The following is a 144,179-nucleotide window of genomic DNA, read 5'->3' as shown; positions in this document are numbered from 1 at the left end:
TTATGGTTTAGTTGATTTGGATCACGTAATCACTTAGATGATTAGAGAGATGTCTATCTAAGTGGGAGTTCTTAAGTAATATGTTTAATAGAACTTAAATTTATCATGAACTTAGTACCTGATAGTATCTTGCTTGTCTATGTTAATTGTAGATAGATGGCCCGTGCTGTTGTTCCGTTGAATTTTAATGCGTTCCTTGAGAAAGCAAAGTTGAAAGATGATGGTAGCAATTACACGGACTGGGTCTGTAACTTGAGGATTATCCTCACTGCTGCACAGAAGAATTACGTCCTGGAAGCACCGCTGGGTGCCAGGCCTGCTGCAAAAGCAACACCAGAAGTTATGAACGTCTGGCAGAGCAAAGCTGATGACTACTCGATAGTTCAGTGTGCCATGCTTTACGGCTTAGAACCGGGTCTTCAACGACGTTTTGAACGTCATGGAGCATATGCGATGTTCCAGGAGTTGAAGTTAATATTTAAAGCAAATGCCCGGATTGAGAGATATGAAGTCTCCAATAAGTTCTACAGCTGCAAGATGGAATACAATAGTTCAGTCAGTGAGCATATACTCAAAATGTCTGGGTATAATAATCACTTGATTCAACTGGGAGTTAATCTTCCGGATGATAGCGTCATTGACAGAATTCTTCAATCATTGCCACCAAGCTACAAGAGCTTCGTGATGAACTATAACATGCAAGGGATGAATAAGACAATTCCCGAGCTCTTCGCAATGCCAAAGGCAGCGGAGGTAGAAATCAAAAAGGAGCATCAAGTGTTGATGGTCAATAAGACCACTAGTTTCAAGAAAAAAGGCAAAGGGAAGAAGAAGGGGAACTTCAAGAAGAACAGCAAGCAAGTTGCTGTTCAGGAGAAGAAACCCAAGTCTGGACCTAAGCCTGAGACTGAGTGCTTCTACTGCAAGCAGACTGGTCACTGGAAGCGGAACTGCCCCAAGTATTTGGCGGATAAGAAGGATGGCAAGGTGAACAAAGGTATATGTGATATACATGTTATTGATGTGTACCTTACTAATGCTCGCAGTAGCACTTGGGTATTTGATACTGGTTCTGTTGCTAATATTTGCAACTCGAAACAGGGGCTACGGCTTAAGCGAAGATTGGTTAATTACGAGGTGACGATGCACGTGGGAAATGGTTCAAAAGTCGATGTGATCGCCGTCGGCACGCTACCTCTACCTCTACCTTCGGGATTAGTATTAGACCTAAATAATTGTTATTTGGTGCCAGCGTTGAGCATGAACATTATATCTCGATCTTGTTTGATGCGAGACGGTTATTCATTTAAATCAGAGAATAACGGTTGTTCTATTTATATGAGTAATATCTTTTATGGTCATGCACCCATGAAGAGTGGTCTATTTTTAATGAATCTCGGTAGTAGTGACACACATATTCATAATGTCGAAGCCAAAAGATGCAGAGTTGATAATGATAGTGCAACTTATTTGTGGCACTGCCGTTTAGGTCATATCGGTGTAAAGCGCATGAAGAAACTTCATAATGATGGACTTTTGGAATCACTTGATTATGAATCACTTGGTACTTGCGAACCGTGTCTCATGGGCAAGATGACTAAAACACCGTTCTCCAGTACTATGGAGAGAGCAACTAATTTGTTGGAAATCATACATACAGATGTATGTGGTCCGATGAATATTGAGGCTCGTGGCGGATATCGTTATTTTCTCACCTTCAGAGATTATTTGAGCAGATATGGGTATATCTACTTAATGAAACATAAGTCTGAAAGATTTGAAAAGTTCAAAGAATTTCAGAGCGAAGTTGAAAATCATCGTAACAAAAGAATAAAGTTTCTACGATCAGTTCGTGGAGGAGAATATTTGAGTTACGACTTTGGCCTACATTTGAAACAATGCGGAATAATTTCGCAACTCACGCCACCCGGAACACCACAACGTAATGGTGTGTCCGAACGTCGTAATCGTACTTTACTAGATATGGTGCGATCTATGATGTCTCTTACTGATTTACCGCTATCGTTTTGGGGTTGTGCTTTAGAGACGGCTGCATTCACTCTAAATAGGGCAGCATCAAAATCCGTTGAAACGACACCTTATGAACTATGGTTCGGAAAGAAACCAAAGTTGTCGTATCTTAAAGTTTGGGGTTGCGAGGCTTATGTGAAGAAACTTCAACCTGATAAGCTCGAACCTTTCTAGAGAAGGAGACTGTTGGGTACACCTTCTATCACAGATCCGAAGGCAAGACATTCGTTGCTAAGAATGGATCCTTTCTAGAGAAGGAGTTTCTCTCGAAAGAAGTGAGTGGGAGGAAAGTAGAACTTGATGAGGTAACTGTACCTGCTCCTTTATTGGAAAGTAGATCATCACAGAAATCAGTTTCTGCGACACCTACACCAATTAGTGAGGAAGTTAATGATAATGATCATGAAACTTCAGATCAAGTTATTACTGAACATCGTAGGTCAACCAGATTAAGATCCGCACCAGAGTGGTACGGTAATCCTGTTCTGGAGGTTATGTTACTAGACCATGACGAACCTATGAACTATGAAGAAGCGATGGTGAGCCCAGATTCCGCAAAATGGCTTGAGGCCATGAAATCAGAGATGAGATCCATGTATGAGAACAAAGTATGGACTTTGGTTGACTTGCCCGATGATCGGCAAGCCATTGAAAATAAATGGATCTTCAAGAAGAAGACTGACGCTGATGGTAATCTTACTGTCTATAAAGCTCGACTTGTTGCGAAAGGTTTTCGACAAGTTCAAGGGATTGACTACGATGAGACCTTCTCACCCGTAGCGATGCTTAAGTCTGTCCGAATCATGTTAGCAATTGCCGCATTTTATGATTATGAAATTTGGCAAATGGATGTCAAAACTGCATTCCTGAATGGATTTCTGGAAGAAGAGTTGTATATGATGCAACCGGAAGGTTTTGTCGATCCAAAGGGAGCTAACAAAGTGTGCAAGCTCCAGCGATCCATTTATGGACTGGTGCAAGCCTCACGGAGTTGGAATAAACGCTTTGATAGTGTGATCAAAGCATTTGGTTTTATACAGACTTTTGGAGAAGCCTGTATTTACAAGAAAGTGAGTGGGAGCTCAGTAGCATTTCTGATATTATATGTGGATGACATATTGCTAATTGGAAATGATATAGAATTTCTGGATAGCATAAAGGGATACTTGAATAAGAGTTTTTCACTGAAAGACCTCGGTGAAGCTGCATATATATTGGGCATCAAGATCTATAGAGATAGATCAAGACGCTTAATTGGACTTTCACAAAGCACATACCTTGACAAAGTTTTGAAGAAGTTCAAAATGGATCAAGCAAAGAAAGGGTTCTTGCCTGTACTACAAGGTGTGAGATTGAGTAAGACTCAATGCCCGACCACTGTAGAAGATAGAGAGAAGATTAAAGATGTTCCCTATGCTTCAGCCATAGGCTCTATCATGTATGCAATGCTGTGTACCAGACCTGATGTGTGCCTTGCTATAAGTTTAGCAGGGAGGTACCAAAGTAATCCAGGAGTGGATCACTGGACAGCGGTCAAGAACATCCTGAAATACCTGAAAAGGACTAAGGATATGTTTCTCGTTTATGGAGGTGACAAAGAGCTCATCGTAAATGGTTACGTTGATGCAAGCTTTGACACTGATCCGGACGATTCTAAATCACAAACCGGATACGTGTTTACATTGAACGGTGGAGCTGTCAGTTGGTGCAGTTCTAAGCAAAGTGTCGTGGCGGGATCTACGTGTGAAGTAGAGCACATAGCTGCTTCGGAAGCAGCAAATGAAGGAGTCTGGATGAAGGAGTTCATATCCGATCTAGGTGTCATACCTAGTGCATCGGGACCAATGAAAATCTTTTGTGACAATACTGGTGCAATTGCCTTAGCAAAGGAATCCATATTTCACAAGAGAACCAAGCACATCAAAAGACGCTTCAATTCCATCCGAGATTTAGTCCAGGTGGGAGACATAGAAATTTGCAAGATACATACGGATCTGAATGTTGCAGACCCGTTGACTAAGCCTCTTCCACGAGCAAAACATGATCAGCACCAAGACTCCATGGGTGTAAGAATCATTACTATGTAATCTAGATTATTGACTCTAGTGCAAGTGGGAGACTGAAGGAAATATGCCCTAGAGGCAATAATAAAGTTATTATTTATTTCCTTATATCATGATAAATGTTTATTATTCATGCTAGAATTGTATTAACCGGAAACATAATACATGTGTGAATACATAGACAAACAGAGTGTCACTAGTATGCCTCTACTTGACTAGCTCGTTGATCAAAGATGGTTATGTTTCCTAACCATAGACATGAGTTGTTATTTGATTAACGGGATCACATCATTAGGAGAATGATGTGATTGACTTGACCCATTCCGTTAGCTTAGCACTCGATCATTTAGTATGTTGCTATTGCTTTCTTCATGACTTATACATGTTCCTATGACTATGAGATTATGCAACTCACGTTTACCGGAGGAACACTTTGTGTGCTACCAAACTTCACAACGTAACTGGGTGATTATAAAGGTGCTCTACAGGTGTCTCCAAAGGTACTAGTTGGGTTGGCATATTTCGAGATTAGGATTTGTCACTCCGATTGTCGGAGAGGTATCTCTGGGCCCACTCAGTAATACACATCACTATAAGCCTTGCAAGCATTGTGACTAATGAGTTAGTTGCGGGATGATGTATTACGGAACGAGTAAAGAGACTTGCCGGTAACGAGATTGAACTAGGTATCGTGATACCGACGATCGAATCTCGGGCAAGTAACATACCGTTGACAAAGGGAACAACGTATGTTGTTATGCGGTCTGACTGATAAAGATCTTCATAGAATATGTAGGAACCAATATGAGCATTCAGGTTCCACTATTTGTTATTGACCGGAGAGGTGTCTCGGTCATGTCTACATAGTTCTCGAACCCGTAGGGTCCGCACGCTTAACGTTACGATGACAGGTAAATTATGAGTTTATATGTTTTGATGTAGCGAAGGTTGTTCGGAGTCCCGGATGTGATCACGGACATGATGAGGAGTCTCGAAATGGTTGAGACATAAAGATTGATATATTGGAAGCCTATGTTTGGACATCGGAAGTGTTCCGGGTGAAATCGGGATTTTTCCGGAGTACCGGGAGGTTACCGGAACCCCCCGGTAACTTAATGGGCCTTAGTGGGCCTAGGTGGAAGAGAGGAGAGGAGGCCACGACAGGGCCACGCGCCCCTCCCCCCAGTCCGAATAGGACAAGGAGAGGGGGGCGGCGCCCCCCCTTCCTTCCTCCCCTCCACCTCTTCCCCCTTTCTCTCCTAGTCCAACATGGAAAAGGGGGGGAGTCCTACTTCCGGTAGGAGTAGGACTCCTCCTGGCGCGCCTCTCCTCTAGGCCGGCCGAACCCCCCTTGCTCCTTTATATACGGGGGCAGGGGGCACCTCTATACACACAATTGATCAACGATCTTTTAGCCGTGTGCGGTGCCCCCCTCCACCATATTACACCTCGATAATATCGTAGCGGTGCTTAGGCGAAGCCCTGCGTCGGTAGAACATCATCATCGTCACCACGCCATCGTGCTGACGAAACTCTCCCTCAACACTCGGCTGGATCGGAGTTCGAGGGACGTCATCGAGCTGAACGTGTGCTGAACTCGGAGGTGCCGTGCATTCGGTACTTGATCGGTCGGATCGTGAAGACGTACGACTACATCAACCGTGTTGTGTTAACGCTTCCGCTTTCGGTCTACGAGGGTACGTGGACAACACTCTCCCCTCTCGTTGCTATGCATCACCATGATCTTGCGTGTGTGTAGGAATTTTTTTGAAATTACTACGTTCCCCAACAAGTCATACATGTGTTGTCGTAGAAGTGTTTCATGACAATGCCGAAATTATCATCACGGAAGTGTCCACTTCCATGACGATAAATGGCGCGTCATGGAAGTGTTTTCGTCAAGGGCAACCGACATGTGGCATCCACCGTAACGGGTCGCCATTTAGTTACCGTGTTAAGTTTCAGATCAAGTAATCCATTAACAGCAACGACCAATGGCCATTTTCCACGTGTAAAATTCGCATTGACCGACGGGAACACGTGTCAGCTCCTCGGTGGGACAGATTTCATCTAGCGAATGGACGGGACAAGCCTATGATACATCGAAACGTTGCTCGTCCCAACATGGGCCCATTTAGGTGAAAAGGCTAGCCTGTTTGACTTGGTCAAAAGGTAGCGGGCCAACCTATGGAAAGCCTGTTAACGACCTGGTAGCATGTAGCCCATTTACAGCCTGCTAACTCACACCCCGTTATGGCCTATCCGAATTAGTCCCAACAGCGTCATGTGGGCCGTCCAATATGATTCCATCGTGTTGTAACTTTCGGCCCATATATGACCCATGATGTCATTTGGCCCATATGAGGCCCTTTGTAACTCTGGGCCCTTTTATCAGCCCGTGGTGAAAAAGGCCCATAATGAACAGTATGTCACTTTATACCCATTAACGACCCATTATTCAGTTGGGCCATTTCCAGCCCGTGTTATCTTTTGGCCTTATAGGGGCCCATTTATTCATGGACTCATTTCTAGCCCTCGACTACTTACAGTCCGTTACTAGCCTGTTATACTGATGGGCCAAATTCAGCCCATGGCTACAGTCGGCCTGTTGTGGCCTGTTAATCCATTGGTCCATTTTGTTAGCGTCATCTAATACGCCCATTAATGATCCGTTATGTCTGTCGATAGAATTAACCCCGTTATACATACCGGACTATTAACGACACATTATGGTCGGGCCCATAAATAGAAGATTCCCATTTTAGCCCGTTTACGGCCCATAGTGCGGTCCATTATTGGTCCACGAATAGTATGGCCCATGTTTTCCCAATCGATCATACCGCCCCTAGAAGGCCCATTAATTCTCCGACACGTAGAAGGCCCATGGATCCTACGGTCCGTAGGAGGCCCATGGATCCTACGGCCCGTAGGAGGCCGATACTACTACAACAGGTAGCAGGACCATGGTTACAACGGTCGGTATGTGGCCCATGGTTATTGTGGCCACTAGCAAACTGTGGAAAATCCCTAAAAAAGCAAACCGCGGTAAAAGAACTTCATTGACTACAAGCAAACAAATAAACAAGACAATAAGGAAATAAGTAAGCAAGCAACTTACACTAGGCTATTATGGCTATTACAAATATGAAATCCACTGGACATCAAAGTTTGCCACCAGTGCAAATTGAGTGAACAAGGCAGCATATTACATACACTAGGTGTCTAAATTGTCCAATAGTGCAAGTAGACGCAGCAATAAAACAAGTCCAAATTTGAAAACACTTCAGAAGAGCTCAAGAAACGATATCTTGGGTACCCACCATGCTGGCAATAAGCTTAGAAAGTTTATTAGATTTCTCTTGTTTGGTGCTAAAATCCTCCAACACTTACTATTGCACCAGAAAGTATGCATCTGAATTCTGCAGGGACTTCCTCAGTCCTTCGGCTTCTTGTCGCAGCATAGTTGACTGATGCCTTTGAGCTTGTAGCTGAGACTCAAGAAGCCGAAGTGATTCAGGCAGCGAGTTTGAAGATCTTGTGTCAGCGGTAGTGGCAAGTAACTCGAACACTACATCAAGGCAGGACTTTGGGGTTGTCTCACTGTCTACAAGATAGTTTTTATCAGCTTTCTTGGAGACCAACAGGGTTGTCTCGCTATATTGAACCTTATCTGCATTACTTTCTCTACCATTGCATAATGCGGTGGTCTTCTCCAATATTCTGTCGGCATTCTACATGAGAAACAAGCAGACACATCATATGTCTAGCATGTAGTATATGAAACTCATTTTGGTAAATCAGTTCAGTAGTAAGGTGGACAAGATAAGAACATTAAACAAACATATATATGTGTACTATGGTCATTGTATTGGCTATATCATTCTAGTTTATATTGCCAAATCAAGATAGAGACACAGTTCAAATCATATCTGTTTAAGACAAAGCAGCGTACATATAATATAAGTGTGGGAAACTACACAACACTAACAACACTTTTAATGTGCATGACATGAGAACATAGTTGTTTATACAATTCAAACTGATATTAACATAGAGCAAGAAGTTAGAACAACAATCCAGTTAAAGAAATAGGTTTAAAACATACCTGTTGCGCCATTGGAGTTTCAATTGCATCCTTTAAATTTGAAATTAGTTGGTATGAGTAAATACAATTATGCAAGGGCAAAGGAGTATGAACTATGACTACAGAACCTGACCTGAGAATAATTCTTCTTCTGCTTTAAGCGTTCAGTTGGGGTTCAGAGTGGTGGTCCTTGTGCCTTGGGCACTGCAGTTGCCTTACTAATTGCTTGTGGGGTTGGTTCTTGGGAAAATACAACCGTCGTTCTATCTGCATCAATGGGTAGCACTATCTTTTCTGAGGACTGTGTTTTTACTCCCTTATATAATACCATCACCCCTCCAATTCAAGTGGCCGATAAACAAGAAAAGTAATTGAATGTACAAACATTGTATGATAGACAAGTGCAATGGACAGTGCGGAACAAAAGAGGGCTTGAAATAATTCTGATTTATATTGTCTAACCAAACAGGATAGCATGACACAATTTCACATACATGATGGCTAACTAAATAGGATAGCATGACACAATTTCACATATATGATGGCTAACTAAACAGGATAGAATGACATAATTCAAAATAAGATCACTATGTAAACAAGATGACATGAAATAACTATATGATGTGTCTATTAAATAGGTTGGCATGCCATAACTCACATACATGTTGTTGATGGAAACATGATGGCATGATATAATTCACGGATAGAATGACATATTTCAAAACATGACGACTATGTAAACAAGATGAGATGATATAACTATATTATGTCTTTAGAAAATGGGTTGGCATGCCATAATTCAGATACATGCTATCTATGTAAACATCATGGCATGATATAATTCAAATATATGACTTATATACTAAGCAGTAAGCAGATGGCAATCGCATATATAAAATTGTTTATGGAAAAGCTTGTCATTTGCCTCTAGAGTTAGAACATAAAGCATATTGGGCAATTAAAGAACTCAACTATGATTTCAAACTTGCCGGTGAAAAGAGGTTATTTGATATTAGCTCATTGGATGAATGGAGAACCCAAGCTTATGAAAATGCCAAATTATTTGAAGAAAAAGTTAAAAGATGGCATGACAAAAGAATCCAAAAGCGAGAATTCAAAGTTGGAGAATATGTTCTTTTGTACAACTTTCGTTTTAGATTCTTTGCAGGAAAACTTCTCTCTAAATGGGAAGGACCATATATTATCGAGGAGGTTTATTGCTCTGGAGCTATCAAGATTAATAATGCCGAAGGTACTAACCCGAAGGTGGTCAATGGGCAAAGAATTAAACACTATATCTCAGGTTCGCCTATTAATGTTGAAAGTAATATTATTCAAACCATGACAAGGGAGGAACACATAAAAGAAACCTTCATGAACACTCCAGAATCCTGAAGAGGAGGTACATGATACGGTAAGTAAACAGACTCCGAAAAATCCGTAAAAATATTTTTTGACAGTTTTGGAATATTACAAAAATTAGGAAAATAAGAAACAACCAGGAAGGCAACCGAGGAGGGCACAAGACACCAGGGCACGCCTGCCTTGCCTGGTGTGCCCATGTAGGTTCTGCCCACCTTGCGAACCTTCCTGACTCCGTTTTTCTCTCGTTTGCTTGTTTCCCAAGATAAAAAAATCTTTATAAACCGCCCGAACGTATTGACCACCGTATTGCGGAGAAATCTTTTGTTCTTGTTTCTGGCTATTTTCTGACAGATCTGAAATTATGTCATCTGAAGACTCGGAGGGTGAGATCTATGTTGCTGATTATATTGCAAACCTTAAGGTTTACGGAGATGCGGAACATTATGGTTGGACCACGGAGGAAGAAGAAGAAGAAGAAGACTATGATCCGAAAGGGAAAGAAGAGATAAGCTTAGATGAGGATGAAGTTCCATTACCGCAACCTGGGGACCTGCACGTGGAATTCAAGAAGTCAAGTCTACCCAATAAAGCAAAGAAACATAAGATCCAGTTTATCCCTTTTTTACCTTCTGTAGGAAAACAAGCAAGAATTATGCAAAAAATATATTAATGCTGGAGCAGGAGATCGATGACTTGAAGGAGGAAAATTCTGTCCTCAAGCATAAGCTGAGTAAAAAGGACACTGCTACTTCATCACCACCACCATCAGCATCTTCCCAAACAAAGGAGACTTGATTTCATGGTATGGGCACTCCCCTTGGCTTGTGCCAAGCTTGGGGGAGGTGCCCCGGTATCGTATCACCACCACTATCTTTGCCTTTATCTATTTTAGTTCCATCTTCTGTTATCCTATGATTTTGTTGAATAAAAGTTTAGTTCAATCTATTTTCGAGTGCTTTCTTAGTGATCTATCGATCAATGTAATCGTGTGCGAGATATATAATAAAGAGTAGTTTGAGTTTTGTTTCTTTACTCTTATGTTTCAATAAAAAGAAAGGAAAATAAATGAAGAAGATCATAAGCTAATCTTATGGTAAGTAATGACATCACAAAATGAAAAGTATTAGTAGTAAATTTTTTTGGAGATTGACAAAAATAGCATTGGTCAATGATACAATTCACGAAAGAATTAAAAAGGGAAGAGAGGATTCACATGCAAATAAACTATCTTGGACACCTTTTTCTGATTGTTAGCCCCCAGTAAATATTATATGTCAAAATTGTTGATGTTGGACAAGGAAGACAACGTAATGATTCATGTTTGTTCATATTCACATAGAAGTTATATTGTCATAGATCCTTCAACATGTGGTGCTTGCTCATTATCTTTGCCAGCCAAATACCCCGTACTAAGTAGAGATACTACTTGTGCATCCAAAACCCCTTAAACCCAAAATCTTATTTTGAGAGTCCACCATACCTACCTATGGATTGAGTAAGATCCTTCAAGTAAGTTGTCATCGGTGCAATAAGGCAATAAAAATTGCTTCTAAATGTGTTGGATCATTTAGTGTAAGACAAAATTGAGCATTGTACGAACTTGTGATGGCAAAGTAATAAAAGTGACGGACTGCATAAGAAAGGTTGCCATCATAAGGGGCAATATAATGTGACGTTCTTTTGCATTAAGGGATTTGTCATACAAACCAAAAGCGCATGGCAACCTCTGCTTCCCTCTGTGAAGGGCCTATCCTTTACTTTTATGTATTTAATTTTATGCAAGAGTGGAAGTATTCTTCCCCATTCCTTTTTATTTTTCTCTTTTGCAAGCATCATGTGGTGAGTAAAGATCTAGGCACATATATCTAGTTGGATATGAGTGAGCATGAGTTATTATTGTTGACATCACCCCGGAGGTGAATATGTTGGGAGGCGAAACTATAAGCCCCTATCTTTCTATGTGTCCAGTTGAAACATTTTGTTCATGGGTATGTTGTGAGTGTTAGCAATCATGGAAGGTTAAATGATGGTTGAGTATGTAGACTTGCCAAAAGGCTTCGATACATGACCCTTCCTAAAAATATGATGAATTGTAGTTGCAAAGTTGGCTGAGAACATAGTTTGTTGGTTTTCAACAGAGTTTACGCTTTATACTTCAATGTTGTGATGAATTGTTACTTGTTCATGAGAAGTTATATAATAAAAGTTGTGTGATAAATTTTTATGTTTAAGTTCTTTGCTGTTATAATAATAAGCAAGATGCTTCTATGTCTGTATTTTGTTTTTATCGACAACTCTCTCTCTCTCTAAGTATGTGGACATGTTTTTTGATATCGGTTTTTCGCATGAGGACAAGCGAGGTCTAAGCTTGGGGGGGTTTATACGTCCATTTTGCATCATGATTTCCTACTATTAATTATAATGTTTTTATGCATAATAATGCTTTATGGAGTAATTCTAATGCCTTTTGTCTCATAATATGCAAGGTTTGCACAAAGAGGGAGAATGCCGGTAGCTGGAATTCTGGACCTGAAAAAGCTACGTCAGAGTTACCTATTCTGCACATCTCCAAATGAGTTGAAAATTTATGGAGAATTATTTTAGAATATATAAAAAATACTGGAGCAAATAACTATCGGAGGGGGGCCACCTGGAGAGCACAAGACACCAGGGCGCACCAGGCCCCCAGGTGCGCCCTGGTAGGTTGTGCTCAGCCCAACCCACGTTTGGTGCCCATCTTATGGTATATAGGACATTTTGACCAAGAAAAATTTAGGAGGGGACTTTCGGGATGAAGCACCACCGTCTCGAGGTGGAACTTGGGCAAGAGCACTTCTGCCCTCCGGTGGAGCGATTCCATCGGGGGAACTTCCCTCCCGGAGGTGGAAATCGAAGCCATCTTCATCACCAACAACCATGTCATCTTTGGTAGGGCAATCTCCATCAACATGTTCAACAACACCATCTCCTCCCAAACCCTAGTTCATATCTTGTGTTCAATCTTTGTACCGGAACCTCAGATTGGTACCCGTGTGTCGTGGGAAACCACGGCCACCTATGAGACCAAGAGTCCCTTGCTGGTTCGGAAGGGGGGATGTCACGTTACACAAAGAGCAGAGTAGCGTGGGGAAGCACGGCATAGATCACATAGGCAGTTTTACCCAGGTTCGGGCCACTGTTTGGTGTGAAACCCTACTCCTGCTTTGGTGGATTGATGGTGGAAAATGGTGGTAGTCGCAGCTCATTTGCCCAGCAGGGTTGCCTCAGGGGAAAAACGGTTGCGCGCATATGAATGTGTGGTGTCCAACCTTCTAACCCTTTCTACGGTTGCCATGGGCCTCCTTTTATAGGTTAAGGGGTCACCACAATGGCAAAGTAGTCATATGCACTGATAAGATAGCAAACAGTGCTATCATACCTAACTCTGTATGCAGACAGGGCGCATTAAATGTGCCACTCAACATCACATCGTCGCTTGCCCGGCAAGCCTTGCCGGGCTGTCTTGCCAGCTTCTCGCCTGCTTGCTTGACACGCCGCAGGACGGGTGTCATCTGTAGGTATTTCCTGTAGAAAGAGGTTGTCATGTGGCGAATGACTACCACTTAGTCGCTTTGCGGCTTGACACCACATTGATCGACGACTTGGGTGATGGTGAAGTTGTTTGGTGAGGTGGCTCTGTCTCCACGAGTCCCAGCAGGCCCTGCCGGGGCGTCTTGGAGGTCTTCTTCCCAGGGCGACCCCGTCCTCGCCAGGCTCGCATTCCCGGCAAGGGAGGCTTTTCTCCTGGTAATTTCTCACTTCTTTGGCTTGGTCTTGGTCCTCTTGATCTGCATGTTGGTCCTTCGAAGATGTTGGTCTCTTGGGCTCTGGCCTGGTCCGGTGCTATAATCTTGTTCCCGTGCCTGTTCACAGTCTGGACAATAGACCCAGGGTTTATTGTACCGATAGAAGCCCCCGGGCCTGCCCCGAACGCTTTGCCGAGCATCATCGGGGTAGGCCCTAATAAGTGCACATTCAAGGGTGTGGAAGAGGCTGGCCTCTTGAGGTCTTCTTTGCTTCTTCATTAATCTTGAGTCTGGGCCAGTTTCCGGTTTCCCCGTGTGCCGTGTAAAGCCAATAGTGGTGGGGCCACCCTTGTAATGGCCCGTGAATGACTTTAATGCACGGGGTAGACACCGCCAATTCACTCTTCCCACCACGCTCTTATCCTTAGCCACGTATGCTGCATGCATTGTGCGGGGTAGGTAACAGAGGCGTGTGGCGTGGGAGAGCATCAAGGCGAGGGCCCAGTCTTCTTGAATTGGTGGAGGAGGGCGGTGGTCGCTCGTTGAGGGAGCGGCTCCCCTCCTCAGCCCGCCAATAAAAGGAGGGGCGAAGGGAGCGCAGAGCCATCCATCTCTCCATCCCTTCTCCCCTGTTTTCTGCCTCCTTCTGGTTATGTTGAAGAGAAGAGCATGGGGCCAGGCCCGGGGCTCCAGTTTGGAGCTCCACACAGATCCAAGGGGGGTACTCGGGCAGCGCGGTGACAACGCCAGATGTGGCGACTCCGGTGCGCTCGTTGCCGCGTCGCCCTTAGCTTTAATTCTAGTGGGAGGGGACGCGAACAATACCATGCCGAGGCCTGTAGTGGGCACGGGGCGTGGTAGACGGTCGCTCCTCATTCTTCATTCCTTTGCGACGCTGGGGAGGAGTCCCGGAAAGGGTTCGCCACTAGCAAAGGTGAACCCGACTCCCCCTAGGCGTCATCCTATTGCCATGCAGGAGGGCTTTTTGCTCCCATACACGTCTTCAGAACCTGAGTGGTTTCTGATGTCAGGACCATTAGGGACGACCATGCTCTTTGTGGGATAAATAGAGAGCATGGTGTCCAGCGCGGCTGTCGTGCTGAGGTCTTCGGGTGGCAGTGACGCAGATGGCGGCGGCAACCCACGACACGTCTAGAACGGGGACGACCGTTCTGACGAGTCGTGTTTGTCGTTGACTCCGTGTGCCCCATCTAGTCTTTCGGCAGTATCACCATCCGCGCCTGCCCTCCGGTTTCTTCCTCTTTGCTGAGGAGCGGCGCCATCCTGATCCTGGGGAGGCGCCGAATCCTAGGTGGGTCCGCCACCGGCCTCCTTGACCTCTTCCTGAAGGAGATGGACAGGGGCAAAGGCTTCACGGGGCACTTATCTTTTTTCAATCTTAAACCTGTAGGCACTTGCCAAATTTTAGTTCAAATAATGTAATCATTCGAGTCCATGTCTGTGTTCTGTAAGGTTTGTACTTGTATGATTAGCATATTAATGAAAAATATGAACATTGTCGGGAACCCGTGCATGTATATGTCCATGCAGAGGTGAAATGCCTCTTCATTTTAAATAAAAGAGTTTTCCCCGGCAGGCTACCCTGCTGGTACCCTTTTTATTTTGTTGCCGGAGAACTGAGCCTACCGGGCAAAAAATAAAGGGACCACCCCCGCCAATCTATGTTTAACAAAGGACACTGCAACCACCCTGGCCGAAGCGACGTTCGAGTCCAGGCATGGGAGCACCTAAGTTAAAGAGCGGCGAGGTTTTCCCATGCACAAGTTTCAGCTTATAGAACACTTATGGCAAGAGGATAGAACTTATCTATTTGGCTTGCCGGAGATCTGCAGTGCTAGTTCATCTTCCCAACTCCCGGTAGAGGTCAAGCTCACGGCAGGAACCTGCAGCCTCATGCAGATGGAAATGCTGCAAGATGTGACCCTATCTATATGCATATGCAAATGCTTATGAAATGCTTGTGCAATGCCCTTGGAATGCTTATGCATGCATGCAACTTGGTCAGGGGCCCCCCAGCGCTTCGTTTATTTCTCTGTTGCTCAGTGTCATCGCCTGGCTTTGTACAAGGGGTTACATGCAATTGAGGCTAGGCCTGTACAAAAGGGTGGCTACCGGGCAGGGCCCGACAGCCGCGCCTTACGAGTAGAACTTGCGGAGATGCTCAATATTCCATGAGTTTTGCAATTGAATGCCATCTCCGGTCTCTAGATGGACTGCGCCAGGTCTGGTGACTCAAACTACCAGGTAAGGGCTTTCCCGCTTCGGCGTCAACTTGTTTGTACCCTTGGCGGACTGAACGCGCCTCAGGACAAGGTCGCCTTCCTCAAAGCACCAGGCATGAACCCTGCAGCTGTGATAGCAACGCAGGGCTTGCTGATAGCATGCAGCACAGGTAGCAGCCCGGAGATGGTTCTCCCCGAGTAGCACAAAGTCGTCACGCCGCTGCTGATCTTGCGCTACTTCATCATAGGCAAGCACTCGAGGCAACCCATAAATGAGTTCCGTGGGGATAACTGCTTATGCCCCATAAACTAGGGAGAAAGGAGTCTACCCGGTAGCTCGATTTGGTGTCGTTCTGAGGGACGAGAGACTACCGGATTCTCATCAATCCACTGCCTGCCGTGCTTCTGCAGCGTATCAAAGGTTCTTGTCTTGAGTCCTCACAGCACTTCAGCGTCCGCCCTCTTAGCTTGCCCATTGCTTCTGGGATGTGCGACAGAGGCAAATGAGATCTTGCTTCCGAGGGTATCACTATAGGAATCAGAAACTCTGCCGTCTGCCATAGCGGACGACAAAGGCATGCCTGGCGGATGGCAAAGGCCTTTGTCGTCCGCCAGCAGACGGCAACAGGTCCGGCTGAACGAGCTAGGGTAAAGGGCTCTTTGCAGTCTGCTGGCGGACGGTAAAGATGAAAAGGCCTTTGCCGTCTGCCAGCAGATGGCAAAGCCTCTGGACGGTAGAGAAAAGGTACCAGCCCTATTAGGGGGCTAACGGCGATCTTTGTCGTCTGCCTCATAGTCAACGGACGGCAAAGAAATTTCAGTTAATTAACAAAATACGGCTGTACTCCTCGATGCTGCAGTGACATGGTCATTCAGGCAGCAGGTGAGCGTGTCCAGCGGCAAGATGGTGGCCAGTGGTCCTATGGTGAGCACGTCTAGCGGCCTGGGGTCGTTCTGGCAGAGAGGAGGCTGGGAGGCTCGGGTGCGGCAGTGTCCGGCAATGTCCGGTGAGGTGCGGTCGTGGTGGAGTCCGATGAGGGTCGGAGAGGATGAGCCTGGGGCTTTCTCGCTCACGGTAGAGAGGAGGAGGCTCGGGCGTGGAGGAATCCGGCAGGGGGCGGCCGTGGGGGAGTACGATGAGGGGCGGAGAGTAGGAGTAGGCTGGGGAGCTCGACTGCCGCAGGGTCCGGCGAGGGGCGGCCATGGCGGAGTCGGACAAGGGGCGGAGAGGCGGAGTCCGGCGAGGGCGGAGAGGAGGAGGAGGCTGGGGAAGATCGGCTGCCGCGGGGTCCGGCGAGGGGCGACTGCGGAGGGGGTCCGGCGAGGGGCGGCCACGGCGGAGTCTGGCGAGGCGCGGAGGGACGAAATCTAGCGAGGCTGTTGCTCTGCTGCTGCGTTTCTGTGGAGGAGAGAATAGATTGATGGAGGTGTGCTCGTGGGGTGGGAATGTGAGATGCAAGGTGGATTGGTGGGTGTGGGGCGTGGGGCAGCCCCGTCACGTCATCGATCCAGGGGAAGTTGTTTCCAGCCGATAGGAAACGTTCAAATAATTTGTGTTTGTTTACCCTATTACTTTTGGCAAAATAAGCATGTTAAAATGTAGTAAATGCTCTCAAACATTTTCTACGCATTATAGAAACTATAAACCAATATCATGCCAAATTTCATATACTTTAGGCCTTGTTTTCATTTTCAAATAATTTGAGAAGTCGACACTGTTATTTTGCCTACTGTAAAAAAAGAGACGGCAAAGTCTTTGCCGTGTACCAAATGAAAATAGATGGTGCGGGTGGGTGAGGTGGGGGATAGAGATGGAGGGAGGAAGTGGGGGCAACCGTTTTTTTAACCCGCAAAAAAATAGCCCACCTCTTTGCCGACTGCCAGCTGATGGCAAATAATCTTTATCGTCTGCTGGCAGATGGCAAAGAGGTGGGGCTGGTGCGCCATTACAGTGCTAACGTCCACAGGACCCCACCCCCTCTTTGTCGTCCGCTAGCAGGTGGCAAAGATTCTTTGCCATCTGCTTGCAATCGGCAAAGAGGTGGGTGCCCCTTTGCCATCTGGCAGCAGATGGCAAAGAATTTTTGTCGTCCGCAGGCGGACGGCAAAGAGCTGGCTAATGGCAAAGACACTCTTTGCCATTAGCCTGCTCTTTGTCGTCGGCTTTCGAAAAGCGGACGGCAAAGAGGCTGTTTGCCGTCTGCCAGCAGACGGCAAAGAGCTGGCAGACGACAAAATGCCAGATTCCAGTAGTGCATGAACATATCGGGCTCGTGAACTGGGTGCCATTGTCGGTAATGATCCTTGCTGGGACTCCAAAACGGCACACCAATTCTTTCAAGAACTTGATAGCTGACTGAGCAGTCACCTTTCTCACGGTAGCTACTTCCGGCCACTTTGTAAACTTGTCGATAGAAACGAACAAGGATTCAAAGCCCCTGGTAGCTCGTGGGAAAGGGCCGAGGATATTGAGCCCCTGGACCGAAAACGGCCATGACAAAGGGATTGTCTGAAGAGCTTGTGTAGGCAGGTGGATGTTCTTGGAATGGAACTGGCAGGCTTCACATTTGGTGACTAGCTCAACCGCATCTTGGAGGGCTGTGGGCCAATAGAATCCTTGTCGAAATGCTTTCCCAACAAATGCCCTTGATCCAATGTGGGAGCCGCACATGCCTTTGTGTATCTTAGCCAGCAGTTCCTTACCTTCTTCCCGGCAGATGCACTTCAATTTCACATTGTTGGGCCTCCTTCTGTACAGAGTGTCATCCACAAACTGATACATACTGGCCCTCCGGGCTACTATTTCAGCTTCATCTTGGTCATCGAGAAGTTTTCCGGTTTGGAGGAAGCGGACTATGTGCCTTGCCCAAGTTGGAGCCTGGGGTTCGGCAACAAGGACTAGCGGCAACAGCTCAACTATGGGGGCACGTTCCTCGTTCGCGGGGGCCATAGGCCCGGCTGGAGGGTGCGGTCCGGCATGTGATGAGGAGTTGTTTCCGGCAGGGTCCCTACCAGGAGCGTCGAGAGGCTCTACCGGGAGACGCTTACCGAAGTCCATCTTTCTCCCTTTCCGGGCCATTGTTGCCGGCGATACGGAGGGCTGAGTAAGATGGAGAACAAAAGTTCCTTGTTCGACAGGAAGCTTCTGCGCAGCACACTTTGACAGATGATCCGCTATGCTGTTTTCCGCACGGGGTACGTGCTCTGTTTGCAATTCGTCACAGTGCTCCTCCAATCTTCTCACTTCCTCAACGTATGCCTCCATCAATGGACTTTGGTAATCCTTGTTGACTTGTCTCACCACAAGCTATGAATCTCCTCGAATGACTAGCTTCTTGATTACCAATTCTGCAGCAATCTTGAGCCCGGCAAGGAGCCCTTCATACTCTGTTGTACTGTTGGTCATCTCTTCCCGGGCAAAGTGCATCTGGATGACGTCTTCAAGTGCTCCCCGGAGGGGGCAACAAGAAGCACGCCAGCCCCTGCACCTTGTAGGGAGAAGGCACCTCCGAAATACACAATCCATTCTTGGGGTGCTTCCTTGCCGGGAATAACTGTTTCTAACACTTCCTCATCAGGGGTTGGCGTCCATTCTGCAATGAACTTTGCCAATGCCCTTCTCTGAATTTTTGACGTGCTCTGAAACTTCAGGCCAAAGCTGGATAACTCCAAAGCCCACTCCACTATTCTGCCGGTAGCCTCATGGTTTAGGAGTATCCTCTGCAACGGGAAGTGAGTGACAACCGTGACCTCATGGGCTTGGAAGTAGTGGCGCAATTTCCTTGAGGCCATGATGAGACCAAAGATCAACTTTTGCATGCCAGAGTACCTCGATCTAGCTCCCTGTAGTAGGGAACTGACAAAGTACACTAGGTGCTGCACCACTTTCTTCTTTGCCGTGTGGGGTTGCCCTCGCTGTCGTGCTCATTTATGTCCTGATCCTTATCTGGCTCTGCCTGTCCTTGCTCATGTTCTGCTTCTTCCACTTCCCGCTACGCCACCAAGGCCGCACTAACCACTTGATTAGTTGCCGCCAAACATAGCACCAACGGCTCTTGGGGCTTAGGGGCAACCAAGGTTGGCACAGAGGATAAGTAGGCCTTCAAATCTTGCCAAATTACATCTGCTTTTGGGGTCCACTTCATGGGTCCTGCTTTCTTCAGGATTTTGAAGAACGGCAGGGCACGCTTGGCAGACTTAGAGATGAATCTGCTTAGCGTGGCAATGCACCCTGTCAAATGGCTCACATCCTTGACTGTCCTGGGAGCTTGAATCTGCTCGATAGCTTCGATCTTGTTTGGGTTGGCTTCGATCCCCCGATGGACACATAGAACCCAAGTAGCTTGCCGGAGGGAACGCCAAACACACACTTCTTTGTGTTGAGCTTCAAGTTGATCTTGCGCAGATTGGCAAAAGTCTCCTCCAAATCTTGGATAAGGGTTGCTATGTCCTTGGTCTTGACCAAATATCTTCCATGTAGGCCTAAATGTTTCTCTGCAGTTGTGGCTCAAAACCAATCTGGACTACGCTTGCCAAAGTAGACCCGGCACTCTTTAATCCGAATGGCATGCTGATAAAGTAGTACGTACCACATGCGGTGATGAACGAGGTCTTCCCTTCATCTGCCGGGACCTTCTTCACTTGTGGTGCAGCAACCTTGGATCTTTTGCTCTTGGAACTCTCTAGCAAGTCATCAATAGGCGCAGCACACTCCGAAGAGGTATGCTTCCCGGATTCCTTGCCAGCATCCCTGCTATCCTTCTTCTTTCCTCTGTCCTCCTTGGCGGGAACTGCTGCTGCCGCTGCCTCTGCCGCGACTGCGTCCCGGTACATCTTGTCCACCAAATAATTGCGTCCTTCTCATCTGATGGGATGGAAATGACTCCTATTGGCCCAGGCATCTTCAAGGTGTTGTAGGCATAGTGGGATGCCTCTATGAATTTAGCCAGGGCTGGGCGTCCAAGGATCCCATTGTACGGCAGGGGGAGGTCGACCACATCAAACACAATCTTCTCAGTCCGATAGTTTAGCTCCCCTCCGAATGTCACTGGCAACATGATCTTTCCCTTAGGATGACTCCTGCCGGGATTAACTCCTTGAAACGTGTCGGTGACCTTCAGCTCATCCTCTGCTATCTGAAGTTTGCTGATGACCTTTGGGGAAATCAGATTCAACCCGGCCCTGCCGTCCACCAACATCATTGTGACCTTGAGGTTGCGAATTGTTGGAGAGACCAACTATGGCAAACATCCTACAGTAGTGGTGCGGTGAGGATGGTCCTCTTCGTCAAAGATGAGGGGTGTGCGTGACCATTTGAGTGGTTTCCGGGCCTCTGGCGCTGGTTCAATGACATTGACCTCATGTGCCCACCGTTTGAGTTGGTGGTGAGAGGAGTGCAGGGATGCACCCCCGTCAACGCACAGGGCATCAGTGGCCTTCTGGAAATCCTGCTCACTGGTTTCCTCTTCATCTCTTCCATCACTCTCATCATCACAAGCTTCCTTCTCTCGACCCCTGTTGGGTTTTCCTTGGTTCCAGAGGGGTTTGCCGGGGCGATTTACTTCACCGCCTCGGCCCTTACCGCCAACGACATTCTGACCCTTTTCCTTATCACGCTTCTCATATTCTGGCTTCTGCTTCTTGAAACGCTGCTCAATCTGATAACACTCTTCAAGGTCGTGGCCCTTGGTCTGATGAATTTTGCAGTACGGCCCAACGCCTTTCCCGACTTTCTCGGCAGCCGCAGCCTCCGACAGTCAACGCACACAGCAGCTTCCTTGCCGGGGGCTTCGGCTTTAGCCTTCTTGCCAGTACTAGGTGCGCCCGTTCCTTTGACAGTCATCACTGCCTTATCCTTGCGGCTCTTGCTCCACTTCTTGCTCTTTTTCTAACTGGTGGATTCGTCGTCATCCTCTGAGTCGACATTGATGCAATTCTCTTCTCCGGGTAGTTTCCTTCCTCCAACCGAGCACACGTATCCACCAAGGTGTAAAGCTCCTTCACAGTCTTGGGTAACCGCACGTTTATCTTGGAACGAATCTTGCGGTTGCGCACATTGGTTTGGAAGGTAGCTATCGCAGCTGCTGGATGGATATTCGAGATGTTCCCGTGGACTCTACTGAATCTCTGCAAATACTTCCGGAGAGTCTTCCCTTCTTTCTGTTGGAGAATCTGCAAGTCGCTAGGCCGCCCTGGTTCTTGATGGCCGCCGGTGAAGGCGCCAATGAACTCATGGCACAGGTCAGCCCATGATGAAATGGAGTTCTCCGGCAGGTGCATCAGCCAAGACCTCACATTGGACTTGAGAGCCAGATGGAAGTAGTTGGCAAACACCTTCTCATCTCTTCCCCTGATAGCTTGAACAGTGATGGTGTAGATGCTCAAAAACTCTGCCAGGTTTAGCCTTCCATCATACTTCTCGGGTATCTTTGGCTTGAACGTACGAACAGACGGCCAATGGACTTGCTACAACTTATGAGTAAAGGCAGGCACCCACCACCCTCGAGCGCAGGCTCGTCGACGTCGGGGCCGTCGCACCCATTGGTCCGACGGTGGTCGTCGTGGCGTCGCTCAACGATGACGCACGTGCCTCCCCTCCGCCTGTCCTATGGGGCTCGCTGTTGGCCTAGACGTGCTCGAGGGTCAGAGGAGGCCATCAAGACGTCATCAGGTTCTTGATCCTACCGCGCCCGCGCTGGTTGCCGTGGTGGGGACTACACCGTGGGGGTGGCCCCTTCGGTACAACCAGCAGCACGAGCTGTCGTCGTTGCTTGGGGAGGCCGTGGCGGGCCAGCTCGTTGTGAGCCCCAGCCTCGGTGAAACCGAGCAGACTCTGGATGGTGGCGCGCTACTCGTCCATCTGCTCAGCCGCTGGCGTAAATCTCAATAGCAGCTGAGCCCGCTCCATGGCCTCCGTAGCAGTGCATGGCATAGGTAATGATGATATGGACCACACTGTTGCTCGGCTTCTAACGGTGCCAGCAGCGACAGCACCACGTCCTTGTTGCTGCGAGGCGGCCACTTGGATGGCATAGTGACGTGGTGAAGGTGCTTGAGGGCCAGCGGCTCCGCTGGGCACAGCGACCTGGTCGACTCGCCCAGGGGGAGGTGCGCGCGCTGTGGTAGCTCCCATGGTGTGGGCGGCTGGAGGGCGGCGATTTGCCCCGGACTGAGCACCACCGCTGTGGCTGTGCCCATCGGTGAGAGGAAGCGGTGTGGATGGAGTAACCCTGTCACCTGTACCTCGTGGAGCATGGCCATTGGGGTGTTGATGATGCTGCTCTCCTCCGACATCTCCTGCTCATGCTTAGGCCGCGGGGGATGTGGTGACGGTGCCGCCTGACGACCCAGAAGTATAGGGGATCTATCGTAGTCCTTTCGATAAGTAAGAGTGTCGAACCCAACGAGGAGCAGAAGGAAATGACAAGCGGTTTTCAGTAAGGTATACTCTGCAAGCACTGAAATTATCGGTAACAGATAGTTTTGTGATAAGGTAATTTGTAACGGGTAACAAGTAGCAAAAGTAAACAAGGTGCAGCAAGGTGGCCCAATCCTTTTTGTAGCAAAGGACAAGCCTGGACAAACTCTTATATAGAGGAAAGCGCTCCCGAGGACACATGGGAATTATCATGAAGCTAGTTTGTATCACGCTCATATGATTCGCATTCGTTACATTGATAATTTGATATGTGGGTGGACCGGTGCTTGGGTACTGCCCTTCCTTGGACAAGCATCCCACTTATGATTAACCCCTCTTGCAAGCATCCGCAACTACAAAAGAAGTATTAAGGTAAACCTAACCATAGCATGAAACATATGGATCCAAATCAACGCCTTACGAAGCAACGCATAAACTAGGGTTTAAGCTTCTGTCACTCTAGCAACCCATCATCTACTTATTACTTCCCAATGCCTTCCTCTAGGCCCAAACAACGGTGATGTGTCATGTAGTCGACATTCACATAACACCACTACAGGAAAGACAACATACATCTCATCAAAATATCGAACGAATACCAAATTCACATGACTACTTATAGCAAGACTTCTCCCATGTCCTCAGGAACAAACATAACTACTCACAAATCATATTCATGTTCGTAATCAGAGGGGTATTAATATGCATAAAGGATCTGAACATATGATCTTCCACCAAATAAATCAACTAGCATCAACTACAAGGAGTAATCAACACTACTAGCAACCCACAGGTACCAAAATGAGGTTTTAGGACAAAGATTGGATACAAGAGATGAACTAGAGTTTGAGATGAGATGGTGCTGGTGAAGATGTTGATGGAGATTGACCCCCTCCTGATGAGAGGATCGATGGTGATGATTTCCCCCTCCCAGAGGGATGTTTCCCCGGTAGAACAGCTTCGCCGGAGCCCTAGATTGGTTTCGCCAGGTTCCGCCTCGAGACGGCGGTCCTTCGTCCTGAAAGCTTCCTCCTTATTTTTTTCCAGGGCGAAAGACTTCATATAGCCAAAGATGGGCACCGGAGGCCTGCCAGGGGGCCCACGGGGCAGGGGGCGCCCAGGGGGTAGGGCGCGCCCCCCACCCTCGTGGATGGTGGGTGGCCCCCCTCTGGTACTTTCTTCGCCCAATATTTTTTATATATTCCAAAAATGACTTTCGTGGAGCTTCAGGACTTTTGCAGTTGTGCAGAATAGGTCTCTAATATTTGCTCCTTTTCCATCCCAGAATTCCAGCTCCCGGCATTCTCCCTCTTCATGTAAACCTTGTGAAATAAGAGAGAAAAGGCATAAGTATTGTGACATAATGTGTAATAACAGCCCATAATGCATTAAATATCGATATAAAAGCATGATGCAAAATGGAAGTATCAACTCCCCCAAGCTTAGACCTCGCTTGTCCTCAAGCAGAAGCCGATAACAAAAAACATGTCCACATGTTTAGAGATAGAGGTGTCCATAAAATAAAATACGGACATGAGGGCATCATGATCATTCTTATAACAGCAACATATATATTGTCATATGATTTCTTACGCTAAAGTAACAATCTATTCACAAGGTCAAGTATGAATCAGAAACTTCATTGAAAACTAACAAACTATGATCTCGGTCATTGAAGCAATTGCAATTTATCATAACATCAGAAAGAGTCAATATAAGAGAGCGAGGTGACGATGTGTGTTGGAAATGATTCCAAGGTTGATATGATCACCATTGGACACTCCTTTTACCTTCGGGATTAGTGTTGAACCTAAAATAAATGTTATTTGGTGTTTGCGTTAAGCATGAATATGATTGGATCATGTTTATTGCAATACAGTTATTCATTTAAGTCAAAGAATAATGTTGTTCTATTTACATGAATAAAAACCTTTTATGGTCATACACTCAATGGAAATGGTTTATTGAATCTCGATCGTAGTGATACACATATTCATAAATATTGAAGCCAAAAGATGCAAAGTTAATAATGATAGTGCAACTTTTTGTGGCACTACCGTTTAGGTCATATTGTTGTAAAGCGCATGAAGAAACTCCATGCCGATGGACTTTTGGAATCACTTGATTATGAATCATTTGATGCTTGCGAACCATGCCTCATGGGCAATATGACTAAGACTCCGTTCTCTGGAACAATGGAGCGAGCCACTGACTTATTGGAAATAATACATACCGATGTATGCGGTCCAATGAGTGTTGAGGCTCACGGCGGGTATCATTGTTTTCTGACCTTCATAGATGATTTGAGCAGATATGTGTATATCTACTTGATGAAACACAAGCCTGAAACACTTGAAAAGTTCAAAGATTTTCAGAGTGAAGTAGAGAATCATCATAACAAGAAAATAAAGTTTCTACGATCTGACCGTAGAGTCAAATATCTGAGTTACGAGTTTGGCCTTCAATTAAAACAATGTGGAATAGTTTCACAAACTCATGCCACCTGGAACACCACATCATAATGGTGTGTCTGAACGTCATAACCGTACTTTATTGGATATAGTGCAATCTATGATGTCTCTTACCGATTTACCACTATCGTTTTGGGGTTATGCATTAGAGACAGCTGCATTCACGTTAAATAGGGCACCATCTAAATCCGTTGAGACGACACCTTATGAACTGTGGTTTGGCAAGAAACCCAAGTTGTCATTTCTTAAAGTTTGAGGCTGCGATGCTTATGTGAAAAAGCTTCAACTAGATAAGCTTGAACCCAAATCGGAGAAATGTGTCTTCATAGGATACCCAAAAGAGACTGTTGGGTACACCTTCTATCACCGATCCGAAGGCAAGATCTGTGTTGCTAAGAATGGATCCTTTCTAGAGAAGGAGTTTCTCTCCAAAGAAGTGAGTGGGAGGAAGGTAGAACTTGATGAGATAATTGTACCTTCTCCCGAATTGGAAAGTATTTCTTCATTGAAATCAGTTCAAGTGATGCTTACACCAATTAGTGAGGAAGTTAATGATGATGATCATGAAGCTTCGGATAAAGTTACTATGGGACCTCGTAGGTCAACCAGAGTAAGTTCCGCACCAGAGTGGTACGGTAATCCTATTCTGGAGTTCATGTTACTTGACCATGACGAACCTACGAACTATGAGGAAGCGATGATGAGCCCAGGTTCCGCGAAATGGCTTGAGCCCATGAAATCTGAGATGGGATCCATGTATGAGAACAAAGTGTGGACTTTGGTTGACTTGCCCGATGATCGGCAAGCCATAGAAAATAAATGGATCTTCAAGAGGAAGACGGACGCTGATAGTAGTGTTACTATCTACAAAGCTAAACTTGTCGAAAAAGGTTTTTGACAAAGTTCAAGTTGTTGACTACGATGAGATTTTCTCAGTCGTAGCGATGCTTAAGTCTGTCCGAATCATGTTAGCAAATTGCCACATTTTATGAAATCTGGCAAATGGATGTCAAAACTACATTCCTTAATGGATTTCTTAAAGAAGAGTTGTATATGATGCAACCAGAAGGTTTTGTCGATCCTAAAGGTGCTAACAAAATGTGCAAGCTCCAGCGATCCATCCATGGACTTGTGCAAAGCATCTCAGAGTTGGAATATACGCTTTGATGAGTTGATCAAAGCATATAGTTTTATACAGACTTGCAATGAAGCCTGTATTTACAAGAAAGTGAGTGGGAGCACTACAACCTTTCTGGTAAGTATATGTGAATGACATATTGTTAATCGGAAATGATGTAGAATTTTTTGGAAAACATAAAAGGAGTGTTTGAAAGGAGTTTTTCAAAGAAATACCTCGATGAAGCTGCTTACATATTGAGCATCAAGATCTATAGAGATAGATCAAGATGCTTGATAAGTTTTTTCAATGAGTACATACCTTGACAAATTTTTGAAGTAGTTCAAAATGGAACAGTCAAAGAAGGAGTTCTTGCCTGTATTGCAAGGTGTGAAATTGAGTAAGACTCAAAGCCCGACCACGGCAGAAGATAGAAAGAGAATGAAAGTCATTCCCTATTCCTCAGCCATAGGTTCTATAAAGTATGCCATGCCGTGTACCAGATCTATTCTATACCCTACACTGAGTTTGGCAAGGGAGTACAATAGTGATCTAGGAGTAGATCACTCGACAGCGGTCAAAATTATCCTTAGTGGAATAAGGATATATTTCTCAATTATAGAGGTGACAAAAGTTTCGTCATAAAGGGTTACCTCGATGCAAGTTTTGACACTGATCCAGATGACTCTAAGTCTCAATCTGGATACATATTGAAAGTGGGAGCAATTAGCTAGAGTAGCTCCGTGCAGAGCATTGTTGACATAGAAATTTGCAAAATACATACGGATGTGAATATGGCAGACCCATTGACTAAACTTCTCTCACAAGCAAAACATGACCACACCTTAGTACTCTTTGGGTGTTAATCACATGGCGATGTGAACTAAGATTACTGACTCTAGTAAACCCTTTGAGTGTTGGTCACATGGCGATGTGAACTATGGGTGTTAATCACATGGTGATATGAACTATTGGTGTTAAATCACATGGCGATGTGAACTAGATTATTGACTCTAGTGCAAGTGGGAGACTGAAGGAAATATGCCCTAGAGGCAATAATAAATTTATTATTTATTTCCTTATTTCAAGATAAATGTTTATTATTCATGCTAGAATTGTATTAACCGGAAACTTAGTACATGTGTGAATACATAGACAAAACAAAGTGTCCCTAGTATGCCTCTACTTGACTAGCTCGTTTATCAAAGATGGTTATGTTTCCTAACCATAGACATGTGTTGTCATTTGATGAACGGGATCACATCATTAGGAGAATGATGTGATGGACAAGACCCAATGGTTAGCTTAGCATTATGATCGTTACAGTTTCATTGCTACTGCTTTCTTCATGACTTATACATGTTCCTCAGACAATGAGATTATGCAACTCCCGAATACCAGAGGAACACCTTATGTGCTATCAAACGTCGCAACGTAACTGGGTAATTATAAAGATGCTCTACATGTGTCTCCGATGGTGTTTGTTGAGTTGGCATAGATTGAGATTAGGATTTGTCACTCCGATTGTCGGACAGGTATCTCTGGGCCCTCTCGGTAATGCACATCACTATAAGACTTGCAAGCAATGGCACTAATGAGTTAGTTGCGGGATGATGCATTACGGAACGAGTAAAGAGACTTGCCGGTAACGAGATTGAACTAGGTATTAAGATACCGACGATCGAATCTCAGGAAAGTAACATACCGATGACAAAGGGAACAACGTATGCGGTTATGCGGTTTGACCGATAAAGATATTCGTAGAATATGTAGGAACCAATATGAGCATCCAGGTTCCGCTATTGGTTATTGTACGGAGATGAGTCTCGGTCATGTCTACATAGTTCTCGAACCCGTAGGGTCCGCACGCTTAACATTCGATGATGATCGGTATTATGAGTTTATGTGTTTAGATGAACCAAAGGTTGTTCGGAGTCCCGGATGTGATCACGGGCATGACGAGGAGTCTCGAAATGGTCGAGACATAAAGATCGATATATTGGAAGCCTATGTTTGGACATCGGAATTGTTCCGAGTGAGTTCGGACATATACCGGAGTACCGGGGGGTTACCGGAACCCCCCGGGGAGTATATGGGCCCTAATGGGCCTTAGTGGAGAGAGAGAGGGGCAGCCAAGGCAGGCCGCACGCCCCCTCCCCCTCTGGTCCAAATTGGACTAGGAAGGGGGGGGCGCCCGCCTTTCCTTCCTCCCTCTCTCCCCCTTCCTTCTCTCCTAGTCCAACTAGGGAAGGGCGGGATCCTACTCCCGGTGGGACTAGGACTCCTCCAGGGCGCGCCATAGAGGGACGACCCTCCCCCTCCTCCACTCCTTTATATACGGGGGAGGGGGCACCCCATAGACACACAAGTTGATCATTGATCTCTTAGCCGTGTGCGGTGCCCCCCTCCACCATAATCCACCTCGGTTATATCGTTGGAGTGCTTAGGAGAAGCCCTGCACCGGTAGCTTCATCATCACTGTCATCACGCCGTCGTGCTGACGAAGCTCTCCCTCGACACTCAGCTGGATTGAGAGTTCGTGGGATGTCATCAAGCTGAATGTGTGCAGATCGCGGAGGTGCCGTACTTTCGGTACTAGGATCGGTCGGATCATGAAGACGTACGACTACATCAACCGCGTTGTCATAACACTTCCGCTTATGGTCTACGAGGGTACGTGGACTACACTCTCCCTTCTCGTTGCTATAAATCACCATGATCTTGCGTGTGCATAGGATTTTTTTTGAAATTACTGTGTTCCCCAACGGTCTTAACTTATGACAAGCAAAGACAACTGCAAAAAATTCTTTTTCAGTAGTAGCATAATTTCTTTGGGCACTGTCTAGAGTTTTACTAGCATATTGGAGAACATTTAATTTCTTATCAACTCTTTGTCCTAGAACAGCACCTACAGCATAATCACATCACACATAATTTCAAAGGGTAAATTCCAATCAGGTGTCTGAACAATAGGTGCAGAAATCAAAGCTTTCTTAAGTATTTAAAATGCTTCAACACAATCATCATCAAAGAAAAAAGGAAGATCTTTTTGAAAGAGATTAGCCAGAGGCCTAGAATTTTTAGAGAAGTCTATAATGAACATCCTATAAAAACCGGCATGACCAAGGAAACTTTTTATACCATTGATGTCCTTAGGACACGTGTCGGTGGGAACGACACCTATGGGATCACTCGAATCCCTTCTACGGTCGGCGGGTGCGGGTTTGTGAGAAGAGCAGGTCCAGGAGCCAGCACAAGGATCGTTTACCCAGATTCGGGCCGTGAGGATGCGTAAAACCCTAGTCCTGCTTTGGTGGATGTATTGAGTGTTCTTGAGCTTTCGAACTAGCTATGGTGGCCGCGTATTTCCAAAAAGCCGAATCCCTCTCCTGGTCACCTCGGGCCTCCTTTTATAGGTAAAAGGGGTTGCCACCGTGGCACACAGGAGGTGGAAAGGCCTATAGTGCGCGATCTTATCACACAGCATTACGGGACAAAGTGCATTAAATGCGTGACTTAGGTGCCCATTAGCTTTCTCGGGGACGGGAACGAGGCCCGTCCTGTCCGTCGCCGCTCTTCCTTGCTTCGACACGCACCCAGGCCAGCGATGCATGCAGTGCCATGTAGGCAGGCAGACTGCTGAGGTGGCGCGGTGGCAGGGCCTTCATGAAGATCTGCATGCCACCACGCAGGTGCTTGCTGAGTTGGTCTGGAAGCCGCGTGTTGCCACGCAGGTGCCTGCCCAGCTGGTTGGGCTGGCAGCTGCATGCAAATGGCGGTGGAACCTTGGCTGGTGCGGGTCCGGAAGTGGACCAGCTGGCGCCCTCGGCAAGGGCCTTGCCGGGGTCCCGTCATGGGTCTTGCCGTGGCATTGCAGTCATCCCCGGCAAGGCGCTTGCCCGGGGTCTTGTGGATATCCTCGGCTAGGATCCCGCCGAGGGTCGCCGTCTTCTAGTCCTCATCTAATCTCATATATCCATGGTATTGACAAAGATCTGCATGCCACCACGGAGGCGCCTCCTGAGCCCTGGCCCAACGTAGTTGTTGACGGCGTTCATAACTTTTGGGCTCAAGGGTGGCTTGCTCTGCCGGTGTTGGGCAAGTTGCCCCAGCAAGGCTCTTGACGGGGCCGCGGAGGCCGCCCCGGCAAGGGTCTTGCCGGGGGAGCCCACCTCGCCCTCTTGCTCTTTGTCTCTCTGATCTTGGCATTGTCTTGGTTGTCTTGTGCTTCGGCTTATCTCCGGCTTCCCTCCTTTGCCCCGCTACGTGCGGTTGTGGCGCGTGGCTCTGACTGCCCGTGCACAAGTAAAGGGGTACAAAAGGAGAGCCCCTACTTTTGTACATCGACAGGAGTCCCCGGGCCTGGGCCACACATAAGCGCGACGCGTTGTTGGGCCAGGCCCAGAACGGTGCGCGGGCGGGTGGGGCGGATTTTACTGCAGTAACTATTTCATCCGCTGCGTTTCCCCACGACCCGCGTTGAACGCGCGACGTGGGGGGTCGTGCGTAACGTGGGGGTCATGCGTGGGGCGGATTCCACATGCATGCGTCACATTGCAGTTAATGGGAAAGGAGGCGGCCCGCACCTTCCCCGTAAAAAGGGATAACCGCGGGCGCGCTGCTCACTTTACCCCCCTTCCTGCGTCTCCTCCAATCTCAGAGCCGCCGCCTCCCCCCTTCATCCTCTTTCCCGAGATTTCCGCCTTTGCTCACCGCCGCCACGTCTTCGCTGTCCTCCGCCCCTCGCTTCTCGCAGCCGCCATGGCTCCCAAATCCACTAAGGGCAAGGGAGTGGCCAAAGATGCCGGGGCGACGGAGCCGCCGGAGAGTGAGTAGGCGGCGCGACGGACGCAGCTCGCCTACTTCCCCTTGACGGTCGACGTGTTTGAACTCCGGGACTGCTTCAAGCCCCTGTGAGGGTGCAAGACGGGGGGGGGGGAGACGACGGGGCATCCAGCCACGCATGTCATCCCCGCCAATTGCGCTAAGGCCGCCCCAAATCGGTATCCATTCTTCGTTGATTACTTCTCTTGCGGCCTCTGCCCCCTTCTCTGATTTCTTCAACGACGTCATGCACACCTACGGCTTCCACCTTCCAGATTTTACTCCAAATGCGTGGCGTGCATGGCTCTCTTTGCGCACCTCCGCCACTCCTTCTTCCCTCGGATCCAACCGGGGGCGCCATTTCTGGTTACGTCGCCTGGATCCCACGGTCCAAGGGGGCATACCCAGACGGTGCTCAGAAGGAGAGGTGGGAAGAATGGCGGGGCAGGTGGTGCTGGATTGAGGAGGATGATCCACAAGATTTCTGCCGGGTTCGCCAGGCGCCGCCGGTTCGGCGAAGCGACTGGAGCGACGGTCGCCACCACCAGGATTCTTTGCCTCACCGAGGCCGGGCTCACCCTTGAGATGATCGGGGTGGATTTCATCCGCCGCCGAATCGCTCCACTGCACAACAAGGGGAGGCCGGCCTGGCTTTTCACGAACGCCGCCGACATCATGAGGCTTCGCCCCGGCCTCGACCACAACTTCACGGTGATGGGGCATGCCCACTTCTGCCAGCGGCTCTTTCAGGTCGACGTGAACCGCGATGGCGAGGTCGAGCGGTCCGGCAAGGCCGCGAGGGCTGCCGGCAAGGTCGCCGAGGGGCCCTTGTTTAAGTTGCCGGCGGGAGTGGTCCCGCTGAGCAACAACTCTCGCCGGACCAACATCATCGCCATGATGCCGGACTTCAACGCGCATGGTCTTGACCCGAGCTGGGTGGAGCCGGAGGAAATTCAAGTGCAGGAGTTCTTCGACACTTTGCATGAGGGGTACACCACCGCCGAGCCGCGGCTTGTCCAGGACACCACCCAGGCGGAGCTGGACTACATAGCCGCCAGGGCTGTGGAGGCGGAGCTCGCCAAGGAGGCCGGCAGCACCGGCGGCGTGGAGGACAAGGCTACGGCGGAAGCAGAGGAGAAGGAGCTCGCCCAGTTGGCGGAGGCCGCTGGGGAGGCCAGCAGCGCCGGCACCGGAGCTCCTCTCGTCGAAGATGTGGTCGACGAGTCATCGGAGGAGGAGGCCGAGGCTGTTGACCCTCCGGCCACGGGGAGAGGGCGAGTCCTGCGGCGGGCTACCTCTGGTGAGCCGGTCCGGCCCGGCAGGGCCGTAAAACCACGGCAAGGATGAGGAGGTGGAGAAGCTCGTCGTGCAGCAGACCCAAGAGCTGGAGCAGAGGAATAGGGAGGCGCTCGATGCCCAGGCTCTGGTTCACGCCGGCTGGGTGAAGGAGCTGGAGGTGGAGCGGGACGAGCTGAAGGAGCAGGCCCTGAAGCCGTCCAAGGAGAAGGACACGCTCAACGGCGCCTTGAAAGAGGCGCGGGGCGCAGCCGTCAGCAGGGCCGGGGAGCTTTCTGAAGCCAACAACTCCATCAAAGACCTGAAGCTGAAGCTGGGGGGCCTTGAGGAGATGCTCTCAGAGGCCAAGGCTCGGGAGGATGTTGGGGAATGTAGTAATTTCAAAAATTTCCTACGCACACGCAAGATCATGGTGATGCATAGCAACGAGAGGGGAGAGTGTTGTCCACGTACCCTCGTAGACCGAAAGCGGAAGCGTTAACACAACGCGGTTGATGTAGTCGTACGTCTTCACGATCCGACCGATCAAGTACCGAACGCACGGCACCTCCGAGTTCAGCACACGTTCAGCTCGATGACGTCCCTCGAACTCCGATCCAGCCGAGTGTTGAGGGAGAGTTTCGTCAGCACGACGGCGTGGTGACAATGATGATGTTCTACCGACGCAGGGCTTCGCCTAAGCACTGCTACGATATTATCGAGGTGTAATATGATGGAGGGGGGCACCGCACACGGCTAAGAGATCAATGATCAATTGTTGTCTCTATGGGGTGCCCCCCTCCCCCGTATATAAAGGAGCAAGGGGGGAGGCGGCCGGCCTAGGAGGAGGGCGCGCCAAGGGGGGAGTCCTACTCCCACCGGGAGTAGGACTCCTCCTTTCCTTGTTGGAGTAGGAGAAGGGAAGGGAGAAGGAGAAGGAAGGAAGGGGGCGCCCCCCTTCCCTAGTCCAATTCAGACTAGTCCATGGGGAGGGGTGCGGCCACCCTTTGGGGCCTTTCTCTCCTTTCCCGTATGGCCCATTAAGGCCCAATACGAATTCCCATAACTCTCCGCTACTCCGAAAAATACCCGAATCACTCGGAACCTTTTCGATGTCCGAATATAGTCGTCCAATATATCGATCTTTATGTCTCGACCATTTCGAGACTCCTCATCACGTCCCCAATCTCATTTGGGACTCCAAACTCCTTTGGTACATCAAAACTCATAAACTCATAATAAAACTGTCATCGTAACGTTAAGCGTGCGGACCCTACGGGTTCGAGAACTATGTAGACATGACCGAGACACGTCTCCGGTCAATAACCAATAGCGGGACCTGGATGCCCATATTGGCTCCCACATATTCTACGAAGATCTTTATCGGTCAAACCGCATAACAACATACGTTGTTCCCTTTGTCATCGGTATGTTACTTGCCCGATATTCGATCGTCGGTATCTTAATACCTAGTTCAATCTCGTTACCGGCAAGTCTCTTTACTCGTTTTGTAATACATTATCTCGCAACAAACTCATTAGTTGCAATGCTTGCAAGGCTTAAGTGATGTGCATTACCGAGAGGGCCCAGAGATACCTCTCCGACAATCGGAGTGACAAATCCTAATCTCGAAATACACCAACCCAACAAGTACCTTCGGAGACACCTGTAGAGCACCTTTATAATCACCCAGTTACGTTGTGACGTTTGGTAGCACACAAAGTGTTCCTCCAATAAACGGGAGTTGCATAATCTCATAGTCATAGGAACATGTATAAGTCATCAAGAAAGCAATAGCAACATACTAAATGATCGAGTGCTAAGCTAACGGAATGGGTCAAGTCAATCACATCATTCTCCTAATGATATGATCCCGTTAATCAAATGACAACTCATGTCTATGGCTAGGAAACATAACCATCTTTGATCAACGAGCTAGTCAAGTAGAGGCATACTAGTGACACTCTGTTTGTCTATGTATTCACACATGTATCATGTTTCCGGTTAATACAATTCTAGCATGAATAATAAACATTTATCATGATATAAGGAAATAAATAATAACTTTATTATTGCCTCTAGGGCATATTTCCTTCAGAGGAGACCCTGGCCAAGGATCTGGAGGCCGAGAAGCTGCAGCAGAAGAACGAAGCCGCCTGCCACAAGGATTTTGTGGAGGGCGAGAATCGTTGGATCAGCCGCCTCGAGGACGTCGCTGGCAGGATCACCACGCAGCTGGCTACCATGGGGATGCCAAATGTGAGGTATGCCCCAGAGCGCAGCGGGACTCCCAACGCCAAACTGACCCTATTCTTCGAGGGTGTCCTCGGGGCCCTGGAGCAGCTCCACTCCAACCGGGAGGCCTCTCTGGCCGATCAGTCCCGGAGGCTCTGCCGGGGTGCCATGACCAAGGTCCTCGCCAAGTTGGCACATTGGAATCCTGACCTCGACTTCGAAGCTGCGTTGGAGAGCTTGCCGGAGGATGCGGACATCACGGCGCTTAAGGAGCGTATCAAGCCCATCATCAGCCGCATCGACGGAATCCAGAGGGTGGAGGGCCAGCGTTGGGATTAGGCACCCCATTTCTTATTGCCGCTGCAGGTTCATGACCAAGACAATTTCTATCTTTAGTTAGAACCGCGGCAACAATTTATGTAATATAACTCTGCAGTACTTTTGATACAATGCATGTTATTGTCCTGTTCGATTTTCCTTTTGATACAATGCATGTCAACCCTACGTTAACAGGGTAGGCTTGCCGGCGCGTAAACCCAGGGCGGCGTCTTGAGGACGGATCCCCAATGGCCTACCGGGTGTGCTTGCTGCCAGGCGAACCACCTTACCGCCCTTAACGCGGCCCCTCGAATTGTCGAGCTTGACTCGAGTCAGAATCAAGAGCGTTGCCAATTGTGGAAGGCTACCCTGCTACTCACGACGCGGCCGCTTGAGCTGTTGAGCGGACTCGAAACAGAACAAGGGAGTTGCCAATTGCGGGAGGGCCCCTTTGTGTGTAGGTTTTCCATACAAAGAACGAGATCTGATACGTCTCCAACGTATCTATAATTTTTGATTGTTCCATGCTATTATATATTCTGTTTTAGATGTTTAATGGGCTTATTTATACACTTTTATATTATTTTTGGGACTAACCTATTAACCGGAGGCCTAGCCCAAATTGCTGTTTTTTTCCTATTTCAGTGTTTCGCAGAAAAAGGATATCAAACGGAGTCCAAACGGAATGAAACCATCGGGAGCGTGATTTTTGGAACAAATGTGATCCAGAGGACTTGGAGTGGATGTCAAGCAACCAACGAGGCGGCCACGAGGTAGGGGGGCGCGCCTACCCCCTCCCAGGCACGCCCTCCACCCTCGTGGGCCCCTCGTGGCTCTACCGACCTACTTCTTCCTCCTATATATACCTACGTATCCCCAAACCATCAGAAGCGACCACGAAAACCTAATTCCACCGCCGCAACCTTCTATACCCGTGAGATCCCATCTTGGGGCCTTTTCCGGCGTCCTGCCGTAGGGGGCATCGATCACGGAGGGCTTCTACATCAACACCATAGCCTCTCCGATGATGTGTGAGTAGTTTACCTCAGACCTTCGGGTCCATAATTATTAGCTAGATGGCTTCTTCTCTCTCTTTGGATCTCAATACAAAGTTCTCCTCGATTCTCTTGGAGATCTATTCGATGTAATCTTCTTTTGCAGTGTGTTTGTCGAGATCCGATGAATTGTGGGTTTATGATCAAGATTATCTATGAACAATATTTGAATCTTCTCTGAATTCTTTTATGTATGATCGGTTATCTTTGCAAGTCTCTTCGAATTATCAGTTTGGTTTGGCCTACTAGATTGATCTTTCTTGCAATGGGAGAAGTGCTTAGCTTTGGGTTCAATCTTGTGGTGCTCGATCCCAGTGACAGTAGGGGAAACGACACGTATTGTATTGTTGCCATCGAGGATAAAAAGATGGGGTTCATATCATATTGCATGAGTTTATCCCTCTACATCATGTCATCTTGCTTAAAGCGTTACTCCGTCCTTATGAACTTAATACTCCAGATGCATGCTGGATAGCGGTCGATGTGTGGAGTAATAGTAGTAGATGTAGGCAGGAGTCGGTCTACTTGTCATGGACGTGATGCCTATATACATGATCATACCTAGATATTCTCATAACTACGCTCAATTCTATGAATTGCTCGACAGTAATTCGTTCACCCTCCATAATACTTATGCTCTTGAGAGAAGCCACTAGTGAAACCTATGGCCCCGGGTCTATTTTCCATCATATTAATCTCCCGTTATTTCCATTACTGTTTACTTTGCTTTCTTTACATTTACTCCTTATCATAAAAATACCAAAAATATTATCTTATCATCTCTATCAGATCTCACTCTCGTAAGTGATCGTGAAGGGATTGACAACCCCTTTATCGCGTTGGTTGCGAGGTTCTTATTTGTTTGTGTAGGTGCAAGGGACTTGAGCGTGACCTCCTACTGGATTGATACCTTGGTTCTCAAAAATAGAGGGAAATACTTACGCTACTTTACTGCATCACCCTTTCCTCTTCAAGGGAAAACCAACGCAGTGCTCAAGAGGTAGCAAGATCTCCTAGGGGAATAACCTTATATAAAAAGGAAATATCTAAAGTTCGGCATGACTTAGCTTTCCTGTCGCCACACTGGCGCCCTTCGTGCTTGCAGGCAGCACCATTCTTTTGGCCGTCTTCTTCTTTGGAAGCCGCGGCCACGAGAAACTGCTAAGCCGGCTGCTAAACCAGATTCTCACAACGGTGCCATTCCCCTACCTGGCGCGCCAAACATGTCGGTGGGAACGACACCTATGGGATCACTAGAATCCCTTCTACGGTCGGCGGGCGCGGGGTTGTGAGAAGAGCAGGTCCAGGAGCCAGCACAAGGAACATTTACCCAGGTTCGGGCCGCGAGGACGCGTAAAACCCTAGTCCTGCTTTGGTGGATGTCTTGACTGTTCTTGAGCTTTCGAACTAGCTATGGCGGCTGCGTAGTTCCAAAAAGCCGAATCCCTCTCCTGGTCGCCTCGGGCCTCCTTTTATAGGGAAAAGGGGTTGCCACAGTGGCACACAGGAGGTGTAAAGGCCTACAGTGCGCGAGCTTATCGCACGAAATTACGGGACAAAGTGCATTAAATGCGTGACTTAGGTGTCCATTAGCTTTATCGGGGACAGGAACGAGGCCCGTCCCGTCCGTTGCCGCTCTTCCTTGCTTTGACAAGTGCCGAGGCCAGCGATGCATGCAGTGCCATGTAGGCAGGCAGACTGCTGAGGTGGCGCGGTGGCAGGGTCTTCACGAAGATCTGCATGCCACCACGCAGGTGCTTGCTGAGTTGGTCTGGAAGCCGCGTGTTGCCACGCAGGTGCCTGCCTAGCTGGTTGGGCTGGCAGCTGCATGCGAATGGCGGTGGAGCCATGGCTGGTGCGGGTCCCGAAGTTGCCCAGCTGGCGCCCTCGGCAAGGGCCTTGCCAGGGGCCCGGCAAGTGTCTTGTCGTGGCGTTGCAGTCGTCCCCAGTAAGGCGCTTGCCGGGGGTCTTATGGATCTCCTCGCCTAGGATCCCGCTGAGGGTCGCCGTCTTCTGGTCCTCAACTGATCTCATATATCAATGGTCTTGACAAAGATCTGCATGCCACCACGGAGGCGCCTCCCGAGCGCTGGTCATAACGTAGTTGTTGACGGTGTTCAGAACTCTTGGGCTCAAGGGTGGCTCGCTCTGCCGGTGTTGGGCAAGTTGCCCCGGCAAGGCTCTTGCCGGGGGAGTCCACCTTGCCCTCTTGCTCTTTGTGTCTCTGATCTTGGCGTTGTCTTGGTTGTCTTGTGCTTCGGCTTATCTTCGGCTTCCCTCCTTTGCCCCGCTACGTGCATTCATGGCGCGTGGCTCTGACTGCCCGTGCACAAGTAAAGGGGTACAAAAGGAGAGACCCTACTTTTGTACACCGACAACGCGGCATCTTTTCAATTGCATCAACTTTGGCTTGATCAACTTCAATACCTCTTTCAGAAATTTTATGCCCCAAGACAATACCTTCATTAACCATAAAGTGGCACTTCTCCGAATTCAAGACAAGATTAGTTTCTTCACATCTTCGCAAAACTCGATCAAGGTTGCTTAAGCAATCATCAAAAGAAGTTCCATACACGGAGAAATCATCCATGAAAAGCTCAACAATCTTTTCACAAAAGTCAGAGAATATAGCAGGCATACATCTTTGAAAGGTAGCAGGTGCATTGCATAAACCAAAAGGCATACGTCTATAAGCAAAGGTACCGAAAGGGCAAGTAAAAGTGGTCTTTTCTTGATCCTCTTTTGACACAGGTATTTGAGAGAAACCAGAATAACCGTCTAGAAAGCAAAAAAGTGTATGTTTGGATAATCTTTCTAGCATTTTATCAATAAAAGGTAAAGGGTAATGATCCTTTTTAGTAGCTTTATTTAATTTGCGGAAATCAATTACCATTCTATAACATGTAACAATTCTTTGTGGGATCAATTCATCTTTATCATTAGGAACAACAGTAATACCTCGCTTCTTAGGGACACAATGGACAGGACTTACCCACTGACTATCAGCAACGGGATAAATTATACCTGCCTCTAGAAGCTTTAGTATTTCTTTTCTTACCACTTCTTTCATCTTAGAATTTAACCGTTGTTGGTGATCAACAACCGGTTTAGCGTCGTTCTCCAATTTTATTTTGTGCTGGCATAGAGTGGGACTAATGCCTTTAAGATCATCCAGAGTATATCCAACAGCAGCATGGTGCTTCTTCAGAGTTTTCAACAATTTCTCTTCTTCTTGCTCTAAAAGGTTATCACTAATAATAACAGGATATATCTTATTTTCATCAAGATAAGCATATTTAAGAGTATTAGGTAATGGTTTAAGCTCAAACACGGGATCACCCTTGGGTGGAGGAGGATCCCCTTGGATTTCAACAGGCAAGTTGTGTTTCTAAATAGGTCCCTATTTAAAGAATACTTCATCTATTTCCCTTCTTTCATTCATAAACATATCATCTTCATGGTCTAGCAAATATTGCTCTAAAGGATCATTAGGAGGCACGACAATAGAAGCAAGACCAATAATTTCATCTTTACTAGGAAATTCTTTATCATGGGGTTGTCTATGAAACTTAGCAAAATTAAAATCATGAGACACATCCCCTAAACCAATAGAAACAATATCCTTTTTGCAATCTATCTTAGTATTAACAGTATTCAAGAAGGGCCTACCAAATATAATTGGACAAAAGTTATCTTGTGGGGAAGCAAGAACAAGAAAATCAGTAGGATATTTAATTTTCCCACACAAGACTTCAACATCTCTAACAATCCCAACCGGTGAGATAGTATCTCTATTGGCAAGCTTAATAGTAACATTAATATCTTCTATCTCAGCAGGTGCAATGTCATGCATAATTTCTTCATATAAGGTATAAGGTATTGCACTGACACTAGCACCCATATCACATAAGCCATGATAATAGTGATCTCCTATTTTAACCGAAACGACAGGCATGCCAACAACAGGTCTATGTTTATCTTTAGTATCAGGTTTAGCAATTCTAGCAGCTTCATCACAGAAGTAAGTAACATGCCCATCGATATTATCAACCAAGAGATCTTTAACCATAGCAATACTAGGTTCAACTTTAATTTGCTCAGAGGGTTTGGGTGTTCTAATATTACTTTAGTTGACCATAGTTGAAGCTTTAGCATGATCCTTTATTCCAATAGGGAAAGGTGTTTTCTCAATATAAGCGGTAGGATGATCAACATTGTAAGTGATAGTCTTTTCTTCAACTTTAATAGGTTCAACTACTTTTACTTCAATGGGAGGATGATATTTAAACCACTTCTCCTTAGGAAGATCAACATGAGTAGCAAATGATACACAGAAATAAGCTAGTATCTCAGAGTCAAGTCCATATTTAGTGCTAAATTCACGGAAAACATCGGTATCCATAAAAGATTTAACACAATCAAACTTAGGTGTTATACCTAACTCTTTACCTTCACCGAGTTCCCAATCTTCAGAGTTGCATTTAATTCTTTCCAATAAATCCCATCTGAATTCAATAGTCTTTATCATAAAAGAACCAGTACAAGAAGTATCGAGCATGGAGCGATTATTGAGAGAAAGCCGAGCATAAAATTTTTGAATAATAATTTCTCTTGAGAGCTCATGATTGGGGCATCAATATAACACTAACTTAAGCCTCCCCCAAGATTTAGCGATGCTTTCTCCTTCGCGAGGCCAAAAATTATATATATAATTATGATCACGATGTACCAGATGCATGGGATAAAACTTCTGATGAAATTCCAATTTCAATCGGTTGTAGTTCCATGATCCAATATCATCACATGGCCTAAACCATGTCAATGCCTTTCCTCACAAAGATAAACGGAAGACCTTCTTCTTGATAACATCCTCGGGCATACCTGCAAGCTTATTTAATCCACAAACTTCATCCACATAGATTAGGTGCAAATTGGGATGCAATGTTCCATCTCCTGTAAAAGGATTAGCTAGCAGTTTCTCTATCATACCCGAAGGAATTTAAAAGTAAACATTTTCAGTAGGTTCAGTAGGTTGAGGAGCAACTCTTTGCTCTCCTGGTCGGGCTGAAGATACCCCGAACAAGCCCCTCAAAGGATTGCTTTCCATAGTAACAAGTGATAGTAAATTTCAGCACACTATATAAATTTTTCCTTACCAAAGGCGCTTCACTCCCCAGCAACGGCACCAGAAAAGAGTCTTGATGACCCACAAGAATAGGGGATCTATCATAGTCCTTTCGATAAGTAAGAGTGTCAAACCCAACGAGGAGCAGAAGGAAATGACAAGCGGTTTTCAGTAAGGTATTCTCTGCAAGCACTGAAATTATCGGTAACAGATAGTTTTGTGCTAAGGTAATTTGTAATGGGTAACAAGTAACAAAAGTAAACAATGTGCAGCAAGGCGGCCCAATCCTTTTTGTAGCAAAGGACAAGCCTGGACAAACTCATATATAGAGGAAAGCACTCCCGAGGACACATGGGAATTATCATCAAGCTAGTTTTCATCACGCTCATATGATTCACGTTCGTTACTTTGATAATTTGATATGTCGGTGGACCCGTGCTTGGGTATTGCCCTTCCTTGAACAAGCATCCCACTTATGATTAACCCCTCTTGCAAGCATCCGCAACTACAAAAGAAGTATTAAGGTAAACCTAACCATAGCATGAAACATATGGATCCAAATCAGCCCCTTACGAAGCAACCCATAAACTAGGGTTTAAGCTTTTGTCACTCTAGCAACCCATCATCTACTTATTACTTCCCAATGCCTTCCTCTAGGCCCAAACACTGGTGAAATGTCATGTAGTCGACGTTCACATAACACCACTAGAGGAAAGACAACATATATCTCATCAAAATATCGAACGAATACCAAATTCACATGACTACTTATAGCAAGACTTCTCCCATGTCCTCAGGAACAAATGTAACTACTCACAAATCATATTCATGTTCGTAATCATAGGGGTATTAATATGCATAAAGGATCTGAACATATGATCTTCCACCAAATAAATCAACTAGCATCAACTACAAGGAGTAATCAACACTACTAGCAACCCACAGGTACCAGTCTGAGGTTTTAGGACAAAGATTGGATACAAGAGATGAAATAGGGTTTGAGATGAGATGGTGCTGATGAAGATGTTGATGGAGATTAACCCCCTCCCGATGAGAGGATCAATGGTGATGACGATGGTGATGATTTCCCTCTCCCGGAGGGATGTTTCCCCGGCAGAACAGCTCCGCCGGAGCCTTAGATTGGTTTCACCAGGTTCCACCTCGAGACAGCGGCACTTCTTCCCAAAAGCTTCCTCCTTATTTTTTCGAGGGTGAAAGACTTCATTTAGCCAAAGATGGGCACCGGAGGCCTGCCAGGAGGGCCACGAGGCAGGTGGCCCCCATCTGGTACTTTCTTCGCCCAATATTTTTTATATATTCCAAAACTAACCTTCGTGGAGTTTCAATACTTTTGGAGTTGTGCAGAATATGTCTCTAATATTTGCTCCTTTTCCAGCCGAGAATTCCAGCTACCAGCATTCTCCCTCTTCATGTAAACCTTGTGAAATAAGAGAGAAAAGGCATAAGCATTATGACATAATGTGTAATAACAGCCCATAATGCAATAAATATCAATATAAAAGCATGATGCAAAATGGACGTATCACCGCCTGCTCCGACCACATCCCAGTAGCGTTCACATTCTCACGCGCCTCCGCATCCCCCGTAGCGTTGGTGGCTGCGGGCAGTGGAGCCTTCGAGGTGGACGGGTGAGCTGAAGCGCCGGCTTTCTTCTTGGGCGCCATGGTCGACGACGCCGTCGAAGATGAAGGTGGTGATGAAGATGACGCGCTGCTCACGCTTTCAAGTTCGCGCAAGTGATCCCCCTACCTGGCGCAACAAAGATGTCATGGGAAACCATGGCCACCTATGGGACCAAGGGTCCCTTGCTGGTTCGGCAGGGGATGTCATGTTGCACAAAGAGCAAAGGAGCATGGGGCAGCACGGCAAAGATCACACAAACAGTTTTACCCAGCTTTGGGCCACCGTGAGGCGTAAAATCCTACTCCTGCTTTGGTGGAAAAATGGTGGTAGTTGCAGCCTGTTTGCCCGGCAGGGTTGCCTCCGGGCGAAAACGGCTACACACGTATGAACGTGTGGGTGTCCAACCTTCTAACCCTTTCTACGGTTGCCATGGGCCTCCTTTTATAGGTTAAGGGGTCACCACAATGGCAAAGTAGTCATATGCACTGATAAGATAGCAAACAGTGCTATCATACCTAACTCTGTAGGCTGACAGGGCGCATTAAATGCGCCACTCAACGTCACATCGTCGCTTGCCCGGCAAGCCTTGCCGGGCTGTTTTGCCAGCTTCTCGCCTGCTTGCTTGACACGCCGCAGGACGGGTGTCGTCTGTAGGTATTTCCTGTAGAAAGAGGTTGTCATGTGGCGAATGGTTGTCACTTAGTCGCTTTGCGGCTTGACATCACATTGATCGACGACTTGGGTGATGTTGAAGTGGTTTGGTGAGGTGGCTCTGTCTCCGCGAGTCCCAGCAGGCCCTGCCGGGGCATCTTGGAGGTCTTCTTCTGGGGGCGACCCCGTCCTCGTCAGGCTCGCATTCCCGGCAAGGGAGGTTTTTCTCCTGGTAATTTCTCACTTCTTTGGATTGGTCTTGGTCCTCTTGATATGCATGTTGGTCCTTTGAAGATGTTGGTCTCTTGGGCTCTGGCCTGGTCCGGTGCTATAATATTGTTCCCGTGCATGTTCACAGTCTGGACAACAGACCCAGGGTTTATTGTACCGACAGAAGCCCCTGGGCCTGCCCCGAACGCGCTGCCGAGCATCATCGGGTAGGCCCTAATAAGTGCACATTCAAGGGTGTGGAAGAGGCTGGCGTCTTGAGGTCTTCTTTGCTTCTTCATTAATCTTGAGTCTGGGCCAGTTTCCGTTTTCCCTGTGCGCCTTGTAAAGCTAATAGTGGTGGGGCCGCCCTTGTAAAGGCCCATGAATGACTTTAACGCACGGGGTAGAGACCGCCAATTCACTCTTCCCACCATGCTCTTATCCTTAGCCACGTATGCTGCATGCATTGTGCGGGGTAGGTAACAGAGGCGTGTGGCGCGGGAGAGCATCAAGGCGCGGGCCCAGTCTTCTTGAATTGGTGGAGGAGGGCGGTGGTCGCTCGTTGAGGGAGCGGCTCCCCTCCTCAGCCCGCCTATAAAAGGAGGGGCGAAGGGAGCGCAGAGCCATCCATTTCTGCATCCCTTCTCCCCTGTTTTCTTCCTCCTGCTGGTTATGTTGAAGAGAAGAGCCTGGGGCCAGGCCCGGGGCTCTAGTTTGGAGCTCCACACAGATACAAGGGGGGTACTCGGGCGGCGTGGTGACAACGCCAGAGGTGGCGCCTCCGGTGCGCTCATCGCCGGGTCGCCCTTAGCTTTAATTCTAGTGGGAGGGGATGCGAACGACACCATGCCAAGGCCTGTATTGGGCACGGGGGGTGGTAGTCGGTCGCTCCTCATTCTTCATTCCTTCGCGACGCTGGGGAGGAGTCCCGGAAAGGGTTCGTCACTAGCAAAGGCGAACCCGACCTCCCCTAGGCGTCATCCTCTTGCCATGCAGGAGGGCTTTTTGCTCCCATACACGTCTTCGGAACATGAGTGGTTTCTGACGTCAGGACAATTAGGGACGACCATGCTCTTTGTTGGATAAACAGAGAGCATGATGTCCGGCGCGGCTGTCGTGGTGAGGTCTTCGGGTGGCAGTGATGCGGATGGCGGCGGCAACCCACGACGCGTCAAGAACGGGGACGACCGTTCTGACGAGTCTGTTTGCCGGTGACTCCGTGTCCCCCATCTAGTCTTCCGGTAGTGTCACCATCCGCGCCTGCCCTCCGGTTTCTTCCTCCTTGCTAAGGAGCGGCGCCATCCTGATCCTGCCGATAACCCCGTCCTCTCCAGGCTCGCTTGCCCGGCAAGGGAGGCTTTTCTCCTGGTGATTTCTCTCTTCTTTGGCTTGGTCTTGGTCCTCTTGATCTTCATGTTGGTCCTTTGAAGATCTTGGTCTCTTGGGCTCTGGCCTGGTCCAGTGCTATAATCTTGTTCCCGTGCCTGTGCACAGTCTGGGCAACAGACCCAGGGTTTGTTGTACCGACACCGTGGGTGACTAGTAGTGTTGACTACATCTTGTAGTTGATTACTACATGGTTTATTTGGTGGAAGATTATTTGTTCAGATCCATTATGCTATTTAATACCCCTATGATCTTAAGCATGATTATCATTTGTGAGTAGTTAATTTTGTTCTTGAGGTCATGGGAGAAATCATGTTGCAAGTAATCATGTGAATTTGATATGTGTTCGATATTTTGATGATATGTATGTTGTGATTCCCTTAGTGGTGTCATGCGAACGTTGATTACATGGCACTTCACGATATTTGGGCCTAAGGGAATGCATTGTGGAGTTGTTATTAGGCGATGGATTGCTAGAGTGACAAAAGCTTAAACCATAGTTTATGCGCTACTTCGTAAGGGGCCGATTTGGATCCAAAAGTTTGATGCTATGGTTAAATTTTATCTTTATACTTTTCCCGTAGTTGCGGATGCTTGCTAGGGGGTTAATCGTAAGTAGGAGGTTTGTTCAGTTAAGAACAACATCTAAGCACTGGTCCAACCACATACCAAATTATCAAAGTAGCGAACACAAATCAAACCAACATGATGAAAGTGACATGGTGAAATTTCCGCGTACCGTCAAGAACGCTTTGCTTATCATAAGAGCCGTTTTGGCATGTCCTTTGCCACAGGGATACCTTGCTACACTTTATTTACCGTTACCGTTACTTTCCCGTTACAAATTATCTTGCTATCAAACTACTTGTTACCCACTATTTCAGTGCTTGCAGAAAATACCTTGCTGAAAACCATTTGTCATTTCTTTCTGCTCCTTGTTGGGTTCGACACTCTTACTTATCGAAAGAACTACGATTGATCCCCTGTAGTTGTGGGTCATCACCCTCCATCGCCATTACCATCCGATCCGCACACCATCTCGGAGGCGCCTAAGTTAGCAAATAGAAACTTGAGCGCTACGGCTATGAATTACTAAATGAAGGAAGTAAGTACAAGGCCTTAAGAATTACCTTCATGTACTGCTCCTTACTCAGGAACTTGTCGCGGCACGCCGGCTTGGGCTTCTTGATACCACGCAAGGCGTAGTAGTCTTGAACAGCCTGCACCCGAGCCTCGTGCCGTAAGTTCTGTAGTAGGCGCTTGCAGATGTTCTCGATAACATTTGCCACCTCCTCCTCGTATCCCTCCTCACACCTGTAGAATGTCTGCAATCAAATGAGACAATATTGATTAGTACAATTAATAACTAGCTAGTTTAAGATTTTTAAATGTGTAAAGGAGAAATTACCCAGAACTTTCTGATCACCACGTCTGCCCTCGTGTCGCACAAGACACCGTCAATAATCTCACCCGGCGGGGCCGGGGTAGCGAAGTAGTGTTTCCAACTCAATCCAAGCTCTGGAAGCCGACCCTCACCAGGCAACGTGACAAACTCCGGGAAGTTTTGCCGGCAAAGCACTCCAAGGACGGAGTTGGGCCGGCGGACAATATGATGGTGGTCCCAACCCCTACAGCATGACAAGGCCAACGCATTAGATATTTGAAGAAACGTGAATGCAGAAGGTACAAAAAGATTAAATGCACTTACCTCTCCCCATCAGGAAAAATCAACCACCTCTGCTCGCGGGTCGCCGGCACGGACGGGAGCCGTGTAAAACCACGCTGGTAGACGGTGCCCCCTCCTCCTCAATATCAGTCGGCTCACCGCCATCATCAGCATGGCCACTCGGCCCCTCAGGCTCATCCGGCCAGGTACCCCATCCAGACGTGTGCTCCTCCGGGGTCTCGTGGGCCGAAGGCCCAACGACCCAAGGCTCGTGGGCTGAAGCCTCGTTGACCCGAGGCTCATGGGCCGAAGGCTCGTGGACCGGAGTCCGTGTAGCCTCCTCCTCTGGCGAGTCCACCCTAGCAGTCACGTGCTCGGGTGAAACAGCTAGGGGTGGCGGCGAGGAAGGCGCCCTAGCAGTCACCCTACCTCCTCTCCCGCGACCATGTGCTCCAACTCCTCTCTTCTTCCCTCCCTTACCTCATCCCCTACTGGGCACCGCTGTCGACGAAGAAGGGCCCGGCGGTGTCGCCATACTGTCCAGCGACACTCGGCGGAGAGGTGCGTGTGGAATGGAAGACCTCCCACCACGCGCCGATGAAGAAGGCGCCTCGGAGCGCTCCCGACCAGCGCCCACCATCTTTCAACACCTGCCATGACAAAGAGTAAATGAAATTAGTACAACATAAAAAAATACCGACATGAATAATAATATGTATATCACTTAAGTGTATCATCATCAAGTACAACATAAAAAAATTGAATACCTGACACTACTAATAATCTCGATCACTATCATCAATAAATGCATAATCATCATCATCACTATAATCAATGACCGGCTCATAGGGTTCAGTGGCATCAACATGTGGAAGGCCACCTTGACGTAATCGGTCAAGCATTGACATGTCATCCGCAGCAGTAACCTCTTCTTGTTCCGGCTCTTCTTGTTCCTCCTCTGGGTTGATGTCAGATTCACTATCGCTGTCTACTTCAATGTTTTGGGGTGAAGTATAGCGGTTCTTGAAATGCTTTTTGGAAAGACGTGTCTCTTGGAAGTATTCTCCTTCATACGTGTCTGGGTTAATGTGAGGTTCATAATCCTCTTTCTTTGGGGGAGATAGTCTAGCACGTGGCGGCACTTCATAAACGACATCCCAACCTTTCAGATTTGGATTAGTTTGGCAGGCCCACAGTAGATAGAATACTTGGGTCGCATGTTGAGCCGTAATATAGACATCGGGAACATCTAAACGGTTGCTTTTTTGATTTCAACTAGCCCTATATGTTCATGAGTCCTTCTAGTCTCCTTCGGCTGAAACCAATAACATTTGAAGAGTACGACATTCGGTGGGTTGTCACCATAGAATAGAAGTTCATAAATTGCTTCAACTCTCCCATAATACTCGGTACCTCCTTCGCCGATAGTAGATACACAACAATTTGTAGACTTTCGGTCGGCCATAGATAGCTCTTTGCCATAGGTACGAAAGCGATACCCGTTGATGTCGTATTTGTCAAGTGAACGGACCTTATAGTCAAAACCATTAGCGACTTGTCTCAATTCAGCGTCCATAGACTCTGAATTAGCCTACAAGTTTAATACGAAAGGATTGTTGCATTAGGTAGAAATTAGCGAATGAAATGAAATGGTCTAATAGAAATTACCGTTTGTTTGAACCAAGAGACGAAACCGGGATAGCCGCCTCCTTGCGAGAAGCTCATACTCTTCGACGGAATCCTTTTGGATCACGCCTCCATACGAGAATATGTATCGACTGTATGAAATATCCAGGAATAAGAGCAGTTCAAAGGAAATAGAAGTTGCGAAACAATGTACCGAGAACTTACTCAATGTACGGCCGCACTTCTGTCAGGTTTTTGAAGATATACAACGTAATGGTCTGCCATTCTTCGTTATCCAAAGATACTGGTTTCGAACCACTGTCTGGTGCGAGATTCCCTTTGAATAGGCTGAGGTTGGATCCACCCTTTTGAGGTTTGTCAGCATTGTACCGAGGCTTCAGATTATGCAAATGACGATTTTTGGCTTCGTAGTGTGCTGTCACGAAGCAAAGCATATGGGAAAACGAACCCAATCTACACATACTCAGGCTGTTCATGGATAGCGTTGGACAATTCGAAAGAATCACGGTTATAAATATGCAAATGCATGCATATTTATAACTGTAACACTTTCGAACGGGAGACACATATTGGTTACGCATACTGATGATTCAAGACAGATATATAGCTAGTTATCAAGTTTCATCGGCACGAACACCGGAACATAGCAAATAATTAAGGGGGGAGGAGGACATGTCATTTGTGCTCACCCACGAACGAAGGGGCAGAGCTCGTCAAACGCACGGGGAGGTCGCCGAACACCAAACCTCGCAGCGATGAAACAACTGCACATTTAAATCTACCCGATCAACACAATTATATATGATGTTTTTCATAACAAAATAAAAAATATATATGACCTAACTCATAATTCACAAATATATGACCCCGTCGGCCTCTGGTGTCGTGGGTGTCGTGTCGGGGTCGGGGTGCCGTGTCGGGGTCGGGGTGTCGGGGTGGTCGGGGTCGGGGTCGGGGTGTGGTGTCAGGGTGTCAGGGGTCGGGGTGTCGTGTCGGGGTGTCGGGGTGGCGTGTCGGGGTCGGGGTGTCAGGGTGTCGGGGTCGGGGTCGGGGTGTGGTGTCAGGCTGTCGGGGTCGGGGTGTCAGGGTGTCGGGGTGTCGGGGTCGGGGTGTGAGGGTATCTTCTTCTTCTTCTTCTTCTTCTTCTTCTTCTTCTTCTTCTTCTTCTTCTTCTTCTTCTTCTTCTTCTTTTTCCTGTTTTTTTTTCCTTTTCTTCTTCTTCTCTTCTTCTTCTTTTCTTCTTCTTCTTCTTCTTCTTCTTCTTCTTCTTCTTCTTCTTCTTCCTCTTCTCATTTTTCCTCTTCTTCTTTTCTTCTTCTTCTTCTCCTCCTCTTCCTCCCTCCTCCTCTTCCTCTTCTTTCTTCCTCTTCTTCTTCTTCTTCTTCTTCTTCTTCTTCATCTTCTTCTTCTTTCTTCTTCTTCTTTTCTTCCTTCTTCTCCCTCCACCTCTTCCTCCCTCCTCCTCCTCCTCCTTCTACTCTTCTTATTCTTCTAAAAAAAACTATTACTAATCTAAAATAAACTAAACTAAAAATAAAACTAAAACTAAACTGAAACTAAAACTAAAGTAAAACTATAACTAAAACAGAAACTAAATTAACTAAAAGAAACTAAAACAAACTAAACTAAAAAAAGGGGGAAACATCACTTACCTGCAGGGGATCGCCGGTGGAGGGGGAGGCGGCGGCCCGGTGGAGGGGGAGGCCATGGCAGGTGGGGGCGGCGGCGGCCCGATGGAGGGGAGTCCGCGGCGGGTGGGGGCAGCGGCGGCCTGGTGGAAGGGGAGGCCGCGGCGGGTGGGGGCGGCGGCGGCCCGGTGGAGGGGGAGGCCGCGGCGGGACGGGGCGGGGACGGCCACGCAGGGGAGGGGAGGGGCGGCTGGCCGGTGTGGAAGGGGCGCCGCAGGGGAGGGGTGCGGGGCGAGGGGGCGGCGGCGGGTGGTGGGCGATGGGGCAAGGGGGGCGGCGGGTGGTCGGGGCGACGGGGCGAGAGGCGGTGGGTGGGCGGGTGGCGGCGACGGGTGGTAGGGGTGGCGGCGGGTGGCAGGTGGCGAGGGCGGCGGCAGGTGGCGGTGGTCTTGTCGGGGTGGGGAGGACAGAAAGAGAGAAAGAGAGGGAGGGAGGGAGGGAGTGGAGTAGGGACCCGTCCGTTAGTTAGGTTATCTCTTTGCCGTCCGCCCCCTTTGTTGTCCGCTTTTTTTCTCTTTGCCGTCTGCTAGCAGACGGCAAAGAGGGGGGCCGTTAGGTTTTTTCTAAGCAGCTCGTTAGTGGGGCCCACCTCTCTCTTTGCCGTCCGCCAGCTGACGACAAAGATTCTTTGCCGTCCGCTAGCAGTAAGCAAAGAAATGGCTGATGGCAAAGACCTTCTTTGCCATCAGCCAGTTATTTGCCGTCCGTTTTTTGTAAGCGGGCGGCAAAGACCTTCTTTGCCGTCAGCCAGCGGACGACAAAGAATTGACAGACGACTGTAACATCCCAAATTTTCAATTTGGTATGTTATACATAGATCATCATTGCATATCATGTTTTATTGCATTTTGGCAAATCCTCGATAAATCCTAAGCAACTCAAGGACCCTCGGAGAGAGTTGGGGATTTTCTCGAGTTTTCATATTTGATTTTCATCAAATAATAATACGAGGATTTTTGGTTTTAATTATTTTCTCCCCGGAAAAATATTTCATTTTGAAAATAAACGAGAGGAGAAAATATGACTTCTCCAAAACAATTGAAATACTGGAGGAAAAATGTTAAAATCTTTTATTGGAATTTATTCGGATTTTATTTGCAATTTTATTGCATTAAAAATATTGCATGTTTTCAAAATATTTATTTGGATTTAAAAAAATGTTCACCCTATTCTAGATTTTCTAACTAGACGGGGAAAAGTTATTTTATATTTTTCTGATTTTCATTTATTTTTCTACGAATTATTTTCCGCGGAACTTATTTTAAAAAAAACTGCGCGACGCCCGACCGGGCCGAAGCCCAGCCGAGCGCCGGCCCGCCCGCGCCCTCTCCTTCCTCCGCACGGGAGCCGCCGCGCCGCCGGAGTCCGCCATGGCCACGGGACCGAGCCGCCCCGGAGCTTGCCCCCTCCCCCAAGCTTGCTACCCCCCCTCTTTATATACCCCCCATCTCTCTCTTCCCCTCAACCCGCCGCCGCCGCCGCACTCATCCCGCCGCCGCCGCACTTGCCAGCCGCCGCCCCTCGCCCGCACCCCCGCACCCCGCGCCCCGCCGGAGCCCTCGCCGGAGCCGCCCCGACGAGGTACTGCCGCTGCCCCGTTCGTCGTTGCCGGTTTTCTTCTAAAAAAACCCTTCGTTAAAAAAAAGCCCTAGATCGGTTTTTTTTCGGTTTTATTATTTTGCGAGGGTTCACCGAACCGTTCGTTTTAACGAACGCGTTCGTCGGTTTTTCTCTGTTAACGAACGTCCGTTCTTTAACCGATCGGCCGTTTTTTTCTTTTTCGTCGGATTTTTCTGCGATTATCTCAGATTCGATTTCTGATCGAATTTTCGATTCTGTTTAACTTCTCGCTCGTTTATCGGAATCAGGCGATTCAAGCGCCTAGAGTTTCATCTCAAAATTATCTTTCCGTTTAACCTACTCAAACAAGTTTTGCTACAGTAAAATTTGACCTAGATCCAGATTAGTAAACGAAGTTTCTTTCTTTCGCCGTTTGACTTTCGTTGCTTCTTTCGAGTTGATTCTTTTTGCAAACCGGAGTTCTTAAGTTGAACTTTTTGGTTGGCTCTTTCATTCGAGTTTTACCTGTGCATTAGATGAGTACTGATTGTATGCTTGTTTGTTTGCGATAGAGTACCCGGAGTGTGCCGCTTGTTACTTCGAATCGCTAGGTTTCGCGGATCATCAGCAAGGCAAGTAACACTTTGATCATATACCTTCCGTACCCAGTTTTACTGCATTAGATCTGTTTTCCTCAAACACTTGCATGATTAGGATCTAATTAAATTGTGGGTATTGGGAAGTAGATGTGGTAGTACCTATTACCTGTTTCTATTCAAACCCTTGGGAGTTACTTCTACGTTTGCTATTATTATTGCCATGCTATGGTCGTAGACGTGGATTGGGTTTGAGAGATTTCCATGACTGATGTGAGATTGTTAATTAATGGTTTACTTAAGGTGGCAACTAAAACTCACATCTGGGTGGATTGAGGTACCTGGGTATTCCAGGATTGCCTGTTTTTCTTTTGGACCGCCACCCAGGTTCAAAGGGATCATGAGATTATTCATGCTAGAAACTTCCGTGTGCAGCCGCAAGCTATTATGGGCTCTAGCATAGTTGACTAAGTTGTGTGAACTCTTACAGTGGTAGACTAGCAGATGTAGGGGAAAGTAGGTGTAACTGTCTACCCATACGTAAGGTGCAAACACTTCTGAAAGACTGTGTCTCGGTCATCCGTTTCTCAAACATCATGTAGTGCGAGAATCAAGCGGAGGCGATCGAGTCTTGTGGGGAAAAGTGTGCAAACCTCTGCAGAGTGTACAAACTAATCATGGTTAGTCGTGTCCCCGGTTATGGACAACTTGAGTATCTAGTACTTGGATTATCATGTGAATCTCATCACTATGTTACTAATAATTTATTTTGTTGGGTTATTGATGACATTTAATTGGGATTGAGATGCTGTCAACCATCTCAATGTTTCACAACCACCATGATAGTTAAATAAAATTTATTCCTTTGAGGTAGGGTAAAATTGGCTTTTCGCAAAATTGTAACCATAGAGCTTTCCACCAGCCATATATGCATGTAGTATAGCATTGTTATTGTTCATTATTCTCTATGTGTTACATTGCCAGCATATTCTATGTGCTGACCCATTTCCGGGCTGCAACGTTTCATGTTGCAGACTTTTCAGACGACGAGTAAGGTGCCTTAGGTCGTGGTCTTATACTCAGTGATGCCGCTGGAGTTGATGGACTCACTTATCTTCCAAGTCTTCCGCTGTTATCGTTATTAGATGGCCTTAAGCCATGTTTATCATACTTGATCTCTTCGGAGATATTCGATGTAATAAGTGTGTGATTGCTACTCTGTTATAAATCCTACGTTTGTACTGTGCGTGTCAGCATTACTGATCCAGGGATGACACTGGTGCACAGCAGCACAGACCATTTGAGGTCTGGTCGCTACAAAGTTGGTATCAGAGCACACGCTGACTGTAGGACACGACCACTAAGCTTAAGCCCTAGAAAGCTTCTCTCTTCTCATTTCTGACCCCTCCTTTTTCTACTCTTTTAGGAATGGCGAATGCAAGGAGCAAGTTCATGCAACCAGATGAAGACACGTCGTTTGGTCGACACTTGAAGGAAGTCACCAAGTACTTGAACATAGGAATACCAAGCATCACCGGAACCTACACATTACCTGAAGAGGAGAGCTGGAAGATTCAAGTTATCATTCCAGGAAGGATGTTTAGTGCCATAAGATTGGTTTTCGAAGCACCAACCTGGAGTTTAGGGAAGAGCATGGCTGCACACATCGCCATGGGACGCATTGGAGAAGTCTATCACCAGGAGCTTAAGGATACAATTTACCAAATTTGTGGACGCCGAGACGCGCAATGGGAGATGATCAGAACCAAGAAGGATGGATCAATTGCAGCTTTCATCCAGGAGAAAAACCAACACATTCGTCGCCAGGAGAACCAGATGTGCTCAGACAAGGAAGAGCTGAAGAAGGCATTGACGAAGATCAAGGAGCTGGAGGAAGAACTCAAGGCTACACGCGAGGATTATTTGGAAGAAATCAACGCACTAGTAGGGAAGAATGACGACCTGGAGAAGTAGATTGGAATATTCATGGGAAATCCAGTGCCAAAAGCAGAAGTCGACGAATGCACTTGTCCGGATAACTACATCATTATCGACGACATTGACTCGGAACCCAAGTGAAGACGACTGGGTTGATGAAGCTGGAGCAGACATCATGGAGTCTTCAACGGATCAGAATTTCTAGTAGACCACCATATCAGTAGTAGTTTTCCCCCATTTAATAGTATAGTTCAAGCACTTTGTAACGCTAGTTAGATCGATTGTTTTGCCTTGTTTGAATTGATTGAGTGATATTGATTGAATTTGTCCCATGAGCATATGGGTAGTGTTTTCTCTCTAGATCTCATTCTATTCTTAACTCTCATCTTTTCTAAACCTATCAGATGCCTCCGAGACGCGACACCGGATTTGTTTTCCCGCCAGAGATCACCCAGTTGATTCAGCAACAGAATGCCCTGATGCAAGTGTTAGTGCAGAACCAAGGCAACAACAACAACAACAACCCACCGCCACCACCACCTGTTGATCACTTAGCCCGTTTCCTGAGGCTAAACCCGCCGGTGTTTTCCAGTAGCACCGAGCCGATTATTGCAGATGATTGGCTCCGCAAAGTTGGAAGGGAGTTGACCACTGCAGGATGCACAAATGCGGAAAGAGTGCGTTTTGCCGCACATCAGCTTGATGGACCCGCAGCATCATGGTGGGAGAATTATACAGCCACGCACCCTATTGACACTGTCACATGGGACCAATTTCAGCAAGCTTTCCGTACAGCTCATGTTTCAGCAGGAGCTATGGCTATGAAGAAGCGTGAGTTTCGCAACCTACGCCAAGGAGGACGCACCGTAGGCCAGTATGTGGAGGAATTCAGTAAGTTAGCACGTTATGCACCAGATGACGTTGCTACAGATGCAGCCAAGCAGGAGAAGTTTTTGGAAGGACTGAATGATGAGCGGAGTATGCAGTTGATGGTAGCAACTTTCAACAACTACCAGGAGCTGGTAGATAGAGCTCTCATGATTGAAGGGAAGCAACAGCAGATTGAAAACCGTAAGAGGAAGTATGGACAAGGGAAGTATAACTCAGGAGCTCAGCAGAAGCCTCGATTTACCCCAAAGCCGGGAGGACAGTTTCAGCATACCCATGGAGGAGGTAGTTCGCACAACCATAATGGCTCCAAGAATGGTAATGGGAATGGAGGAAGCAACGGACAGAACCACACCAACCCATCTACCCCAGCCAAGAGGGACCTGAGCCAAGTCACTTGCTTTAAGTGCCAGAAGAATGGACATTATGCCAATGAATGTCCTGAAGACCAAAATGGAAATGGCAATGGAAGCTCTGGGAAGAAGCCAAACCCGTTCAACAAAGGACACGTGAACCACGTGAGCGTGGAAGAGGTTGAAGCTCAGCCTGATGCAGTAATAGGTAAGTTTTTGGTTAAGTCATTTACTGCAACCGTTCTTTTCGATACTGGTACATCGCATTCATACATATCAAGGGGATTCGTGAATAAGTTTAAGATGTCCACCAAAGTTCTCAGAAACCCTATGTTAGTAACCTCGCCAGGAGCAGAGTATATGGCCACCCAAGGATGTTTTCAGATACCATTGGCCATTGGTAGGCATGTTTTCCCCTCAGACCTCATTGTTTTGGAATCGCAAGGTTTGGATGTGATTTTGGGAATGGATTGGCTATCGTTGTATGGAGGAAACATCGATTGTGCCAGCAAGACGATTTTGCTTACCACCCCAGAAGGAAAAAGGATCAAGTATGTATCCCGGCATATGCCGAAGAGGACTCAAGTAAATTCCCTATCAGGAGTTGTACGGGAGGAAGTACCAGTGGTGAAAGATTATCCGGATGTATTTCCAGAAGAGTTGCCAGGCATGCCACCGGATAGAGACATTGAGTTCTTGATTGAACTTTTGCTAGGCACAGGGCCAATATCTAAGAGACCGTATAGGATGCCCGCAAAGGATTTGGAGGAAATTAAGAAGCAGATCAAGGAGTTACTGGATAAAGGCTATATTCGCCCAAGTTCGTCACCTTGGGGATCACCAGTACTTCTAGTGGAGAAGAAAGATGGATCGCTGAGGATGGTTGTTGATTACCGAGGATTGAATGAAGTGACCATCAAAAACAAGTACCCACTGCCGATGATCAACGATTTGTTTGACCGCCTACAAGGAGCTAAAGTATTTTCCAAGATCGATCTACGATCAGGATACCATCAGTTAAAGATTCGAGAGCAGGATATACCCAAGACGGCTTTTACCACCAGATATGGATTGTATGAGTATACTGTTATGTCATTTGGACTGACTAACGCACCTGCCTATTTCATGAATCTGATGAACAAAGTGTTTATGGAGTTTTTGGATAAGTTCATCGTAGTGTTCATTGACGATATTTTAATCTTTTCCAAGGATGAGGAAGAGCATGAGGAGCATTTACGATTGGTACTTGAGAAGCTCAGAGAACATCAATTATACGCCAAGTTCAGCAAATGTGAGTTTTGGCTGAAGGAAGTTGGATTCCTTGGACATGTTATTTCTGGAGAAGGAATAGCAGTAGACCCTGCCAAGGTTGACACGGTGACAAGTTGGGAATCACCCACGACAGTTGGAGAAATCCGGAGTTTTCTTGGACTTGCAGGATACTACCGGAGATTCATCGAGAATTTCTCAAGGATTGCTAAGCCCATGATTGAGCTATTGAAGAAGGACACCAAATTCAATTGGACTGAGGAATGTGAAGCTAGTTTCCAAGAGTTGAAGAAACGATTGGTTACATCACCAGTGTTGATTCTGCCAGATCAACGCAAGGATTATGAAGTTTATTGCGACGCTTCTCGTCGAGGACTTGGAGCAGTGCTTATGCAGGAAGGAAGAGTTGTGTCATATGCTTCACGACAACTTAAACCCCATGAGAAGAATTATGCTACGCATGATTTGGAGTTAGCAGCCGTGGTACATGCATTGAAGACATGGAGACATTTTCTCATCGGAAACCATTGTGAGGTGTACACGGATCACAAGAGTTTGAAGTACATTTTCACGCAGAAGGAGTTAAATCTCAGACAGCGGAGATGGTTGGAGCTCATTAAAGATTATGATATGAGATTGCATTATCACCCTGGAAAGGCTAACGTAGTAGCAGACGCGTTGAGCCGCAAGAGTCATGTCAACACCCTCATGACAGGAGAGTTACCTCAGGAGTTAGCCGAGGACCTTCGCGAGCTATGTTTGGAGATAGTCCCAAGAGGCTATTTAGCGACATTGGAGATTCAGTCTACCTTGATGGAAAGGATCAGAGAAGCTCAGAAGATAGACAAGGAGATTGAAGAGATAAAGGAGAAGATGAGCAAAGAAAAAGCCAAGGGATTTCGTGAGGATGAGCACGATACCTTATGGTTTGAGGACCGCGTATATGTGCCAAATGATCCGGAGATCAGGAAGTTGATTTTGCAAGAAGCCCATGATTCACCGTACTCGATTCACCTAGGGAATACCAAGATGTATTTGGATTTGAAGAATATTTTTTGGTGGACCGGAATGAAGAAGGATATTGCGGAATATGTAGCAGTTTGTGATGTATGTCAGAGAGTGAAGGCAGAGCATCAGAAGCCAGCAGGATTGCTACAACCATTGCCGATACCCGAATGGAAGTGGGATAAAATAGGCATGGATTTTATCACAGGATTACCCAGGACTCGTTCAGGCTATGACTCGATATGGGTTGTAGTCGACCGTTTGAGGAAAGTAGCGCATTTCATTCCAGTGAAGACCACTTACACCAGTGCTAAGTTGGCAAAGATATACATGACCAGGATTGTATGTTTGCATGGAGTTCCGAGGACCATTGTATCAGATAGAGGAACCCAATTTACCTCGAAGTTTTGGAAGCAGTTACATGAAACATTGGGAACCAGGCTGGAATTTAGTACAGCTTTCCACCCACAGACAGATGGATAGACCGAGAGAGTCAACCAGATTTTGGAGGACATGTTGAGAGCATGTGCACTCGATTATGGATCTAGTTGGGACGACAATTTGCCATATGCAGAGTTTTCTTATAACAACAGTTATCAGACCAGTTTGAAGATGGCCCCTTTCGAAGCCTTGTACGGAAGGAGGTGTAGAACACCGTTGTTATGGGACGAAGTTGGAGACCGCCAGTTGTTTGGACCTGATTTGATTAAGGAGTCTGAACAGAAAGTGAGGTTGATTCGCGATAGGCTCAAGGTAGCCCAGTCCAGGCCGAAGAGTTATGCTGATTCTAAATGAAAAGAGACAGTTTACGAAGTCGGAGACCGAGTTTATTTTCGAGTATCACCACTTCGAGGAGTGAAGCGCTTTGGAGTTAAGGGAAAGTTAGCGCCCCGTTTTATCGGACCATACAGAGTTGTGGAACGTATGGGAGAAGTTGCTTACAAGCTGGAATTGCCCGAAGGATTGTCTGGAGTACATGATGTATTTCACGGTTCCCAGTTGAAGAAGTGTCACGCAGAGATGGCTGAAATACCACTGAGAGATACTGTGCCGCTGGAAGCGATTCAGTTGGAAAGTGATTTGACCTATGAGGAGAAACCAGTTAAGATTCTCGAGTATGCCAGCCGAGTTACCCGCAGCAAGGTTATCAAGTTTTGCAAAGTCCAGTGGAGTCACCACACGGAGGATGAAGCCACCTGGGAGCGAGAGGAAGATCTACGGAAGGACCACTCCCACCTGTTTTCTAGCCAACCCGAATCTCGAGGGCGAGATTCATCTTAAGGGGGGTAGGTTTGTAACATCCCAAATTTTCAATTTGGTATGTTATACATAGATCATCATTGCATATCATGTTTTATTGCATTTTGGCAAATCCTCGATAAATCCTAAGCAACTCAAGGACCCTCGGAGAGAGTTGGGGATTTTCTCGAGTTTTCATATTTGATTTTCATCAAATAATAAGACGAGGATTTTTGGTTTTAATTATTTTCTCTCCGGAAAAATATTTCATTTTGAAAATAAACGAGAGGAGAAAATATGACTTCTCCAAAACAATTGAAATACTGGAGGAAAAATGTTAAAATCTTTTATTGGAATTTATTCGGATTTTATTTGCAATTTTTATTGCATTTAAAATATTGCATGTTTTCAAAATATTTATTTTGATTTAAAAAAATGTTCACCCTATTCTAGATTTTCTACCTAGACGGGGAAAATTTATTTTATATTTTTCTGATTTTTATTTATTTTTCTACGAATTATTTTCTGCGGAACTTATTTAAATAAAAAAAAACTGCGCAACGCCCGACCGGGCCGAAGCCCAGCCGAGCGCCGGCCCGCCCGCGCCCTCTCCTTCCTCCGCACGGGAGCCGCCGTGCCGCCGGTGTCCGCCATGGCTACGGGACCGAGCCGCCCCGGAGCTTGCCCCCTCCCCCAAGCTTGCTACCCCCCCTCTTTATATACCCCCCCCTCTCTCTCTTCCCCTCAACTCGCCGCCGCCGCCGCACTCATCCCGCCGCCGCCGCCGCACTTGCCAGCCGCCGCCGCCGCCGGGAGCCGCCGCCCCTCGCCCGCACCCCGCGCCCCGCCGGAGCCCTCGCCGGAGCCGCCCCGACGAGGTACTGCCGCTGCCCCGTTCGTCGTTGCCGGTTTTCTTCTAAAAAAACCCTTCGTTTAAAAAAACCCTAGATCGGTTTTTTTTCGGTTTTATTATTTTGCGAGCGTTCACCGAACCGTTCGTTTTAACGAACGCGTTCGTCGGTTTTTCTCTGTTAACGAACGTCCGTTCTTTAACCGATCGGCCGTTTTTTTCTTTTTCGTCGGATTTTTCTGCGATTATCTCAGATTCGATTTCTGATCGAATTTTCGATTCTGTTTGACTTCTCGCTCGTTTATCGGAATCAGGCGATTCAAGCGCCTAGAGTTTCGTCTCGAAATTATCTTTCCGTTTAACCTACTCAAACAAGTTTTGCTACAGTAAAATTTGACCTAGATCCAGATTAGTAAACGAAGTTTCTTTCTTTCGCCGTTTGACTTTCGTTGCTTCTTTCGAGTTGATTCTTTTTGCAAACCGGAGTTCTTAAGTTGAACTTTCTGGTTGGATCTTTCATTCGAATTTTACCTGTGCATTAGATGAGTACTGATTGTATGCTTGTTTGTTTGCGATAGAGTACCCGGAGTGTGCCGCTTGTTACTTCAAATCGCTAGGTTTCGCGGATCATCAACAAGGCAAGTAACACTTTGATCATATACCTTTCGTACCCAGTTTTATTGCATTAGATCTGTTTTCCTCAAACACTTGCATGATTAGGATCTAATTAAATTGTGGGTATTGGGAAGTAGATGTGGTAGTACCTATTACCTGTTTCTATTCAAACCCTTGGGAGTTACTTCTACGTTTGCTATTATTATTGCCATGCTATGCTCGTAGACGTGGATTGGGTTTGAGAGATTTCCATGACTGATGTGAGATTGTTAATTAATGGTTTACTTAAGGTGGCAACTAAAACTCACATCTGGGTGGATTGAGGTACCTGGGTATTCCAGGATTGCCAGTTTTTCTTTTGGACCGCCACCCAGGTTCAAAGGGATCATGAGATTATTCATGCTAGAAACTTCCGTGTGCAGCTGCAAGCTATTATGGGCTATAGCATAGTTGACTAAGTTGTGTGAACTCTTACAGTGGTAGACTAGCAGATGTAGGGGAAAGTAGGTGTAACTGTCTACCCATACGTAAGGTGCAAACACTTCTGAAAGACTGTGGCTCGGTCATCCGTTTCTCAAACATCATGTAGTGCGAGAATCAAGCGGAGGCGATCGAGTCTTGTGGGGAAAAGTGCACAAACCTCTGCAGAGTGTACAAACTAATCATGGTTAGCCGTGTCCCCGGTTATGGACAACTTGAGTATCTAGTACTTGGATTATCATGTGATTCTCATCACTATGTTACTAATAATTTATTTTGTTGGGTTATTGATGACATTTAATTGGGATTGAGATGTTGTCAACCATCTCAATGTTTCACAACCACCATGATAGTTAAATAAAATTTATTCCTTTGAGGTAGGGTAAAATTGGCTTTTCGCAAAATTGTAACCATAGAGCTTTCCACCAGCCATATATGCATGTAGTATAGCATTGTTATTGTTCATTATTCTCTATGTGTTACATTGCCAGCATATTCTATGTGCTGACCCGTTTTCGGGCTGCAACGTTTCATGTTGCAGACTTTTCAGACGACGAGTAAGGTGCCTTAGGTCGTGGTCTTATACTCAGTGATGCCGCTGGAGTTGATGGACTCACTTATCTTCCAAGTCTTCCGCTGTTATCGTTATTAGATGGCCTTAAGCCATGTTTATCATACTTGATCTCTTCGGAGATATTCGATGTAATAAGTGTGTGATTGCTACTCTGTTATAAATCCTCCGTTTGTACTGCGCGTGTCAGCATTACTGATCCAGGGATGACACTGGTGCACAACAGCACAGACCATTTGAGGTCTGGTCGCTACAACGACAAATAAGCGAATTCCAGGGCGCGCCCCCTGCCTCATGGGCCCCATGTGGCCCCCCTGCACTTATTCCAGCACCCACAAACTTCGTCTTCCTCCAGAAAAAATCACCACACAGCTCAAACTCGTGTTCTATCTCGTTTTGCTGCGATTTTCGATCTCCTTGCTCAAAGCTCCACTCACAAAGCTGCTTAGGGGGATTGTTATTCGGTATGTGACTCCTCCAATGGTCAAATTAGTTTTTGTTCTAGTGCTTTATTTATTACAAATTTTTGCTGCTTAGGTGACCCTATTCTTGAGCTTGCATGTCAAATTTATTTGGTCCCAAGTAGTTCTAATGCATGATATAGTCTCTAGGCACTTGTGGGAGTAGTTGCTATCAATTTTGTTGAGTTTGGTTCACTTCTATTTTAAGTTACTAAAAATTTCAGAAATTTTCAGAAAAAGAAAATGATGAAGAGATTGTTGAGAGGCTCTTCGAGCCGAAGCTCGAAGGATAAGCAAAGTGAGGAGGATAAGAAGCCTAAATATAATCTCCCTCGCACTGCGGAGGTTCGGCCCTGTGAATGGCCTTGTGATGAGTTCTTGAAGGCAGCTGGGATTCATGATGATTTTTATTATTTGGCTGAGAATGCAGGCCTCACCGACTTCCTCCGCGACCAGCGCGAACAGTATCTCCTACTCACTAATATTTTTGTGCAAAAATTTCATTTCCATGCTAGGAGATCACCGCCTTCAGTGGAGTTTCATTTATATGATGAATTTAAGGAGATGTCCTTATATGATTTTTGTCGACTATGCAAGATACCCTTTGAGGGCAGCATAGAGGAACCACACCGTAATGATGTGGAGGGATTTATTAAAGAAATTGTTGTAGGGGAAACAAGAAAAGTTTCAGGTGCAAGAATTACTAGCATACATTTTCCTGTTCTACGTTACTTTGCAATATTTGCTAGTAGATTCTTGATTGGTCGCGGGAACAGTGGAAATCTTAGTGCTCCTGATATTGTTGTTTTGTGCCATGCTTTGTTTCGTGATACAACTTTCAGTTTAGGCGCTATTATTGCTAAACGATTAAGTCTAAACCGTACAAAGGGCCCCATCTTCGGTGGCATCTTTGCTTCGCGCCTTGCTGCACACTTTAATACACCTATTAGGCATTATGAGAAAGAAGAAAAGTTGTTGCCCCTGTCTTTCTAGATTATAAGAGTATGGTAGCACATGACTTTATTGTTAAAAATAAGAAGAAACTGCTCAAGTATAAATTGATATTCGATAAAAATTATTGTGAGTTTATTACCTTGCCTGCACCCTCTTTGTTTAACATATTTTTAGGCACGTAACTCATTTTGCCGGAGGCCATTCATGCATACTTGAGCGCGACACCAGCTTTAGAGGTTGAGCCGGAGCCACCACTTGACCCTTATCGGCAGTCTGTTTATCAGTGGGATCCGGAGGAGATCGCCAACCAGTGGCACCCCGAGGATCCTCCTCAGTACACTGGAGACAACCACTTTGATCCATGGGCATAGATCAACTTAGGCCAAAAGCCTAAGCTTGGGGGAGTACGTATTTCTCACCGACATTACATTCAGGTTCACACACTCATGCCAGTTGTCGGTGCTCATACTTTTTCATTGTACTATCCATGCTAGTTTATTTTCCTTTTTCTCGCTTTCTTCTTGTGTGATTGAACAACCTTAAGAAAAACCAAAAAAATAGTTGTAGCTTTTAGCTAGTTTACTTTCCATGCCTGTAGTAGTAATAACCAAAAGAAAACCCAAAAAGATTTCTCGTTCCTCTTTTACTTGTTGGGAGCTTTCCCACGTAAATAGTTTTATTTCCTTTCTTTTCTTTGGGGGTCGAGAGGAGAAGACCGTAATGAAAATGTTGAAATGGCTCTCATATGCATTATTGTTGATTTAACCAGGAGCCCATATTACTTTGTCTTCTCCCTTGTATTAAATGCTTGCAGATTCCAGCTTAGTCCAATGCACGTGCACTATTATTATTATCCACACCCTTCGGTTGTGCAAGTGAAAGGTAATAATGACGATATATGATGGACTGGTTGAGATGAGAGAAGCTGGTATGAACTGGGCCTCTCTTGTTTTTGTAAATATGATTAGTTCATCGTTCCTGATTCAGCCTATTATGAATGAAACATGTTTGCAATGACAATTAGAGATTATAGTTGCTTATGCCATGCTTAATTAGCTAGGAGTTTATAATGGTTTACCTTGCGTGCCAACATGCTATTAAAATGGTTGTGATGTGGTATGATAGGGTGGTATCCTCGTTTGAACGATTCGAGTGGCTTGACTTGGCACATGTTCACACATGTAGTTGAAACAAAATCAACATAGCCTCCATGATATTTATGTTCATGGTGGATTATATCCTAATCATGCTTGCACTCAATGTTTATTAATTTTAACGCATGTTCATGACTGTTGTCGCTCTCTAGCTGGTCGCTTCCCAGTCTTTTGCTAGCCTTCACATGTACTAAGCGGGAATACTGCTTGTGCATCCACTTCCATAAACCCCAAAGTTATTCCATATGAGTCCACCATACCTTCCTATATGTGGTATCTATCTGCCGTTCCAAGTAAATTTGTATGTGCCAAACTCTAAACCTTCAAATGAAATTCTGTTTTGTATGCTCGAATAGCTCATGTATCAAATAGGGCTGTCTGTATCTTCCATGCTAGGCGGGTTATTCTCAAGAGGAGTGGACTCCGCTCCTCACTCACAAGAAAATGGCTGGTCACCGGGATGCCCAGTCCCATGCTCAAACCAAATCAAAATAATTGCAAACAAAACTCCCCCAGGACTGTTGTTAGTTGGAGGCACCCGTTGTTTCGGGCAAGCCATGGATTGATGCTTGTTGGTGGTGGGGGAGTATAAGCTTTACCATTCTGCTTGGGAACCGCCTATAATGTGTGTAGCATGGAAGATATCGAGATCTCTCGGTTGTTATGTTGACAATGAAAGTATGCCGCTCAAAATATTATTTATCTCTATTTCAAAACCGAGCTCTGGCACCTCTACAAATCCCTGCTTCCCTCTGCGAAGGGCCTATCTATTCACTTTTATGTTGAGTCATCATCCTCTTATTAAAAAGCACCGGTTGGAGAGCACTGCTGTCATTTGCATCCATTACTATTAACTTATATTGAGTATGGCTCTGATTAGATCTCTTTTACCATGAATTACAATGTTTAGTCAGTCATTGATCTTCAGAGGTGCTCTGCATTTATGTTTTGCGGTCTCAGAAAGGGCTAGCGAGATACCATCTTGTTATATCATATTATGATTGTTTTGAGAAAGTGTTGTCATCCGAGATTTATTATTATTGCTCGCTAGTCGATTATGCCATTGATATGAGTAAACATGAGACCTAAATGTTATTGTGAATATGGTTAGTTCATGATCTTTGCTGAAAACTTGAATGCTGGCTTTACATATTTACAACAACAAGAGCAAACTGAGTTTGTAAAAGTTTTTCTTTATCACTTTTAGTTTATCAACTGAATTGCTTGAGGACAAGCAAAGGTTTAAGCTTGGGTTAGTTGATACATCTCCATTGTATCTACTTTTCCAAACACTTTTGCCCTTGTTTTGGACTCTAACTTGCATGATTTGAATGGAACTAACCCGGACTGACGCTGTTTTCAACAGAATTGCCATGGTTTTATTTTTCTGCAAAAATAAAAGTTCTCGGAATGACCTAAAACTTCACGGAGAATATTTTTGGAATATATAAAAAATACTGGCGAAAGAATCAAGACCAGGGGGCCCACACCCTGTCCACGAGGGTGGGGGCACGCCAACCCCCCTGGGCGCGCCCAGCTGTCTCGTGGGCCCCCTAAGGCTCCACCGACCTCAACTCCAACTCTATATATTCACGTCCAGGGAGAAAAAAATCAAAGAGAAGGATTCATCGCGTTTTACGATACAGAGCCACCGCCAAGCCCTAATCTCTCTCGGGAGGGCTGATCTGGAGTCCGTTCGGGGCTTCGGAGTGGGGAATCCGTCGCCGTCGTCATCATCAACCTTCCTCCATCACCAATTTCATGATGCTCACCGTCGTGCGTCAGTAATTCCATCGTAGGCTTGCTGGACGGTGATGGGTTGGATGAGATTTATCATGTAATCGAGTTAGTTTTGTTAGGGTTTGATCCCTAGTATCCACTATGTTCTGAGATTGATGTTGCTATGACTTTGCTATGCTTAATGCTTGTCACTAGGGCCCGAGTGCCATGATTTCAGATCTGAATCTATTATGTTTTCATGAATATATGTGAGTTCTTGATCCTATCTTGCAAGTCAATAGTCACCTACTATGTGTTATGATCCGGTAACCCCAAAGTGACAATAATCGGGACCACTCCCGGTGATGATCATAGTTTGAGGAGTTCATGTATTCACTAAGTGTTAATGCTTTGGTCCGGTACTCTATTAAAAGGAGGCCTTAATATCCCTTAGTTTCCAATAGGACCCCGCTGCCACGGGAGGGTAGGACAAAAGATGTCATGCAAGTTATTTTCCATAAGCACGTATGACTATATTCGGAATACATGCCTACATTAGATTGAAGAACTGGAGCTAGTTCTGTGTCACCCTATGTTATAACTGTTGCATGAGGAATCACATCTGACAGAATTATCCATCACGATCCAATGCCTACGAGCTTTTCACATATTGATCTTTGCTTAGTTACTTTATCGTTGCCACTGTTACAATTACTACAAAACTGCTATTGTTACTTTTGCCACTGTTACCGTTACTTCCATACTACTTTGCTACTAAATACTTGAGAATATACTTTGGCTCCCCTTGTGTCGAATCAATAAATTTGGGTTGAATACTTTACCCTCGAAAACTTTTGCGATCCCCTATACTTGTTGGTTATCATCGGGCTGAAGTGGCAGTTCGAGTCCTTCTCTGGAGATGGGATGCCGGATTTCCAGGAGGGATGCCGGATGTCCGGGCGTTGCAGAGGCGCTGGATGTCCGGGAACACGGGCCGGATGTCCGGCCGCTGATGCTTCGGCCGTCTGTTGGTGTAGCTCCTTGGAGGCTGCACAGGCGCCGGATGTCCGGCCTTTGGCCCGGATGTCCGGCCGCTGTAGCTTCCAGCAGCTCTGTTTCTTTCGTCGTCGCTTCCAGGCTTCCCTCGCGGATGGTGTAGTTGTTCCTTGGCGCTTGCACTGCTCCTCAACATCCGTGAAGCTCCGACAATATCTATGCATGCACACGAGAGAAGTGTCAAGTAGTATACCATCCTCGAAGGGGTCAAATGAGCCCGTGTAAAGGAGATGATTCACCTTTGTGTATGTGAAGTAGATGCAGCATGTGTCACTCGCCGAACGGACTCTTGACATGGTGATGTCCATAGGATGCTCCGCATCACCTCTGGCAAGTACTTTGCCTACAAGATGGAAGAGAATAGCTCAACAACTGAGCATGTGCTCAGAATATCTGGGTACTACAATCGCTTGAATCAAGTGGGAGTTAATCTTCCAGATAAGATAGTGATTGACAAAGTTCTCTAGTCACTATCACCAAGTTGCTAGCACTTTGTGATGAACTATAATATGCAAGGGGTGACGTAAACGATTCCCAAGCTCTTCGCGATGCTGAAATCAGCGAAGGTAGAAAACAAGAAATAGCATCAAGTGTTGATGGCTAACAAGACCACTAGTTTCAAGAAAAAGCGCAAGGGAAAGAAAGGGAACTTCAAGAAGAATGGCAAGCAAGTTGTCACTCCCATGAAGAAGCCCAAAGCTATACCCGAGCCTGAAACTGAGTGCTTCTACTGCAAAGGAAATGGTCACTAGAAGCGGAACTGCCCCAAATATTTGGTGGATAAGAAGGATGGCAAAGTGAACAAAGGTATATTTGATATACAGATTATTGATGTGTACTTTACTGGTGTTCATAGCAACCCCTGGGTATTTGATACCGGTTCAGTTGCTAAATTTAGTAACTCGAAACGGGAGTTGTAGAATGAACATAGACTAGTTAAGGACGAGGTGATGATGTGTGTTGGAGGTAATTCCAAGGTTGATAAGATCACCATCGCACATTCCCTTTAGCTTCGGGATTAGTGTTGAACCTAAAATAAATGTTATTTGGTGTTTGCGTTGAGCATGAATATGATTGGATCATGTTTATTGCAATAGGGTTATTCATTTAAGTCAGAGAATAATTGTTGTTCTGTTTACATGAATAAAACCTTCAATGGTCATTCACCCAATGTGAATGGTTTGTTGAATCTCGATCATAGTGATACACATATTCATAATATTTATGCCAAACGATGCAAAGTTGATAATGATAGTGCAACATACTTGTGGCACTGCCGTTTAGGTCATATTGGTGTAAAGCGCATGAAGAAACTCCATGCAAATGGGCTTTTGGAATCACTTGATTAGGAATCATTTGATACTTGCGAACCATGCCTCATGGGCAAGATTACTAAAACTCCATTCTCCGGAACAATGGAGCGAACCACTGACTTATTGGAAATAATATATACCAATGTATGCGGTCCAATGAGTGTTGAGGCTCGCGGCGGGTATCGTTATTTTCTGACCTTCACAGATGATTTGAGCAGATATGAGTATATCTACTTAATGAAACACAAGTCTAAAACATTTGAAAAGTTCAAAGAATTTTAGAGTGAAGTGGAGAATCATCGTAACAAGAAAACAAAGTTTCTACAATCTGATCGCGGAGGCGAATATTTGAGTTAGGAGTTTGTCCTTCATTTAAAACAATGTGGAATAGTTTCACAACTCACACCACCTGGAACACCACAGCGTAATGGTGTGTCCGTACATCGAAACCGTACTTTATTACATATGGTGCGATCTATGATGCCTCTTACCGATTTACCACTATCGTTTTGGGGTTATGCATTAGACACAGCTGCATTCACATTAAATAGGGCACCGTCTAAATCCGTTGAGACAACACCGTATGAACTGTGGTTTGGCAAGAAACCTAAGCTGTCGTTTCTTAAAGTTTGGGGTTGCGATTCTTATGTGAAAAAGCTTCAGCCTAATAAGCTCGAACCCAAATTGGAGAAGTGCGTCTTCATAGGATACCCCAAAAGAAATTGTCGGGTACACCTTCTATCACAGATCCGAAGGCAAGATATTTGTTGCTAAGAATGGATCCTTTCTAGAGAAGGAGTTTCTCTCGAAAGAAGTGAGTGGGAGGAAAGTAAAACTTGATGAGGAAATATGCCCTAGCGTTAATAATAAAGTTGTTATTTATATTTCCTTATATGATGATAAATGTTTATTATTCATGCTAGAATTGTATTAACCGGAAACTTAGTACATGTGTGAATACATAGACAAACAGAGTGTCCCTACTATGCCTCTACTATACTAGCTTGTTAAATCAAAGATGGTTAAGCTTCCTAGCCATAGACATATGTTGTCATTTGATGAATGGGATCACATCATTAGAGAATGATGTGATGGACAAGACCCATCCGTTAGCTTAGCACTATGATCGTTTAGTTTATTGCTATTGCTTTCATCATGAGTTATACATGTTCCTATGACTATGAGATTATGCAACTCCCAAACACCGGAGGAACACTTAGTGTGCTATCAAACGTCACAACGTAACTGGGTGATTATAAAGATGCTCTGCATGTGTCTTCGATGGTTTTTGTTGAGTTGGCATAGATCGAGATTAGGATTTGTCACTCCGATTGTCGGAGAGGTATCTCTGGGCCCTCTCGGTAGTGCACATCACTATAAGCCTTGCAAGCAATGTAGCTAATGAGTTAGTTGCGGGATGATGCATCACGGAACGAGTAAAGAGACCTGCCGGTGATAACCCACAAGCATAGGGGATCGCAACAGTTTTCGAGGGTAGAGTATTCAACCCAAATTTATTGATTCGACACAAGGGGAGCCAAAGAGTATTCTCAAGTATTAGCAGTTGAGTTGTCAATTCAACCACACCTGGATAACTTAGTATCTGCAGCAAAGTATTTAGTAGCAAAGTAATATGGAAGTAACGGTAATGGTAGCAAAAGTAATATTTTTGGGTTTTGTAGTGATTGTAACAGTAGCAACGGAAAAGTAAATAAGCGAAGAACAATATGTGAAAAGCTCGTAGGCATTGGATAAGTGATGGAGAATTAGGCCGGATGCGGTTCATCATGTAATAGTCATAACATAGGGCGACACAGAAGTAACTCCAATTCATCAATGTAATGTAGGCATGTATTCCGAGTATAGTCATACGTGCTTATGGAAAAGAACTTGCATGACATATTTTGTCCTACCCTCCCGTGGCAGAGGGTCCTAGCGGAAACTAAGGGATATTAAGGCCTCCTTTTAATAGAGTATCGGACCAAAGCATTAGCACATAGTGAATACATGAACTCCTCAAACTATGGTCATCACCGGGAGTGGTCCCGATTATTGTCACTTCGGGGTTGCCGGATCATAACACATAGTAGGTGACTATAGACTTGCAAGGTAGGATCAAGAACACATATATATCCATGAAAACATAATAGGTTCAGATCTGAAATCATGGCACTGGGCCCTAGTGACAAGCATTAAGCATAGCAAAGTCGTAGCAACATCAATCTCAAAACATAGTGGATACTAGGGATCAAACCCTAACAAAACTAACTCGATTACATGATAAATCTCATCCAACCCATCACCATCCAGCAAGCCTACGATGGAATTACTCACGCACGGCGGTGAGCATCATGAAATTGGTGATGGATGATGGTTGATGATGATGACGGCGACGAATCCCCTCTCCGGAGCCCCGAACGGACTCCAGATCAGCCCTCCCGAGAGGTTTTAGGGCTTGGCGGCGGCTTCGTATCGTAAAACGCGATGAATCCTTCTATCTGATTTTTCTCCCCGAACATGAATATATGGAGTTGGAGTTGAGCTCGGTGGAGCGTTAGGGGGCCCACGAGGCAGGGGGCGCGCCCCCCACCCTCGTGGACAGGGTGTGGGCCCCCTGACGTGGATTCTTCTTCCAGTATTTTTAATATTTTCCAAAAATATGTTCCGTGGAGTTTGAGGTCATTCCGAGAACTTTTGTTTCTGCACATAAATAACACCATGGAAAGTCTGCTGAAAACAGCGTCAGTCCAGGTTAGTTCCATTCAACTCATGCAAGTTAGAGTCCAAAAAAAGGGCAAAAGTGTTTGGAAAAGTAGATACAACGGAGACGTATCAACTCCCCCAAGCTTAAACTTTTTCTTGTCCTCAAGCAATTCAGTTGATAAACTGAAAGTGATAAAGAAAAACTTTTACAAACTCTGTTTGCTCTTGTTGTTGTAAATATGTAAAGCCAGCATTCAAGTTTTCAACAAAGATTATGACTAACCATATTCACAATAACTCTTAGGTCTCATGTTTACTCATGTCAATGGCATAATCAACTAGTGAGCAATAATAATAAATCTCGGATGACAACACTTTCTCAAAACAATCATGATATGATATAATAGGATGGTATCTCGCTAGCCCTTTCTGAGACCGCAAAACATAAATGCAGAGCACCTTTAAAGATCAAGGACTGACTAGACATTGTAATTCATGGTAAAAGAGATCCAATCATAGTCATACCCAATATAAATTAATAGTAATGAATGCAAATGACAGCAGTGCTCTCCAGCTAGTGCTTTTTAATAAGAGGGTGATGACTCAACATGAAAGTAAATAGATAGGCCCTTCGCAGAGGGAAGCAGGGATTTGTAGAGGTGCCAGAGCTCGGTTTTGAAATAGAGATAAATAATATTTTGAGCGGCATACTTTCATTGTCAACATAACAACCAAGAGATGGCGATATCTTCCATGCTACACACATTATAGGCGGTTCCCAAATAGAATGGTAAAGTTTATACTCCCCCTCCACCAACAAGCATCAATCCATGGCTTGCTCGAAAGAACGAGTGCCTCCAACTAGCAACAGTCCCAGGGGGAGTTTTGTTTGCAATTATTTTGATTTAGTTTGCATAAAGCATGGGACTGGGCATCCCGGTGACCAGCCATTTTCTCGTGAATGAGGAGCGGAGTCCACTCCTCTTGAGAATAACCGGCCTAGCATGGAAGATACGGACAGCCCTAGTTGATACATGAGCTATTCGTGCATACAAAACAAAATTTCATTTGACGGTTTAGAGTTTGGCACATACAAATTTACTTGGAACGGTAGGTAGATACCGCATATAGGAAGGTATAGTGGACTCATAAGGCATAACTTTGGGATATAAGGGATTGGATGCACAAGCAGTATTCCCGCTTAGTACAAGTGAAAGCTAGCAAAAGACTGGGAAGCAACCAACTAGAGAGCGACAACAGTCATGAACATGCATTAAAATTAATAGACATTGAGTACGAGCATGAGTAGGATATAATCCACCATGAATATAAATATCGTGAAGGCTATGTTGATTTGTTTCAACTACATGTGTGAACATGTGCCAAGTCGAGTCACTTAAATCATTCAAAGGAGGATACCACCCCACTATACCACATCACAACCATTTTAATAGCATGTTGGAACGCAAGGTAAACCAGTATAACTCATAGCTAATCAAGCATGACACGAGCAACTATAATCTCTAATTGTCATTGCAAACATGTTTATTCATAATAAGCTGAATCAGGAACGATGAACTAATCATATTTACAAAAACAAGAGAGGTCGAGTTCATACCAGCCTTTCTCATCTCAGTCAGTCCATCATATATCGTCATAATTGCCTTTCACTTGCACGACCGAACGATGTGAATAATAATAAGAGTGCACGTGCATTGGACTAAGCTGGAATCTTGGAGCATTCAATAAACAGGAGAAGACAAGGCAATGGGCTCTTGGTTAAATCAACAATAATGCATATAAGAGCCACTTCAACAGTTTAATTATGGTCTTCTCCTATCGACCCCCAAAGAAAAGAAAAGAAATAAAAACTATTTACATGGGAAAGCTCCCAACAAGCAAAAGAAGAATGGGAAATCCTTTTGGGTTTTCTTTTTAATTATTACTACTACAGCAAGAAAGTAAACTAGCTAAAAGCTACAACTAATTTTTTTGGTTTTTCTTAAGGTTTATCAAACACACAAGAAGAAAGAAAGAAAAATAAACTAGCATGGATATTACAGTGAAAGAGTATGAGCACCGACATCTAGCAATGAGTGTGTGAACATGAATGTAATGTCGGTGAGAAATACGTACTCCCCCAAGCTTAGGCTTTTGGCCTAAGTTGGTTTACTGCCACGGATGGCCTGGCGGATATCCATAGTTGTAGCTAGGGTCGTACTGAGATGCGGCGGCTATTGCCTCCTGGGCTGCAGCGTGGCGGCGAGCTGCCTCCGCCCTCCTCTCGTACTCATCTGCCTCCTCTCTTGTAATAAAATGTCTTCCTTTTGCCTGATAATCAAAGAAGGCAGGAGCAGGGAGAGTAATCCGGATAGCACGACGTCTGTCAAAGATTAAGCGATACTGGAGAGGCGATTCATTCCTCTCGACAAACTGGTGGTGAACCTTAGCATTAAAGTCTAGGTAAGTAGGAGGCAATTCAATATCATCATTACGTATGGTTACACCAAGAAAATCAGCTAAGCGGGTTGCATAAATTCCACCAAAGAAATCTCCATTAAATCTATTATGATGCAACCTACGTGCAACAATTCCTCCCAAATTATAAGATTTGTCTCCTAACACAGCACTCCTAAGAATACTGAGGTCGGGGACACACATATGACATGCTTCATCTTTACCATTTATGCACCTACCTATGAAGAGAGCAAAATAATGTATAGCAGGAAAATGAATGCTCCCTATGGTAGCTTGTGCTATATCTCTAGATTCCCCCACAGTTATACTAGCAAGAAAATTTCTAAATACAGATTTGCGAGGTTCACTAGCACTACCCCATTGTGGAAGTTTGCAAGCAGTGGTAAAATCCTCTAAGTCCATCGTATAAGATTTTTCATAAAGATCAAACAGGACAGTTGGAGAATTGCGTGAAGATGAAAATTCAAACCTCCTCACAAAGGAACTAGTGAGATAGTGGTACTGGCGGCACTTTTCTTCCTCGAAGCTCACAAGATCAGCATTACACAAATATGCGTTAAATTCTTCCTTGATTCCCGCTCAATCCATAAAGTTTTCTGAAGGCCATTCACAAGGCCGCACTGGAGCGTCCCTTGGTGGCTCATCGTCAGCATCACGCATTTCAAGCCTAGGTCCTTGCTTCCTCGAAGAACCACCTTGGTACATTTTCCTAAGCATATTTCTTCCTCTAAAAAATTTCTGAAATTTTTAGTAACTTCAAATAAAAGTGAACCAAGCTCAACAAAATTGATAGCAACTACTCCTACAAGTGCCTAGAGCCTATATCATGCATTAGAACTACTTGGAACCATATGAATTTGACATGCCAGCTCAAGAACATGGTCACCTAGGCAGCACAAATTTGCAATGAATAGAGCACTAGAACAAAAACTAATTGGACCAATGGAGGAGTCACATACCAAGGAACAATCCCCCCAAGCAGTTTTGTGAGAGGTGCTTTGAGCAAGGAGATCGAAAATGGCGGCAAAATGAGCTAGAACTCGTGCTTGAGCTGGATGGTGATTTTTTTGGGAGGAAGAAGAAGTGTGTGGGTGCAGGAATAAGTGGAGGGGGCCACCATGGGCCCACGAGGCAGGGGGCGCGCCCTGTAGGGGTGGGCGCGCCCTAGACCCTCGTAGCCAGGTGCTTGCTCCCCTGTTGTGTTCTTAGTGCCAGATATTCTCAAATATTCCAGAAAAAATCATATTAAATTGGCAGGGCATTTGGAGAACTTTTATATTTGGGGTATTTTTATATTGCATGGATAAATCAGAAAACAGACAGAAAAATACTATTTTACTTTATTTCAACTAAATAACAGAAAGTAAAGAGAGGGTACAAAAGGTTGTGCCTTCTAGTTTCATCCATCTCATGCTCATCAAAAGGAAACCACTAACAAGGTTGATCAGGTCTTGTTAACAAACTCATTCTGAATCGCATGAAACCGGAGAAATTTCGAATAACACTATGTTACCTCAACGGGGATATGCACATCCCCAATAATAAGAATATCATATTTCTTCTTAACAGTAGGAAGAGGAAATTAAAAACCTCCAAAAATAATCGATGGAATTTTTCCAATAGAATTGATACTGTGGACTTGAGGTTGTTTCCTTGGAAAGTGTACCGTATGCTCATTACCATTAACATGAAAAGTGACATTGCCTTTGTTGCAATCAATAACAGCCCTTGCAGTATTCAAAAAGGTCTTCCAAGAATAATAGACATACTATCGTCCTCGGGAATATCAAGAATAACAAAGTCCGTTAAAATAGTAACGTTTGCAACTACAACAGGCACATCCTCACAAATACCGACAGGTATAGCAGTTGATTTATCAGCCATTTGCAAAGATATTTCAGTAGGTGTCAACTTATTCAAGTCAAGTCTACGATATAAAGAGAGAGGCATAACACTAACACCCGCTCCAAGATCACATAAAGCAGTTTTAACATAGTTTCTTTTAATGGAGCATGGTATAGTAGGTACTCTTGGATCTCCAAGTTTCTTTGGTATTCCACCTTTAAAAGTGTAATTAGCAAGCATGGTGGAAATTTCAGCTTCCGGTATCTTTCTTTTATTTGTAACAATATCTTTCATATACTTAGCATAAGGATTCATTTTGAGCATATTAGTTAATCGCATACGCAAAAAGATAGGTCTAATCATTTCAGCAAAGCGCTCAAAATCCTCATCATCCTTTTTCTTGGATGGTTTGGGAGGAAAAGGCATGGGTTTCTGAACCCATGGTTCTCTTTCTTTACCGTGTTTCCTAGCAACAAAGTCTCTCTTATCATAACGTTGATTCTTTGATTATGGGTTATCAAGATCAACAACAGGTTCAATTTCTACATCATTGTCACTACTAGGTTGAGCATCATCATGAACATCTTCATTAATATTTTCATTAGGTTCATGTTCATTACCAGATTGTGTTTCAGCATCAGAAATAGAAATAGCATTTGGATTTTCAGGCATTTCAGCAATAGGTTCACTAGAAGCATGCAAAGTCCTATCATTTTTCTTTTTCTTCCTTTTAGAAGGACTAGGTGCATCTATATTATTTCTCTGAGAATATTGTTCAATTCTCCAAGGGTGGCTTCAGGATACAAAGGTTCCTGAGTCATTTTACCAGTTCTAGTAGCCACTCTAACAGCATAATCATTATTCTTACTATTCAATTCATTGAGAAAATCATTGTGAGCTTTGAGTACTTGTTCTACTTGAGTGGTAACCATAGAAGCATGTTTACTAATGAGTTTAAGTTCACCTTTAACTCTAGACATATAATCACCCAAGTGTTCAATCATATAAGCATTTTGTTTTAACTGTCTACCAAAATAAGCATTAAAATCTTCTTGCCTAACCATAAAGTTATAAAACTCATCCAAACATTGGCTAGCAAACTTAGTAGGAGGGATTTCAGCTTTGTCATATCTATAGAGAGAATTTACCTTTACTACCTGTGTCGGGTTATCAAGACCATGAGTTTCTTCAATAGGTGAGGGATTAAGATCATATGTTTCTTCAACAGGCGGTAAATTAAGACCATGTATTTCTTCAATAGGAGGTAAGTTCTTAACATCTTCAGCTTTAATACCTTTTTCTTTCATAGATTTCTTTGCCTCTTGCATATCTTCAGGACTGAGAAATAGAACACCTCTCTTCTTCGGAGTTGGTTTAGGAATAGGCTCAGGAGTTGACTCAGGAAGTGTCCAATTATTTTCATTTGTCAACATATTATTCAATAGAATTTCAGCTTCATCTGGTGTTCTTTCCCTGAAAACAGAACCAGCAAAACTATCCAGGTAATCTCTGGAAGCATCGGTTGGTCCATTATAGAAGATATCAAGTATTTCATTTTTCTTAAGCGGATGATCAGGCAAAGCGTTAAGTAATTGGAGAAGCCTCCCCCAAGCTTGTGGGAGACTCTCTTCTTCAGTTTGCACAAAATTATATATCTCCCTTAAAGCAGCTTGTTTCTTATGGGCAGGGAAATATTTAGCAGAGAAGTAATAAATCATATCCTGGGGACTACGCACACAACCAGGATCAAGAGAATTAAACCATATCTTAGCATCACCCTTTAATGAGAACGGAAATATTTTAAGGATATAAAGGTAGCAAGATTTCTCATCATTAGTGAACCGGGTGGCTATAACATTTAATTTAGTAAGATGTGCCACAACAGTTTTAGATTCATAGCCATAAAAAGGATCAGATTCAACCAAAGTAATTATATCAGGATCAACAGAGAATTCATAATCCTTATCAGTAACACATATAGGTGAAGTAGCAAAAGCAGGGTCAGGTTTCATTCTAGCATTAAGAGATCACTGCTTCCATTTAGCTAATAACTTCTTAAGATCACTTCTATCATTGCAAGCTAAAATGGCTCTAGCAGATTCTTCATCCAAAACATAACCCTCAGGCACAACAGGTAATTCATATTTACTAGGGGAGCCTTCATCATCACTATCTTCAATAATATCAGATTCAATAATTTCATTCTCTCTAGCCCTAGCAAGTTGTCCATCAAGAAATTCACCAAGTGGCACAGTAGTATCAAGCATAGAAGTAGTTTCATCATAAGTATCATGCATAGCAGAAGTGGCATCATCAACAACATGCGACATATCAGAATGAATAGCAGAAGCAGGTTTAGGTGTCGCAAGCTTACTCAAAACAGAAGGTGAATCAAGTGCAGAGCTAAATGGCAGTTCCTTACCTCCCCTCGTAGTTGAGGGATAAAATTTTGTTTTCTCGTCTTTCAAGTTCTTCATAGTGATCAGCAGATATAAATCCCAAGTGACTCAAAGAATTGAGCTATGCTCCCTGGCAACGGTGCCAGAAAATAGTCTTGATAACCCACAAGTATAGGGGATCGCAACAGTTTTCGAGGGTAGATTATTCAACCCAAATTTATTGATTCGACACAAGGGGAGCCAAAGAATATTCTCAAGTATTAGCAGTTGAGTTGTCAATTCAACCACACCTGGATAACTTAGTATCTGCAGCAAAGTATTTAGTAGCAAAGTAATATGGAAGTAACGGTAATGGTAGCAAAAGTAATATTTTTGGGTTTTGTAGTGATTGTAACAGTAGCAACGGAAAAGTAAATAAGCGAAGAACAATATGTGAAAAGCTCGTAGGCATTGGATAAGTGATGGAGAATTAGGCCGGATGCGGTTCATCATGTAATAGTCATAACATAGGGTGACACAGAAGTAACTCCAATTCATCAATGTAATGTAGGCATGTATTCCGAGTATAGTCATACGTGCTTATGGAAAAGAACTTGCATGACATATTTTGTCCTACCCTCCCGTGGCAGAGGGTCCTAGCGGAAACTAAGGGATATTAAGGCCTCCTTTTAATAGACTATCAGACCAAAGCATTAGCACATAGTGAATACATGAACTCCTCAAACTATGGTCATCACCGGGAGTGGTCCCGATTATTGTCACTTCGGGGTTGCCGGATCATAACACATAGTAGGTGGCTATAGACTTGCAAGATAGGATCAAGAACACATATATATTCATGAAAACATAATAGGTTCAGATCTGAAATCATGGCACTCGGGCCCTAGTGACAAGCATTAAGCATAGCAAAGTCATAGCAACATCAATCTCAGAACATAGTGGATACTAGGGATCCTAACAACTAACTCGATTACATGATAAATCTCATCCAACCCATCACCGTCCAGCAAGCCTACGATGGAATTACTCACGCACGGCGGTGAGCATCATGAAATTGGTGATGGAGGATGGTTGATGATGACGACGGCGACGAATCCCCTCTCTGGAGCCCCGAACGGACTCCAGATCAGCCCTCCCGAGAGGTTTTAGGGCTTGGCGGCCGCTCCGTATCGTAAAACATGATGAATCCTTCTCCCTGATTTTTTTCTCCCCGAACACGAATATATGGAGTTGGAGTTGAGGTCGGTGGAGCGTCGGGGGGCCCACGAGGCAGGGGGCGCGCCCAGGGGGGCAGGCGCGCCCCCACCCTGACGTGGATTCTTCTTCCAGTATTTTTAATATTTTCCAAAAATATGTTCCGTGGAGTTTCAGGTCATTCTGAGAACTTTTGTTTCTGCACATAAATAACACCATGGAAAGTCTGCTGAAAACAGCGTCAGTCCGGGTTAGTTCCATTCAAATCATGCAAGTTAGAGTCCAAAAAACGGGCAAAAGTGTTTGGAAAAGTAGATACGACAGAGACGTATCAACAAGTAACAAGATTGAACTAGGTATGATGATACCGACGGTCGAATCTCGGGCAAGTAACATACCGATGATAAAGGGAACAACGTATGTTGTTATGCGGTTTGACCGATAAAGATCTTCGTAGAATAAGGAGGAGCCTATATGAGCATCCAGGTTCCGCTATTGGTTATTGACCGGAAAGGTGTCTCGATCATGTCTACATAGTTCTCCAACCCGTAAGGTCGGCACGCTTAACGTTCGATGATGATTGGTATTATGAGTTTATGTGATTTGATGTATTGAAGGTTCTTCTGAGTCCCGGGTGAGATCACGGACATGAAGAGGAGTCTCGAAATGGTCGAGAAATAAAGATTGATATATTAGACCATGTTGTTCGGATATCGGAAGTGTTCCGGAGAGTTTCGGATAAGACCGGAGTGTCGGAGGGTTACCGGAACCCCCCCCCCACCCCCCCCCCCCCCCGAGAAGTTATGGGCCTTAGTGGGCCTTAGGGGAGAGAGAGGGCAGCAGGCAGGAGGTGCCCCCCCAAGGGGAGTACGAATAGGACTAGGGGAGGGGGCGCGGCCCCTCTATCCCTCTCCCTCTCCCTTTCCTTCCTTCTTCTCCTAGTTGGACTAGGAATGGGGGAAACCCACTCCTACTAGGAGTAGGAATCCCCCCTTGGGTGCGCCCCTTGTGGCTAGCCGGCCTCCTCCTCCCCTCCTTTATATACAGGGGAGGGGGGCACCCCATAGACACACAAGTTGATCTTTAGCCGTGTGCAGTTCCCCCCTCCACAGTTTTCCACCTCGGTCATATTGTTGTAGTGCTTAGGTGAAGCCCTGCGTCGGTAACTTCATCATCACCGTCACCATGCCGTCGTGCTGACGGAACTCTCCCTCGGCCTCAGCTGGATCAAGAGTTCGAGGGACGTCACCGAGCTGAACGTGTGCAGATCGCGGAGGTGCCGTGCGATCGGTACTTGATCGATTGGATCGCGAAGACGTTCGACTACATCAACCGCGCTACTAAACGCTTCCACTTTCGGTCTACGAGGGTACGTGGACACACTCTCCCCGCTCGTTGCTATGCTTCTCCTAGATAGATCTTGCGTGATCGTGGGAATTTTTTTGAAATACTATGTTCCCCAACAGTGGCATCCAAGCCAGGTCTATGCGTAGATGTTAAATGCACATGTATAACACGAAGAGTTGTGGGCGATAATATTCATACTGCTTACCAGCATATCATACTTTGATTCGGCGGTATTGTTGGATGAAGCGGCCCAGACCGACATTACATGACCACGTTAATGAGACTGGTTCTACCGCCATGCTTTGCACACAGGTGGCTAGTGGGTGTATGTTTCTCCAACTTTAGTTGAGTCGAGTGTGGCTATGCCCGGTCCTTGTTGAAGGTTAAAACAGCACACTTGACGAAAAATCATTGTGGTTTTGATGCGTAGGTAAGAACGGTTCTTGCTAAGCCCGTAACAGCCACGTAAAATTTGCAACAACAAAGTAGAGGACGTCTAACTTGTTTTTGCAGGGCTTGCTGTGATGTGATATGGTCAAGACGTGATGATATATAAATTGTTGTATGAGATGATCATGTTTTGATAATAGTTATCGGCAACTGGCAGGAACCATATGGTTGTCGCTTTATTGTATGAAATGCAATCGCCATGTAATTGCTTTACTTTATCACTAAGCGGTAGGGATAGTCGTAGAAGCAATAGTTGGCGAGACGACAACAATGCTTCGATGGAGATCAAGGTGTCAAGCCGGTGACGATGGTGATCATGACGGTGCTTTGGAGATGGAGATCAAAGGCACAAGATGATGATGGCCATATCATATTACTTATATTGATTGCATGTGATGTTTATCCTTTATGCATCTTCATTTGCTTAGTACGACAGTAGCATTATAAGATGATCTCTCACTAAATTTCGAGGTATAAGTGTTCTCCCTGAGTATGCACTGTTGCTACAGTTCATCGTGCCGAGACACCACGTGATGATTGGGTGTGATAAGCTCTACGTTCACATACAACGGGTGCAAGCCAGTTTTGCACACGCAGAATACTCGTGTTAAACTTGATGAGCCTAGCATATGCAGATATGACCTCGGAACACTGAGACCGAAAGGTCGAACGTGAATCATATAGTAGATATGATCAACATAGTGATGTTCACCATTGAAAACTACTCCATCTCACGTGATGATCGGACATGGTTTAGTTGCTATGGATCACGTGATCCCTAAGATGATTAGAGGGATGTCTATCTAAGTGGGAGTTCTTAAGTAATATGATTAATTGAACTTTAATTTATCATGATCTTAGTACCTGATAGTATTTTGCATGTCTATGTTGTTGTAGATAAATGGCCTGTGCTACTGTTCCATTGAATTTTCATGCGTTCCTAGAGAAAGCTAAGTTGAAAGATGATGGTAGCAACTACACGGACTGGGTCCGTAACTTGAGGATTATCCTCATTGCTGCACAAAAGAATTACGTCCTGGAAGCACCGCTAGGTGCAAGACCCGCTGCAGGAGCAACGCCAGACGTTATGAATGCCTGGCAGAGCAAAGCTGATGACTACTAGATAGTTCAGTGTGCCATGCTTTACGGCTTAGAACTGGGACTTCAACGACGTTTTGAACGTCATGGAGCATATGAGATGTTCCAGGAGTTGAAGTTAATATTTCAAGCAAATGCCCGGAATGAGAGATATGAAGTCTCCAATAAGTTCTACAGCTGCAAAATGGAGGAGAATAGTTCTGTCAGTGAGCATATACTCAGAATGTCTGGGTACCACAATCACTTGACTCAATTTGGAGTTAATCTTCCGGTTGATAGTGTCATTGATAGAGTTCTTCAATCACTGCCACCAAGCTACAAAAGCTTCGCGATGAAATATAATATGCAAGGGATGGATAAGACAATTCCCGAGCTCTTTGCGATGCTAAAAGCTGCGGAGGTAGAAATCAAGAAGGAGCATCAAGTGTTGATGGTCAACAAGACCACTAGTTTCAAGAAAAAGTGCAAAGGGAAGAAGGGGAACTTCAAGAAGAACGGCAAGCAAGTTGCTGCTCAAGTGAAGAAGCCCAAGTCTGGACCTAAGCCTGAGACTGAGTGCTTCTATTGCAAGGGACTAATCACTGGAAGCGGAACTGCCCCAAGTATTTGGCGGATAAGAAGGATGGCCAAGTGAAAGGTATATTTGATATACATGTTATTGATGTGTACCTTACTAATGCTCGTAGTAGCACCTGGGTATTTGATACTGGTTCTGTTGCTCACATTTGCAACTCGAAACAGGGGCTACGGATTAAGTGAAGATTGGCTAAGGTCGAGGTGACAATGCGCGTGGGAAATGATTCCGAAGTCGATGTGATCACCGTCGGCACGCTACCTCTACATCTACCTTCGGGATTAGTTTTAGACCGAAATAATTGTTATTTGGTGCCAGCGTTAAGCATGAACATTATACCTGGATCTTGTTTGATGCGAGACGGTTATTCATTTAAATCAGAGAATAATGGTTGTTCTATTTATATGAGTAATATCTTTTATGGTCATGCACCCTTGATGAGTGGTCTATTTTTGTTGAATCTCGATAGTAGTTATACACATATTCATAGTATTGAAACCAAAAGATATAGGTTTAATAATGATAGTGCAACTTATTTGTGGCATTGCCGTTTAGGTCATATTGGTGTAAAGCGCTTGAAGAAACTCCATGTTGATGGGCTTTTGGAATCACTTGATTATGACTCACTTGATGCTTGTGAACCATGCCTCATGGGCAAGATGACTAAGACTCCTGTCGGTGTGGAACGACACCTATGGGATCACAAGAATCCCTACTACGGTTGCCGGGGCACGGGGTTGCGAGAAGAGCAGGGTTAGTAGCCAGCACAAGGATCGTTTACACAGGTTCGGGCCGCGAGGATGCGTAAAACCCTAGTCCTGCTTTGGTGGGTGTATTTCAGAGAGTTCTTGAGCTCTCGAACTAGCTGTGGTCAGTACGTGGTTCGAAAGAGCCGAATCCTTCTCCAGTATGCCATGGGCCTCCTTTTATAGTCGAAAGGGGCTGCCACAGTGGCACACAGGAGGTGGAAAGGCGTACAGTGCCCTAAGCTTATCACTCGTATTACAGGACAAGACGCATTTAATGCGTAGCTTAGGTGTCCCTCTGCTTTATTGGGGACGGGGGCGAGGCCCGTCCCGTCTGTCGCCGCTCCTCCTCGCTTTGACACGCGCCCTGGCCAGTGAGGCGTGCGGCGCCATGTAGGCAGGCAGGCAGCTGAGGTGGCGCGGTGGTGGAGCCTTCACGAAGATCTGCATGCCGCCACGCAGGCGCTCGATGAGTTGGCCTGGGAGCTGCATGTTGCCACGCAGGTGCCCGCCCAGCTGGTTGGGCTGCCAGCTGCATGTGAACGGCGGTGGAAGCTTGGTTGGCGTGGGCCTGGCGGTGGCCGTGCTGGCGTCCTTGGAGAGGGCCTTGCCGGGTGGCCCGGCAAGGGTCTTGCCGTGGCGCGCTGTCATCCCCAGCAAGGACCTTGCCGGGGGTCTGGTGGCTTTCCTCGGTAAGGATCTTGCCGAGGGTTGTCGTCTTCTAATCCTCATCTGATCTTGAATATGTCTTCACAAAGATCTGCATGGCACCACAGAGGTGCCTTCCCGAGCCCTGGCCCCACGTGGATGATGGCGTTGGGGACCGTGGGCTCAAGGGTGGCCCGCTCTGTTGGTGTGGGGCGAGCTGTCCCGGCAAGGATCTTGCCGGGGTGGCTGAGGCTGCCCCGGCAAGGGTCTTGCCGGGGGAACCTGCTTCGTCCCTCTGCTCTTTGTGGTCTTGGCCTTGGCTTTGCTCTGATTATCTTGAGCTTCGGTCTTACCTTGGCTCACCTCCCCTGCTCTGCTTGGTGTGACCGTGGGCGCGGCTCCGACTGCCCGTGCACAGGTAAAGGGGTACAAAAGCGTGCCCCTCTTTTTGTACACCGACAGGAGCCCCCGGGCCTGGGCCACACATAAGCGCGACACGTTGTTGGGCCAGGCCCAAAACGGTGCGCGGGCAGGCGGGGCGGTTTTTACCGCGCTAAAACTCTTCGCGCGTGGCGCGGCGTGGAGGGGTGTGCGTGACGTGGGCGGCATGCGTGGGGCAGTTTCCACACCCATGCGTCACATCGCAGTAAAGAGGCAGCTCGTGCCTTCCCCGTAAAAAGAGGGAGGCGTGGAGGCGCGGCTCATTTACTGAACGGGACCGGGGCGCGGTCTTCAAGGCGTCCACTCCCCACGATCACGGGGTGGGGAGAGGTCGCTTCGCCTGTCCCCTCGGCTCTGCGCATCCGCCACACATCCTCCATGCACCTGGGGTTGCAAGCGGTGGAGGCGGGAAACCAGGCCGTCGCTTGTTGGGGCAGCGGGTCGGTCCTGATTCCCTGCGCCTCTGGTGGCTGGATTGGCCGAGCGGGGTGGCCGAGCCCTGTCCCCGCCTCCTTATAAAGAGGTGGAAGGGGGGATGGCGTCCCGCACTCTTCCGTCATCTATCTCCTCTCGCTTCTGCTTCTTCCTTTCACTCGCCATGGAGAAGGGGAATCCTGGTCCGTCCATGGTGGCGGCGAGGGTCGCCGCCCGACAGCGCGTCCCTCCTCCTCCTGAGCCCGCGGTGGTGGAACCGGCCGCGAGGGGAAGGGGGAGGGGGCGAGGTCGTGGGCGAGGCCGGGGAAGAGGTCGTAGTGCTCAGGGAAGAGGAGGACGGGGCGGCGTGCCGGCTTCGCCCCCGCCAAAGATGCCTTTCCCAATGGAAGGCCATGTTGGAGACCAGCCCCGTGAGTTTTTCATCAGGCTGTGCCGGCCTCTGCGTCGCCGTCTTCGTCTTCCCGCCCCGTTCACTCGGGAGATGGAGCATGACCCGCCCCAATCCCTCAGATTGCACATGAGGGGTTGTAGGAATGGGGGCACGTGGGTCGATGTCGACTTCCCGGCTCCTCGGGTCATGTACCTCCGTCGTGGGTGGAAGACGTTCGCTCGTATCCACAGCCTGACGGCGGGGCTCGTCCTCTACTTCAAATTAATGGAGGATGGCATGCTCTCCGTCAAGGCCTTTGGCGCCTTCGGGACTTGCCTGAAGTGCTGCATGGAGAGCTCCTTCGATGGAGATTCCGACGATGGAAGCTCTTCCTCGAGCGAAAGTGATGAGCAGGACAGCGGGGCAGACGGCAGGGACGAGTCCGACTAGGCGTCGGACGCCCCGTGCCTGGGCGGGCGCGGTAGCAGCAACATCTGCACCTGGCCGCTCCTCCGGCAGAGTTTTGCCGGGGGCGGGGCCAGCTCCTTGAACTTCTCGGGGCCGTCTCCTTGGGCGGCTGGCATCGGGAGGCTGCGGAATAGGAAGAGGGCAGGCGGCAAGGCTGTCAACTCGGAGTACGCGGGCACCGACGCCTTCGTCGCGTAATGCCGGTCCTGCCGCCTTGTCTTCCAGCTCCTTTCCCGGCACCGTCATCACCGGCCCGCCCCTGGGCGGTCACTGAGGTGTTCTCTTGGTGCTTTCTGCTGCTCGTAGCTCTCCTAGGCGCCCCTTTTGCCCTGTCGCCCCCTTTGACCTGCCTCCTGAGGAGAGGGACAAGAAAGGGATCACGGGCATCTTATCTCTCTTCTTTAGTTTGTAAGCCTGCGGGCCTTTGTTAAATTCAGAACTCGTAATCCCCTTGCTCATGTTTTTCATTCCGTATGAACTGTACCTGTATGGGATGTTTTTAATGAAAAAGGGATGCTTGCCGGGTTTTTCGTTCGTGGGTAGACCCCGCGACAAGGAGCGAATCCTTGTTATTATTTAAGATAAATGCTTTTCGCCCGGCAACAGGCCTTGCCGTCCTCCCACTCCACTCGACCATTATCGCGCTCTTGGCGGAGCTAGGGATGAAGTGGGATTTAGGCTCCTCGTTCTACCTCCTTGCCGCCGCGGCTATGACCAAATCCGGACCCAGGAAATAATCCTTAGGTATAGGAAAAAGGGGAGCACGGCAGCCTAGAGATAAAAACGAGGTTTCACATCCCAGTTCCGTTCCAAAATGCATGACAGAGGATGAAAGACTTATCTAGATCTGCAGCCCCCGGTAATCTCATCTTGCCGCAGTTGGATCCTTGTGCTTGCAGCCCCCGGCAACTCTGGTTTGCCGGGGTCGGGACGCCGGTCCGTTTCCTTTCTTCCAAGTAGCTTGGCAGAAGTGCTCATGTGCCCTGTGAACCAAAGGAGGACAGAAGAGAAACAGATAGATGCGCACTCGACCTCTAAGCTAGGGGTTAGTCGCTGCTGAGCACTATCAACCCTAACCAAGGAAGAGACTCGACCTAGCATGCATGCTATGACTTAGGGCGCCAGCGCTTCATTTATTTATGCTCAGGGTCTGCGCCTGGCTTTGTATGAAGGGTTACATGCCTTGCCGGCAAAGCTTGTACAAAAGGTGGCTTGCCGGGAGGCCCGGCAAGCCGCGCCTTATGGGTAAAACTTGTGAAGATGCTCGATGTTCCACGAGTTGCTCACTGGGACGGCATCTTCGGTCTCCAAGCGGACTGCACCGGGCCTGGTGACTCGTATTACCCGATAAGGGCCTTCCCACTTCGGCGTCAACTTGTTGGCATTCTTGGCCGACTAAACGCGCCGAAGAACAAGGTCGCCTTCCTCAATGCTTCGGGCATGAACCTTGCAGCTATGGTAGCGGCGCAAGGCTTGCTGGTAGCGCGCTGCTCTCACAGCCGCCCGAAGACGATCTTCCTCAAGGAGCGTCGCGTCATCTTGGCGCAACTGCTCTTGCTCAAGCTCATCATAAGCGAGCACTCGAGGTGACCCGTATATGAGTTCCGTGGGGAGAACTGCTTCTGCCCCATAGACCAGGGCAAAAGGTGTCTGGCTGGTGGCTCGATTTGGCGTCGTTCTGATCGACCAAAGAACCGCCAGCAATTCATCAATCCAGCGCCTTCCGCTCTTGCGCAGCTTGTCAAAAGTCTTTGTCCTTAGGCCTCGCAACACTTCAGCATTCGCCCTCTCCGCTTGGCCGTTGCTCCGTGGGTGTGCCATGGAAGCAAAACAGACCTTGCTGCCGAGGTCTTGAATGTACTGCATGAAGGTGTGGCTCGTGAACTGCGTGCCATTGTCGGTGATGACTCTATTTGGCACACCAAAACGGCAGACCAGTCCTTTGAAAAACTTGACAGCTGACTGAGCAGTCACCTTTCTCACTGCTTCCACCTCCGGCCACTTTGTGAACTTGTCGATTGCAACGTACAAGTACTCAAAGCCCCCAACAGCGTGGGGGAAAGGGCCCAGTATGTCGAGCCCCCAGACCGAGAATGGCCAGGAGAGAGGGATTGTTTGAAGGGCTTGGGATGGTTGATGAAGCTTCTTTGAATGGAACTGACACGCTTCACACTTGGTTACTAGTGCCGTCGCATCCTGGAGGGCGGTGGGCCAGAAGAAACCTTGCCGGAATGCCTTTCCGGCAAGGGCCCTCGACCCTATGTGGGAGCCACATATGCCTCCATGTATCTCGGCCAATAGCTCCAGTCCTTCCTCCCGGGGGATGCACTTCAATTTCACGCCGTTCGGCCTTCTCCTGTACAGGACGTCATCGACGAACTGGTACAGGGCGGACCGATGGGCTACTTTCTCCGCTTCTTCCTGCTCCTCAGGAAGCTCTCCTGTTTGGAGGAATCGGATGGTATGCTACGCCCACGCCGGAGCCTGGGGCTCGATGGCAAGGACCAAAGGCATTTCTTCCGCCATGGGAGCGGCTGTCTCTACGGCTAGGCCTTGACACCCTGCCGGAGGCAGCTGCTCTTGGGCAGGATCAGCGTCCGCGGCAGCACCCTTGCCGGCAGCCCCAGAGGGCTCGGTAGGAAAGTACTTGTCGGGACCCGACTTCCTTCGCTTGTTCTGCCCCGTTGATGGTTTGACGGATGGTTGAGCTAGCCAGAGCAAAAAGGTACCCGGTTCCACAGGTAGCTTGAATGCGGCACGCTTTGATAGGTAATCGGCGGTGTCGTTCTCCATTCGGGGGACGTGCTCCGCTTGGATACCGTCAAAGCGCTCCTCCAGCTTCCTCACTTCATCTACGTAAGCTTCCATCAATAGGCTCTGGTAATCCTTGTTGAGCTTCCTGACAACAAGCTGCGAGTCACCCCTGACGATGAGCTTCTTAACCCCGAGGTCTGCCGCGATCCTGAGACCGGCAAGCAATCCCTCGTACTCAGCAGTGTTGTTGGTGGACATCTCTCGGGAGAAATGCATCTGGATCACGTACTTGAGGTGCTCCCCGGTAGGTGCGACGAGCACCACACCGGCACCCGCGCCTTGCAGCGAGAAAGCCCCATCAAAGTACATGATCCAGTCGCGATCTTCCTCCTTGCCGGGGAGAGTGGTCTCCTGGATTTCTTCGTCAGGTGTTGAGGTCCATTCTGCAATGAACTACGCCAAGACTCTGCTCTGAATTGTCGAGGTACTTTCAAACTTCAAACCGAAACTTGATAACTCCAAGGCCCACTCCACAATCCTCCCAGTTGCATCTGGGTTATGCAGTATCCATTGCAACGGGAGGCGGGTGACGACAGTGATCTCGTGGGCTTGGAAGTAATGACGCAACTTCCTCGAGGCCATAAGGAGGCCGAAGAGCAATTTCTGCACACCGGAGTACCTTGATCTAGCTCCCTGCAAGAGGGAGCTGACAAAGTAAACCGGGTGCTGCATCATCTTCTTCTTCTGCACCACCTCTCTTGACTGCGCGGGCACTGCCTCGGTGGCACCAGACTCTGTCGGGGGCCTCGCCTTGCCGGCACCAGGCCCTGCCGGGGGAATCTTGGGCTTGCCATCCGCTGGTTCTGCCGCCGTCACTGCCTCCTCGTTAACCTCCCTCTGTGCCACTAGCGCGAAGCTGACCACTTGATTCGTCGCCGTCAGATACAACAGCAACGGCTCTTGTGGTTTAGGCGCAACTAGTATTGGCGTGGTGGAAAGGTATCTTTTCAAATCCTGCAATGTTGCCTCGGCTTCTGGGGTCCATTCCATTGGGCCTGCCTTCTTCAAGATTTTGAAGAAAGGAAGGGCGCGCTCGGCGGACTTGGAGATGAATCGGCTCATGGCGGCAACACAGCCGGTGAGCCGACGCACATCTTTGATCCGCTTGGGTGCCTCAATCTGCTCAATAGCCTTGATTTTGTCTGGGTTTGCCTCGATCCCGCGCTGCGACACAAAGAATCCGAGAAGCTTGCCGGATGGAACACCAAAGACACACTTCTCAGGGTTCAGCTTGAGGTTGATCTTGCGCAGGTTGGCAAATGTCTCTTCTAGATCTTGCACAAGAGTTGGCCCGTCCTTGGTTTTGACCACTATGTCATCCATGTAGGCCTCCATATTTCTATGGAGCTAAGGTTCAAAACCAATTTGGACTACTCTTGCAAATGTTGAGCCAGCGCTCTTCAACCCGAAAGGCATCCGTAAAAAGCAATACGTACCACATGGGGTGACGAACGCTGTTTTTTCTTCATCCTCTCTTGTCAAGAAGATCTAGTGGTAGCCCGAGTAGGCGTCGAGGAATGATAACAGATCACACCCGGTTGTGGAGTCAACAATCTGGTCGATGCGCAGCAACGGGAAGGGGTCCTTAGGACAAGCCTTATTGATATCTATGTAATCAATACACAGCCTCCACTTCCCATTCGCCTTGCGCATCACTACCGGATTGGCCAACCACGTTGGGTGGAGCACTCCTCTCACCAACCCTGCCGCTTCTAGCTTCCTGATCTCCTCTGTGATGAACTCCTGCCTCTCCAGAGCCTACTTTCTGACCTTCTGCTTGACGGGCCGCGCATGGGGGGAGACAGCTAGGTGGTGCTCAATCACCTCCTTGGGAACACTGGGGATGTCGGATGCTTGCCATGCAAACACGTCGACATTCGCCCGCAGGAAGGTGACGAGCGCGCCTTCCTATTTGCTGCCGAGGGTGGAGCCTATGGTGAAGGCCCCTCCCGTGCCATCCTCCCTGGCGGACACCTTCTTGGTCTGCGGTGGCTCGGCTCTGGATCTCTTGCTCTTGCCGGTAGAGCTCTCTGGCACGTCCTCGACGGCAGCACAACACTCCGAAGAGGTCCACTTGCCGGAGTGGGTGCGAGAGGTCTTGCCGGGCTTCTTCTTCCCTCCCGGGGCTTCAGCGGCAGGAGCAGGCGCCTTGGTGGCAGCTGTTGCAACTGCTTCCCGGTAGAGTTGGTCGGCGCAAATCAGCGCGTCCTTCTTGTCGGAGGGGACGGAGATGATGGTGAACGGCCCGGGCATCTTTAGCATGTTGTAGGCGTAGTGTGACGCCGCCATGAACTTGGCTAGCGCCGGGTGGCCGAGGATCCCGTTGTAGGGCAAGGGGATCTCGGCCACATCGAAGACGATCCTCTCCGTCCTGTAGTTCAACTCTCCTCCAAATGTCACGGGCAGTGTGACCTTTCCCTTCGGCTGGCTCCACCCCGGATTGACCCCTTGAAACATGCCCGTTTCCTCGAGGTCTCCATCAGGGATTTGCAACCTTTTGATCACGACAGGCGAGATCAGGTTCAGGCCGGCCCCGCCGTCAACCAACATCTTGTTCACCCTGAGGTTGCGTATCGTTGGTGAGACCAACAATGGCAAACACCCGACCGCGGTAGTGCGGTCAGGGTGGTCCTCGGCGTCAAAAATGAGGGGCGTGTTGGACCACTTCAGCGGCTTCTGGGCGTCGAACGACGGCTCTGCTGCTGTAATCTCACGCGCCCACTGCTTGAGCTGGCGGTGAGAGGTATGCAGCGAGGCGCCACCATCGACGCACATGGCCTCCGTAGCCTTCTGGAACCCTTTCTCACCAGACTCGTCGTCCTCGTCGTGATCATCGTCTTCTTGTTTCTTGTCGCGGCCCCGGGCGGGCCTCTCTTGCTGGTTGTCCTTGCCGGGGCGGCTTCCTTGGCCGCCACGCTTCTTGCCGGACCCCCCAGCACCGTCCTGGTCCTTCTCCTTGTCCCGCCTCTCGTACTCAGCCTTTTGCTTCTCAGCAAGCAGCTCGACTTGTCGACAGTTCTGGAGGTCGTGGCCCTTGGTGCGGTGGATCTTGCAGTATTGCTTGCCGGAGCTTCCTGGCTTGTCAGTAGCCGCCAAGGCCCGGCAGGCAGCGCACCCGGCAATCTCCTTGTCGGGGGCGCCTGCCTCGACCTTCTTGCCGGCACCGGTGTCGTCAGATCCCTCAACGGCAAGCACGGCCTTGCCTTTGCGTTTCCTGTTGCGACGTCAGCCCTTCTTCGTCGGGGTAGCGGCATCTTCATCGGTAGAGTCGGTTTCCGCGCCGGCGTCTTCGCCGGGGTACTTCCTTCCCTCTTCAGCCCGGGCGCACCTATCGGCCAGAACGTAGAGCTCGGCCACATCCTTAACCTTTGTCATCGCTAGCTCCTCGTGCATCTTGCGATTGCGCACGTTCTGGTGGAACGCGCTAATCACAGCGGCGGGATGAACGTCGGGGATGTTGTACTGCACCCGGCTGAATCTCTGGATATGCTTGCGCAGGGTTTCCCCTTCTCTCTGGGGAATGATGTGCAGATCACTGGCCTGGCCATGAGCTTGGTGGCCTCCTGCGAAGGAGCCAACGAACTCATGGCACAAATCTTGTTGCCGCGAGCCCCAGCAGCCTGCATCGCGATGGTGTAGATGCTGAGGAACTCGGACGGATGGGTCTTGCCAGTGTACTTCTCGCCGACGTCAGGCTTGAACGTGCGGTGGGACGGCCACTGGAACTGCCACAGCTCACGGGTAAAGGTCGGGCAGCCCACCTCGTAAGGTAGGCCGCCGGAGCCCCCCGATGCCGGGTGGTCCATAGCGGGTCCCGCCCGCTTGTCCGACTGGCGGCGCGTTTCGCGCCGGCGCTCGACGGTGGTTCGAACGTCTTCGTGAGCTCGTTCCTGAAGGACCTGGCGCTGGTCGCGGAGGGTCCGTGGGTCGTACGACGCTATGGAGATGTTATCACAAGCGTCGTCACGACGGGCCGACGCCCGCGGCGGCTGGCGAGGAGGAGGAGAGTGCACCGTGGCCGCAACTCCCCCGGTCCTCCCAGCACCAGCATGCGGTGGCTCGGTGGAGCACCGACCCGAGGGTCCCGCTGGTCGCGGATCGTCTTTGTTGGCGACGGTGACGAGGCTCCGGATGGTGGCCCTCCACTCGTCAAGCTTCTCCGCAGTAGGAGGGAAGTCGAGGAGCAGCTGCGCGCGCGCCAAAGCTTCTGCTGGCGTGGGCGGCGGCGACAGCTGCGTGGATCACGGTGCGCTTCGACTTCTAACTATGTTAGAAGGAGCTCCGTTACGACCCAGCGGCCGCGTGCCATTTTCGCCAGCGCTTCGATGGGCGTGCTGAACCCCTTCATCCTGCGGATGACGCACGGGGCTCTTCCTACGGCGGTGCTCAGGGTCACCAACATGGTGACGCTGCTCGGTGCGCACACCATGGGAAGAGCGCGCAGTGGTCGCCGGTGTGGGCGTCCTGGAGGTCGCTGCGCCGCCCGGAGGTGGCACAACGACACCCTTGGAGGGCCCCGCGCCGCCTGCGGGGGCCCCAGCTCTGTCTTTGGATCCGGCGACGTGTGGCCGGTCGTCTGGTGCGCGAATGACGCCGCTCGCCAGGCTTTGACTACCAGGGCGATGCTGGTGCTCGCGGACCGCGGCCCGGGTCCTGTCTGCGACCGGTCCACTGCTCGCCCGCACCGGCACGGGCCGTTCGACTCCCAACGAGCCGACCGCCGTGGCCGTCTTCTTCTTGGGAGCCATGGCGACGAAGAACTGCTAGGCCGATTACTAGACCAGATTCTCACAACTACGCACGCCCCTACCTGGCGCGCCAAAGATGTCGGTGTGGAATGACACCTATGGGATCACAAGAATCCCTACTACAGTTGCCGGGGCACGGGGTTGCGAGAAGAGCAGGGTCAGTAGCCAGCACAATGATCGTTTACCCAGGTTCGGGCCGCGAGGATGCGTAAAACCCTAGTCCTGCTTTGGTGGGTGTATTTCAGAGAGTTCTTGAGCTCTCGAACTAGCTGTGGTCAGTGCATGGTTCGAAAGAGCCGAATCCTTCTCCAGTATGCCATGGGCCTCCTTTTATAGTCGAAAGGGGCTGCCACAGTGGCACACAGGAGGTGGAAAGGCATATAGTGCCCTGAGCTTATCGCTCGTATTAAAGGACAAGAGCATTTAATGCATAGCTTAGGTGTCCCTCTGCTTTATTGGGGACGGGGGTGAGGCCCGTCCCGTCCGTCGCCGCTCCTCCTCGCTTTGACACGCGCCCTGGCCAGTGAGGCATGCTGCGCCATGTAGGCAGGCAGGCAGCTGAGGTGGAGCGGTGGTGGAGCCTTCACGAAGATCTGCATGCTGCCATGCAGGCGCTCGATGAGTTGGCCTGGGAGCTGCATGTTGCCACGCAGGTGCCCGACCAGCTGGTTGGGCTGGCAGCTGCATGTGAACGGCGGTTGAAGCTTGGTTGGCGTGGGCCTGGCGGTGGCCCTGCTGGCGTCCTTGGAGAGGGCCTTGCCGGGTGGCCCGGCAAGGGTCTTACCAGGTTGCTGATGTCTACTACGCAACCTTCTTATTGTAGACGTTGTTGGACCTCCAAGTGCAGAGGTTTGTAGGACAGTAGCAAATTTCCCTCAAGTGGATGACCTAAGGTTTATCAATCCGTGGGAGGCGTAGGATGAAGATGGTCTCTCCCAAACAACCCTGCAACCAAATAACAAAGAGTCTCTTGTGTCCCCAACACACACAATACAATGGTAAATTGTATAGGTGCACTAGTTCGGCGAAGAGATGGTGATACAAGTGCAATATGGATGGTAGATATAGGTTTTTGTAATCTGAAAATATAAAAACAGCAAGGTAGCAAGTGATAAAAGTGAGCACAAACAGTATTGCAATGTGTTGAAACAAGGCCTAGGGTTCATACTTTCACTAGTGCAAGTTCTCTCAACAATAATAACATAATTGGATCATATAACTATCCCTCAACATGCAACAAAGAGTCACTCCAAAGTCACTAATAGCGGAGAACAAATGAAGAGATTATGGTAGGGTACGAAACCACCTCAAAGTTATTCTTTCCAATCAATCTGTTGGGCTATTCCTATAAGTGTCACAAACAGCCCTAGAGTTCGTACATACCCTTAGCCCCGAGGGTGAACTACTCCCTCCTCGTCATGGAGAGCGCCGGGATGATGAAGATGGCCACCGGTGAGGAATCCCCCCTCCGGCAGGGTCCCAGAACAGGGTCCCGATTGGTTTTTGGTGGCTACAGAGGCTTGCGGCGGCGGAACTCCCGATCTATTCTGTCCCCCGATCATTTTAGGGTATATGGATATATATAGGCGAAAGAAGTCGGTAAGGGGAGCCACGAGGGGCCCACGAGGGTGGAGGGCGCGCCCCCCTGCCTCGTGCTCTCCTCGTTGATCCCCTGACGTGCACTCCAAGTCTCCTGTATTGCTTTCTTTCCAAAAATAACTTTTTCGAAGGTTTCATTCTGTTTGGACTCCATTTGATATTCCTTTTCTGCGAAACACTGAAACAAGGGAAAAACAGAAACTGGCACTGGGCTCTGGGTCAATAGGTTAGTCCCAAAAGTAATATAAAAGTGCATAGTAAAGCCCATAAAACATCCAAGATGGATAATATAATAGCATGAATACTTCATAAATTATAGATACGTTGGAGACGTATCAGCATCCCCAAGCTTAATTCCTGCTTGTCCTCGAGTAGGTAAATGATAAAAGAAATAATTTATGAAGTGTGAATGCTAGCAGGTGCACAAGTTTGACCAATGATAATTTCAATCACCTTTTCTAGCATCATTATATGTCATAACAGTAGCTCAACTCATAGAACTTTTCATGATCAGGTAACAAACTATTCACATGTTAAAGTATAGATCATAAACTTTCTTGAAAACTAACAAACTATGTTATTAGTCATCAAACAATTACAATTCATCTTATTGTCAGGAAGAGTCTATGTCAGAGCTTTGATTCAGCAAACTTCACATACTCAACTATCATTTAGTCTTCCATGATTGCTACCACTCAAAGCATATTTTTAGAACAAATAGTATTCATCAAACACAGAGAAATATAGGGGCTTAATGTTTCGCCTCCCAACCTTTTACCTCAAGGGTAATGTCAACAGTAATAATTCATGCTCAAATATATTTGAATGGCCATATATTCCTAGATCTTTCCATCATATGATGCTTGCCAACTAAAGAGTAGGTTGGAATGAGAAGGAATACTACTGACTCTTGCATAAAAGTAAAAGATAGGCCCTTCACAAAGGGAAGCAGGGATTTGCAGAGGTGCCAGAGCTCGAAGAAAAAACAGAGATGAAAATAATTTTGAGAGGTATGCTTTCATAGTCAACATAACGACCAAGAGTTCCCAATATCTTCCATACTACATACATTATAGGCGGTTCCCAAACAGAAAGGTAAAGATTTTTACTCCCCCTCCACCACAATCATCAATCCATGGCTTGCCCGAAACAACGGGTGCCTCCAACTAACATCAAACCTGGGGGAGTTTTGTTTACAATTATTTTTGATTTGATTTCGATCTTTTGATCATGGGACTGGGCACCCTAGTTACCAGCCATTTTCTCGTGAATGATGAGCGGAGTCCACTCATCGTGAGAATAACCCACCTAGCATGGAAGATACTGCTAGCCCCTAGTCGCTACATGAGTGATTCGGGCATACAAAACAGATTATTATTTGAAGGTTTAGAGTTTGGCACATGCAAATTTACTTGGAACGGCAGGTAAATACCGCATATAGGTAGATATGGTGGACACTCATGGAAGAAACTTGGTTCAAGGAATTTGGATGCACAAGCAGTATGCCTGCTTAGTACAGATATTTTGGCTAGCAAAGGATTCTAAATAGCAAGCACCACATGTTAGAGGATCCAAAACAATATAACTTATACAAATATACCCAAGCATAACTCATTATGTTGTCTTCCTTGTCCAACTTCAACTAATTTGCTCAGGTTTGAAAATAATTAATGGGGCTCACAATCATAGAAGATGTCCAAGATAGTATATTTATATGTGAAATCTCTCTTCCTTCAATATTCTTTCATGAATTGTTCAAGTGACCAATACAATGTTTGCTAACCTTCAAAAATTTTACCACCTCTACTTCCTATATGTGAAGGCATCACTCCCCATGGGATAAGCATATGAAAAATATATTATTTCAGATTTATGACATTCAAATCATTCAACCATTTACTCATAGGATATAAGTGAAGCACACGAGTAAATGACAAACTACTCCAAAAAGATATAAGTGAAGATTAATGAGTAGTTAAATAATTATGTAGCTATGTGAAGACTCTCTCCCATTTAAGAATTTCGGATCTTGATACTTTATTCAAACAGCAAGCAAAGCTAAAGAAAATAAAATGACGCTCCAAGCAAAACACATATCATGTGGTGAATAAAAATATGGCTCCAAGTAAAGTTACCGATGAATGAAGACGAAAGAGAGGATGCCATCCGGGGCATCCCCAAGCTTAGGCTCTTGGTTGTCCTTGAATTTACCTTGGGGTGCCTTGGGAATCCCCAAGCTTAGGCTCTTGCCACTCCTTATTCCGTAGTCCATCGAATCTTTACCCAAAACTTGAAAACTTCACAACACAAAACTTAACAGAAAACTCGTAAGCTCCGTTAGCGAAAAAACAAAACACCACTTCAAGGTACTGTAATGAACTCATTATTTATTTATATTGGTGTTAAACCTACTGTATTCCAACTTCTCTATGGTTTATAAACTATTTTACTAGCCATAGAGTCATCAAAATAAGCAAACAACACACGAAAAACAGAATCTGTCAAAAACAGAACAGTCTGTAGTAATCTGTATCAAACGTATACTTCTGGAACTCCAAAAATTAGAAAATAAATTGGTGGACATGAGGAATTTGTCTAGTAATCATCTTCAAAAATAATCAACTAAATAGCACTCTCCAGTAAAAAGTTTTAGCTAATCTCGTGAGCGCTAAAGTTTCTGTTTTTTACAGCATGATCATAAAGACTTCACCCAAGTCTTCCCAAAGGTTCTACTTGGCACAAACACTAATTAAAACATAAAACCACATCTAAACAGAAGCTAGATGGATTATTTATTCCTAAACAGAACCAAAAAGCAAGAAACTAAAATAAAATTGGGTTGCCTCCCAACAAGCGCTAACATTTAACGCCCCTAGCTAGGCATGATGGTTTCAATGATGCTCACATAAAAGATAGGAATTGAAACATATAGAGAGCATCATGAAGAATATGACTAGCACATTTAAGTCTAACCCACTTCCTATGCATAGGGATTTTGTGAGCAAACAACTTATGGGAACAAGAATCAACTTGCATAGGAAGGTAAAACAAGCATAACTTCAAGATTTTAAGCACATAGAGAGGAAACTTGATATTATTGCAATTCCTACAAGCATACATTCCTTCCTCATAATAACTTTCAGTAGCATCATGAATGAATTCAAAAATATAACCAGCACCTAAAGCATACTTTTCATGATCTACTTGCATAGAAATTTTACTACTCTCCACATAAGCAAATTTATTCTCATCAATAGTAGTGGGAGCAAACTCAACAAAATAACTATCATGTGATTGAAAATTAAGATCAAGATGACAAGTTTTATGGTTATCATTATTCTTTATAGCATACGTATCATCACAATAATCATCATAGATAGGAGGCATGCTTTCATCATAGTAAATTTTCTCATCAAAGCTTGGGGGACAAAAAATATCATCTTCATCAAACATAGCTTCCCCAAGCTTGTGGCTTTGCATATCATTAGCATCATGGATATTCAAGGATTTCATACTAACAACATTGCAATCATGATCATCATTCAAATATTTAGTGCCAAACATTCTAATGCATTCTTCTTCTAGCACTTGAGCACAATTTTCCTTCCCATCATTTTCACGAAAGACATTAAAAAGATGAAGCATATGAGGCACCCTTAATTCCATTTTTTTGTAGTTTTCTTTTATTGAATAACTAGTGATAAAACAAGAAACAAAAAGATTCGATTGCAAGATCTAAAGATATACCTTCAAGCACTCACCTCCCCGGCAACGGCGCCAGAAACTGCTTGATGTCTACTACGCAACCTTCTTCTTGTAGACGTTGTTGGGCCTCCAAGTGCAGAGGTTTGTACGATAGTAGCAAATTTCCCTCAAGTGGATGACCTAAGGTTTATGAATCCATGGGAGGCATAGGATGAAGATGGTCTCTCTCAAACAACCCTGCAACCAAATAACAAAGAGTCTCTTGTGTCCCCAACACACCCAATACAATGGTAAATTGTATAGGTGCACTAGTTCGGCGAAGAGGTGGTGATACAAGTGCAATATGGATGGTAGATATAAGTTTTTGTAATCTGAAAATATAAAAACAGCAAGGTAGCAAGTGATAAAAGTGAGCACAAACGGTATTGCAATGTGTTGAAACAAGGCCTAGGGTTCATACTTTCACTAGTGCAAGTTCTCTCAACAATAATAACATAATTGGATCATATAACTATCCCTCAACATGCAACAAAGAGTCACTCCAAAGTCACTAATAGCGGAGAACAAATGAAGAGATTATGGTAGGGTACGAAACCACCTCAAAGTTATTCTTTCCAATCAATCTGTTGGGCTATTCCTATAAGTGTCACAAACAGCCCTAGAGTTCGTACATACCCTTAGCCCCGAGGGTGAACTACTCCCTCCTCGTCATGGAGAGCACCGGGATGATGAAGTGTCACAAACAGACCTAGAGTTCGTACTAGAATAACACCTTAAGACACAAATCAACCAAAAGCCTAATGTCACCTAGATACTCCAATGTCACCTCAAGTATCCGTGGGTATGATTATACGATATGCATCACACAATCTCAGATTCATCTATTCAACCAACACATAGAACCTCAAAGAGTGCCCCAAAGTTTCTACCGGAGAGTCAAGATGAAAACGTGTGCCAACCCCTATGCATAGGTTAATGGGCGGAACCCGCAAGTTGATCACCAAAACATACATCAAGTGGATCAATAGAATACCCCATTGTCACCACAGGTATCCCACGCAAGACATACATCAAGTGTCCTCAAATCCTTAAAGACTCAATCCGATAAGATAACTTCAAAGGGAAAACTCAATCCATTACAAGAGAATAGAGGGGGAGAAACATCATAAGATCCAACTATAATAGCAAAGCTCGTGATACATCAAGATCGTATCACCTCAAGAATACGAGAGAGAGAGAGATCAAACACATAGCTACTGGTACATACCCTCAGCCCCGAGGGTGAACTACTCCCTCCTCGTCATGGAGAGCGCCGGGATGATGAAGATGGCCACCGGTGAGGGATCCCCCCTCCGGCAGGGTCCCGGAACAGGGTCCCGATTGGTTTTTGGTGGCTACATAGGCTTGCGGCGGCGGAACTCCCGATCTATTCTGTCCCCCGATCATTTTAGGGTATATGGATATATATATATATAGGTGAAAGAAGTCGGTAAGGGGGCCACGAGGGGCCCACGAGGGTGGAGGGTGTGCCCAGGGGGTGGGCGCGCCCCCTGCCTCGTGCTCTCCTCATTGATCCCCTGACGTGCACTCCAAGTCTCCCATATTGCTTTCTTTCCAAAAATAACTTTTCAAAAGGTTTAATTCCGTTTGGACTCCATTTGATATTCCTTTTCTGCGAAACACTGAAACAAGGAAAAAACAGAAACTGGCACTGGGCTCTGGGTCAATAGGTTAGTCCCAAAAGTAATATAAAAGTGCATAGTAAAGCCCATAAAACATCCGAGATGGATAATATAATAGCATGAATACTTCATAAATTATAGATATGTTGGAGACGTATCAGTGGCCCGGCAAGGGTCTTGCCGTGGCGCGCTGTCGTCCCCGGCAAGGACCTTGCCGGGGTCTGGTGGCTTTCCTCGGTAAGGATCTTGCCGAGGGTTGTCGTCTTCTAATCCTCATCTGATCTTGACTATGTCTTCACAAAGATCTGCATGCCACCACAGAGGTGCCTTCCCGAGCCCTGGACCCACGTGGATGATGGCGTTGGGGACCGTGGGCTCAAGGGTGGCTCGCTCTGTTGGTGTGGGGCGAGCTGTCCCGGCAAGGATCTTGCCGGGGAGGCTGAGGCTGCCCCGGCAAGGGTCTTGCCGGGGGAACCTGCTTCGTCCCTCTACTCTTTGTGGTCTTGGCCTTGGCTTTGCTCTGATTATCTTGAGCTTCGGTCTTACCTTGGCTCACCTTCCCTGCTCTGCTTGGTGTGACCATGGGCGCGGCTCCGACTGCCCGTGCACAGGTAAAGGGGTACAAAAGGGTGCCCCTCTTTTTGTACACCGACAACTCCGTTCTTCGGAACAATGGAGCGAGCAACAGACTTACTGGAAATAATACATACTGATGTATGTTGTCTGGTGAGTGTTGATGCTCGTGGAGGGTATCGTTATTTTCTGACCTTCACAGATGATTTGAGCAGTTATGGGTATATCTACTTGATGAAACATAAGTCTGAAACATTTGAAAAGTTCAAAGAATTTCAGAGTGAAGTGGAAAATCATCATAACAAGAAAATAAAGTTCGTACGATCTGATCGTGGAGGAGAATATTTGAGTTACGAGTTTAGTCTTCATTTGAAACAATGCGGAATAGTTTCGCAACTTACGCCGCCTGGAACACCACAGCGTAATGGTGTGTCCGAACGTCGTAATCGAACTTTATTAGATATGGTGCGAACTATGATGTCTCTTACTGATTTACCGCTATCGTTTTGGGGTTATGCTTTAGAGACGGCTGCATTCACATTAAATAGGGCACCATCTAAATCCGATGAGACGACACCGTATGAACTGTGGTTTGGCAAGAATCCAAAGTTGTCGTTTCTTAAAGTTTGGGGCTGCGATGCTTATGTGAAAAAGCTTCAACCTGATAAGCTCGAACCCAAATCAGAGAAATGTGTCTACATAGGAAAGGAAATTGTTGGGTACACCTTCTATCACAGATCTGAAGGCAAGATATTCGTTGGTAAGAATGGATCCTTTCTAGAGAAGGAGTTTCTCTCGAAAGAAGTGAGTGGGAGGAAAGTAAAACTTGATATGGTAATTGTACCTGCTCCCTTATTGGAAAGTAGTTCATCACAGAAATCAGTCCCAATGATTCCTACACCAGTTAGTGAGGAAGCTAATGATGATGATCATGAAACTTCTGATCAAGTTACTAACGAACCTCGTAGGTCAACCAGAGTAAGATCTGCACCAGTGTGGTACGGTAATCCTGTTCCGGAAGTCATGTTACTTGACCATCACGAACCTACGAACTATGAGGAAGCGATGATGAGCCCAGATTCCGCGAAATGGCTTGAGGCCATGAAATATGAGATGGGATCCATGTATGAGAACAAAATGTGTACTTTGGTTGACTTGCCCGATGATCGGCAAGCCATAGAGAATAAATGGATCTTCAAGAGGAAGACTGGCGCTGACGGTAATGTTACTGTCTACAAAGCTCGACTGGTTGCGAAAGGTTTTCGACAAGTTCAAGGAGTTGACTACGATGAGACCTTCTCACCCGTAGTGATGCTTAAGTCCGTCCGAATCATGTTAGCAATTGCCTCATTTTATGATTATGAAATTTGGCAAATGGATGTCAAAAATGCATTCCTTAATGGATATCTTAAAGAAGAGTTGTATATGATGCAACCAGAAGGTTTTGTCGATCCAAAAGGTGATAACAAAGTGTGCAAGCTCCAGTGATCCATTTATGGACTTGTGCAAGCATCTCGGAGTTGGAATATACGCTTTGATAGTGTGATCAAAGCATATGATTTTATACAGACTTTTGGAGAAGCCTGTATTTACAAGAAAGTGAGTGGGAGCTCTGTAGCATTTCTAATATTATATGTAGATGGCATATTGTTGATCGGAAATGATACTGAATTTCTGGATAGCATAAAAGGATACTTGAATAAGAATTTTTCAATGAAATACCTCGGTGAAGCTGCTTATATATTGGGCATCAAGATCTATAGAGATAGATCAAGACGCTTAATTGGACTTTCACAAAGCACATACCTTGATAATGTTTTGAAGAAGTTCAAAATGGATCAAGCAAAGAAAGGGTTCTTGCCTGTGTTACAAGGTGTGAAGCTGAGTCGGACTCAATGCCCGACCACTACAGAAGATAGAGAGAAAATGAAAGTAATTCCCTATGATTCAGCCATAGGTTCTATCATGTATGCAATGCTATGTACCAGACCTGATGTCTGCCTTGCTATTAGTTTAGCAGGGAGGTACCAATGTAATCCAGGAGTGGATCATTGGACAGCGGTCAAGAACATCCTAAAATACCTGAAAAGGACGAAGGATATATGGAGGTGACAAAGAGCTCGTCGTAAATGGTTCCGCCGATGCAAGCTTTGACACTTATCCGGATGACTCTAAGTCACAAACCGGATACGCGTTTATATTGAATGGTGGAGCTGTCAGTTGGTGCAGTTCCAAGCTGAGCGTCGTGGCAGGATCTACGTGTGAAGCGGAGTACATAGCTGCTTCAGAAGCAGCAAATGAAGGAGTCTGGATGAAGGAGTTCATATCCGATCTAGGTGTCATACCTAGTGCATCAGGTCCAATGAAAATCTTTTGTGACAATACTGGTCCAATTGCCTTGGCAAAGGAATCCAGATTTCACAAGAGAACCAAGCACATGAAGAAACGCTTCAATTCCATCTGCGATCAAGTCAAGGAGGGATACATAGAGATTTGCAAGATACATACGGATCTGAATGTTGCAGACCGGTTGACTAAGCCTCTCTCACGAGCAAAACATGATCAGCACCAAGACTCCATGGGTGTTAGAATCATTACTTTGTAATCTAGATTATTGACTCTAGTGTAAGTGGGAGACTGAAGGAAATATGCCCTAGAGGCAATAATAAAGTTGTTATTTATATATCATGATAAATGTTTATTATTCATGCTAGAATTGTATTAACCATAAACTTAGTACATGTGAGAATACATAGACAAACAGAGTGTCCCTAGTATGCCTCCACTAGACTAGCTCGTTAAATCAAATATGGTTAAGTTTCCTAGCCAGAGACATATGTTGTCATTTGATGAACGGTATCACATCATTAGAGAATGATGTGATGGACAATACCCATCCGTTAGCTTAGCACTATGATCGTTTAGTTTATTGCTATTGCTTTCTTCATGACTTATACACGTTCCTATGACTACGAGATTATGCAACTCCCGAACACCGGAGGAACACTTAGTGTGCTATCAAACGTCACAACGTAACAGGGTGATTATAAAGATGCTCTGCAGGAGTCTCCGATGGTGTTTGTTGAGTTGGCATAGAACGAGATTAGGATTTGTCACTCCGATTGTCGGAGAGGTATCCCTGGGCCTTCTCGGTAATGCACATCACTATAGGCCTTGCAAGCAACATAGCTAATGCGTTATTTGTGGGATGATGCATCATGGAACGAGTAAAGAGACTCGCCAGTAACGAGATTGAACTAGGTATGATGATACCGACGATCGAATCTCGGGCAAGTAACATATCGATGACAAAGGGAACAACGTATGTTGTTGTGCAGTTTGACCGATAAAGATCTTTGTAGAATATGTAGGAGCCAGTATGAGCATCCAAGTTCCGCTATTGGTTATTGACCGGAGAGGTGTCTCGATCATGTCTACATAGTTCTCGAACCCGTAGGGTCTGCACGCATAACGTTTGATGATGATTGGTATTGTGAGTTTATGTGATTTGATGTACCGAAGTTTTTTCGGAGTCCCGGATGAGATCACAGACATGAAGAGGAGTCTCGAAATGGTCGAGACATAAATACTGATATATTGGACCATGTTGATCGGACACCGGAAGTGTTCCGAAGAGTTTCGGATAAAACCGGAGTCCCGGAGGGTTACCGGAACCCCCCCCCCCCCCCCGCCGGGAAGTTATGGGCCTTAGTTGAGAGAGAGGGCAGCAGCCAGGAGGTTGCGCCCCCCCAATGGGAGTACGAATAGGACTAGGGGAGGGGGGCGCGGCCCCTCTTTCCCTCTCCCTCTCCTTCCTTCTTCTCCTAGTTGGACTAGGAAAGGGGGAAACCTACTCCTACTAGGAGTAGGAATCCCCCCCCTGGGCGCGCCCCTTGTGGCCAGCCGGCCTCCTCCTCCCCTCCTTTATATATTGTGGAGGGGGCACCCCATAGACACACAAGTATGTCTTTAGCTGTGTGCGGTGCCCCCCTCCATAGTTTTCCACCTCGGCCATATTGTCGTAGTGCTTAGGCGAAGCCCTGCGTCGGTAACTTCATCATCACCGTCACCACACCGTCGTGCTGACAGAAATCTCCCTCAGCCTCAGCTCGGTCAAGAGTTCGAGGGATGTCACCGAGCTGAACGTGTGCAGACCGTGGAGGTGCCGTGCGTTTGGTACTTGATCGGTTGGATCGCGAAGACGTTCGACTACATCAACCGCGTTACTAAACGCTTCCGCTTTTGGTCTACGAGGGTATGTGGACACACTCTCCCCGCTCGTTGCTATGCTTCTCCTAGATAGATCTTGCGTGATCGTAGGCAAAATTTTGAAATACTACGTTTCCTAACAAGTAGCTCATCACAGAAAACTGTTCCTGTGATGCCTACACCAACTAGAGAGGAAGCTAATGATAATGATCATGAAACTTTAGATCAAGTTACTACCAAACCCCGTAGGTCAACCAGAGCACGATCCACACCAGAGTGGTGCGGTAATCCTATTCTGGAAGTCATGTTACTAGACCATGACAAACCTACAAACTATGAGGAAGCGATGATGAGCCCAGATTCGGATAAATGGCTTGAGGCCATGAAATCTGAGATATGATCCATGTATGAGAACAAAGTGTGGACTTTGGTGGACTTGCCCGATGATCGGCACGCCATTGAGAATAAATGGATCTTCAAGAGGAAGACGGACACTGATGGTAGTGTTACTATCTACAAAGCTCGACCTGATGCAAAAGGTTTTCAACAAGTTCAAGGTGTTTACTACGATGCGATTTTCTCACTCGTAGCGATGCTTAAGTCTGTCCGAATCATGTTACCAATTGCCACATTTTATGAAATCTGGCAAATGGATGTCAGAATTGCATTCCTGAATGGATTTATTAAAGAAGAGTTGTATTTGATGCAACGAGAAGGTTTTGTCGATCCTAATGGTGCTAACAAAGTGTGCAAACTCTAGCAATCCATCTATGGACTGGTGCAAGCATCTCGGAGTTGGAATATAAGCTTTGATGAGGTGATCAAAGCATATGGTTTTATACAGACTTATGGTGAAGCCTGTATTTAAAAGAAAGTGAGTGGGAGCCCTGTAGCATTTCTGATATTATATGTGGATGACATATTGTTGATTGGGAATGATATAGAATTTCTGGATAGCATAAAAGGATACTTGAATAAGAATTTTTCAATGAAATACCTCGGTGAAGCTGCTTATATATTGGGCATCAAGATCAATAGAGATAGATCAAGACGCTTAATTGGACTTTCACAAAGCACATACCTTGATAATGTTTTGAAGAAGTTCAAAGTGGATCAAGCAAAGAAAGGGTTCTTGCCTGTGTTACAAGCTGTGAAGTTGAGTCGGACTCAATGCCCGACCACTGCAGAAGATAGAGAGAAAATGAAAGTCATTCCCTATGATTCAGCCATAGGTTCTATCATGTATGCAATGCTGTGTACCAGACCTGATGTGTGCCTTGCTATTACTTTAGCAGGGAGGTACCAAAGTAATCCAGGAGTGGATCACTGGACAGCCGTTAAGAACATCCTAAAATACCTGAAAATGATGAAGGATATGTTTCTCATTTATGGAGGTGACAGAGAGCTCGTCGTAAATGGTTCCGTCGATGCAAGCTTTGACACTGATCCGGATGACTCTAAGTCACAAACCGGATACGTGTTTATGTTGAATGGTGGAGCTGTCAGTTGGTGCAGTTCCAAGCTGAGCGTCGTGGCAGGATCTGCGTGTGAAGCGGAGTACATAACTACTTCGGAAGCAGCAAATGAAGGAGTCTGGATGAAGGAGTTTATATCCGATCTAGGTGTCATACCTAGTGCATCAGGTCGAATGAAAATCTTTTGTGACAATACTGGTGCAATTGCCTTGGCAAAGGAATCCAGATTTCACAAGAGAACCAAGCACATGAAGAAACGCTTCAATTCCATCCGCGATCAAGTCAAGGAAGGAGACATAGAGATTTGCAAGATACATACGGATCTGAATGTTGCAGACTGGTTGACTAAGCCTCTCTCACGAGCAAAACATGATCAGCAACAAGACTCCATGGGTGTTAGAATCATTACTTTGTAATCTAGATTATTGACTCTAGTGCAAGTGGGAGACTGAAGGAAATATGCCCTAGAGGCAATAATAAAGTTGTTATTTATATATCATGATAAATGTTTATTATTCATGCTAGAATTGTATTAACCAAACTTAGTACATGTGTGAATACATAGACAAACGGAGTGTCCCTAGTATGCCTCCTCTAGACTAGCTCGTTAAATGAAATATGGTTAAGTTTCCTAGCCATAGACATATGTTGTCATTTGATGAACGGTATCACATCATTGGAGAATGATGTGATGGACAAGACCCATCCGTTAGCTTAGCACTATGATCGTTTAGTTTATTGCTATTGCTTTCTTCATGACTTATACACGTTCCTATGACTATGAGATTATGCAACACCCGAACACCGGAGGAACACTTAGTGTGCTATCAAACGTCACAACATAACTAGGTGATTATAAAGATGCTATACAGGTGTCTCCGATGGTGTTTGTTGAGTTGGCATAGATGGAGATTAGGATTTGTCTCTCCGATTGTCGGAGAGGTATCCCTGGGCCCTCTCGGTAATGCACATCACTATAAGCCTTGCAAGCAATGTAGCTAATGCGTTAGTTGCGGGATGATGCATCACGAAACGAGTAAGGAGACTTGCCGGTAACGAGATTGAACTAGGTATGAAGATACCGACGATCGAATCTTGGGCAAGTAACATACCGATGACAAAGGGAACAACGTATGTTGTTGTGCGGTTTGACCAATAAAGATCTTTGTAGAATATGTAGGAGCCAATATAAGCATCCAAGTTCCACTATTGGTTATTGACCGGAGAGGTGTCTCGATCATGTCTACATAGTTCTCGAACCCGTAGAGTCCGCACATTTAACATTTGATGACGATTGGTATTATGAGTTTATGTGATTTGATGTACCGAAGTTTTTTTGGAGTCCCGGATGAGATCACAGACATGAAGAGGAGTCTCGAAATGGTCGGGACATAAATATTGATATATTGGACCATGTTGTTCGGACACCAGAAGTGTTCCGGAGAGTTTCGGATAAAACCGGAGTCCTTGAGGGTTACCGGAACCCCCCCCCCCCCCCCCCCGCCGGGAAGTTATGGGCCTTAGGGGAGAGAGGGCAGCAGCCAGGAGGTGGCGCGCCCCCAATGGGAGTACTAATAGGAATAGGGGAGGGGGCGCGGCCCCTCTTTCCCTCTCCCTCTCCCTCTCCTTCCTTCTTCTCCTAGTTGGACTAGGAAAGGGGGAAACCTACTCCTACTAGGAGTAGGAACCCCCCCCCCCTTGGGCGCGCCCCTTGTTGCTAGCCGGCCTCCTCCTCCCCTCCTTTATATATTGTGGAGGGGGCACCCCATAGACACACAAGTTGGTCTTTAGCTGTGTGCGGTGCACCCCTCCATAGTTTTCCACCTCGGTCGTATTGCAAGCCGTAGTGCTTAGGCGAAGCCCCGCGTCGGTAACTTCATCATCACCGTCACCACACCGTCGTGCTGACAGAACTCTCCCTCAACATCAGCTGGGTCAAGAGTTCGAGGGACGTCACCGAGCTGAACGTCTGGAGACCGTGGAGGTGCCGTGCGTTCGGTACTTGATCGGCTGGATCGCGAAGACGTTCGACTACATCAACCGCGTTACTAAACGCTTCCGCTTTCGGTGTACGAGGGTACGTGGACACACTCTCCCTGCTCGTTGCTATGCTTCTCCTAGATAGATCTTGCGTGATCATAGGCAAAATTTTGAAATACGACGTTTCCTAACAAGTAGCTCATCACAGAAAACCGTTCTTGTGATGCCTACACCAACTAGAGAGGAAGCTAATGATAATGATCATGTAACTTCAGATCAAGTTACTACCAAACCTCGTAGGTCAACCAGAGCACGATCCGCACCAGAGTGGTGCCGTAATCCTGTTCTGGAAATCATGTTACTAGACCATGACAAACCTACAAACTATGAGGAAGCGATGATGAGCCCAGATTCGGATAAATGGCTTGAGGCCATGAAATCTGAGATATGATCCATGTATGAGAACAAAGTGTGGACTTTGGCGGACTTGCCCGATGATCGGCAAGCCATTGAGAATAAATGGATCTTCAAGAGGAAGACGGACACTGATGGTAGTGTTACTATATACAAAGCTCGACCTGATGCAAAAGGTTTTCAACAAGTTCAAGGTGTTTACTACGATGCGATTTTCTCACTCGTAGCGATGCTTAAGTCTGTCCGAATCATGTTACCAATTGCCACATTTTATGAAATCTGGCAAATGGATGTCAAAACTGCATTCCTGAATGGATTTATTAAAGAAGAGTTATATTTGATGCAACGAGAAGGTTTTGTCGATCCTAAAGGTGCTAACAAAGTGTGCAAACTCTAGCAATCCATCTATGGACTGGTGCAAGCATCTCGGAGTTGGAATATAAGCTTTGATGAGGTGATCAAAGCATATGGTTTTATACAGACTTATGGTGAAGCCTGTATTTAAAAGAAAGTGAGTGGGAGCCCTGTAGCATTTCTGATATTATATGTGGATGACATATTGTTGATTGGGAATGATATAGAATTTCTGGATAGCATAAAAGGATACTTGAATAAGAATTTTTCAATGAAATACCTCGGTGAAGCTGCTTATATATTGGGCATCAAGATCAATAGAGATAGATCAAGACGCTTAATTGGACTTTCACAAAGCACATACCTTGATAATGTTTTGAAGAAGTTCAAAATGGATCAAGCAAAGAAAGGGTTCTTGCCTGTGTTACAAGCTGTGAAGTTGAGTCGGACTCAATGCCCGACCACTATAGAAGATAGAGAGAAAATGAAAGTCATTCCCTATGATTCAGCCAGAGGTTCTATCATGTATGCAATGCTGTGTACCAGACCTGATGTGTGCCTTGCTATTAGTTTAGGAGGGAGGTACCAAAGTAATCCAGGAGTGGATCACTGGACAGCGGTCAAGAACATCCTAAAATACCTGAGAAGGACAAAGGATATGTTTTTCGTTTATGGAGGTGACAAAGAGCTCATCGTAAATGGTTCCGTCGATGCAAGCTTTGACACTGATCCGGATGACTCTAAGTCACAAACCGGATATGTGTTTATATTGAATGGTGGAGCTGTTAGTTGGTGCAGTTCCAAGCTGAGCGTCGTGGCAGGATCTTCATGTGAAGCGGAGTACATAGCTGCTTCGGAAGTAGCAAATGAAGGAGTCTGGATGAAGGAATTCATATCCGATCTAGGTGTCATACCTAGTGCCTCAGGTCCAATGAAAATCTTTTGTGACAATACTGGTGCAATTGCCTTGGCAAAGGAATCCAGATTTCACAAGAGAACCAATCACATGAAGAAACGCTTCAATTCCATCCGCGATCAAGTCAAGGAGGGAGACATAGAGATTTGCAAGATACATATGGATCTGAATGTTGCAGACCGGTTGAGTAAGCCTCTCTCACGAGCAAAACATGATCAGCACCAAGACTCCATGGGTGTTAGAATCATTACTTTGTAATCTAGATTATTGACTCTAGTGCAAGTGGGAGACTGAAGGAAATATGCCCTAGAGGCAATAATAAAGTTGTTATTTACATATCATGATAAATGTTTATTATCCATGCTAGAATTGTATTAACCACAAACTTAGTACATGTGTGAATACATAGACAAACAGAGTGTCCCTAGTATGCCTCTACTAGACTAGCTCGTTAAATCAAATATGGTTAAGTTTCCCAGCCATAGACATATGTTGTCATTTGATGAACGGTATCACGTCATTAGAGAATGATGTGATGGACAAGACCCATCCGTTAGCTTAGCACTATGATCGTTTAGTTTATTGCTATTGCTTTCTTCATGACTTATACACGTTCCTATGACTATGAGTTTATGTAACTCCCGAACACCGTAGGAACACTTACTGTGCTATCAAACGTCACAACGTAACTAGGTGATTATAAAGATGCTATACAGGTGTCTCCGATGGTGTTTGTTGAGTTGGCATATATCGAGATTAGGATTTGTCACTCCGATTGTTGGAGAGGTATCCCTGGGCCCTCTTGGTAATGCACATCACTATAAGCCTTGCAAGCAATGTAGCTAATGCTTTAGTTGAGGGATGATGCATCACGGAACGAGTAAAGAGACTTGCGGGTAACGAGATTGAACTAGGTATGATGATACCGAAGATCGAATCTCGGGCAAGTAACATACCGATGACAAAGGGAACAATGTATGTTGTTGTGCGGTTTGACCGATAAAAATCTTTGTAGAATATGTAGGAGCCAATATGAGCATCCAGGTTCCGCTGTTGGTTATTGAGCGGAGAGTTGTCTCGATCATGTCTACATAGTTCTCGAAGCCGTAGGGTCCGCACGCTTAACGTTTGATGACGATTGGTATTATGAGTTCATGTGATTTGATGTACCGAAGTTTGTTCGGAGTCCCAGATGAGATCACGGACATGAAGAGGAGTCTCGAAATGGTCGAGACATAGATATTGATATATTGGACCATGTTGTTCGGACACCGGATGTGTTCCGGAGAGTTTCGAATAAAAGCGGAGTCCCGGAGGGTTACCGGAACACCCCCCCCCCCCCCGCCGGAAGGCCTTAGGGGAGAGAGAGGGCAGCAGCCAGGAGGTGGCGCCCCCCCAATGGGAGTACGAATAGGACTAGGGGAGGGGGGCGCGGCCCCTCTTTCCCTCTCCCTCTCCCTCTCCTTCCTTCTTCTCCTAGTTGGACTAGGAAAGGGGGAAACCTACTCCTACTAGGAGTAGGAATCCCCCCCTTGGGCGCGCCCCTTGTGGCCAACCGGCCTCCTCCTCCCCTCCTTTATATTTTTGTGGAGGGGGCACCCCATAGACACACAAGTTGGTCTTTAGCTATGTGCGGTGCCCCCCTCCACAGTTTTCCACCTCAGTCATATTGTCGTAGTGCTTAGGCGAAGCCCTGCGTGGGTAACTTCATCATCACCGTCACCACACCGTCATGCTGACAGAAATCTCCCTCAGCCTTAGCTAGGTCAAGAGTTCGAGGGACGTCACCGAGCTGAACGTGTGCAGACCATGGAGGTGCCGTGCATTCGGTACTTGATCGGTTGGATCGCGAAGACGTTCGACTACATCAACCGCGTTACTAAACGCTTCCGCTTTCGGTTTACGAGGGTACGTGGACACACTCTCCCCGCTCGTTGCTATGCTTCTCCTAGATAGATCTTGCGTGATCGTAGGCAAAATTTTGAAATACTACGTTTCCTAACAAGTGGATCATCACAGAAAACCGTTGATGTGAGGCCTACACCAACTAGAGAGGAAGCTAATGATAATGATAATGAAACTTCAGATCAAGTTACTACCAAACCTCGTAGGTCAACCAGAGCACGATCCGCACCAGAGTGGTACGGTAATCCTGTTCTGGAAGTCATGTTCCTAGACCATGACAAACCTACAAACTATGAGGAAGCGATGATGAGCCCAGATTCGGATAAATGGCTTGAGGCCATGAAATCTGAGATATGATCCATGTATGAGAACAAAGTGTGGACTTTGGTGGACTTGCCCGATGATCGGCAAGCCATTGAGAATAAACGGATCTTCAAGAGGAAGACGGACACTGATGGTAGCGTTACTATCTACAAAGCTCAACTTGAAGCAAAAGGTTTTCAACAAGTTCAAGGTGTCTACTACGATGAGATTTTCTCACTCGTAGCGATGCTTAAGTCTGTCCGAATCATGTTACCAATTGCCACATTTTATGAAATCTGGCAAATGGATGTCAAAACTGCATTCCTGAATGGATTTATTAATGAAGAGTTGTATGTGATGCAACCAGAAGGTTTTGTCGATCCTAAAGGTGCTAACAAAGTGTGCAAACTCTAGCAATCCATCTATGGACTGGTGCAAGCATCTCGGAGTTGGAATATATGCTTTGATGAGGTGATCAAAGCATATGGTTTTATACAGACTTATGGTGAAGCCTGTATTTAAAAGAAAGTGAGTGGGAGCCCTGTAGCATTTCTGATATTATATCTGGATGACATATTGTTGATTGGGAATGATATAGAACTTCTGGATAGCATAAAAGGATACTTGAATAAGAATTTTTCAATGAAATACCTCGATGAAGCTGCTTATATATTGGGCATCAAGATCTATAGAGATAGATCAAGACGCTTGATAGGACTTTCACAAAGCACATACCTTGATAAAGTTTTTGAAGCAGTTCAAAATGGATCAGTCAAAGAAAGGGTTCTTGCCTATGTTACAAGGTGTGAAGTTGAGTAAGACTCGAAAACCCGACCACGGCAGAATATAGAGAGAGAATGAAAGTCATTCCCTATGCCTCAGTCATAGGTTCTATAAAGTATGCTATGCTATGTACCAGACCTGTTGCGTGCCTTGCCATGAGTTTGGCAAGGGGGTACAATAGTGATCCAGGATTAGATCACTGGACGGGGGTCAAAATTATCCTTAGGTACCTAAAGAGGACTAAGGAAATGTTTCTTGGTTATGGAGGTGATAAATAGTTCGTCGTAAAGAGTTACGTCGATGCAATCTTTGACATCGATCTAGATGACTTTGAGTCTTGATCCGGATACATATTGAAAGTGGGAGCAATTAGCAAGAGTAGCTCCATGCAGAGCATTGTAGACATAGAAATTTGCAAAATACATACGGATCTGAATGTGGTAGACCCGTTGACAAAACTTCTCTCACAAGCAAAACATGATCACACCTTATTACTCTTTGGGTTTTAATTACATGACGATGTGAACTAGATTATTGACTCTAGTAAACCTTTTGGGTGTTGATCACATGGCGATGTGAACTATAGGTGTTAATCACATGGCGATGTGAATTATAGGTGTTATTCACATGGCGATGTGAACTAGATTATTGACTCTAGTGCAAGTGGGAGACTGAAGGAAATATGCCCTAGAGGCAATAATAAAGTTGTTATTTATATTTCCTTATATCATGATAAATGTTTATTATTCATGCTAGAATTGTATTAACCAGAAACTTTATACATGTGTGGATACATAGACAAAACACCATGTCCCTAGTAAGCCTCTACTAGACTAGCTCGTTAATCAAAGATGGTTAATTTTCCTAACCATAGACATGTGTTGTCATTTGATGAACGAGATGACATCATTAGGAGAATGATGTGATGGACAAGACCAATCCATTAGCTTAGCATAATGATTGTTAAGTTCTATTGCTATTGTTTACTTCAAGACTTATACATATTCCTTTGACAATGAGATTATGCAACTCCCGAATACAGGAGGAATACCTTGTGTGCTACCAATCGTCACAACGTAACTGGGTGATTATAAAGATGCTCTACATGTATCTCTGAATGTGTTTTTTGGGTTGGCATAGATCGAGATTAGGATTTGTCACTCCGAGTATCGGAGTGGTATCTCTGGGCCCTCTCAGTAATGCACATCATAATAACCCTTGCAAGTAATGTGACTAATGAGTTAGTTGCGAATGATGCATTACAGAACGAGTAAAGAGACTTGCTGGTAACGAGATTGAACTTGGTATGTGGATACTGATGATCGAATCTCGGGCAAGTAACATACCGATGACAAAGGTAATAACGTATGTTGTCATAACGGTCCGACCGATAAAGATCTTTGTAGAATATGTAGAGCCAATATGAGCATCCAGGTATTGGTTATTGACCGGAAAAGTGTCTCGGTCATGTCTACATAGTTCTCGAACCCGTAGGGTCCTCACGCTTAACGTTCATTGACGGTATATTATTATATGAGTTATGTAATTTGTTGACCGAATGTTGTTCGAAGTCCCGGATGAGATCATGGACATGACGAGGAGTCTCGAAATGGTTGAGAGGTAAAGATTCATATCTAGGACGATAGTATTCGGACACCGGAAGTGTTCTAGGGGTACCGGGTACGTATCGGGTCACCGGAAGGGGTTCCGGGCAACCCCCGGCAAGCTATATGGGCCTAATGGGCCAAGAGTTGGACAGACCAGCCCCAAAAGGGGCTGGTGCGCCCCCTATAAGTTGAATAGGAGGAGAAGAAAAGGAAGGGAAGGGGGAAGGAAAGGGGAGGATTCGCTCTCCCCCTTTCCTTCCCCTCCCCCCTCTCTTTTCTTCCCCCTCCGATGGATATGGAAGGGGGGAGGCCGACTTGGAGGAGGCGCCCAAGTAGGATTACTCCTACTTGGGGTGCCCCTTGCAGCCCTCTCCCTCTCCCACCTATATATATGTGGGGGGCACCTCTAGAACAAACAACATCTGTTAGCCGTGTGCGGCGCCCCCTCCACAGATTACACCCTCGGTCATATTCTCGCGGTTCTTAGGCGAAGCCCTGCGCGGATCATTTCACCATCACCGTCACCACAGCGTCATGTTCACGGAACTCATCTACTTCCTCGACACTCTACTGGATCAAGAGTTCGAGGGACGTCTTCGAGCTAAACGTGTGCAGAACTCGGAGGCGACGTATGTTTGGTGCTTGATCGGTCGGAATTAGAAGAAGTTCGACTACATCAACCACGTTGTCAAACGCTTCCGCTTTCGGTCTACGAGGATACATAGGCACACTGTCCCCCTCTCGTAGCTATGCATCTCCTAGATAGATCTTACGTGAGCGTAGGAATTTTTTTGAAATTGCATGCTACGTTTCCCAACAAGGATGTCCATAACGAATAGTAATATTATTAATGTGTCGGGGCTCAGGGACGACACCTATGGGATCACGGGGAATCCCTACTACGGTTGGCGAGGCGTGGAGCTACGCAAAGAGCGGGTCTAGAAGATCAACGCGAGGGGATTTTTACCCAGGTTCGGGCCACAAACGATGTGTAATACCCTAGTCCTGCCTTGGTGTATATTTGGTGTTCTTGAGCTCCTGAACTAGCTGCGGTGCATGCCCAGTCCAAAAAGTCTGAATTCTTCCTCAGTACGCCTCGGGCCACCTTTTATATGTGAAAGGGGTCGCCACAGTGGCACACAGGAGGTGGAAAGCATCTACAGTGTACAAGTCTATCCCTGACATCATGGGACAAACGCATTTAATGTGCCACCTACGTGTCCTCTTGCTTTATCGGGGACAGCAAGGAAGCTCGTCCCATCCGTCGCCGCCTCGCCACGCACTGACGCGCGTCCAAGCCAACGAGGCATGCAGCGCCACGCTGGCTGGCTGGCTACTGAGCTGGTGCGGTGGCAGGGTCTTCACGAAGATCAGCATGCCACCACGCAGGTGCTTGGCTAGTTGGCCTAGAAGTTGCTTGCTGCCACGCAAGTGCGCGCCTAGTTGGCAGGCTGGCTGCTGCGTCGGAACGGCCATGGGGCAGCGAAATCTTGGCAGGTGCGGGCCTGGTTGTGGCCCCGCAGATGTCCCCGGCAAGGGCCTTGCCGGGGTCTCGTCTCTGTCCCCGGCAAGGATCTTGCCGGGGGTCTTCGCTCGTCCCCGGCAAGGATCTTGCCGGGGGTCTTTGTCTTGTCCCCGGCAAGGATCTTGTCGGGGGTCTTAGTCTTCTTGTTCTTATCTAGTTTTGCAGGCCCTTGGTCTTCACAAAGATCTGCATGCCACCACGCAGGCGCTCCCGAGCCTTGGTCCTAACGTTGTCGATGGTGTCGAAACTCTCAGGCTCAAGGGCGGCGGCCTTGCTGGTGTCGGGCAAGTCACCCCGGCAAGGGCCTTGTCAGGGCTGCATAGGCCACCCCGGCAAGGGTTTTGCTAGGGGGGTCCACCTTGCCCCTTTGTTCTTCATGCTTCTGACCTGTGTGCCGCCTTGGCAGCCTAGTACCTTTGCTTCTTCTGCTCCGCCAAGCGTGGCCGCGGGTGTGGCTACGACTGTCCATGCACAAGTAAAGGGGTACAGAAAGGCCCCTACTTTTGTACACTGACAGGAGCCCCGGGGCCTGGGACACACATAAGCATGGAACATTGTTGGGCCAGGCCCAGAACGTTGTGCGGGGACGTGTGACCGTGTTTTGACTGTGGTAACGCCCTCGGCAATTGCACTTCCCCACGACCCGCATTGAGTGCGTGACGTGGGGGTCGTGCGTGGGGCGGTTGCAGCGTGCTTGCGTCACCTCGCGGTAAATAGTAAAGAGGCGGCCCGCGTCTTCCCCATAAAAAAGAGGGCACGTGGTGGACACGGAGGGCACGAGCTTTAATGCCGAGGCGGGAGCCGAGCGCCGCTGATTGGAGCAGCGGGTCGGTCCTGATTCCTCACGCCCTTGGCGGCCGGATTGGTCGATTGGGGCGCCCGCCCTCAGGTTGGGGGGTCCGAGCCTAGGACCAACCCCTCTATAAAGAGGGGAGAGGGACAGCGTCCTTCTGCATTTGTCTTCTCCTCGCCTGGTCTCTTTCTTCTCTTTGCCATGGTGAGAGGGCGTGGCCCCAGCCGTCCTTCTACGGAGGCGACCAGGTCTTCCTCTCGCCAGAGGGCCATGGTGGTTAAAGAAGAGCCAAACGCTCAAGGCGGAGGCACCGGACGGGGTCGCGGTCAGCGAGGTGGTCGAGGCAGAGGTGGGCGTGGAAGGGGGACACCCGCGACGCCACTGTCTCCGCCACCATCTCCTCCTGCTGCCTTGAGTGGCCACATCGGAGACACATCGCTGGAGTTCATCTTGCTGCTGCGTGAGCCGCCGCGTAGCCGCCTTCGTCTGCCAGAGGCGTTCACGAGGGTGCTGGAGATCGACCAGCCGCCGAGGTTGAGGCTTCACACGAAGGGGTGTTGCAATGGCGACATGTGGGCGAACACAAGGTTCCCCGTCCCGCATGTAATGCTTCTTCGTCAGGGTTGGAAAACCTTCGCACACTCCCACTGCCTTATGAAGGGTCACGTTCTCCACTTCAAATTAGTGGAGAGCGACCTGCTCTCCGTCAAGGTCTTCGCGCGCTCGGGATTCAGGTTAGGGTGCTGCGCGGAGAGCTCGACCGACGATGAGAGCTCCTCCTCGAGCGATGGCGATGAGGAGGGGACCAGTGGGAAGGACGAGGGGGACGGGTCCGACTAGGCGTCGGATGCCCCGTCCCTAGGCGATGCCGGCAGCAGCACCAACTGCACCTGGCCTTCTCCCCGGCAGAATGATTTGCCGGGGGGGTAGTTCTTGGCGGCGGCTCCTTCAGCTAGCTCCTTGAACTTCTTGGGGCCGTTGCTTCTGGCGGCTGGCGCTGGGAGGCCGGAGAAGATGAAGAAGGCGGGTGGCGAGCCTTCAAGTCGGAGTATGATGGCATCGACGCCTTCGTCTCGCATTGCCGCCCCGCTGCCTCATCTGTCGGCTTCTTCCCCGGCACCGCCATCACCAACCCTCTTCTGGGCGGCCACCGGGACGTTCTCCTGGCGCCCTCTGTTGCTCGTACCTTGCCTATGCACTCCTTTTGCCCTCCTGCTATCCTGATCCGCTTCCTGAGGAGAGGGACAAGAAAGGGATTACGGGCATCTTATCTTTTTTTATAACTTAAGCCTGCGGGCACTTGTCGAATTTAGACTTTGTAACCCCTTGCTCATTTTTACGTTCGTATGAATTGTACTTGTTTAATTAACGTATTAATGAAAAAGGGTGTTTGTCGGGTTCTTTTGTGCGTGAGCGAGGCCCACACTAAGGAGCGAGTCCTTGTTATTTTAAGCAAACAACGTCGCCCGGCAACAAACCTTGTTGTCCTCCCGCTTTATACCATGATTATATCCACGCCCTTGGCAGGAGTAGGGGTAAAGTAGGATCGGGCCCTTCGTTTGTTTCCCTTCCACCGCAACTACAACCAAGTTCCAGCCTGAAAGAGGTTTCGGGCATAGGAAGGAGGGAGCACGGTGGCATAGGAACGAATGAAGTTTCGTACGTTCAAGTTTCATACGGAAGTGCATAGCGGGGGAGAAAAAGCTTATCTGAATCTGCAGCCTCCGGCAACCTCGGCTTGCCGGGGTCGGGGGTGTCGGTCAGTCTTCTTTTCTCCAAACAGTTCTGCAGAAGCGCCTGTGCAGCCTGCGAGCCAAAAAGGACTGGAAGAGACAGAAAGACACTCACTCTACCTCTATGCTAGGGGTTAGTTGCCGCCAAGCACTATCAACCCTACCAGAGAGGGAGACTCAACCTAGCATGCATGCTAATTCTAGGGCGCCAGCGCTTCATTTATTTATCTGTTGCTCAGGGTCTGCACCTGGCTTTGTACAAAGGGTTACATGCCTTGCCGGCAAGGCTTGTACAAAAAGTGGTTTGCCGGTAGGCCCGGAAACCGCGCCTTATGGGTAAAACTTGCGAAGATGTTCGATGTTCCAGGAGTTGCTCACTGGAATACCATCTTTGGTTTCCAGGCGGACTACGCTGGGCCTGGTGACTCGTATTACCCGATAAGGGTCGTCCCACTTTGGCGTCAACTTGTTGGAATTCTTGGTGGATTGGACTCGCCGAAGAAAAAGGTCGCCTTCCTCAAGGCTTCGGGCATGGACCTTGCGGCTATGGTAGCGGTGCAAGGCTTGTTGGTAGCGAGCGGCTCGCACAGCAGCCCGAAGACGATCTTCCTCAAGGAGTGTTGCATCATCTTGGCGCAACTGCTCTTACTCAAGCTCATCATAAGCGAGCACTTGAGGTGACACGTATATGAGTTCTGTGGGGAGAACTGCTTTTGCCCCGTACACCAGGGCAAAGGGTGTCTGGCCAGTGGCTCGATTTGGCGTCGTTCTGATCGACCAAAGAACCGTTGGCAACTCATCAATCCAGCGCCTTCCGCATTTGTGTAGCCTGTCAAAAGTCCTGGTCTTGAGGCCTCACAACACTTCTGCGTTTGCCCTCTCAGCCTCGCCGTTACTTCTAGGATGAGCAACAGAAGCAAAACAAACCTTGCCACCGAGGTCTTGGATATACTGCATAAAGGTGCGGCTTGTGAACTGCGTGTCGTTGTCGGTGATGACTCTATTCGACACACCAAAACGGCAGACTAGTCCCTTGAAGAACTTGACGGCTGATTGTGCTGTCACCTTTCTCACCGGTTCCACTTCTGGCCACTCATGAACTTGTCGATCGCGACGTACAAGTACTTAAAGCCCCCGACAGCACGGGGAAAGGGGCCCAGTATGTCGAGCCCCCAGACCGAAAAGGGCCAGGAAAGAGGAATCGTTTGAAGGGCTTGGGCTGGTTGATGAAGCTTCTTTGAATGGAACTGGCACGCTTCACACTTGGTTAGTAGAGATGTTGCATCCTGGAGAACGGTGGGCCAGAAGAAACCTTGCCGGAATGCCTTGCCGGCAAGGGCCCTTGATCCTATGTGAGAGCCACATATGCCTCCATGTATCTTCGCCAACAGCTTCGGTCCGTCCTCCTAAGGAATGCACTTCAATTTCACACCATTTGGTCTCCTTCTGTATAGGGTATCATCCACAAACTGGTACATGCTGGACCGACGGGCTACTTTCTCTGCTTCTTCCTGTTCCTCAGGGAGTTCCCCCGTTTGGAGGAAACGGACGGTGCGATGTGCCCATGCCGGAGCCTGGGGCTCGACGGCAAGGACCAAAGGCTCATCTTCGGCCTAGGGGCAATTGCCTCTACGGTTAGGGCCTGGGGCCCTGCCGGAGGTTGCTGCTCCTCAGCAAGCTTGGGATACCCGGCAACTTCCTTGCCGGTAGCTCCTGGGAGCTCAGCGGGAAAGTACTTGTCGGGGCCTGCCTTCCTTCACTTGTTTTGTCCTGCTGATGGCTCAACGGATGGCTGAGTTAATTGAAGCACAAAGGTACCTGGTTCCACAGGCAACTTGAGGGAAGCTTGTTTCGACAGGTCGTCGGCAATGTTGTTCTCTGCTCGGGAACAAGCTCTGCTTGTAGTCCGTCAAAACGCTCTTCCATCTTCCTCACATCATCCACATAGGCCTCCATCAACGGGCTCTGATAATCCTTGTTAACTTGCTTAACGATGAGCTGTGAATCACCTCTGATGATGAGCTTCCTGATTCCTAGGTCTGCCGCGATCCTGAGACCGGCAAGCAATCCCTCATACTCCGCCGTGTTGTTCGTTGATTTTTCCCAGGGAAAGTGCATCTGGACTACGTACTTGAGGCGCTCTCCGGTGGGTGCGACGAGTAGCACGCTGGCACCAGCACCTTGCAGTGAGAAAGCTCCATGAAAGTACATAATCCAATCGCGGCACGTCTCCTTGTCGGGAAGGGTTGTCTCTTGAATCTCTCCGTTGGGCGTTGCAGTCCATTCAGCTATGAACTCTGCCAAGGCTCGGCTCTTGATCGTTGAAGTACTTTCAAACTTGCGGCCAAAGCTCGACAGCTCTAACGCCCACTCCACAATCCTCCCAGTCGCATCTGGGTTGTGCAAGATTCGTTGCGAAGGGAGGCGGCTGACGATGGTGATCTCATGTGCTTGGAAATAGTGGTGCAACTTTCTCGAGGCCATGAGGAGGCCGAAAAGTAGCCTCTGCATGCCAGAATATCTTGATCTAGCCCCCTGCAAGAGGGAACTAACAAAATAAACTGGGTGCTGCACCACCTTCTTCTTTTGTTCGACTTTGCCCGCTTGCGCGGACTCCGTCTTACCGGGACCAGGCTCTGCAGAGGGTTCTGCCTTGCCGGCATCAGGCCCTACCGGGGAGAGCTTTGGCTCATCATCCGACGGCTCTGCTGCTACTGCTGCTTCTTCCTTGGATTGTCCCCGTGCCACTAGCGCAGCACTAACAACTTGATTCGTTGCCGCTAGATATAGCAGCAACAGCTCTTGCGGTTTAGGTGCGACTAGTATTGGCGTGGAGGAGAGGTACTTCTTCAAATCTTGCAGCGCTACCTCTACCTCCGGAGTCCATTTCATTGGACCCGCCTTCTTCAGAACTTTGAAGAAGGGGAGGGCGCGCTCAGCAAATTTGGAGATGAACCTACTTAGAGCAGCAACACAACCGGCAAGCCTACGGAGGTCCTTGACTCGTCTTGGCGCCTCAATCTACTCAATTGCTTTGATCTTGTCGGGATTTGCTTCGATTCCACGTTGAGACACAAAGAACCCAAGAAGTTTGCCGGATGGGATGCCGAACACGCACTTCTCTGGGTTGAGCTTGAGGTTGATCTTGCGTAGGTTGGCAAATGTTTCCTCCAGATCCTACACAAGCGTGGCCTTATCCTTGGTTTTGACTACTATATCATCCAGATAGGCTTCCATATTTCTATGCAGCAGCGGCTCAAAACCAATTGGACTGCTCGGGCAAATGTCGAACCAGCGCTTTTCAACCCGAAAGGCATCCGTACAAAACAGTACGTACCACAAGGGGTGATGAACGCGGTCATTTCCTCGTCTTCCTTCATCATGAAGATCTGGTGGTATCCTGAGTAGGCGTTGAGGAATGACAGCAGGTCACACCCGGTAGTGGAGTCCACTATCTGGTCAATGTGTGGTAAGGGGAAAGGATCCTTTGGACATTCCTTATTGATATCTGTGTAGTCAATACACAGCCTCCACTTCCCATTTGCCTTACGCACTACCACTGGATTGGCCAACCACGTGGGGTGGAGCACTCCTCTGACCAAACCTGCCGCCTCCAACTTCTTGATCTCTTCGATGATGAACTCTTGTCGCTCCAAAGCTTGCTTTCTGACCTTCTGCTTGACGGGCCTCACATGGGGACAGACAGGAAGGTGGTGGTCAATCACCTCCCTGGGAACGCCGGGGATGTCGGATGCTTGCCATGCAAATACATCGACATTCGCCCGCAGGAAGGCGACGAGTGCGCTTTCCTATTTGCTGTCGAGGGTGGAGCTTATAGTAAAAGCCCCTCCCCTGTCGTCCTCCTTGACGGGCACCTTCTTGGTCTCAGGTGGTGCTGCCTTGGACTTCTTGCTCTTGCCGGTGGAGCTCTATGGCCCGTCCTCGATGGGAGCACGGCACTCCGAAGAGGTGCGCTTGCCGGAGTGGGTGCAGGAGGTCTTGCCGGAAGAGGTCTTGTCGGTTTTCTTCCGTCTCGGGGCTTCAGCGGCAGGATCAAGTGCCTTGCCGGCAGCTACTGCACCTGCCTCCCGATAGAGTTGGTCGGCGTAAATGAGCGCGTCTTTCTTGTTGGAGAGGACGGTGATGATGCTCATTGGCCCGGGCATCTTCAATGTGTTGTAGGCGTAGTGTGACGCCGCCATGAACTTGGGCTGGGCGGCCAAGTATCCCATTATACGGCAAGGGGATCTTGGCGGCATCAAAAATGATCTCCTCCGTCCTATAGTTCAGCCCGCCTCCAAACGTAACGGGCAATGTGATCTTACCCTTCGGCTAACTCCTCCCTGGGTTGACCCCTTGAAACGTGCCCGTCTCTTCGAGATCTCCATCGGGGATTTGCAGCCTCTCGATCACGGCGGGTGAGATCAAATTCAGACCGGCCCCACCGTCAACTAGCACTTTTGTCACCTTGAGGTTGCGTATTGTCGGTTAAACCAACAATGGAAAACACCCGACCGCAGTTGTGTGATCAGGGTGGTCCTTGGTGTCAAAAATGATAGGTGTGTTGGACCACTTCAGTGGCCTCTGGGTGTCGAACGATGGCTCTGCCGCAGTGACCTCACGTGCCCACTGCTTCAGTTGGCGGTGAGAGGTATGCAACGAGGCGCCACCGTCGACGCACATGGCCTCCGTAGCTTTCTGGAACTCGTGCTCGGTGGACCTGTCGTCCTCATCATGGTCATCATCTTCCTCCTTCTTATGACGACCCCGAGCGGGCCTCTCTTGTTGATTATCTTTGCCGCGGCGACCTCCTTGGCCGCCACGCTTCTTGCCGGATCCCTCAGCACCATCCTAACCCTTCTCCTTGTCCCGCCTTTCATACTCAGCTTTCTCTTCTCTGCAAGCAGCTCAACCTGTCGGCAGTTCTGGAGGTCATGGCCCTTGGTGCGATGGATCTTGCAGCACTACTTGTCGGAGCCTCCTGGCTTGTCGGCAGCCGCCAAGGCCCGGCAGGTGGCGCACCCGGCAACTTCCTTGCCGGGGTCGTCAACCTTGGCCTTCTTGGCGGCGCCGGGGTCGCCGGATCCCTCGACGGCAAGCACAGTCTTGCCCTTATGCTTCCTATTGCAGCGTCGGCCCTTCTTCGCCGGGGCGACGGCGTCTTTGTCTGTGGAGTCGGTTTCCGCGCCAGCATCTTCTTCGGGGTACTTCCTTCCTTCTTCAGCCCAAGCGCACCTATCGGCCAGAACATACAGCTCGGCTACATCCTTAACCATGTTCATCGCCAGCTCCTCGCGCATCTTGCGGTTGCGCACACTCTGATGGAATGCACTGATGATAGCGGCGGGATGATCATCTGGGATGTTGTACTGCACACGGCTGAACCTTTGTATGTACTTGTGCAGGGACTCACCATCCTTCTGGGGGATGACATGCAAATCACTCGCCTCGCCAGGATCTTGGTGGCCTCCGGTAAAGGCGCCAACAAACTCGTGGCACAGATCCGACCAAGAAGAGATGGAATCCATTGGCAGGTGCATCAACCATGACATGACGTTGGGCTTAAGCGCCAACAGAAAGTAGTTGGCAAGCACGTTGTCGTCGCGAGCCCCGGCAGCTTGCATCGCGATAGTGTAGATGCTGAGGAACTCCGACAGGTGAGTCTTGCCGTTGTACTTCTCTCCGACCTTAGGCTTAAACGTGCGGTGGGTGGGCCACTGGAAGTGCCGCAGCTCACGGGTAAAGGCTGGACAACCCACCTCGTAAGGCAGGTCGCCGGAGCCCCCCGGCGGTGCGCGGTCCATAGTAGGCCCCGTATGCCGATCTGATTGATGGCGCGCTTCTCGCCGCCGCTCGATGGTGGTTCGAGCGTCCTCCTGAGCTTGCTCTCGAAGAACTTGACGTCGGTCGCAGCGGGCTCACGGGTCGGACGACGTTGTGGAAACGTTGTCACAGGCGTAGGCCCGACGAGCCGGTGGTTGTTGTTGCTGGCGTGGGGGTGGAGAGTGCACCGTGGTCGCAGCAGCCGCGGTCCTCCCACCACTGGCATGCGCCAGCTCGACGGGGCGCCGGCACGAGGGTCCCGCTGGTCGCGGTTCATCTTTATTAGCGAAGCTGATGAGGCTCCGAATGGTGGATCTCCACTCGTCGAGCTTCTCCGCGGTAGGAGGGAAATCGAGGAGCAGTTGCACGCGCGCCAACACTTCTGTTGGCGTGGGTGGTGGCGAAAGCTGCATGGACTGTGACGTGCTCCAACTTCTAACCACGTTAGAAGGTGCTCTATCACGGTCTCGCGGTCGCGCGCCGCTTCCGCCAGCGTCCAGGTGCGCATGCCGGCCCGACGCGTCCTGAGAATGACGCAAAGGGCTCTTCCCGCGGCGGCACCCGGGGGCACTGACGTCACGGCGTTGCTCATCGCGCGCGGCCTGGGAAGGCCGTGGCGCGGGCGCCGGTTGGGGCGTCATAGAGGTTGTCGCGCCCCCCGTGGGCAACACGGCCCCGCCCCGACCCAGCGGCGTGTGGCTCGTCGTCTTGGACCCGAACGACGCCGCTCGTTTGGCTCTGATCGCCAGAGTGTCGTGGATGCTCGCGGGCCACGCCTCCGGCACCATCCGCGGCCACCCCGTCGCCTGCCCGTGCTAGTGCAGATGGGCCGGCTCCGGATGATCCGATCGCTGTGATCCCCTTCTTCTTGGGGGCATGGGGATGATGAAGTCGACGCACTAACTTCTAGACTAGATTTTCACAGCTTCAGCGCCCCTACCTGGTGCGCCAAAGATGTCGGGGCTCAGGGACGACACCTATGGGATACCATGGAATCCCTACTACGGTTGGTGGGGCGTGGAGCTGCAAAAAGAGCGGGTCTAGAAGATCAACGCGAGGGGATTTTTACCCAGGTTTGGGCCGCATACGATGCGTAATACCCTAGTCCTGCCTTGGTGTATATATGGTGTTCTTGAGCTCCTGAACTAGCTGCGCTGCATGCCCAGTCCAAAAAGTCTGAATCCTTCCTCGGTATGCCTCGGGCCTCCTTTTATATGTCAAAGGGGTCGCCACAGTGGCACACAGGAGGTGGAAAGCATCTACAGTGTACAAGTCTATCCCTGACATCGTGGGACAAACGCATTTAATGCGCCACCTACGTGTCCTCTTGCTTTATCGGGGACGGCAAGGAAGCTCGTCCCGTCCGTCGCCGCCTCGCCTTGCTCTGACGCGCGTCCAAGCCGACGAGGCATGCAGTGCCACGCTGTCTGGCTGGTTGCTGAGCTGGTGCAGTGGCAGGGTCTTCACAAAGATCTGCATGCCACCACGCAAGTGCTTGGCTAGTTGGCCTAGAAGTTGCTTGCTGCCATGCACGTGCGCGCCTAGTTGGCAGGCTGGCTGCTGCGTCGGAACGGCCATGGGGCAGCGAAATCTTGGCAGGTGCAGGCCTGGTTGTGGCCCCGCAGATGTCCCCGGCAAGGGCCTTGCCGGGGTCTCGTCTCTGTCCCCGGCAAGGAACTTGCCGGGGGTCTTCGCTCGTCCCTGGCAAGGATCTTGCCGGGGGTCTTCGTCTTGGCCCTGGCAAGGATCTTGTCGGGAGTCTTCATCTTCTGGTTCTTATCTAGATTTGCAGGCCCTTGGTCTTCACAAAGATCTGCATGCCACCACGCAGGCGCTCCCGAGCCTTGGTCTTGACGTTGTCGATGGTGTCGGAACTCTCAGGCTCAAGGGCGGCGGCCTTGCTGGTGTCGGGTAAGTCGCCCCGGCAAGGGCCTTGCCGGGGCTGCGTAGGCCACCCGGGCAAGGGTTTTGCCGGGGGGATCCACCTTGCCCCTCTGTTCTTCATACTTCTGACTTGAGTGCTGCCTTGGCGGCCTAGTACCTTTGCTTCTTCTGCTCTGCCAAGCGTGGCCGCGGGTGTGGCTACGACTGCCCGTGCACAAGTAAAGGGGTACAGAAAGGCCCCTGCTTTTGTACACCGGCATAATGCATCGACAATAAACACACATACGCGACGTACCATCCTTTTTTGGCACTACTATAATAGGAAAAATACAAGGACTAAGAGATTCGCGTATATAACCTTTGTCGAGCAACTCCTGTACTTGACGCATAATCTCCTTCGTCTTCTCTGGATTGGTACGGTATGGTGCATGGTTTGGCAGCGAAGCACCGGGAATTAAGTCAATCTGATGCTCAATCCCTCGAATAGGTGGTAATCCCGATAGCACGTCTTGTGGAAAGACGTCAGCGAACTCCTGCAAAATGTTAGTGACAGCAGGAGGAAAAGAGGAAGGTACATCCTCGAAAGAAAATAATGCCTATTTGCACACAAAAGAATAGCAAACAGATTTGCTGAAATCTAGATCATCAATATCAGATTTGGTGGCAAGTAAACATGCACTTTTCAATTTAATTTCAGAAGCAACACTAGATAGTTTATTATTAGGCATCATTTGTTGCTCAAATTCTTTTGCCACAATCTGATTTCCACTCTTATTTTTCTCCTATTTTGCTTTATTAGCTCTATTAATATCATCTTTCAAAATGGAATCAGGAGTCATAGGAAGCAAAGTAATATTTTTATCCTTATGAACAAGAGTATACTAATTGTTTCTACCATGGTGTACATAATTTTTATCAAATTGCCATGCTCTACCAAGTAATAAGGAACACGCTTGAATGGGTACCACATCACAATCAACATAATCAGCATATGTGGAGATACTAAAATGCACACGAACAGTATGTGTTACCTTAACCTTGCCACTGTTGTTGAACCATTGTATGTAGTAAGGACGTGGATGTGGTCTTGTGGTGAGAGATAGCTTCTCCACCATCTCCATGTTAGCTAAGTTGTTGCAGCTCCCTCCATCTATGATGACGCGAACAGAACGTTCCTTCACAACTCCCTTTGTATGGAACAAATTATGCCTCTAATTTTGCTCAGCTTGTGTGACCTGCACACTCAAAACACGTTGAGCAACTAAACTTTCAAACCTGTCAGCATCTTCAGGAGCCATGTATTGCGTCTCATGATCAGAATCATCTCCGCCGTGTTCTTCACTTGTAATAAGAGCCAAAGTCTCCTCATCATAGTCACTAGCGGACTCATACCCACCATCCTCAGTAGCAATCATCACACGCTTAGATGGGCATTCTCTTGCATAATGACCTCCACCCTTGAACCTATGACAAATAATATCATGTGTTTGCCCTGTTGATGCCATGGATAAAGAAGAGCTCTGTGCGGAACCGGAAGGTGTACTCCTAGCAGATGGTGGTAGTGGTGCGTGTTTTCTTGTCACTACAACAAAAAGACACATGCGTGACATTTTGGGCCGAACGAAAAAAAATTCTATCATACTTATGACACTTCTCAGACGATAATTGTGATAAAACCCGGTATCATCATAGATGTGGTGGGCTCCTACTTCTATGACAAAAAATCATGACAGAAAAATGGGCTTTTCGTCCTGGGCGGGCTGGAGACGCAGCTGCATGACATTCTTTGGGTCGTCCATGACGGAAAAAACCGTGGTAGAAGCGAGGGCTAGGAAAATATCAGGGTGTTCCCGGTTACGGTGGGTGGTCCGGGCCAAGCGATGCACGGAGGTTTGCGTGTTTCTCTCGTGCACACACGCGCGTGGGTGCGAGGCGTTGGGCTCTAACTGAACCAGAGCAAGGCGTTCGCCTACTAAACCCGAGCGATTGCACTACAGGCTACGCGTTACTGAACCCGAGCGATCGATCGATGGCTGTTAACTGAACCTGATCGAGTGATTCCTTTGCTACTGCTGCTAACAGAAGCCGGTCGATGCTGCCTCTGGATGAACAGTGAGCATTGCTGGGGGGTTGGAGGAACAGTTCCCGGTGGGGGTGGATGAACAGGACCCCATGGTGTTGCCTCTGGATGAACAGGACCCCGATCGATCGAGCCGGTTGGGGCTGGATGAACAGGACCCCGTGGAGGGCTGGATGAACAGGACCGTCCCGTGGAGGGCTGGATGAACAGTAGACGGTGGAGGGCTGGATGAATAGTAGCCCGTGGAGGGGTGGTTGAACAGGAGCCCGTGGAGAGGGCTGGTTAAACAGTAGCCGGTGGAGTAGCGCGCGATGGAGGCTGGATGAACAGGAGCCCGTGGATGAAGAGTCGCAGGTGGAGGCTGGAGGAGGTCGACGGTGGATGGACAGTAGCCCATGGAGGATGGAGGGGGTCGACGGTGGAGATGAACAGTATCCCGTGGAGTCCTGTTTTGCGGTACGCCACACCCCTCCCGATGAACAGGACCCCCGTTTCGACCGTAGCGCTCCAACACAAGTCCGTTTCCTCTGTTTTGCGGTACGCCACACCCCTCCCGATCAACAAGACCCCATTTTGCCCATAGGAGGTCCGTTTCCTCCGTTTTGCGGTACGCCAGACCCCTCCCGATGAAAAGGATCCCGTTTTGACCGTGGCCGGTCAAACACAAGGCCGTTTCCTCCGTTCTGCGGTACGCCAAGCCTCATTTCCATCGGATGTTCCGTCCAAGCCCTCCAGATGAACACGACGACGCATTCCGTTCCTACCCAGCCGGTTGGCTCCCCATGAACACGACAACGACACTGTTTCTCTGTTCCGACCCAGCCATGTACACGAGCCCTGGCCGTACGTATGCGCGAGTAGGCGTTCGAGACCCCGCCCGTATATACGTACGTGGCCGTATTTTCTTTCTTGCACACTGGCCGCTGTACGTACGTGTACATGCTACGTGCGCACCTCTACTACGACACGTGCGCGCCTCTACATCGACCAGTATGTACGTACACGTTCGCGACCAGAATGACAACGCTACGTATGCTTCGACCAGGTGGGTCCCGACTGTCAGGCACTTCCTTCCGTGCGAAGATGTAGCTAGTGGGTCCCAGCAGTCAGGGGGGCGAATCGTTTTTTTGCCCAGACGCACTTTCTTGCATGCGAAGATGTAGCTGGTGGGTCCCAGCAGTCAGGGTGGAAATGTTTTTTTCACGAAATACGGTGGCCCGTCAGGTGGGTCCCTGCTGTCAGGTGGAGGAACAATTATTTTGCGTGTAATAAGGAGGCACTTCTTTGCGGCCGCCGTGGACCCAGCTGTCAGCCTCTCCACGTACAGGAGCACGAGGCACGACCGGCGCTGGTTTGGGCGGCTGGAGCAAGAAGGCCAGAGGTTGAGTAAGCACTACGGCCGCTGGATGGACATCGTACGGTCACTGGAGCTAGAATCGTGCATATTGACTAAGTTGACAAAGCTCTCCATCCCCGTCAACTTAGTAGGCCCACAAGTCAGCCTCCCACTATACTGGGTCCCAGCTAGCAGGGGGAGTATTCATTTTTTTTGTGCGTAATAAGGAGGCACTTCCTTGTGTGCAAGGATATAGCTGGTGGGTCCGAGCTTTCAGCGGCGGTAACGTTTTTTCACGAAATACAGAGGCCCTTTCGGTGGGTCCCAGATGTCAGGTGGAGGAATCATTATTTTGCGCGTAATAAGGAGGCATTTCCTTGCGTGCGGCCATGGACCCAGCTGTCAGCCTCTCCATGTACAATCCACTTCAGATGCATGTCGGTCGTTGACCACGTTGACCAGGCCGCGCCGAGAGCACCTGGGCGGTGGACGACGGCGAGGCCTAGGAAGGGAATGAAACAGAGCCAGGGAAGACTCGGTAGTTGTTTCCCACGCGGAGGGGAGTACGACTGTACAAGGGTTTACTGGTTCGTCTACCATCGCCGGAGAATAACAGCAGGTGTGGGTGAGTAGAGGGATGGCTACGCCAGCGATGGGAGTACGGTGGGGCGGTGAGGCCTGCGCGGCAGCACCGCCGGCACTTGTTTGAGTGGCTGGAATAGGAAGAACAGAGATTGAAGAAGCACGACGGCCGTTGGATGGACATCCAACAGTCACTGCTTGTGCGTCAACCTTTTTTTTAGGAAAGCCTCAAATCTGTGGAAAACAGCATACAGCCCATCTGCCATTATTTCTAATAATTTACAGCCCATTTGCTAATTCCTAAGGTTTTTTTGGAGCCCATATTCTATTTGTTAGCATTACAGCCCATATTGTGGCCACGGTTAAAAATTTATACGAAATTTTGCATATTTCGGTGCGGTCCGAACTGTTTTTAATCCCAAAATTTCGAGTCACATTCAAACTGATTTTAAAAATAAATGTATATCACTATAAAATCCAACAAATTGTCCACGCATAAAAATCAACGCAATTTAAAATCTCGAAATGAAAAAAAAATTGAAACTAATTGCCGGTTTGATGTGTTTTAAAAATGTATAGCCCATTTCTCGTTACTGATAGGCCATTTTCTCGGCCAGCCGAATGAAGCTCTCCTCGTCTTGAAAGATTTGCAGCCCAACAGGCCAGAGAAAGCGACTTACTTGGCAAATCACAAAAAAAACTGGGCTAGCCATTTTCAGAAAGAAAAAAATCCTACTGGGCTGGTCTATGGTAAACGTAAAAGAGAAGGTTGTCTAGGCAAGCCAGAGTGCCCCGCACAGCCCAGTTGACACCCTGTTTCCATCTCAAAAACAAATTAGATAAATGCCACTCCAATTATGGCGATTCATAAAAATGCCATTGCAATTTCCAAACTTTGAAAAATGCCACTGCAATTTTTGCAAACTTTGGAAAACGCCACTGCAATTTGCAAACTTTGAAAAACGCCACTCCAGACTTCGAAAAATGCCACTAGAAATGGCATGAAATGGCATTTTTCAAAGTTTGGAAATTGCAGTGGCATTTCTCGGAAACGCCAGATTTGGAGTGGCATTTATCAAATTAACCCAAAACAAAAATAACTGGGCGAGCTGCTGGGTCCCTGGTGCCAGCCGCTCGTTGTGCAATTCTCTCGTTTATTGACTACGTTGACAATGGCATGGGACCCAGATGTCAGAAATCCATTAGGAGGAGCCATTTTTTATTGGCTTGAAATAAGGAGGCACTTGCTTGCGTACTACCATGACCTTGGAGGGTCCCTGCTGTCATCCTCTCCACGTACAATCATCTCCTGATTGTGTACGCGTCAACTTGGTATGCCCACAAGTCAGCCTCTAAACCCATGGAGGACAAATACAACCCATTTAAAAAAATAACAGCCCATTTCATACGTTCAAACGGAAAGTTCAACATTCAGAGCAACGTAACAGGTTTGATCCACATATAGAGTACTGAACTTCCACCTTGACAACCATCATAGCCAAGTTAACTATCTACTCCCACTATTACTCTAGTAGAGTACAAGTACTAACTTACTCTTAGCTAACTAGACGATGCCGGCCGCCATCTGCCGTACACGCTAAACACCGGCACCTGCGTCCTCCGCCTCGCCTCGGACTTGCCAGAGGTGCGATAGGGCGCGTTGCTCGCGTGCGTTGGCCCTTTCCATGCCGGCGTGGTCCACCGAAGCTTTGGCTTCTAAGCGGGAAACCCACTTGACGAGCTGGTAGTAAAAATCGGCGTCGCGAACGCGTGCGTGCCCGACAGCCTCCATGGCTATTTGCCGGGCGCCGGCCTCCACGTAGTCGGCCCAGTCGCGGGCGCTCTGCTCGCGACTCAGAGCGTCGGCGCGCTGCTGCTCCATGTCCCGCTGGCGGTGCAAATCGGCGATATGCTGCTCCTCCGCCAAGCAGTCGCGCTCCAACAACTCCTGCTCCTCCGCCGGGCGGTCGCGCTCCAACAAGTCCTCGATCTCCCCATTGCCATCTAAAGACCGATAGAATGCCTCCTCCCTCCGTCTGCCTTCTGGTGAAAAACCGAACACTAGTTCCGGCGGTGACCGCCTCCGGCCTCGCCTATCGCAGATGGGCGGGGGCATGGCGGACGTGACGAGAGCGAGGATAAGTGGCGAGAGATGTCGGGCCGGTGGGGGCTTATGAGGATAGGGCGAGTTGGGTTACGGTGCCACCAGAGAAGGCCGGGAAACAGTACTTATAGGCGGAAGGTAGCGCGGCGGTCATCGGAATTCAATGCATAAGCAGGCATGGCTTAGCGCGCTAGCTTGCCGTGGAAAACTAGAGAAACAAATTATGACTGTGCCGTCCCGTCCCATCTGTGTTGGGTCGCAAGCTGGCATGACGGTCAAACGAGTGCACTCGAATCATCTCCCTCCTTGTCAATAATGATTCCACGGATTTAAAAGGCCAGCAACAATTAAAGTGCATCTTTTTCGCATCAGTTAGCTACCTTAATTACGGCCGCCTGCATGCAGGCACTCAAAACCGCCCGTAGCCAGTACGCGGAGCAGCATGCAACGAGTCGCAGCCGAGGACATTAGTTGATGAACTTTAGCTGGGAGATAAGGCATTTGCGAACGTTTTCGCTCGCAGTTTCTTCAGATTCGCATGGCATTTTCTTCAGAGCAGCTTGTTAGTTTCTTCATAGGTAGGCATTTTCATTCAAAAAACTGCCACTTCGGATCTTGCGTCGCAACTAAAAATGCCAGGAGCGCATTAGTAGGCTAGCTAGTGATCGATCAGTAACTTGTAAACATTGAGCGAACAGAAATAAGGAACTGTTAATACATCTCAATGATTCACAGATCATATACAAATATGTAGCTCCAAAAGCAAAGATCAGCCACTTCGGATCTTGCGTCGCAACTAAAACCAACTAGTACGATTCCCATACATAAGATCAACATATTAATGCATCTCAATGATTCACAGATCATATACAAATATGTAGCTCCAAAAGCAAAGATCTAGAAAAAAACATATGTTCTTCCTACTAACATGGATGCTTCTCTTGGCCAACATTCAGTACAGACTGAAAGACACATTTGTTTGTGAAGTCTACAATTCCTCTTGCAAACGTAAGTGGTTTCACCAACAGCTGGAACCATGAGAATGAACCACACATGATGGAGGAACATCCACTGCAATATGATTTGGTCTTCTCTCGATCACACGGCGAGACTATTTTCAGAATACAAACTTTAACTTAGGCAAAATGATGCCCATTGTATAATCAGACCAAAGCAATGAAGCACCTAGTGTTGGCAAATATATAGTACAGTACTACTTTTCTGCAGTCCATGAAGTGACTATCCAATCTTCCTGTGTCTATTTTGAAATGGCACTGCATGCAGTGACTATACTATTCTCTTGTGCAGTTCAACCAAAATTGCGGTCACTTTGTGTGTTTGCCAAATAGCAATGGGCAGACATCTCTGTCTGCACAAATATCAAGCAGCTAGTAAACATATACCCCACCTTGTATTTTTCGGTTTAAACATGTCTCTTCCGCTTAGCATCTGTCATGTTTTGCACTGGACAATTTGATACAGTCATGTTTTGCCCTGGACAATTTCATACTGAATTGATTTGCTGGTTCAAAGCAGAAATATAGCGCCTATTCTTCATCAGACCAAGGATATCCATGTTCGCAGTGATGGAAGAGGTGAAATTGATACAACCGAAATTGAGCATCCAATCATTGAATCATGTCCTGCACCTCCAATGTAGGTCCACCCTGCCAATCAAATTCACATGCAAACCACTAGTATTACTATCTAATGACAGTACAAAAAGAGTAGCAAGATAGTAGCAAACCATGTACCTTCGTAATGAACAGCTCATAGTGCCACCAATTGGATATAAAGGTTTGGAAGAAAACATGCTTCTAATGTTGAACCAGTTGGACTTTTTGTGCAGTTCCACTAAAATCGAGCATCCCTATTTGCATAGATATTGAAAGTGTGATTACTATAAAAGTGGCACTAGTTGAAGCATAGACTCACAAATATAAGCATTCCAATTTCTTAATGGGAAAAGGTAGCAAGACTGTTTCTAACCACCTGTTTGAAGGAATAAATAAGGCAACAGTAGCTAATGTCAGAAACGCATATATAGTTCTTTCTGAAAGAATGATCGATTCCAGACCTTTCCGCTTCTTTTAAGAAAATTTTGTGCAGTTCAACTAAAATAAAATGCCATCACCGCCTTGACAATTCAGTGACACTGTACAAAAGGAAATGACTTAACATTACATCATGATGTCAGGTATGTAGTCAACAGGCATTAGAGACAAACATACAGACCTCCTCCGATAACATAATGAACATTAATTTTAACAAAGGTGTGACTAGCTTTACCGGGATAATTTGAGTGAACTCTACACCCTCTGTTCCTTAATATAAGACGTTTTGCGGTTCAATTTAAAGTACCCAACGTCTAGTATTTAGAAAAACAGGTAGTAGTTTTCTTGAGCACATATTTGGGAAAGCTTGCCACACTTTATTTATGTCCATACGCTAATGCAACACCATTCGAATACTAAAAATATACACTAACCCAGTGGCTAGTGCAACAGTAGAGTAGTTATTTTATTACAGGGTACAGTACAATGGTTTTACTGAACAGATTTCAATAAACTCTAGCACTGGAAGATTTCTATAAGAATTAACAATACAAAATGTAAAGGTAACACGTTTCAGCATTGGTATACTAGCTGTGCATGAGCATTAAACCAAATACAAAAGTCTGAAGGTAACTAGCATTAACTAATCACAGTATAAAAAAATTGCAAACCATGTACCTCCAAGGTAAATATCATTTCGAACTCAGGGGGACCTTAAAAATTGCTATCCCAATCTTAATAATCGATCAAACATAAAAACTTGATTGAACGAATCAAGAGAACAGTCGGAGGAGGAGGTGCCCACTCTTGACCTTTCCTCTTGTCTTCATAATTTTTTGTGCAGTTTAACCAAAATAAAATGACATCGGCGCCTTGGCATTTTGGTGACACTGTACAAAAAAATTAACTTATCTCATGAAAGTGAGGTATGTAATCTATAAGCATTAACAGTGCAAAAATCTGAAGGTAGTAACAAGTTTCATCGTTGGTATACTGGCTGTGCAACAGCATTAGAATGCCTTAGCTGAAAAATCTTTAATACATCCACAATCAACAGCTAACCCTAAAATAATCCAATGACATTAAATGACATTGCTTAAATTTATCAGTGACATTAGACTGAGTGCGGCATTAGTTAAATGTGGCATCACTTTAGCAGTAACATTGCTTGACTTGACTGCTGGCGTTATACTAACAACAAAAAAGTGACAATAAGAGCATGGGAGGCCCATTCGAACAGTGGGCGCACCAGTACGATGTACCTCCACTGACGCATAGAGTGGTGAGGGAGGTATGGTTGCCCAGAGCAACAAATATCCAGGCAGCATATGTGGATTACATCCCATTTTTTCCTCTTTAGCCACCTTTTTCCTATGTGAGGACAACAAACCGATCGACCTGGTCATTCTCTATTGCGTTGTCATGCCTTTCTACCCTTCTTCAACCAAGATACACGAGACTCGTTCCTTAGCTACTGATTTTCCCCTTTTCAACCTAGATGCGGGTTCGATGCCTACTCTCTTGGACAGTACAGTCTCCCTTCCTTTCCTTATTCAACCCAGACATGGATTAGTCTACATGAAGTAGGGTTTCCTTTAATAGTGCAAATTAAGGTTTTCGTCTGCGTGACCAGCAGAGCAGAGGATAGCAAATTGGGAAGATGGTGGAGTGGAAAAAGATCCACATGCAACGACGTGGCAGATGGGGCAATAGAACAAGGGTATGGTTCGAAAAGAGGTAGCATACCTGAGGGTCCACAGGAAGTGGCTTCGCTCATGGTCGTCGTCCTCCACACGCACTACGGCAACGACCTTGGGGACGGAGGCCATCCCGCGCGGGCGCTAGGTCTGAGAGGACGACCTTGTCGTCAGTGCGTGACCTCGCTCGCCGACCACGAGTGCGTCAACGCTGCACGTCCTTTTCTTCCCCAGCGGATCTGTGACCACCGGTGAGGAGGGAGAGAGAGGCCGTCTTTTTTAGATCTGGAGAGAAGGTGATAGTGCGAGAAGCAAGTGGGCAGCCCTTAGCCAGAAAGCTCTGAAGCTCCAGCCTATATATCCTTTTTATACTACTAGTACTATAGGTGGAGTAGTGGTAGAGTAGTTTATATTTTCTCTACAAACATTACCAGTTAGTCGTGCTTCAAAACTGAACGGCACGCCATTAAAAAATTAAGTCGAGAAATAATGCGGCACTTCGAGCCAACGCGGCCAGATCACATTTTGCACGCGAAATTACACACCATGTTTCGTTGACATGTGGTCCCATTCCAACATGTCAGTGAGACGACGGCGAGTCCTTTTGTACAATTTCCGACAGGATGTGTAGGCCGGGGCGCCTCTTCGTGTACCGTGGCAAACTGGCAACCGTCCACCGACTCTTCGCCTTTCCCTCTCGATTTGGAACTGCTGTCGCACGCTCTTCCTCCCTCCTCCATTTTCCTTCACCCTTCCTTCTGCCATTTTTCAATCGTCTTCTCCATGGAGGGAACAAGCCGGAAACGACCCCGTTATTCTTGCCCCAATCTGAAAGATGACGTGGTGGGGGAACTCATTGATCGGCTAGCATGGCAGGTTCGTTCAAGACCATTCCCGACTCAACTAATAACATCATTACAAGGAACCCAAGGGTCCAGGAGCGGTTTGATCTCCCTTATCTTCTTCGCTATAAGCTTGTTCGCATGGGCGCGGACGACGGAGGCCTCGCCTTGTGCTAGTTGATGCCGCTTGATAATGATACGTGTGATGTCAAGATGCCATCGCTTAAGGGTAAGGCCTGGGCTGGCGCAAATGGAGATTGGGTTGTTTATACTGGGTACAATTGCGAGTGGGAACTTGTGAATGTGTACACTCGTCAGCGGATTCCACTTCCAAAAATCTCAGAGTGCCCTGAGGTTGAGCACACAGATGATCTACGTACGTTCAAATACGATCATGGTGGCTGTCGTCTATGGAAGATAGCAATTTGTCGAGTTCCCAACCGCTCTTGGAATTACAAGAACTATGAACTTGTTGCTATCTTCTACAAGCTTGTTGCCGTCGTTACTGATTCCACAGTTCGTCCACGGATATTGCTCAAAAATCAGTTTCTGTACATAGATGATGAGTACTATGATGCAATTGAATACGAGGATCTTGTGTTTGCTTCCACCACTCGTGGCACTGTTTTTGCATGGGATCCTCGTAGTTTCGGTATGTTTGTCTTCCACCGTAATTATAATTGTTTCGTCCACATGCATGTAGGTTAGCAAGTTTCCCTTTACTAATTAACCTTCTTCTTGTGTTTCCAAGGTCCTGTGAACATTCCACCACCTATACTTGAAAAAAATTATAACCAAGGGGGAGATGACAATGGTGATGATCACGAGCATGAGGACGAGCAGGACTTATATACTCAGTGGCGGCTGGCAACTAATTCCGATGGATCACCTCTTCTTGTCTGTATACAGTGCACTGAGATTGTTACTACTGAGGGAGCACGTGTTGTCTCCCATGGTCGCCCTCTCCGGACCTATTCCAACACCCGTTGCAGGGTATTCAGGATGGATACTAGTGTGCTAGCGCCAACACCTTCTCCCTGGTACAGTATTGATAGTCTTGGAGCAAACTCGCTCTTCCTTGGACCAAACTATCCAATGATGGTTAAAGGCGATCCAGCTGCTGTTGACACAACATTACTACCATTTATGAGAAGCAACTATTTCTATACCTCGGACATTGCGGTGGTTCCCTACCCTGCTCCTGATATATGCCGCTTCAGCCTGGATGATCAGTCCTGCGTTGCTCTCGATATTGACAATAGCTGGCCCTTCCCAGAGCACCTATGGTTCAAAGCAAGCGTGTAACATCCCAAATTTTCAATTTGGAATGTTATACATTAGATCATCATGCATAACATATTTTATTGCATTTTGTTTTGAGATCCTAGAAATTCTACGCAACTCAAGGACCCACGGAGAGAGTTGGGGATTTCATTATTTTCATATTTGGGTTTTCACAAATTTTGAAAATAGGATCATTTGTTTTAATTATTTTCTCTCCGAAAATATTTCATATCAAATATGCGAAAGGGGATAATATGACTTCTCCAAAAATAATGAAATATTGGAGGAAAAATATTAAAAACAAATATTTGATTTTATTTGGATTTTATTTGATTTTATTTGAATTAGGAAAAATATGCGTTTTTCAAAATTGCATTTTAGGCCCAAATAAATGTTCATCTTGTCCGGCTTATTTTTAGAGGACGGCGAAAACTTATTTCGGGATTTTTTGAGTCCGTTTAGTATTTCTTTTCTTTCTTTTTCTGCATGTCCGATTTTAAAAAAACTAACCGACCTACCAGGCCGTGTCCGGCTAGGACTCTGGCCAGGCCGGCCTTTATAAGCCGCGAGGCCGCCCCGCCAGCCCAAGCCGCCCGCCCCGCGAAACCCTAGCCGCCGCCACCGCCGCCGCCCGTCCCGCCGCCGCCCGTACCGCCGTCGCCGGAGCTCCGCCGCCCCTCGCCGGACCTCGCCGCCGCCGGAGGTAGCCACCCGCGCTGCCGCCGGTTTTCTTCGGAAAACCGTGGTTTTTTTTGGAAACCGCGGTTTGTTTTTTTATAGACCGGTTTAGTTTTTTCCGGTTTATTTATTTTGTGGACGTTCGTCCGTACGTTCGTTTTAACGAACGGTTTTCATCGTTTAACCGCAGACAGTGAACGTTCGTTCGTTAGCCTGTTCGTCAGTTTTTCTTTTTCTCGGATTTTTCGCGATTATTTTCGATCGCGATTTCCGATCTGTTTTTCGTTTTAGTCTAACTTTTCGCTCGTTTATAGGAATCAGGCGGTTCAAGCGCCTAGAGTTTCGTCTCAAAACCCGCTTTCTGATTAACTAACTCAAACAAGCTTTTGCTACTCTAAATTTGACTTAGGTCCAGATTAGTAAACGAAGCTTCTTTCTTTCGCCGTTTGAGTTTCGTTGCATCGTTCGATTTGATTCTTTTTGCAAACCGGAGTTCTTAAGTTGAACTTTCTGGTTAGATATCTTATTTTGAGTTTTATCCGTGCATGCTTGCTTGATTTCTTATGTATGTATTGTTTGTTTGCGATAGAGTACCCGGAGTGCGAAGCGTGCTACTACGAGTCTCTAGGTTTCACAGATCATCAGCAAGGCAAGTAACACTTTGATCATACCTCTTTACCACCCAGTTTTATTGCATTAGATCAATCCTCAAACTATTGCATGATTAGGATCTGATTAAAATGTGGGTTTTGGGAAGTAGTTGAGGTAGTACATATTGCCCTGTTTATATCAAACCATTGGGAGTTACTTCTACGTTTGCTTATATTGCTATGCTATGCTCGTAGACGTGGATTGGGTTTGAGTGAATTTTTCCATGACATATGTGAGATTGTTAATTAATGGTTCAACTTAAGGTGGCTACTTTAATTTACATCTGGGTGGATTGAGGCACCTGGAGAACCCAGTGTTGCCTGTATTTTTTGGATATCCCGGAGTACCCGTGTGATCATCCTATGGACCGCCACCCAGACTCAAAGGGATCATGAGATTATTCATGCTAGAAACTTCCGTGTGCAGCCACAAGCTATTATGGGCTCTAGCATAGTTGAGTAGGTTACATGACCTCTTGAAGAGGTGGGCTAGCAGATGTAGGGGAAAGTAGGTGTAACTGTCCACCCGGAGTAAAGAGTATTGTTTCTGAAAGACTGTGTCTCCGCCATCCGTTTCTCAAACACCATGTAGTGCGAGAAATCAAGCGGAGGCGATCGAGTCTTGTGGGGAAAAGTGCGCAAACCTCTGCATAGTGTACAATCTAATCATGGTTAGCCGTGTCCCCGGTTATGGACATCTTGAGTATCTAGTTCTTGGATTATCATGTGAATCTCATCATCATGTTACTTAATTTAATTTGATTGGGTTAATCACTTTCTTAATTGTGATTGAGTTAGAGGTACCTTCTCAATGTTTAACAACCACCATGATAGTTAAATAAAATTTATTCCTTTGTGGTAGGGAAAAATTGGCTTTTCGCAAAACTGTAACCATAGATCTTTCCACCAGCCAAATATGCATGTAGTGATAGCATTATTCTGTTCATTACTCTCTATGTGTTACATTGCCAGCATATTCCATGTGCTGACCCGTTTTCGGGCTGCAACGTATCATGTTGCAGACTTTTCAGACGACGAGTAAGGTGCCATAGGTCGTGGTCTTATACTCAGTGATGCCGTTGGAGTTGATGGACTCACTTTATCTTCCAAAGCCTTCCGCTGTTATCGTTTTAGATGGCCTTAAGCTATATTTATTGTATTAAGTTCTCTTTTGAGACATTCGATGTAATAAGTGTGTGATTGCTACTCTGTTATAAATCCTTCAAGTACTGTGCGTGTCAGCATTACCGATCCAGGGATGACACTGATGCACAGAGACTACACTGTTTGAGGTCTGGTCGCTACAAAGATGGTATCAGAGCACACGCTGACTGTAGGACACGACCACTAAGCTAAAGCCCTAGATTACTACTCTCTTCTCATTTCTAACTCCTCCCCTTTCTTCCACTCTTTTAGGATGGCGGATGCAAGGAACAAGTTCGCCTAACCGGATGAGGATACACCTTTTGGACGACACTTGAAGGAAGTTACTAAGTACCTGAACATCGGAATACCAAGCTTCACCGGAACCTACAACGCCATACTACCAGAAGAGGAGCGCTGGATGATTCAAGTTCAAGTTCCAGGAAGGACGTTCGTGCCAGTCACTGAGCCCATAGAGTTTTCCTTTGATGCACCAACCTGGAGTCTAGGAAAGAGCATGGCAGGCCACATCACCATGGGACGCATTGGAGAAGTGTACCACAATGATCTCAAGGATACTATCTATTAGATTTGTGGGTGCCGAGACGAGCAATGGGAGATGATCAGCACCAGGAAGGATAGATCTATTGCAGCTTTCATTCAGGAGTTAAACCAGCACATTCGTCGCCAGGAGAACCAGATGTGCGCAGACATGATAGAACTGAAGAAGGCAAAGACAAGGATCATGGAACTGGAGGAAGAACTCAAGGCTACACGCGAGGATTATATGGAGGAAATCGTCGCACTAGTGGAGAAGAATGGCGACCTGACAAAGAAGCTAGGAGTTTTCATGGGAGACCCAGCACCAGGAGGAGATGATGACGATTCTACTTGCCCGGAGAACTACATCATCATCGACGACACTGACTTGGACCCCAGTGATGATGACTGGGAGGATGAAGCCGGAGCAGATATCATGGAGTCTTCGACTGAGCAATTTTTCTAGTAGACCACCAAATTAGTAGTAGTATTCCACCATGTATATAGTATAGTCCAAGCACTTTGTAACGATAGTTAGATCGATTGTATGCCTTGTTTGAATTGATTGGAGTGATATGATTGTGTTTGTCTCATGTGCATATGGGTAGTGTTTTCCCTCTAGACCCCATTCTATCCTATTTTCTCATCTTTTCTAAACCCATCAGATGCCTCTGAGACGTGACACCGGATTTGTTTTCCCACCGGAGATCACTCAATTGATTCAGCAGCAGAATGCCTTGATGCAAGTGCTAGTTCAGAACCAAGGCAACAACAACCCACTACCACCACCACCTGTTGATCACTTAGCCCGTTTTCTTAGGCTGAATCTGCCGGTGTTCTCCAGTAGCACCGAGCCGATTGTGGCAGATGATTGGCTCCGCAAGGTTGGAAGGGAGCTGACCACTGCAGGATGTACAGATGCGGAGAGAGTGAGTTTTGCCGCACATCAGCTTGATGGACCCGCAGCATCATGGTGAGAGAATTACACAGCCACTAACCCCATTGACACCGTCACATGGAACCAGTTTCAGCAAGCTTTCCGTACTGCCCACGTTTCAGCAGGAGCTATGGCCATGAAGAAGCGTGAGTTTCGCAACTTACGCCAAGGAGGACGTACCATTGGCCAATACGTGGAGGATTTCAGTAAGTTAGCACGTTATGCCCCAGATGACGTTGCTACGGATGCAGCTAAGCAGGAGAAGTTTCTGGAAGGACTGAATGATGAGCTGAGCATGCAGTTGATGGTGGCAACTTTTAACAACTACCAGGAGTTGGTAGATAGAGCTCTCATGATTGAAGGGAAGCAGCAGCAGATTGAGAGTCGTAAGAGGAAGTATGGACAAGGAAAGTATAGTACAGGACCTCACCAGAAGCCTCGTTTTACCCCGAACTCAGGAGGACACCTTCAGCATAACCATGGAGGTCACAGTCACAATGGAGGGAGCTCGCACAATCATAGTGGCCCCAAGAATGGCAATCGGAACGGAGGAAGCAACGGACAAAACCGTACCAACCCATCAACCCCAGCCAAGAGGGATCTAAGCCACGTTACTTGTTTCAAGTGCCAGAAGACTGGACATTATGCCACTGATTGTCCGGAAGCTAATAATGGAAATGGCAATGGAAGCCCGGGGAAGAAGCCGAACCCTTTCAACAGAGGACAAGTGAACCACGTTAATGTGGAGGAGGTTGAAGCACAGCCTGATGCAGTAATAGGTAAGTTTTTCGTTAAGTTATTTACTGCAATCGTTCTTTTTTATACTGGTGCATCACATTCATACATATCAAGGGGATTTGTGGATAAGTTTAAGTTGCCCACCAAAGTTCTTAGAACACCTATGTTAGTAACCTCGCCAGGAGTAGAGTATATGGCAAGCCAAGGATGTTTTCAGATGCCATTGGCCATAGGTAGGCATGTTTTCCCCTCAGACCTAATAGTTTTGGAGTCGCAAGGTTTGGATGTGATTTTGGGAATGGATTGGCTATCGATGTATGGAGGAAACATCGATTGCACCAGTAAGACGATTTTGCTTACTACCCCAGCAGGAAGAAGAATTAAGTATGTATCCCGGCATGTGCCAAAGAGGACTCAAGTGAATTCCTTATCAGGAGTTGTACAGGAGGAAGTGCCAGTGGTGAAGAATTTCCCTGACGTATTTCCAGAGGAGTTGCCAGGCATGCCACCGGATAGAGACATCGAGTTTTTGATTGAGCTTTTGCCAGGCACTGGGCCAATATCTAAGAGACCGTACAGGATGCCCGCTAAGGATTTGGAAGAAATTAAGAAGCAGATTAAGGAGTTACTGGATAAAGGATATATTCGCCCAAGTTCGTCGCCTTGGGGATCACCCGTACTTCTAGTGGAGAAGAAAGATGGATCGTTGAGGATGGTTGTTGATTATCGTGGATTGAATGAAGTGACAATCAAGAACAAGTACCCACTGCCGATGATCAATGATCTGTTTGACCGACTACAAGGAGCTAAAGTATTTTCCAAGATTGATTTGCGATCAGGATACCACCAGTTGAAGATTCGAGAGCAGGATATACCCAAGACAGCTTTTACCACAAGGTATGGGCTATATGAGTAAACCGTTATGTCATTTGGCCTGACTAACGCACCCGCCTATTTCATAAACATGATGAACAAAGTGTTTATGGAGTTTTTGGATAAGTTCGTCGTAGTGTTCATTGATGATATTCTGGTCTATTCGAAGAATGAAGAAGAGCATAAGGAGCATTTGCGTTTGGTACTTGGAAAGCTCAGAGAACATCAGTTATATGCCAAGTTCAGCAAGTGCGAGTTTTGGTTAAAGGAAGTTGGATTCCTTGGACATGTTATATCCG

Source organism: Aegilops tauschii, chromosome 6 (assembly GCF_002575655.3).
Source record: "Aegilops tauschii subsp. strangulata cultivar AL8/78 chromosome 6, Aet v6.0, whole genome shotgun sequence".
Classification (NCBI taxonomy): Eukaryota; Viridiplantae; Streptophyta; class Magnoliopsida; order Poales; family Poaceae; genus Aegilops; species Aegilops tauschii.
The sequence above is the reverse complement of the archived record's forward strand: the minus strand, read 5'-3'. Positions refer to the sequence as shown.